This window comes from Gorilla gorilla, chromosome 1, assembly GCF_029281585.2.
Source record: "Gorilla gorilla gorilla isolate KB3781 chromosome 1, NHGRI_mGorGor1-v2.1_pri, whole genome shotgun sequence".
Taxonomy (NCBI): domain Eukaryota; kingdom Metazoa; phylum Chordata; class Mammalia; order Primates; family Hominidae; genus Gorilla; species Gorilla gorilla.
In genome coordinates, this window is record NC_073224.2 from 44,137,131 (window position 1) to 44,281,309 (window position 144,179).

General features: G+C 43.9%; 2 protein-coding genes, 3 long non-coding RNA genes and 1 pseudogene across 7 annotated transcripts; 1 reads left to right on the plus strand and 5 right to left on the minus strand.

The window, feature by feature from the left end:
* Positions 1 to 4,283: 4,283 nt before the first annotated feature.
* Positions 4,284 to 11,785, minus strand: LOC129528803 (uncharacterized). Of its 2 annotated transcripts, none has more exons than XR_008674089.2 (3): positions 11,694 to 11,785; positions 5,360 to 5,500; positions 4,284 to 4,565 (listed from the first exon to the last, which is right to left on the minus strand). It is a non-coding gene; the product is annotated as an uncharacterized lncRNA (long non-coding RNA). The 2 variants fall into 2 exon arrangements; XR_008674090.2 differs by having other exon boundaries at positions 11,682 to 11,782.
* Positions 11,786 to 13,771: 1,986 nt separating this feature from the next.
* LOC134758942 (uncharacterized) lies at positions 13,772 to 44,012 on the plus strand. Its single transcript, XR_010134735.1, has 3 exons — positions 13,772 to 14,109; positions 14,741 to 14,841; positions 41,543 to 44,012. It is a non-coding gene; the product is annotated as an uncharacterized lncRNA (long non-coding RNA).
* LOC101144632 (riboflavin kinase-like) lies at positions 31,664 to 32,913 on the minus strand (annotated as a pseudogene).
* A 10,269-nt stretch (positions 44,013 to 54,281) lies between the features above and the next one.
* Positions 54,282 to 56,581, minus strand: GARIN4 (golgi associated RAB2 interactor family member 4). Its single transcript, XM_004028372.5, has one exon. It carries the CDS (start codon positions 56,175 to 56,177, stop codon positions 54,393 to 54,395), a length of 1,785 nt encoding a protein of 594 aa, XP_004028421.2. The 5' UTR covers positions 56,178 to 56,581; the 3' UTR covers positions 54,282 to 54,392.
* A 3,705-nt stretch (positions 56,582 to 60,286) lies between these two features.
* Positions 60,287 to 72,646, minus strand: ATF3 (activating transcription factor 3). 2 transcript variants are annotated; one of them, XM_019030386.4, is made up of 4 exons: positions 71,782 to 72,646; positions 65,803 to 66,046; positions 62,826 to 62,933; positions 60,287 to 61,704 (listed from the first exon to the last, which is right to left on the minus strand). In XM_019030386.4, exons 2-4 carry the CDS (start codon positions 66,040 to 66,042, stop codon positions 61,507 to 61,509), a joined length of 546 nt encoding a protein of 181 aa, XP_018885931.1. In that variant the 5' UTR covers positions 66,043 to 66,046; positions 71,782 to 72,646; the 3' UTR covers positions 60,287 to 61,506. The 2 variants fall into 2 exon arrangements, with proteins under 2 accessions (XP_018885931.1, XP_004028416.1); XM_004028367.5 differs by having other exon boundaries at positions 72,122 to 72,453.
* Positions 72,647 to 125,352: 52,706 nt separating this feature from the next.
* Positions 125,353 to 135,715, minus strand: LOC134758944 (uncharacterized). Its single transcript, XR_010134747.1, has 3 exons — positions 135,644 to 135,715; positions 126,990 to 127,026; positions 125,353 to 125,577 (listed from the first exon to the last, which is right to left on the minus strand). It is a non-coding gene; the product is annotated as an uncharacterized lncRNA (long non-coding RNA).
* Positions 135,716 to 144,179: the final 8,464 nt, after the last annotated feature.

Genomic DNA, 144,179 nt, shown 5'->3' on the forward strand with positions numbered 1-144,179 from the left:
CATATTTGAACGTGTATTTGTGACCAAACACTTTGAAAGCAGCAAGATCCCAGTCTCTGTCTGTCCTCCCAGAGGACAGGGACACTTCATGGGCACAGTAAGGGAACGAGCAACTCCCTGAGCTTGACCTGTGAGTAACTTTGAAGCCAGTGTGAACAGGCCCTTCCCACCTCCAAAAGAAAAGAGGAGCATGTGCTCCTATGAGGCATCTGACCCTGTAGAAACTAGGAAGGTAGAAAATTGCAGAAAACTAAGAGGCCCTCTGGGACCCAGAGCTGACTGAGCAAATCTGTGCACTTACCTGGACCAATTCTCTACATTAATAAGGAGAAAGATGACACATGTTGGAAATATTGGGACCCCCTTTCAAACCCGGATTCCAGAAAGGCTCTGCAGTACAGCCCCATTTCACCCCAGGGCTGTGCAAATGTGGTTGGTGGTCACTGAAGCTTCTTTGCCTCCAGCTTATTGGGTGAGAAAATATGGAATCCTGTGTCTTTAAGAACTGAAACCATCTAGAAACAGGATTTGATACCCTGTAGGAGACAGGAGAACTTCCCTTTTGCTGTTCAAGTTTCATCTTCAGTTATCAGGAACTGAGCAGGGGGCACCAGGACTTGGAGCTACAGCAACACGGGTCTGTGAAACTGCTGCTCTCTGGAGATGAATACTCTTCTTTCTTTTTGAATATACCTCACCACCATGAAAAGTACGTTTAAGAAAAGTCCCTTGTTGACTCTGCATGTCCCATGGGTTTGCTGGAAAAGAGGAGCATCAGCTCTAGTCCCAGATGCTGGCCAGTCCCAGGCCTCCCCGGCACTCCCCTCGCCCAGCACTACTCCTCTCTGCCTGGGGTCGAGCCACAGTCTGTGCTTGGTGGGAGGGCCAGCTGACTTACAGCAGGGTCAGAGAACTCTCTGTGGAAGGCCACAAAGTTCACTCAACTGAATGGTCCAGCCTACTCATTTTGCAGCCAAAGCAGTCGAGGCCTAAGATGCCAGCAGCATGCCTCCCAGGACGCTCAGTGTGCGTTGGGGCAGGGATCCAAGAGTCCTGACTTCTGTGCTATGGTTTTTCTGTCATTCCTCCGAGTTACCCATGCCCCTGCTTTTACACAGGCTGTGTTCCAGTGTGGCTGTGTTGGTATCTTGCTTGCCCCTGACCCCACACACCTGGTCCCTTCCCTACCGTTCTTTGCTCATGCTCCCCTGATTGCTGGCTTCCAATCGGCATTAACCAGTGGGAGGCACCAGTTGGAGACTGAGGGGTGAGGAGGGTGGTGATAGAGGATATTTTTTGTCTGCGCCCTCTTGATTCAGAGGCTTGGCCTGGCAGTGGCTGCATTCTTCCAGGGGCCCAGCTCCTCCTCCATGGCTGTAATCTCCACCGGGCCTCAGTAATACCATCCTCTCCCTCTGCCCCTTCCAGCCTCCACGTGGTAATAGCTTCCACTTTGGAGAGCTCCTGTGTGCCTCCACATCCCTGGTCGGCTCCCTAACCTGGCTCTCATCCCTGGAAATATCCCTTTATTAAAATCTCATCAGTGGAACAATGTGAGTAGAATCCTGGAACTGGACTCCACTGGTCAAATTTGTTCCGGCATTCTAAACCAAGAGACAATTGTCTCGAGGCTAACAAAGTCCATGCTAAACAACGAAACCATGGAGAAAATTGCTTTATAGTAGCTCAGAGCCCTAAGATTCAGCAGCTGTCCAGCTAATGCTCAGAGCACAACTTCCTCAGCAGCAGGGTCTGCCCCACAGAGGCAAAACCTAAAGGGCAGCTGGGGTCTCTGCACTGCTGGACCCACTTGGGAGGACTGAGTTTCTGAGCTCTCTGGAGGGCATATAGAGATCATTTTTCTCTCAACCTCTCTCTCATCCCCACTGCCATGTATAAAACTAATTTGCTTTCCATTTCCCAAATCCTGGAATATGAAATCATTATCCACCCAGCTTCCCAAGCTGGAAACCAGAGTTAATTGGATTTTTTTCTTCCACCAAGTCCAGTTGGTGTTCATGTCCATCCTGTCTTCCATCTGTTCTCCCGTCTCTGTCCCCACAGGCACCACCTTGTTTGAACCCGTAGTTCTCAACCAGGATCAAGCAGGGAGTTTTTTTCAAAAGTCAGATGCTTACCTGAGCACCCAGATGCTGGCGCTGTTCAGTCACCTCCTTTGAGGAGCCTCCCTCGAGTCACCTAATCAGAGCTATTCTTTCTTCCTCTGTGTCATTGTAGAACCTCATGTGTGTCTCTGTCACAATCTTGGTCGTATTTTTTTCTATTTTAGATTCATTGTATTATTTTTAAAATTCTATGTAAATTTATATGTCAGAATCAGCTCGTCAATGTCTAAAAACTCCAGCTGTTTTCACATAGGATTGTACTGAATCTATAGATCAATGTGGAGGAAACTGACATCCTGCTAATAGTGAGTCTTCACTATTCATAGATGGTAATACATCTATTCATGTATTTAAATATTCTTTAATTTTTCTCAGTGATTTTTTTTTTTTTTTTTTTGAGACAAGGTCTTGCTCCGCCACCCAGGCTGGATGGAGTGCAGTGGCATGATCTCCTAGGCTTAAGCGATTCTGTCGCCTCAGCCACCTGAGTAGCTAGGACTTCAGGCGTGCACCACCATGCCCGGCTAATTTTTGTATTTTTTATAGAGATGGGGTTTCACCTTGTTCAAGACCCAGGCTGGTCTCGAACTTCTGGGCTCAAGCCATCCGCCCACCTTGGCCTCCCAAAGTGCTGTGATTACCGACAGGAGCCACCATGCCCAGCCTCAGTTATGTTGTATAATCTTCAGTGTAGAAGTCTTACAAATCACTCATTAAACGTATGCCTAAATATTTCATGCTTTCCAAGGCTATTGTAAATGGGATTTATAAAATTTTAATTCTTCAGTTCTTTGTTGCTAGTATATTCATTTTTATATATCACTCTGGTATCCTTTAACCTTGCTCAATTCACTTATTAATTCTAGAAGGGTTGGGATTTTTTTTTTTTTAGATTCCATAGGATTGTCCACATAGACAATCATGTTACCTGTAATTAGAGAAGGTTTTACTTTTTCTTTCCAACCTTTTATGCCTTTTATTTCTTTTTCTTGCCTTAGACATTGCTAGGGGCTCCAGCACAATATTTCATAGATATGTTCAGAGCAGTTATCCTTTCATTGTTCCCTGTCTTAGGGGAAATCATTCAGTCTTTCACAATTATGTTGTTAGCTGTAGTTTTTTTCAGATTCACCCTTTGTCAAGTTGAAGAAGTTCCTATTCTTAGTTTGCTGAGAATTTTTATGATAAAGGAATATTAGTTTTGTCAAATGCTTCTTCTGCATCAATTGAGATGGTTATTTGATTTTCTCTTTTATTCTGTGGAGAATTATTAATACTTGATTGATTTTTTTTTTTTTTTTGAGATGAAGTCTCGCTATGTTGCCTGGGCTGGAATACAGTGGCAGTTCACAGGTGTGATCAGAGTGCACTACAGCCTCACATTCCTGGGCTCAAGTGATCCTCCTGCCTCAGCCTTTCAAGTAGCTGGGACTATAGACATTGATTTTTTAATGCTGAGTCAACCTTTCATTTGCTCATGCATATTCATTTTTTATATTGAGGATTCAATTTGCCAATATTTTGCTGAGAATTTTTGCATCTATGTTCATGAGGGATATTGGTCTGTATTCCCCCCCCACCCCCCGCTTTCCTTCCTTCTTTCGACAGAGTCTTGCTCTGACGCCCAGGCTGGAGTGCAGTGGTGCAATCTCGGCTCATGGCAGCCTCTGCCTGCTGGGTTCCAGCAATTCTCCTGCCTCAGCCTCATGGGTAGCTGGGATTACAGGTGCACGCCACCACGCCTGGCTAATTTTTGTATTTTTAGTAGAGACGGGGTTTCGCCATGTTGGCCAGGCTGGTCTCGAACTCCTGACCTCAGGTGATCCACCCACCTCAGCCTCCCAAAGTGCTGGGATTACAGGTGTGAGCCACTGCACCCAGCCTGTAATGTTTTTCTTAAACTGTTTTTGTCAGATCTTAGTATAAAGTTTTATTTTTTAACATTACAATTTAATTTTTGATCAAAAAATGCATAATTTAAAAATGCAATAGTGCTAGAAGGCTTATGGAACAATTAGAATTACTTTTAGCAACAAACAGCAGAAAAACCCAAAATATTTGTGCTTAAACAAGATATATATATATTTTCGTATAAAAGCAGACTAAAAGGAAGGTAGCCAAGCTGGGAGCAGCTCCACTGTGTCACTAAAGGCCCAGGCTCATTTTCTTTTCTGTTCATCCTTAAGGTCACTTCATACTCCAAGATGATTGCCAGAGCTCCATCCATCAGGTCCACATTCCAGGCCAACAGCAAGAGAAAGGAGAAGAAAAAGAAAAGGGTGTCTGCTCCTCACTTTTACAGAAGCTTTTCCAGAAGTCTCACGTGACTTTTCTATGTATGCTTCATTGGGCGTCATTTTGTCATATGGCTACGTCTAGCTGCAAGGAAGGCTGGGAAGCGTAATCTTTCAGCTGGGGATATTGCCCAGGATGCAGTTACTAAGGAAGAAGGAGAGGATGGATGTGGTATTATGCTGAGCAAAAGGAGCCAGGACACAAAAAGGGTACATGGTATATGATTCTAATTCATAGAGACAGAAAACAAGATCTAACTTATAGTGACAGAAAACTCATCATTGATTGCACACCAGGATGGAATGAGACAAAGTACAAGGAAACTTTTTGGGATAATGGAAATGTTCTGTGTTTTGATTGTGGTGATGGTTATATGAGTATATAAATTTGTCAAAATTCCTCCAAAAGTATACTTAAAATGGATGCATTTTTGCATATAAACTATACATCAATAAAGTTGGTTTCTCTAACTATGGAAAATCCCACTGCTGTAACATAACTACTCTTAAATTTTGTTCATTTTTCTTTGAGTCTTTATTTGCTCATTTTTACATAGATGACATTGGAATGCACGTACTGACTACGGATGTTCGCTTTTCTCACTTTACATCATAAAAATTTTTCATGCTGCTATATTAATCTTCATAACCATAATTTTTAAATGACTATATAATCCTTTGGGAATTTAAAATGTAATATATACAGACAGTTTTAAAAAAGTCAAAAGTACCAAATAATACACAGTGAAAGTAATTCTTCTCCCAGCTCCGGCCTTTAAGACCCTTTACTTGGTAGCTCACGCCTGTAAGCCCAGAACTTTGGGAGGCTGAGGTGGGTGGATCGCTTGAGCCTGGGAGTTCAAGACCAGCCTGGCCAACATGGTGAAACCTCTTCTCTACAAAAAAATACAAAAACTAGCTGGGCGAGGTGGCGTGTACCTGTAGTCCCAGTACCTAGGAGGCTGAGGTGGAATGATTGCTTGAGCCAGGAAGTGGAAGGATTGCTTGAGCCAGGAAGTCGAAGCTGCAGTGATCCGTGTTCATGCCCCTGCACTCCACCCTGGGTAACAGAGTGAGATCCTGTCTCAAAAAAAAAAAAGACCCTTTGTTTAGAAGCAGTGGCTATTCCGGGTTCTAAGATATACAACCAGCAATATTCTGTGCACATAAAGACTATACATGAAGATCGTTTCCTCTTCTTTCAGGCACAAATGAGGTAATACTAGATACAGTTGGCCCTCTGTATCTGAGAATTCCACATCTGTGGATTCAACCAACTGTGAATTGATAATATTTTAAAAACCCAATATAATAATAAATAATACAAATAAAAAACAACATAGTATAACAACCACTACATAGCATTTACACTGTATTGGGTATTATAAGTAATCTAGAGATGATTTAAAGTATACGGAGGATGTGCATAGGTTATATACAAATAGTATATACCATTTTATATAAGGGACTGGAGCACTTTCAGATTTTGGTATTTTTGCGTTGTTCCTGAACCAATCTCATGTGGATAGGGAGGGACGACAGTATTTGTTTTTTCATGTAATACATCCTGGACACTGTCTCATGTTCACACATTGAGACGGGCCCTATACTTTTTAACTACTGCCTAATACTCTATGGCATGGATGTTCTATAATTTATTGAACCAATAATTGGTAAACACTTAGGGTTTTCCCAGTTCTTTTTCTATTATACATGCCACAAGATGTGATGTTGAAGTTTTGAATCAGCTACCAAGTTACAATAGATGCTACTTTCTAAAGGAAGTGCTAGGCTGTATACAAAATTTACTACAAAAGAAATTTAAGACTGGTTACCTGACTGGTGAAACCTCTCAGTTACACTGAAGATATAAAAGAGTGGAGACAGGAGAAGATTGCAAAAGGATTTGTGAGGGCTTCCTCCTTTCCCTGAAGTCAAGAAAGGGGAATCCAACAGGTAGCTCAAGAAATGTCCTTGTTGCTCCTCCTGATCTGGAGGCCAGCTGCCAAGGTCATGGTGTGTGAACCCACCCACTTGATCTGTTTTTGAGGCCAAACCCCAACAAGATCTAGTACCAGCTGTCCTCAGAACACTGCCACTTGCTCAGAGAGAACCAGCCCTTCTAGCATCATTGGGAGCAAAGCAGAAACTCTCAAAGTCAAGTCATTGCCCATGAGGACAATATCCAACAGGTGCTTCTTGAACTTCAATGTGCATTGAAAGCACCTGGAGATCTTGCTAAATTGCAGCTCCTGGACCAGGAGAATCAGGAACTGAAGATTCTGCATTTCAGTCAAGCTTCCAGGTGACGCCAATGCTGCTGGTCTACAGACCAAACTTGGAATGTAGAGGACTTACAAATGCATCCCAAATAATACATTCCAAAGCCAAAGTCACTTTATAAAAACATTCTTTTGAGTTATCTCATTCATTCAGAATAATTGAGCTAGTGAAGATATTCTGAAAATTTGAAGAAGTAAATTATTTAAAAATTCTAAAACACAAGTCCCTTTATTTTATTTTTTTTGAAGGCTATGTATTTTCATTGCATGGAGTGAGAGAGGTTGACAAGAAAGGGGTTCTGTGAATCTACCTCAATAAAGAGAAAAGCATTATTTGAAATTTCTAGGTCTGTTTTTTTACTAAACTCAAGACCCTTGAAACAACTTGAAAATGCCTAATTCTCTCCCATAGGCTACAGTGCTACAGCTGATTTTTCATGCTAATAACAGCCATTTTTAGGGGTTTTTTTTTAAAAAAAAGCTCTCCTTTATTGTGTTGTCATGTATACATTGAATAAATGAGCAAATAGTTGAGTTCCTTTGCTTATAAATTAGTTCCCTCATAAATGGCACAAAAGTAAGCTTTGGTTCCATCACTAAGTTGTTACAAAGTCCGTGCACTGTCCAGATGAATGACAGTTTTCTAAGACCTGAGCCAGCCTGGCACCAGTTTCCTTCCCATGCCCCACATGCCCAAGAATTAGCCAGGGCTGGGGGAGTGTGTTCTCCTGAACAAGGCTGAGCAATCATTTTCGCTGCCCCTGCAAAGACAGCTGGTAAGAGCCTGCTTATTATCACCTCCCCCTGCCTGTGCGGGGGTGCGGGTGGGTGAGGAGGGTTGGCAGGGAAGTGAAGAGGCTGCTTCTGGAGCCTGCTAGGTAAATTACTGTGTGGTTTCTCCCTGAGTCATCAGGGCAGGGATGAGGCTGGAGGAGCGGGGTTTTCCTACCAGTATTTGTGTTTTCTTTAGGTGTGAGAGGACATAAATGGCTCTGGCAACCAGGCCCACAGCTGCTGCCTCATTTGCATGATGATTTACACGGCTAAGGCTTGGACGCTCAAGGGTAGGCATTTTTCTAAGTTGTTTAGGCAGACTCATCCTTTATGCATATATATATATATGCAAGTAAGGAGTTGTTGGGGGTGAAGAAGGATCGGGGAACTCTGTTTTTGGCTGTTTCCTCATTTCTGCATTTCCACCAGCGGTGCCAGCTGCTGATGTCATCCTAGCTGTGAAGTTGCCGCATCGAACCACAGCCTACCTTACGAAGAGCTTTCTGTGGGGCTCTTGGAGTTAGAGAGGAAGGACGTGAAGAGAACTAGTGAGCACAGCCTTGGCTTTTGAGGAACTGACAGGCAGGAGCAGAAGCAAATACAGATCCTGAGAACCCTCATGAAGGAGCTTCTGTGCAAATGGGTGTAGAGGGCACCAGGGTGGTGACCACGTAGAAAACTTGGGTGCTATGGCCTGGGGAAAAGCAGAGATGAATTCACTGTCGCCTCTAGGTCTCAATTTCCTCCTGGTACAGTGAGACTAATAATACCTACCTTGCTCAGTTGCTTTGAGGATTAAATAAGATCATGAATGCAAAATGCCTAGAACAGTGTCTGGCTCTAAGTGGTATCTGTCATAACATCAATTATTATTAATAAGATGAAACCATGGAGCAACCAAGATCCTGTCTTGCATATCCTACTTCTTTGCTGCCTTTTCCTTTGTGAGAAAAGCCTGCCTTGAGCTCCCTTACTCCTTCCAACCTTGGGTTCTCTTTGGGATCTGCAATATCAACAAATGGCTGGACAGACTGCAAGGTGCCATCTGTGGCCCCCAAACAGGACAGGCCAAGGTGTGACTGAGTAGCTCACTTGAGGGTAAAACCTGGGACTTCACCCTCAGGGACAGCATAACTTCCCACTCTGCAACCAGCAGGTTGTAATGAGTTGGGAATTTGGGGCTCCACGGTAGAGTAGAAAGAGCGCAGAACCAAACTGGTTTCAAATCTCGGCTCTGTCACCAGATGTATGACTTTGAGCAAGTTGTTTAACCTCTTTGTGCCTCGGTTTCTTGATCTGTCAAATGGGGATGATAATAGTACCCACCTCATAGGGATGTTGTGTGAATCAAAAGTGTTAACACATACAGTTGTCTCTCAGTATCTTCGGGGGATTGGTTTCTTCGGGTAAAGAGAACCCAAATACTGGCAGGAAAACCTCGCTCCTCCAACCTCATCCCTGCCCTGATGACTCAGGGAGAAACCACACAGTAATTTACCTAGCAGTCTTCATGGACATCAAAATCCAAAGACGCTCAAGTCCCTGACATAAAATGGCTTAGTATTTACATTAACTTATGCACATCCTCCTGTATACTTTAAATCAACTCCAGATTACTTATAATTCCTAATACAATGTAAATGCTATGTAAATAGTTGTTATACTTTATTGTTTAGGGAATAATGACAAGAAAAAATGTAGATATTCAGTACAGATGTTTGGTTTTTTAAAAATATTTTCTATCCACTGTTGGTTGAACCCACAGACATGGAGGACTGAATGTATGAAGTACTTGGAACTGTACCTGGCCTAGAGTAAACCCAAGACAAATGATCAAATTTGGCTTTTGATCATTTTTGATTGGGGGGTGACTAGGGTGTGAAGGGTGTGTGGCCAGAGGACTGAGGACAGCCGGGTGGGCAGGCAGAGACCTCCACTTGCCATGGTTTATGCGTCTTTAAGGAAGGAAAGGACAAAGATGGTGGCTGGGATGGAGAACGACGCGCTTGTGCAAAGTCAAACAAACCTCCCAAGGACTCTCACTAATATCCTAGGAGCTTCCACAGGATCTCAGGGCTCTGCCCAGGCCACCATCGCCTCATCCTGCAGAGGGAGGATGGCTTGCGTCTGCGTGACCCTTCTGTGAACCAGGCCTGCCAGCTGCAGCCTGTGCCGCCCAGCCCTGCTGGCCTGCTCCTCCTCGGGTACATTGGTGCATGAACCTTGCCCTGGGGATGTCTGACGTCTCTATCATTATTTTTCCTTCTTTCCATTTCTGCTTTGCTTAAAAAAACTTGCTGAATGATATGTATTAATATTTGATAAGCCATCTTAGGTTATTCCTGGAATAGGCAGAGAATAAAGAAATAAACCACCTAGTTCCTAGAGTTTTTAACTTTCTTAAAGTTTTTATAGCAGTGGTTTTCAAATTCATTTTTTTCAGAGGATCCCCCTTTTAAAACATGAAATCTTTTCTAGAAACCCTAACATATGTAAACAGCCTGATGAGGTTAAAGCAGGGAAAAGGACCTCAGCACCCACTTGCTGCTCACCCCCCGGCCACTCCCTGCCTGCCTTGCCTACCCCCTTGTCCCCCAAGCTGTCTTTACCAAGTCCTGTCTCTGAGGGGCACTGTTTGTAAACCATGAGTCCTTTCCATGGAAATCACACTGCAATGTTTGGTATGTCATTTTGGTGCAAAAATAAGGAAGTGAGATGGTTTCCTATGACCTTTTGGACAATTTCCTAATTATTGCTGCTAAACAGCAATATCTATATCTGCTACATCTATGTCTGCTATATAGACATAAACTGCTAAAGAATGAATATTAGTTAACCTCTAACAGGAAATAACAAAATGAACAAAAACAAAAGTCCTGTTTACCTTTCTATTACAGAAGATAATCATTTGTGAGTTTAAGTAACAATTGAGCTTTAATTATCACTGACAGAATGAAAACAAATAACAGCTAGATGGAGATCTTCAATGTGAAATACAAACAAAATACAATTCAAAAGTAGTTTAGAAACCGAGTTTTAACTAATAATTAACACAACCTCTACATCAGCTACCCCCAGTCTCCCCCAATACAGGGAATTCTCCATTCCTCAAATTGTCTCTACTTTCCCATCCTTTCACGTTTAACCCGCTTCTCAAATCCCAGCTCCTTCGTGAAGCCTCGTGTGGTCTACCTAGTCCAAGCCCAGTGGCACTTTATTAAATACAGTCTTCTCTATCTTAGGGTGTGGGCTTAGTCCCCTCAGTGAGGGGGCTGACGTGGCATCTGGGCCACTTTCACACAGTGGTCAGCCCCGCCGAGCACAGTGGACACCCAACCACTGCTCCTTCCATTCTCTCTCTCATTCTCCCTGGTACTCAAGACGGTGCTGCTTCTGAAAGGGTTAAACTTTATATGACTGTGTTGGTAGAAAGACAAATACATTAAATTCTCTTTCAACATCAAGTTCATTTTTTCTGATCTTAAAAGAAATTAAAATATTTACATAGGCCCCTAAAAGCATGATAGGCCCTTGGCGATGCTACTGTGCACGTATATAAAGCTGCCACTTTACTAGCTATGTGGACTTGGGCAATTTACTTAACCACTCTGGGCTTTAGTTTTCTCATTTGTAAAATGGGGATAATGATAGCACCCAATTCGCAGAATTAAATGTCAGCTATGACTTGCCTGCATTGCAAAGTTAAAAATAGGGAAACACAAAGGATAATATCTTCTTGATTTCTTTTTATGCTCTGATCCAATATCAAATCTAGCTTTTCAACTTATTTTTGGCAAACATAAACTTCCTATTTCAAAGGAAAAGCACTAGAAAGAACAAATGAAACCAAACCAAAAGCTCTTCCGAGACATCCAGGACTCTTGCCAAACAGCAACTTGATGAGTTCACAGTAAATGAATCAGAGACATATGGTTTAGATTCCCCACTCAAAGTCCTCAGGGGGAAACAGGAAGGCCGAGGACTCCAGAGAGCAGCTGGCCGTGTCAGCCCCACTCTGCCAGCTGAGCAAGAGATTACGATGCCCTGGAGCCCCTCAGGCATCTCCCGGATGATCCTTTCCCCTGGGCTCAACTCACGTTTCTCATTTGACTCTGTCTTCCCCCAGAAGGAAGATGTCACCCAGGAACCCTAACTGGAAACCGGACAGTTACCAGGGCACCCAAAACCCAATATTTGGTTATTACTTCATCCTTGACCTTCATTCCATTCATTCCCAGCTGCAGACAGTAGGATTTCTAAGGAAGAGTTAAGAGGGTAGAGGTGGTGGACTGTCTCTCTGTGATTGTTGTTTTCCAGGAACTCAGCTTGTTGCCAGGCAGATGTCACACACTAGAATGTTCCCACTGACCAGCAAGGAAACTCTGGAATGACTCATGTGAGGACCTGCCCCAGGAAAGGGAGGGTTATGGCCTAAAACCACACCACCCCCTCATTGTATCAAACTCCATCCTTTTCAATGACAACTTCAGCCCCTCCCCTTCCCCCACCAGGAAGCCTTCCTAGATGAACCAGAAGCACTGTCTACCCCAAGCCACCCTCACACCTCCAACACTTCATTTGCATATGTGGTTAGCTTTTTAGTCATATCAGAGCAATCTGTGAACAGCTTCAGCAGGGGGCCCTCTGGCAGAATTGAATAAATTGGATGGTTAAAGACCCGATTGAGGCCAGGTTTGTTGGCTCACTCCTGCAATCCCAGCGCTTTGGGAGGCCTAGGAGGGAGGATTGATTGAGCACAGGAGTTTGAGATCAGCTCCAGGCAACATGATGAGATCCCCATCTCTAAAATATAAAATAAAAATTAGCCAGGTGTGGTGGCAGGCACCTGTAGTCCCAACTACTCAGAAGACTGAGGTGGGAGGATCGCTTGAACCCCAGAGTTCGAGCCTGCTATGAGCCATGATTGTGCCACTGCACTCCAGCCTGGGCAACAGAGTGAGACCCTGTCTCAAAAATTAAAAATATATACATATGACTGAGAGCCAGCTTGGTAAAGCCTTCAGAGCCAATGTGCCCGGCAGTCCGTCAACACACATGGAATGATTGCGCACTGGGGAACTGCAGTGCAAGACAGAGATGTGGAGGAAAGACTTGACTCTCAGAGATAGAAAAGTCAGGAAAGACACAAATAAAAACCCCAAAGAACTCCCAGACACAGACCTCTACAAACTGACTTGTTAACCTTTTGGGCCCGATCACAGCAGAAGCAAGGGCTCCACACCATATGAACCTGGGTCAAGGCTAGGGTGCTGGGGCCGGGTTCTTCTCCTCTGCTCAAGCAGGCTTTATATGGAGCACACTCTCTCCAGGACACAAAACAAGAACCATGCCCCTTCCACCCTGGCCCCCCCTTACCCTCTCAGAAGGGGCTCCCTGGCCTAGCAGAGAGCAAAAGGCTACAGGTTTCACCACTGAAAGCTGGGCACCGCCCGCCCCAAAGCAGAGAAGTGGAGGAGAGGACACTAGGTAGCTGCGCTAGCAGGGTTGTGCATGAAGCCAGCACCTGAGAGAAGACAGGAGGGAGGCAGAATTGAAGCCAGAGGCTGTGGTTTTTGGTGGTCACTATGGCCCACTCTAATTACTATGCACCAGGCGAGAGTCTGTGCTGGGTGCTCCTGAACATACAGATATGCAAGACACGGCCCTTGGGGGTGGGATGTCCTATAGGAGAAATTAGCCAAAAACACAAGGCTGCCTGCATTGAATGCCAAGTGATGGACACACACGATAAGTGTCAGAGGAAAAGAAACAATATTTACTGAGTACTTACTATGTGTTAAAGCACCTCTAAATGGTTTAGATGTATTTAATTTTTCCAACAGCCCATGAAGTGATTACTGGTATTATTTCCACTTTATGGATGAGAAAATTGAGGCTCAAAGAGTCTTAAGACACTTGCTTGGTGTCACACAATTTTTCATGGTAGATTCAGATTTTCAACTCAAAATTCTACCTCTCCAAGTGCGCGCGCGCGGACCCACGCACATGCATGGTTTTCTTGATGGGAGAGGATTTTGGGAAAGAGAGGTGACACCAGGCACGGGACTCTGGCTCCTACGCATAACTTATTTTTGACACATAGAGGGAACTTCGACGGCTACGTTTTCAAGCAGAGGGATGTCTTCTAACGAAGAGTTCATTTTTGATGTTTAGTTGTGCAGTCGTTAAGTCTGCGAGTTGCGATCCTGCTTCAGTTGTGCTGTGGGAGCGCAGTGGCCCAGGACTGGCTGGCCCGGCTGGGGAGGAGCCCAGGGAAACCGGAAGGGAGGGCGGGGGAGAGGAGAAGCAGCTGTCCCCGGGCTGCCTGGGAGTCACTGGGGAGTCCTAGCCCGCCCTTGGGCCTAGGGCTCCCTGATGCGGCCTCCACTCTTCGCAGGGCCAAGAGGCGAGGAAGGAGGAGGGAGGGAAGAGGGAAGTTGGGGAGTGGGAGAGCGTCCTCCGCGACCGCTTGGGTCCTCCGCGGGGCAGCCTCGGGGAGGGTGGCTGCAGGGCCCGGAGTCGCCTGGATCGCAGCGCCATCTCGTGGCTGCTGGCAGGTCTGCCTTGGGCCCTCTGGGCGCACATAGGAAACAGGAGCTCTTCCCATCAGTGACAGGTGCCCGCCGGCCCGCAGTGAGTCCCAGGGGGCTTTCTCCTGCGTCAGGGAGCCAGGAGGGGAAGGGGGCATGGGTGCTGGGACCAGATTTCCCTGGCTCTGTGCTCCTGGATAAGGACTGATTGTCAAGAGTGGGCTTCCAGTTCTACCCCAGGCCCTGAGGGCCTTGTCCTTTTGCTGGGAGCCCCCACCGTTCTCCCCTACTCCCTCCTGTCTTCTCAAACGATAGCATAATGGAAGAAATCATCCTTAGAGTATGCAGGCCAGAACCCTGCCCCGTTGCGTAAGAGCTGTTGTCCCCGCGTCTCTCTGAGCCTCAACGGTCTTATCTGTTAAAGGGCATAATAACGCCAGGAGAAGAATACATTGTAAAGCCTCTAGCACAGTGCCTTCAAGTAGTAGGAACTTAATCCATCCTTGAAGGCGACATCATTGTCAGTGGTTACAACAGGTCTCAATGTTGAGGAAGCTCATGCTTAGCAGATGGTAGGTGCCCTGGGAATATTGCGAACTAGTAGCGATGTCTTCTTAGCTCCAGCCCAAGAATGGGACAGTCCTAGTGCTAGATGTTTGCCTAGTTTCATAGATGATAACAATCCAGCTGGTCTTGCAAACCTAGTAAAAATAGCTGTCTATTCTACCCACCAGCCCAGGAGAATGCTCCAGTGTCACCAGTGACTCCTGCTCCCACATCTGCCTACAGGAAGCCCTCTTGGAACAAAAGCGTCTCACTTCTGGGAGGCATCAAGGTAGTGAGGGGAGAGGGCAGTGGTGTGGGTTACACAGACCTGGGGCTCCCTTACCAGGTGAGGACCTGGAGCAGGCCACTAACCTCTCCAAACCACATGTTTGTCATCTGTAAATCAGGGATATTATTATACTTCCCACCTCTTTAGGCTTGTATGGAATTGAATGCGATTATTAACGTAAAACACTTAGCACGGTGGTTTTAGTGTGCATCAGCATCACCTGAGGATTTATTAAAATATGAGTTGCTGGGCCCCACCTCAAGTTTCTGAAGCAGTAGGACCGTGGTGTGGCTCCATAATTTATTTGCACTTCTAATTTGCATCTCGGGGGATGTTGGTGCAATCTGTCCAGGAACCAGGCTTTGAGAAGGACTAATCTAGCACATACTAGATCTGCAATGAATTTTTTTTATTATACTTTAAGTTTTAGGGTACATGTGCACAACATGCAGGTTTGTTACGTATGTATACATGTGCCATGTTGGTGTGCTGCACCCAGTAACTCATCATTTAACATTAGGTATATCTCCAAATGCTATCCCTCCCCCCTCCCCCCACCCCACAATAGGCCCCAGTGTGTGATGTTCCCCTTCCTGTGTCCACATGTTCTCATTGTTCAATTCCCACCTATGAGTGAGAACATGCGGTGTTTGGTTTTTTGTCCTTGCGATAGTTTGCTGAGAATGATGGTTTCCAGCTTCATCCATGTCCCTACAAAGGACATGAACTCATCATTTTTTTATGGCTGCATAGTATTCCATGGTGTATATGTGCCACATTTTCTTAATCCAGTCTGTTATTGTTGGACATTTGGGTTGGTTCCAAGTCTTTGCTATTATGAATAGTGCCGCAATAAACATACGTGTGCATGTGTCTTTATAGCAGCATGATTTATAATCCTTTGGGTATATACCCAGTAATGGGATGGCTGGGTCAAATGGTATTTCTAGTTCTAGATCCCTGAGGAATCGCCACACTGACTTCCACAATGGCTGAACTAGTTTACAGTCCCACCAACAGTGTAAAAGTGTTCCTATTTCTCCACATCCTCTCCAGCACCTGTTGTTTCCTGACTTTTTAATGATCGCCATTCTAACTGGTGTGAGATGGTATCTCACTGTGGTTTTGATTTGCATTTCTCTGATGGCCAGTGATGATGAGCATTTTTTCATGTGTCTGTTGGCTGCATAAATGTCTTCTTTTGAGAAGTGTCTGTTCATATCCTTCACCCACTTTTTGATGAGGTTGTTTTTTTCTTGTAAATTTGTGTGAGTTCATTGTAGATTCTGGATATTTGCCCTTTGTCAGATGAGTAGATTGCAAAAATTTTCTCCCATTCTGTAGGTTGCCTGTTCACTCTGATGGTAGTTTCTTTTGCTGTGCAGAAGCTCTTTAGTTTAATTAGATCCCATTTGTCAATTTTGGCTTTTGTTACTATTGCTTTTGGTGTTTTAGACATGAAGTCTTTGCCCATGCCTATGTCCTGAATGGTATTGCCTAGGTTTTCTTCTAGGGTTTTTATGGTTTTAGGTCTAACATTTAAGTCTTTAATCCATCTTGAATTAATTTTTGTATAAGGTGTAAGGAAGGGATCCAGTTTCAGCTTTCTATATATGGCTAGCCAGTTTTGCCAGCATCATTTGTTAAATAGGGAATCGTTTCCCCGTTTCTTGTTTTTGTCAGGTTTGTCAAAGATCAGATGGTTGTAGATATGCAGCATTATTTCTGAGGGCTCTGTTCTGTTCCATTGATCTATATCTCTGTTTTGGTACCAGTACCATGCTGTTTTGGTTACTGTAGCCTTGTAGCATAGTTTGAAGTCAGGTAGCGTGATGCCTCCAGCTTTGTTCTTTTGGCTGAGGATTGACTTGGCGATGCAGGCTCTTTTTTGGTTCCATATGAACTTTAAAGTCGTTTTTTCCAATTCTGTGAAGAAAGTCATTGGTAGCTTGATGGGGATGGCATTGAATCTATAAATTACCTTGGGCAGTATGGCCATTTTCACGATATTGATTCTTCCTACTGATGAGCATGGAATGTTCTTCCATTTGTTTGTATCCTTTTTTATTTCATTGAGCAGTGGTTTGTAGTTCTCCTTAAAGAGGTCCTTCACATCCCTTGTAAGTTGGATTCCTAGGTATTTTATTCTCTTTGAAGCAGTTGTGAATGGGAATTCATTCATGATTTGGCTCTCTGTTTGTCTGTTATTGGTGTATAAGAATGCTTGTGATTTTTGCACATTGATTTTGTATCCTGAGACTTTGCTGAAGTTGCCTATCAGATTAAGGAGATTTTGGGCTGAGACGATGGGGTTTTCCAGATGTACAATTATGTCATCTGCAAACAGGGACGATTTGACTTCCTCTTTTCCTCATTGAATACTCTTTATTTCCTTCTCCTGCCTGATTGCCCTGGCCAGAACTTCCAACACTATGTTGAATAGGAGTGGTGAGAGAGGGCATCCCTCTCTTGTGCCAGTTTTCAAAGGGAATCCTTCCAGTTTTTGCCCATTCAGTATGATATTGGCTGTGGGTCTGTCATAGATAGCTCTTATTGTTTTGAGATATGTCCCATCAATACCTAATTTATTGAGAGTTTTTAGCATGAAGGGTTGTTGAATTTTGTCAAAGGCCTTTCTGCGTCTATTGAGATACTCATATGGTTTTTGTCATTGGTTCTGTTTATATGCTGGTTTATGTTTATTGATTTGCATATGTTGAACCAGCCTTGCATCCCAGGGATGAAACCCACTTGATCATGGTGGATAAGCTTTTTGATGTGTTGCTGGATTCGGTTTGCCAGTATTTTATTGAGGATTTTTGCATCGATGTTCATCAGGGATATTGGTCTAAAATTCTCTTTTGTTGTTGTGTCTCTGCCAGGCTTTGGTATCAGGATGATGCTGGCCTCATAAAATGAGTTAGGGAGGATTCCCTCTTTTTCTATTGATTGGAATAGTTTCAGAAGGAATGGTACCAGCTCCTCCTTGTACCTCTGGTAGAATTCGGCTGTGAATCCATCTGGTCCTGGATGTTTTTTGGTTGGTAAGCTATTAATTATTGCCTCAATTTCAGAGTCTGTTATTGGTCTATTCAGAGATTCAACTTCTTCCTGGTTTAGTCTTGGGAGGGTGTATGTGTTGAGGAATTTATCCATTTCTTCTAGATTATCTAGTTTATTTGCATAGAGGTGTTTATAGTATTCTCTGATGGTAGTTTGTATTTCTGTGAGATCGGTGGTGATATCCCCTTTATCATTTTTTATTGAGTCTATTTGATTCTTCTCTCTTTTCTTCTTCATTAATCTTGCTAGCGGTCTATCAATTTTGTTGATCTTTTCAAAAAAAAAAACAGCTCCTGGATTCATTGATTTTTTGAAGGGTTTTTTTTGTCTCTATTTCCTTCAGTTCTGCTCTGATCTTAGTTATTTCTTGCCTTCTGCTAGCTTTTGAATGTGTTTGCTCTTGCTTCTCTAGTTATTTTAATTGTGATGTTAGGGTGTCAATTTTAGATCTTTCCTGCTTTCTCTTGTGGGCATTTAGTGCTATAAATTTCCCTCTACACACTGCTTTGAATGTGTCCCAGAGATTCTGGTATGCTGTGTCTTTGTTCTCATTGGTTTCAAAGAACATCTTTATTTCTGCCTTCATTTTGTTATGTACCCAGTAGTTATTCAGGAGCAGGTTGTTCAGTTTCCATGTAGTTGAGCGGTTTTGAGTGAGTTTCTTAATCCTGAGTTCTAGTTTGATTGCACTGTGGTCTGAGAGACAATTTGTTATAATTTCTGTTCTTTTACATTTGCTGAGGAGTGCTTTACTTCCAACTATGTGGTCAATTTTGGAATAAGTGTGGTGTGGTGCTGAGAAGAATGTATATTCTGTTGATTTGGGGTGGAGAGTTCTGTAGATGTCTATTAGGTCTGCCTGGTGCAGAGCTGAGTTCAATTCCTGAATATCCTTGTTAACTTTCTGTCTCGTTGATCTGTCTAATGTTGACAGTGGGGTGTTAAAGTCTCCCATTATTATTGTGTGGGAGTCTAAGTCTCTTTGTAGGTCACTCAGGACTTGCTTTATGAATCTGGGTGCTCCTGTATTGGGTGCATATATATTTAGGATAGTTAGCTCTTCTTGTTGAATTGATCCCTTTACCATTATGTAATGGCCTTCTTTGTCTCTTTTGATCTTTGTTGGTTTGAAGTCTGTTTTATCAGAGACTAGGATTGCAACCCCTGCCTTTTTTTGTTTTCCATTTGCTTGGTAGATCTTCCTCCATCCCCTTATTTTGAGCCTATGTGTGTCTCTGCACGTGAGATGGGTGCAGCATCTGAATACAGCATTCCTGAATACAGCACACTGATGGGTCTTGACTCTTTATCTAATTTGCCAGTCTGTGTCTTTTAATTGAAGCATTTAGCCCATTTACATTTAAGGTTAATATTGTTATGTGTGAATTTGATCCTGTCATTATGACGTTAGCTGGTTATTTTGCTTGTTAGTTGATGCAGTTTCTTCCTAGCCTCAATGGTTTTTACAATTTGGCATGTTTTTGCAGTGGCTGGTACTGGTTGTTCCTTTCCATGTTTAATGCTTCCTTCAGGAGCTCTTTTAGGGCAGGCCTGGCGGTGACAAAATCTCTCAGCATTTGCTTGTCTGTAAAGTGTTTTATTTCTCCTTCACTTATGAAGCTTAATTTGGCTGGATATGAAATTCTGGGGTGAAAATTCTTTTCTTTAAGGATGTTGAATATTGGCCCCCACTCTCCTCTGGCTTGTAGAGTTTCTGCCGAGAGATTAGCTATTAGTCTGCTGGGCTTCCCTTTGTGGGTAACCCGACCTTTCTCTCTGGCTGCCGTTAACATTTTTTCCTCTATTTCAACTTTGGTGAATCTGACAATTATGTGTCTTGGAGTTGCTCTTCTTGAGGAGTATCTTTGTGGCATTCTCTGTATTTCCTGAATTTGAATGTTGGCCTGCCTTGCTAGATTGGGGAAGTTCTCCTGTATAATATCCCGCAGAGTGTTTTCCAACTTGGTTCCATTCTCCCCGTCACTTTCAGGTATGCCAATCAGATGTACATTTGGTCTTTTCATATAGTCCCATATTTCTTGGAGGCTTTGTTTATTTCTTTTTATTCTTTTTTCTCTAAACTTCTCTTCTCACTTCATTTCATTCATTTGATCTTCCATCACTGATACCCTTTCTTCCAGTTGATCGAATCGGCTACTGAGGCTTGTGCATTCATCATGTAGTTCTCGTGCCATGGTTTTCAGCTCCATCAGGTCCTTTAAGGACTTCTCTGCATTGGTTATTCTAGTTAGCCATTCGTCTAATTTTTTTTCAAGGTTTTTAACTTCTTTGCCATGGGTTCGAACTTCCTCCTTTAGCTCAGAGTAGTTTGATCGTCTGAAGCCTTCTCTCAACTCATCAAAGTCATTCTCTGTCCAGCTTTGTTCCGTTGCTGGTGAGGAGATGCGTTCCTTTGGAGGAGGAGAGGCACTCTGATTTTTAGAGCTTCCAGTTTTTCTGCTCTGTTTTTTCCCCATCTTTGTGGTTTTATCTACCTTTGGTCTTTGATGATGGTGACGTACAGATGGGGTTTTGGTGTCGATGTCCTTTCTGTTTGTTAGTTTTCCTTCTAACAGTCAAGACCCTCAGCTTCAGGTCTGTTGGAGTTTGCTGGAGGTCCACTCCAGACCCTGTTTGTCTGGGTATCAGCAGCGGAGGCTGCAGAACAGCGGATATTGGTGAACAGCAAATGTTGCTGCCTGATCGTTCCTCTGGAAGTTTTGTCTCAGAGGAATACCTGACCTTGTGAGGTGTCAGTCTGCCCCTACTTGGGGGTGCCTCCCAGTTAGGCTACTCGGGGGTCAGGGACGCACTTGAGGAGGCAGTCTGTCCGTTCTCAGACCTCCAGCTGTGTGCTGGGAGAACCACTACTCTCTTCAAAGCTGTCAGACAGGGACATTTAAGTCTGCAGAGGATTCTGCTGCCTTTTGTTTGGCAATGCGCTGCCCCCAGAGGTGGAGTCTACAGAGGCGGGCAGGCAGGCCTTCTTCAGCTGCAGTGGGCTCTGCCCAGTTCGAGCTTCCCAGCTGCTTTGTTTACCTACTCAAGCCTCAGCAATGGCGGGAGCCCCTCCCCCAGCCTCACTGCCGCCTTGCAGTTTGATCTCAGACTGCTGTGCTAGCAGTGAGCGAGGCTCCGTGGGCGTAGGACACTCCGAGCCAGGTGCGGGATATAATCTGGTGTGCCATTTGCTAAGACCGTTGGAAAAGTGCAGTATTAGGGTGGGAGTGACCCGATTTTCCAGGTGCCATCTGTCACCCCTTTTTTTGACTAGGAAAGGGAATTCCCTGACCCCTTGTGCTTCCCGGGTGAGGCAATGCCTCGCCCTGCTTCATCTCACACTCGGTGTGCTGCACCCACTGTCCTGCACCCACTTTCCGACACTCCCCAGTGAGATGAACCTGGTACCTCAGTTGGAAATTCAGAAATCACCCGTCTTCCACGTTGCTCACGCTGGGAGCTGTAGACTGGAGCTGTTCCTATTCGGCCATCTTTGCTCCATCTGCAATGAATTTTTATTGTCATTCCCCACCTACCCACTTACAAATCAAAAGGGAAAATGAGGATATATGGGGAAATACAACCCAAATCCAGTCAAGTAAAACCATGAAACCCACATCTAGCTAGACATAAGAACAGTTCAATTTAACAAATGTTAGTTGAATACCTTTTTCTATTTCTTCCATATATTTTGTTGGGTAGGGATTCACTCAAATGCCCCATCTCTTTCGATGCTCATAACAATCTTGTGAAGTATATCATGATCTCCATTAAGAGGTGAGTGACTTGCTTACAGGTACAAAGCTCTGGAAGGCAGAGCACAGCCTCAGTTGGAATTTGTTGACCCGGCTGCGCCCTTTGGAGTGCATCTCAGACACCTCAGCGTGCTCGTGGAGGCCGGCTGGGCTGATGTCAATCTGTCTCAGGAGCTGTCTTATAAGGGCTTCCGTCTTGACTGACTTTCCTGGCCAAGCTCACTCCTAGCTCACACTGCTTTGGGGTCAAGTGTGGACTGGTTTATCCCTGCCAGGCTCACTCACTCTCTCTTCTCATCCACTGTACTTTCAGAACATGGCTCCCAGCAGAAGGATGAGGCCATCAGGGCCTGGGGTAGACTAGAGGCTCACCTTATCCAGGCCCTCTAGGTCTTATCAGTCCCTATCCAGGCCCTCCAGGTCTCAGGAATAGTCCTTATCCAAGCCCTCTAGGTCTCAGGAATAGTCCCCTTCTCCCCCATCCGGGACATCTGAGAGGCCTCAGTAGCAAGCCACCTGGAGACATGGGAGGAGCTGCCATCCTTCCCTACTCAGTGCCTCCTTTGCCTCTCCTAAGTGGGATGAAGGAAGGGAAGTGCACTAAACTTGGGTGGGCTCTGGGACGCCAGGATTTTCTCTTCCAGTTTCCTCCTCCAGAACCCAGACGGTTTGGGTTTTTATGTTTGGTAGAACGAACATGGCCTTAAGAGCAAAACGACCTGATTTGAACCAATGCCAGGTCTCTGCTACCAAAATACTTTGTGGTCATTTGGAAGTCTCTTAACTTCTTTGTGTTGGTTTCCTCATCAGCAAAAATAGGCACAGGAGGACTTGCCTTTCAAAACTACTGTTTGGTTTGAGTGACATCTGCGTGTTAAAGTTGCTGGCACCTAACGAGCAGTGTCTTAGTCCATGCAGGCTGCTGTAACGAAGTACCATAGAGTGGGTGGCTTACACACAACCGAAATTTATTCCTCACTATTCTAGAGGCTGGGAAGCCCACAGTCAAGGTGCTGACAGATTCAGTGTTGGGTGAGGCCTGTCTTCTGCCTGTGTCCTTGCATGGTAGAAAGGGTGACAGGTCCCTCTTGGGCCTCTTTTATAAGGACACTAATTCCATTCAAGAGTGCTCCACCATAATCACCTCCCAATGGCCTATGATTGGGAGGTAATCACCTCGATAAAGCCCCATCTCCTAGTACCATCATGTTGGGGTTAGGATCTCAACATCTGAGTTTTTTGGGAGGGGTGGGGGGCACAAACATTCAGACCAGAACAAACACCAAATAACTCTATTTTCCTTAATTTGGTATTTACTAAGCACCTACTGTGAGCCTGTCCATAGGGGTACACAGGTGAGTAAGCCAAAGCCCTTGCCTGCTGGGAGCTTCCACCCCATACACTTGGCCTGTGTGGACAATGAGGCCGGCCTGAGACCAGATCTCACTGGGGTAGTTGGGTGTAGGAGGCAAGGCTGCTGGTTTGGGGATGGGAGCTCAGGGTGTGAACTCTGCAGCCAGGGTGACTGAAGCTTGCTCTGTGCCTGCTGGGCTTGAATTGCAGCTAATGGTTTTGACAGCTTTGCCCTGGAGGCATGGAGAGCCCCGTGACTCACCGAAGCCTCCTCCACTCAGCAGCCTCTGCTCTGGCATCCTTTGTTGCATGTCCATTCTCCCATTCATTCACTCATTCACTTATTTATTCATTCATTCCACAAACATGTGTCAGGAACCCAAAGTGTGCTGGACTCTGGGGCTTGGAGTGTGGAAGACAGACTTGACGGGGAGGCTGAGAGGGGATTATACCCCACCCATCCCACCTCTCCTCACCAGGCCATAAGAGGGGTTGGGGGTAGGGGAGTAGGAGCTTTTCTCCTAGTTCTCAAGGTTCACCTCATGGCGTCCAGGGAAGCCTGATGAAGGAGAAGTTTCTGAAGTTAATCGGGCTGGATGTGGCTCCTGAAGGGATACAGGATGAGGAAGGAGGAGCCATCATGCTGGGGGACCAAGAGAGGGGGGTACCACTGACACCTGGCTTGGAGGGGAAGGAAACCAATTTGGCTCCAGTGTAAGTGTTCCCTTGCATTTCTTTTCTTTTAGAAGATGAAAAAAGAGTGAAGAGGCACAGAGTGGGGAATTGGTGGATAAAAGTGAGCACAGAGAGAGGGCGAATGCTTCCAAGGCCCTGCTCCCTCGAGCCCTCATGCCCTGTCCCTCTGTCTCCTCCACCTCCCTCCCTCTGCAGGCCATCCTCTACTCTCTCATCTCATCAATGTCTCCCCTACCCTCCAGACTATGTCTGAAGCTCCCAAGGAATAGCTGAAAAGTGCAGTGACCCCTAAACCTGCTCCCTCCTATCCCACTCCACCTCTGCATCCAGATTTTGCTTCGAAGTTCTGTCCCAAGACTTACAACCAGAAAAGAAGTCCTACTTAGAAAAACAAGTTGTCTTCATTAGAGGGTGGAAGGAGCAAACAGCCTCCTTCACGCTGAGTTGCGGGTTACTCTGCTAGTGAGCTTGTGAGCTGTTGTTAGTGGGTTGTCAATGCCAACTCCAAACCCCATTTAAATCCTGGGGAATAGGGAAATTGCTCTTAGAGGTCTCATTCAAGGTTAGCTGACAGATGGTGACAGTTCAGCGACTTGTCTAATGATACGCCATAAAGATTCGTTCTCTTCTCTTCCTTTTCGAATTTCATTAGGGAGGTCCCAGCCATTCTTAAGATCTTCCTTGTCATCTCTGTGGCCACAGACCAGCTTCTGACCTCTTCCCCAAGCATCAGAGCCTCATGGTGGTTAGGAGCTTTGGAGCCAGGGGCCTGGGTTCTTACTAGCTGTGGGAACTTGGGCAAGTAGCTAACCTCTTGGAGCTGTAGTGTCCTCATCTGTAAGATGGGGATAACAATATCTACCCTTTGGGATGTTATGAGAATTAAATGAGATAATGCATGTGAAGGGCTTAGCATGGTGCCTGGTAGAGAGTAATCTCTTAATGTTTGTCAGCCAATACTAATGACAATAATAATATCTCCACTTGGATGACCTACAAGTACCTTAAACTCGGTATTTCTTCACTATAAACCAGCTTTCTGGCCTCCCTTTCTAGTTCCCTTTAAAGAAATCAGCATTCTTCCTACAAGTCTTTGGGGACAAGGTCACCTGGATTCTACTTTGTGCCTTTCTTGTGACCTTTCTACCTATTCCTTTATGGCCATGTTCAGCCCTTCATTATGTCTTCCCTGGAGTCCCTGATGCCAGTCTCTCCATTCAATCCTCTCCACATAGCCATCAGATTTGACTTTTGGATTATGTCACTCTCCTCCTCAAGAACCTTCAGTGTCTCTCTAGTGTCCACTACCAAAGTAACCACATACTTCTTACACTTCTCTCCACAATATGCCCTGATATACCTGACCACCCACCTCCATGCCCTTCCCCTTGCCCAGATTTTCTCCCTGGAAGTTTACATAATTTTCTCCACCACCCTCTTGTTCTCCAGTATGTGCATCACCAGCAGGACAGACTTGCAGCACCTATTCTGAGTGAAAAAGAGAATCGTTTGGTGCTACCCTCAACCAACCTCATCCTTTCTCCACTTGGATTCTTCTCAACATTGACCCTCTTGAAAAGATCATAAAAACTCACTTTAAGGTGTATATGAGGAGTTTTGTCTCCCAGGAAGGTTTGCATTGTATCTCTAATGGTAGAGTCTCAGGCATTGACTTCCCAGGTGAAGGAAGGGTGATTTTGGGATGGGGGGGCCTTCCTGAAACCTCTGAAGAAACAGCACACCAGCACCTCTGCCAGCCAGCTGCATCCAGGATCAATGTTCCCCCTAGTTCTGATTCACTCTTTTGAAGCTTTGCAAGTCCCAGAAGTGAATTCCTAGCCTTTCTTTGAGCTCTCTTTGGTCCAGGCACAGCTGTAGGAAAAACTGTGAAGTGGCATGAAAAAAGTGAAGGGTTTAGTGTAGTAAATTCTGCAAATTTTCTTTAAAAAAAAAACTGCATTTAAAAAAATAAAAATACTATGTCCTATTGTAAGGTAAATGTATTTCTACATATGCATGTACACAAATGTACTTAAGGGATAATTCAGTTGAAAGTCGTTATAGATCTTTACCATAAAAATCCTTGGTTTACCCAAATTAATGTTTCTCCTGAAAATGAGAATTCTTGAATTACATTGGATTTGGGGGAACAACTGCTAATCTATAGGATGTGAGCATCTGGTAGGTGCCCAATATATTTTTTATACACCTGCATATAAAGTGCAAATACTCTGGGCTGGGCAACATGGTTTTCAGTTTTTGCATGTGTGCACACACGTGTGTGTATGTGGTAATACATTCTTATGCATTCTATCCAAATGGTATTCAGAAACAATACTGTGGCTTTATTTGATGCACTTGTATTTTTTTCCATTATGGTTGGTTTTGAATACACTCACAATTACTGTTTTCAAAGCAGTTCCCATTTCACCCTCTATAAATGTAGATTTATACAGTGGTGAAATTTATACAGTGGTGATTTCACAGTGATGAAAATTGACACTAAAGAGCGGTTTCAGCCCTGTTCATCTCACCTGCTGACTACAGGTATACAGGAAGAGTGCTGATTTCCTCTGTGCCAGCCTGGACATGGCTGGTTACCCAGACTGGGCTTCCAAGGCAAACTGGTTCTAGTTTGTAAACTGTAAATGGAAATGGCTTTACTTCCTTACATATACACTTTCTAAATAAAGCCCTAAAAGGTGGAAAAAAAGAGAAAAAAGAAAAAAGTAAAGGGCATGAAACCAGCCAGAAACTGCACAAAGTACTCATCCATGAGAGGAAGAGGACCTTGCTGCCAGGCTGGTGGGGAAGCAGGAGATCCTAGAGACTGAGGGAGGCTGAAAAGTGGAACCCAGGGCAAAGGTTTGTGTGCGCCCATGTGCACACACACACGCACACACTCATGGATACAACAGGAGCTCCGACAGAAAGAGCTAGGAACACAGCTCTGGCATCTTAGGTGTCTCAGTCCACAGCCTTGCCCAAGCCCAGCAGAGGCTCACTCTGCCCCTCCTTATTTGCCCCTTTGCCCATGATTCTCAGATGCCAGAATCCAGGCTCTATCCCCATGGCTCCCTGTGAAATGTCCTGGGCACCTCCTCAGGGTGCTGAGGAGACCACCATAGGAAAAGGCTTATCACAGGATAAGACTCAGGAGGCCTGGGTTCTCCCTCTGCTTCTGCCTCCATATCCAACTCAGATTCTTCTATTACAAAGAAACTCAAAGTTCTCCCAGATCTCTTCCAGCTCCAACAACAGATGATTATTTTAGAAAATAGTGAAATTCAGAGAATCAGTTTATCAGAATGTTTTGGCTGCAAATAACAAAGCACTTAGTGTAAGAGAACTGAATGATGAGGGTTGATTCATCACAGAAAACCCGCAGTTCAGAGGGAGGTGATTCCAGGGTCATTGTGGTGGCTCCGAGAGATCAAGGACCCAGGCTCCCTCTGCTTTCTTTAGGGCTGCTGCTGCCTTCCCTCATGGTGGCAAGATGGCTGCAGTGGCTCCAAGCTTTTCTTCTCACGTGGTGGCTTCTCAAGCAGGAAGAAAGGGGCCAGGGACACAATCAGTGAGGAAAGCCTTTCCCAAAAGCTTCCAGTGTTTCCCCTCAGGTCTCTTTGGCTAGAGCTGGGTCACAGGCCTAACCTTAGACCTGTCGCTGAACAAGGGGATAGGACTGACCAGTCATGGTCCCTATACTTGGGCCAGGTAGAGATATGAAGAAATAAAAACTTGGGGTTCTATTAGCAATAAAGGGAAGGGGAGCAGCCACTGGGTGACCAACAGTGCCTGCCACAATCAGGGGGAACGCGTTCAGGAGCAAGAAACCAAGACTATCTGGTGGTTGTAACCAGGAAGGACATTTATTGGAAGAAATGTGTGGTGTGAGTCTGGAGGAAACAGCCCAGAAAAAAACCAGGAAGCACAATACATGCCTTTTAGCCGGAGTGGCCTGGTGTGGATTCCTCATCACGGCAGAAGAATTCTACTGCTTCTGGGCTATGTGTCACTTACTCAAGATTGAAGTCTTGGCAGCAATATAGTATTGGCTCAGGCTGGGGTTCAGGCCTATGACCTGGATAGCTGAGTGCAGAGAGAAGGAAGACTTGGCCTTTTTAGTCTCCAAAGTGGCCACCCACCAAGACTATATAATAGGAGATTTCCCTCCAATAGGAAAGAGGAGTTGGATGCTACTCGGCCAAAACAAAGCCAGATGGCCCAGCTAATATCCAGGAATTTGAAAAGCCCTTATTGAGCCTGTAGCCTGGGAAATGGGAAGGCAATGGCTGGACTTACTTATGGCCACCATGATTAATTACCAGGAAGCAAGTCATGACTATATGCTTCATATGATTTTGCAAGTTTTATTAACAGCTGGGTAAGTTTACTTTGATTATAATGTGAATATCTATGTCCACCAACTTTGTAGTGTGGTTAGTTGTTCACAATTTTAAGAAATTATAAGAATAGAGTTGTTAAAGAAAAAAAAAGACTTAGAAGGAACATTTAAAAAAAAGTACTTAGTCTCAGAGATTGCCAGCTGGATACATCACACCTGAGTGAAGCTGTGGAAAGGCTCCGAGACACCAGAGCTGGAAACAATGCCCTCAGCTCCCGAACACGCTTGCGAGTCCCTGGAAGATCTGAGGTTCCTTTTTAAGCAGAAAGATAAGTAATGCCTTTTCACCTCAGAGTAAGGCCATTAAGCTCCAGATCATCCTCAGTAGGGGACACCATCCTCTCAATATTCAAGAATCACCTTCTACAGGGGCCTCTAGACTGCCCATTGTGGGATATGACCGAGGCAAAATCCTGCTTCCGTCTTCTTTGGACCTGGTTCGATACCACTTTCAGCAACTCATGGAGCCAACTCAGCCTAGACAGTGAGAGGCTAAGACTCACAGAACCACCACCGCCCCTCTGTCAGCAGGAAACAGTTACAGAAGACTGACCTTCATCCACTTTCCATCAAAGATTTGGGGTCTTGGACTCTTAAGGCAGGGGTAAATGTTACAGTAGGTAGCTAGTCAGGTATGAGCAGGGCAGGAGAGGGCTCCCCACCACACACACACCAGAAATGTTGGGCAACCATCAGGTGATGGCCAGGCGGTTGTTAACAGTTTGTTTAAAGTAATAATTAGTCACAGCTGGTGCCAGGGAAAGGTAGGCTCCTAATAGATAGAAAACACCTGAAACTGATCAGCAGCTTCCCAATAAGATCCTGAAAGTATGCCAACAAATAAAACCCCCCAAGTCAAGATGTTAAGCTGTGCACTTGGTTTCTTGAGTCGCCTGCTTGGCCCTCTTCCAAGTTGCATTTTCCTTCTTTCCTTTCCTTTTTTTCCTTACTGGCCTAAAGCTTTTAAAATAAACTTCCACTCCTGCTCTGAAAAAAAAAATTACTTAGTCAAAATTTATTTCAAGGCCTGAAAACATTCAGACTAATCAAAATAGCACTACTGTAACTTTTCTTTTCTTTTTTTTTTTTTTTTTGAGACAGAGTCTCGCTCTGTTGCCCAGGCTGGAGTACAGTGGCTTGATCTCGGCTCACTGCAACCTCTGCCTCCTGGGTTCAAGTGATTCTCCTGCCTCAGCCTCCCGAGTAGCTGGGATTATAGGCGCACGCCACCACGCCTGGCTAATTTTTTGTATTTTTAGTAGAGACGGGGTTTCACTGTGTTAGCCAGGATGGTCTCGATGTCCTGACCTCGTGATCCACCTGCGTCGGCCTCCCAAAATGCTGGGATTACAGGCGTAGGCCATCGCGCCCGGCCTTGTAACTTCTTATAATAGATAGTTAATATAAAACTTTGAAAAATGTAGATACAGTTAACTAACCTCTACACACCATACCATCCATCTTAAAAGCAATGGCTATTTAACAAAATGTAAGGTGGCTATAAAGTATAAAAGAACATTCACACACTTAAAGAGAACATAATTAACAGCAAGCTAGTCAGACAAAACAAACACAAATATTTTCATATTTTCTATGTTTGTTTTTAACTTTGCTTCATGAAGCCACTTATAATTGAGGCTTCTTTCAAGTACAGGATTTCTAATATGAAAAATAGTATTTTCTACATAGCTCTATAAAGAAATGAAAAGCCACAAGCTGCATTGTTTGCCATACATTCATACACCAAAGAGTAAAACACAGTCCAACTAAATTTATACATTTCCCTCTTCTCCGACAACTGCTTCAGATGTTTTTCTATGTACTTTCAAAATATTTTTATTAAAGTCAGTTCAAATTCATTTATGCAGATTAGGAAAAAATGATCCATAGTGAATTATTTTTAAAATTACCTTCTATATACTTCTATCCCTCCACCAAACCAACCACCAAATCTATTGCTAAAGTGAACTATAATGCAATATACTGTTTGAAGGGGCCCAACGCAATCTGTAATCTTAATTTCCTAAATATCCAAAGATTTCAACATTCTGCCAATATCAACAAAAAGACTCAAGTGGCCAAAAATCACAGTCAGTAGGAGGAAAAAATCTACAGTATGAAGATTGTTTAAAATCTATGCCTTTCTGTCAAGCTACAAGCATTCTTAGACTAGCATTAAATTACATTGTGTGTATACAACTACGTCAGTTTAGATTTGTCCTGGAACATATAGTTACATTAAGAATAAATAATTTTCTAAGTATTTTATAGTTTAATTGGCTTTAAATAGTTAGGCTAGAGGGAAAACAAGCATTTTATGTGTGTTTTTTTTAAGAAACTGGTACATATAAACTAACGGCTATGTGTTCACTTAAATCTTGAGGAAACCTAAAGATGAAGTCTGTTGTGTCTTTGTTTTTCCTAAAAAAGGGAAAAAATCAAAGTCAAGAAAAATGTTGAAGTCTTATAGATATCTACAAGAATATCTACTCTGAAGCAGAAAGAAGTGTTATCCAACAAAAAGGAGAACCTATAGATTCAAAAAACATCTATCTTACTGTCTTAACAACAATAAAGATATGCAGAGGGAGTCTAGACCACTTAGAACCGAAGCAGCTCTATACAAAAATGAAAATGGTGCAATGATGTGACTGCCCAGATAATGACTAAAGGCCAGGTGCAGTGGCTCAGGCCTGTAATCCCAGCATTTTAAGAGGCTGAGGCAGGAGGATTGCTTCAGCCAAGAGTTTGAGACCAGCCTGGGCAACGTAGGGAGACCTTGTCTCTACAAAAAAATTTTAAAATTGAGCTGAGCACGGTGGCTCACCGTGTAGTCCCAACTACTCAGGAGGCTAAGGTGAGAGAATTGCTTGAGCCCAGGAGGTCAAGGCTGCAATAAACCTTGATCACCATTGTATTCCAACCTGGGTGACAGGGCAAGACCCTGACTCAAAAAAAAAAATAAATAAATAAAAATAAAAATAAATAAATAAAAGAAAGAAAAAAGAAAATGACAAAAAAAGTTTCACAAATGTCTTCATGCTTATAATAATATATTAATGCATCATATATCACAAATACAAAGTCTGGAGTTTTCCCCTTAGGTTTATAATAAACTATACAACTCCTATTTAATGTATTTACTTTTATAAGCCTTCTCTGTTTAGGACTATATGCTATACAAGTACATACATGAAGGTTTTTGCCGTGAGAACTATAGTTCTCATCTCAAATTAGTGGCTTGCCTTTTAACCCATACTTATATACATTTCATTTCCATTATAAGATACTTAATACCCTTCTAGTGGTACATTCTAATCAACATATTTTGAAAATCTTTATTTTTAAATAAAGCTTTTTATGTATTTAAATAAATAAAACCTGTTAATAATTTAACAATTGAAGCACAATATAGTAACTATGTTGTTTTGTTTAAACTAGTTCACAGCTGTGGGAAAATGTTTGATTTTAAAACTATAACCAAGGTGAGACTGGACAGTTGTAAGCAGTGAAATACTAGAATACAGTGAATGAATAAATAAGATTTTTTTTATCGGCGGCCGTTCATTATTTTGCTTTTAGGAACCTGGAAGAAATGGCCTTCTTTAAGTTTCAAATGTTCTGGTAAATGTAGGCGTTTCTTAGCTTCCTTAATATCACCTTGAATTGCCGAAATAAGTGACTCTAAAGAAGCAAAGTTCTTTCGGGTCTGAGGTAGCCAAGGATGGCCACATTGAAGATCTCGCCACGCAAGTCCTTTTTGAAGATACCCATGATATGCGTTTCCATGGACTTCTTTGTTTTCTTAGAGTATGGGTTCCATCCTATCCTCATAATCATCTTATAGACATCTCCACTTCCAGCACTGGCCCGACCATAATAAACGCCAGTGCACTCATCAGCTGGAAGAGTACTACTTGTTCAGGGAAGTTCGCTGTGGCCATGCCCAGTGCTTGGATCCACAGCACCTGGCCTGGGCAGAAATAGAGCAGGTGCCTCAGAATGCAGTCCACTCGCTTGGGGCACGGGCTGTGGCCCAGTCCATGCATTGCCCAGACCCCCGCACAAGGGGGTCCACTGGGGGACGGGGTGTGAACTCTGTGCTGGGGCAAATGCCCACGACACGTGGTGGTGGGTCCCTCGCGCCGCCGACCCCAGGAATAATTTCTGAGGCAGATGGACTAGGGAGGACTGTGACCTGCACCTGCTTCTCCCACACACTTGTCTGATGGGGGCCCCCAGGGATGACACTGATGGGAGCAGAGACTTCTCAGGGATGATTTGGGGATGATTTGGATAGGGAAGGCAGAGAGAAGAAACAGGTGGTCTTGGATTATGCAAGTTCTACCGTATTGATGCAAAACTTTGATTCGTCCTCACCACCTCCATTTAAACTGAATCAAACACGTGTTCGCATAGCATCAGTTTCACCATGCTGAGGCCCCGGACCCAGGTGGGGGCGAGGTTTTCCTAAGCACGCTGCAAGACCGCGCACAGCCAGCGATGTGCATGCGCACACCCGCACCTGCACATGCGCACACAGCCCAAACACTTGCAGTCGCATAGTGCTGCCTCTGGACCGACAGACTGCGATGGGAAGTAAAGTGAGACCAGAGCCAGGTGCCAGGCCAGTGAAAGTCCTGAACTGGCTGCTCCTGGCTCCAGAGAGGGCAGATTCATAGGGTATGTTGACGTGAATGCCTGGATTTTAATCCGTGCTAAGTGACCTCTTTAATGGAGGTTTCAGGGTAAGTTTCAATCCTTACACTTCATGACAGCCCTGGCTCCCACCCCGGCCATCATCTTAGGACATGTTACATTTCAGATATTTAAGTTCTTCCCCTTGGTGCAAACAAACCCAGCAATGGTGGTTATTGCTTCATCTAAAAAGAAACATTCTCTTCTCAATTAAACTCATTCTTGAGTATTCAAATCCAGTGACTAGGCAATTTTAATCATCTTCTCTAAACAAACAGAAATTTCCGCCAGATTATCAGGCCCAGTTAACTTCCTGAAGCCAGTCTCTGAAGGAGCGTCACCAAGTCTCCTGCTTAGACCACCGGGCTTGAGGCAGCTCTGGACACCTTGGGCACAGTCCGGGGGAGTGGGAGAAGGGGGCGGAGGGGCGCCACCTCCTTCTGCCCTCTGGGTCCCTCTGTGTCTCAGTCCCCTTCAGCTGGAGCTCTCCCACTGCTCTCATACACCTCATACTCAGATTTCCATCTCAAATCCTCTCCTCCCTCTCTGGCCAGGCCACAGGCTATTTCTTGTCTTGGTGGAGCCACAGGTGTGTGACAGCTTGGTCTCCATCTGCCCACCAAACCCAGCCTCCTCCCCACTGGCCCCTCAAGTCCTGCTCGCTTCGAGACTTCTTTCCTGACTATGCTGCCCCCAGTCGACCTTACACCCCAACCTTACTCTCCTCTCCACCATCACTAAGGAAGGCTTTTCTTGCCTACCAGACAACAGGCTTCTTCCCCGGGCAATTTATTTTCCCTAGCTCAAAGGTTACCGTTCACCCTTGGTGCTTATTGACATGATTTCACTGAACTATAGATGTAGTATGTGTGGCAGCTGGAGTGTGGGGGAGAAACAAAGGTGGCCTAAACCATCTGCATGTGACATTCCTTTTAGTTTTCCTTCCCAGTTCGTTTGTTTCTTTGTTCATGCATCAAACATTGCCTGTTTATCATTTGTCTGGTATTGTGAAAGACATTGGGCATAAAATAAGATAGGTAAGATGCAATTTCTCCCCTCAGCCCCCAAGGAAGCTTGGAGTCTAGTAAGACAGTAGTTTGAGGTTCACAGCAGATAGGTACAATACAGTGTAGTGAGTGCAGTAATAAGGCATTATGGGAGTGACGCAGAGGGGCTCCGAACCTGGGTGGGGAGGACACTCAGCTGAATGTTGAAGGATGAGTAGGCAATAGTCAGAGGAAGGTGGGGGCAGGGGAAGGGAGATCAAGGGATAGTGGTGTAGCAGGGAGAGGGAACTGCGGAAGGCACCATGACGTGTGCTGAGAACTGAAGGTAGTTTGGAGGTGCTGGAACTCAGGTTTGAGGCAGAGAGTGGTGACCGATGAGGACAGAACTGCTCTAATTCCAGGGAATGCCATACATACTGCAGTCGTCATGATAGGTAGCCCCTGTTGTGCACAATTTTCGTGGCCTTAGTCCATGGCCCTGAATGTGGCTGAGAGGTAAAGCTAAGCTTGGTGATAAGGACTACAATCTGATAAGGGCTGAAGAACTTGAACTTTAGCCTCATGCTATCCCCATATGACTGGGCCCCCACCGTGCTGTGTCCCTCTGGGCACCCGTATGCTGGTCTTTTCCTTCTCACCTCTTGCTCCTTAGATCACAGGCTGTTAGAACTAGAAGAAACCTTAAATGCCATCAAGGGCAATCCCCTTCTTTCAACAAATAAAACAACACTAAAACAAATAAAGGCCCAGAAAAGAGATTGGTTTGCCAGAGGTCACATAGTCAGTGGTAAAATCTTCCAGGTCTGTTCTTCCCCCAGACCCACTTACCTACTGGCAATATCCCCAACGTTCACCCTGCCCCCCAACTTCTCTTGGTGTTTTCTTTCAGGCATTTGGATATGGCTGAGGCTGATTTGCCAAGTCCCCTCCCTAAACCTTATGGTTAATGAATTGGGGGTGGGTCCTGGCAGTTGGACGATGAGGCCCTGGGAGAGGTTTATTGGGGAACTGTAGGAAATGCACTTCCTTCCTCTTCTGAGCAAACTTCCAGAAGTGCCAGGTGCTCCTGGATGTGTGGGAAGGACCTGCACACAGCCACTGGGTAGAAATTCTCAAAGGAAGTTTGGAAGAAGGGGAGCCTTGGGAGACACACAAATGTAAGGCAGCAGAGCTCCCAGCTTTAACATTTCCCCTCACCCCTTTGGGAAAGACTGCCAGAGACACCTGTACAGTCTGGTGTGTGGTCTGGGGTGACTGTAGAGAGGGGCAGTCAAAGGAAGAGAGACTTCCCTGTTGCCACCTACTTGGTAGTGTCCTCGGGGTTGGGGTGGGGGGCAAACACTTGGAATTTCAGGCAATGATCAGGGAGGGAGCAGTGGTCCCCCCACCCCGCCTCAGTGATGCTGGGAGGGCTGGAAGGAGCCCAGAATGCTCAGAAGCCCCTGGTGCCTGTGCAGCTGTAGGCCTGGGTTGCACATGTATCAATTCTGTGTATCAACAGCAGGTATTTATCCTTTCTTCCCTTATTTTCTCTCCCCTTGATGTCAGGCTGTCTTGTGACTTGTTTTGGCCAATGGAATATGAGAGCAACACTAGCAGGAGCTTTAAATGGGTTTGTGTGTTTTGGCTTCGTCTCCTGAGCTTTACTGGTCATGAGGAGAGCTTGTCCTGAGTGTCTGCTAGAGCTTGTCCTGAGTGTCTGCTAGTCCCAGGACAAAGACCCACAGCCTGAAGCAGAGCCACAACATCCGATGTGCAGGCTATTGAATGAGAAATAAATACAATTGCCATCTGAGATTTCAGGGTTGTTTGTTAAGCAGCATGGTCAGAGCAAACCCTAGAATACAGTTATTTTGAGAAAGACTGAAAACACAAATGACCAGTGACTTAACACAAAAAGGTTTTCTTCTCTCATGTAAAAGTCCAAAGGTAGGCCATCCAAGGAGTCACCGAGACCCAGGACCCTTCCAGCTTTCAGTTTCACCCTCTTCAGGTTGTGGCCCTCATCTTCATGATCCAAAGTGGAGTGAGTGATCAGGGTCCACATTCTAGCCAGCAGGAAGGAAGACTGAAGGATGGCAGAAGGACATGCCTGTCCCTTTAAGGAGACTTCTTAAAAGTTTTACACCGGGAGTAATTTTGGAAATATTTAACGACCAGTAAGGCATGGGTTTCAGTTAATCAGAACGAATACCAGCTATAAACAACAGGTACATCTCTACCTGGGCATGTGGTGTAACTATCAGCCCTGATCACATCTTTCCATTTACAGATCTCATTGGCAGATCTTAGTCGCATGACCACACCTAGCTGCAAGGAAGGCTGGGAAGCATAGTCTTTACTCCAGACGGCCTTGGATCCAGACACAAGTTGGAGGTTGTAGTATCGAGGGAGAAGGAGAAAGTATTTACAGTGGGACAGCTAGTGTCTCTGCTACGCAATTAAAGACACTTAGCGGCTGGGCACGGTGGCTCATGCCTGTAATCCCAGCACTTTGGGAGGCCGAGGCGGGTGGATCACAAGGTCAGGAGATCGAGACCATCCTGGCTAACACGGTGAAACCCCCTCTCTACTAAAAATACAAAAAATTAGCCGGGCGTGGTGGCAGGTGCCTGTAGTCCTAGCTACTTGGAAGGCTGAGGCAGGAGAATGGCATGAATCCAGGGGGCGGAGCCTGCAGTGAGCTGAGATCACACCTCTGCACTCCAGCCTGGGTGACAGAGCAAGACACCATCTCAAAAAAAAGAAAAAAAAAGAAAAAAAGACACTTAGCAGAGCTCTTGGTACAGGTCCATAAGCCCTTTCCACAATTTAAAAAAGAATTTTCCAAGTTTCTCTGAAAACTTTTATGAAAAAGTATTTTCATAAATCATTAGTCAGCAGAATCTGACCTGATGTGTCTATTCCATTTGGTGTGAATATTCGTACATTTGCTGCAGAACTATAATGTGTTTGATTATGAGGTACTGCCCTGGATCCCTCTGCATACATACAGTATATATACACATACACACATATGCATGTACACAGTATTACCTTTATAAAATCTAAAAAAAGTCTGAACTTGAAGCACGTTTGCAGGGTTTTGGATAAATCAGGTGATCATACATCCCAGTTTTACAACTGTAGTCCTGGTGAAATTATTGATAGCTCCCCCACCCCTCCTTTTCACTTTCAAAATTGCCTGGTTTGCAATGATAAATTATATGGTCAACCTGTGGATAAAGGATTGTGAATCTGTACAAAGTTAAGCTCTCAATAAATGGCAGCAGTTATTACCATTCCCAAGTCAAGCTCTTATAGAGCCTATGTATATACAAGAATATACTAAAATTTTTTAAGGTAGCCATTCGGTTCCTCACACCTAAACAGTACCCTCATCCCCATTTTGGCTCCATTCTTTATGAACTGGCTTCCAAGACAGCATGGCAGCCAGCTTCATCCCAGCTGCCTCTTAGTGGTCACAGGCTTGGAAGTAGTGAGCACTAAATCAAGGCTGTTTTATTGAAGCAGGAAAAGGACTAGCGCATTTTGAATGTTGACAGGCTTTTCTTTCTTTATTTATGGTGAATTTAAAAATAGGCCTGGAGATGACTTTTTGCAGCTGAATTCTACATTCATGATACCCCCTTTCCACAGTAGAGATGTGGGGAACATCCGACTGGGAAGTCTGTTTCTTGATTTGAGGTTCTTCCTCCAGGTTCCACAGTCAGGAGCTCAACTCCTGGGACAGGCACCAGTGTCTGTCTAAGCAGGGCCAGCCCTGAGCAGCACTGTAGAAGGTCTCTTTCTTTTCCCTCCTCCCTGCATTCCCTCACCATCCCCACTCAACTTACCCTCTTCCAATTTCCCACGGCAAAGCACAGTGTGATATTTCCCAAACTTGGCTCATCTTCACTTGCATCTGGGGGTGTTTGAAAACACAGATTGCTGAGCCCTGCCCCTAGGAGAGTGATTGAGGAGGCTGGGGCCAAGGCCAGGAATCTGAATTTTTAACTGTCCCCTTGGTGATTCTGAAGAGCCCCCTAAATCAAGAAACACTGGGCCGGGCACGGCGGCTCATGCCTGTCATCCCAGCACTTTGGGAGGCCGAAGTGGGAGGATCATTTGAGGTCAGCAGTTTGAGAACAGTCTGGCCAACATGGTGAAACCCCAGCTCTACTAAAAATACAAATATTAGCCAGCTGTGGTGGTGGGCACCTGTAGTCCCAGCTACTTGGGAGGCTGAGGCATGAGAATCACTTGAGCCTGGAGGTGCAGGTTGCAGTGAGCCAAGACCACATGACTGCACTCCAGCCTGGTTGACAGAACGAGACTCCATCTCAAAAAAAAAAAAAAGAAAAGAAAAGAAAAAAAAGAAACACTGGCATAGTGCAATGAGCAAGGGCTTTGGAATCAGACAAAGCTGAGTTCAAATCCAGCTTCTGCCACTGTGGTCATGGGCCATTACAAATTTCTCTGAGTCTCAGTTTGCCCATCTGTAAAAGGTGAAAATTGAGTAAAAAAAATATATATATATAGTTGTTGTTGTTGCTGTTTTGAAGGGTAGCATTTTGCTCTGTTGCCTGGGCTGGAGTGCAATGGTGTCATCAGCTCACTGCAACCTTAAACTCCTGGGCTCAAGTGATCTTCCCGCTTCAGCCTCCCGTGAGTAGCTGGGACTACAGGCACCTGCCGCCATGCCTAGATAATTTTTAAAATTTTTGTAGAGAGAGATTCTCACTATGTTGCTGAGGCTAGTCTCAAACTTCTGGCCTCAAGCAGTCCTCCCGCCTCGGCCTCCCAAAGTGTTGGGATTACAGGTCTGAGGCACGACACTCAGCCAAAACAATGTATTTAAAGATCCTGAAACCATAATTGGCAGATTATAAGGACTCAATAAATATTAATTCCCCCCAAGTCCTGAATCACAATAAAGCATAATTGATTAAAAAGACAGTTGTGGGTTACTCTTCCAGAAAGACCAGCCCAGCATTTAAAGGGGGAGGGACAAAGTGTTAAGACCAAGAATCAATTCTCTCACTGGGTACAGTGGCTCAACACTCATAATCCAAGCATGTGGGGCTGCAGTGAGCTGTGTTTACATCACTGCACTCCAGCCTGGGCAACACGCTGTCTCCAAAAAAAAAAAAAAAAGAAAAAAAAAAAAACAATTAATTATTCTCTAGACCTTGGTGCAAATGTTTGAGGGGAACAGGAGAGATCTTCCTAGCCCCTGTAAATTATACCTAAAGGATTTCTTATCTTTTTTTTTTTTTTTGAGACAGGGTTTTGCTCTTGTTGCCCAGGCTAGAGTGCAATGGCACGACCTCGGCTCACTACAACCTCCACCTCCTAGGTTCAAGCAATTCTTCTGCCTCAGCCTCCCAAGTAGCTGGGATTACAGGCACCTGCCACCACGCCTGGCTAATGTTTTGGTATTTTTAGTAGAGACGGGGTTTCACCATGTTGGCCAGGCTGGTCTCTAACTCCTGACCTCAGGTGATCTGCCCGCCTCAGCCTCCCAAAGTGCTGGGATTATAGGCGTGAGCCACCTCGCCCGGCCAATTTCCTATCTTAATGGAAAAATTTTAAAACCTTTACCCTTTATTTTTCCCTTCTTGCCAATAATCCTTTTCCTGCCCCTCATTTCAAAATCAGATTGGTCTGATTCTATCATGCCAAAACTACTGGCTAATCTTAGCTTATATTTTGTAGAATGACAGCCTGTGGGGGAAAGGCTGATTAAGTCTGCTTCTTTTGTCATGATCATAGTGTAGTCCTTATATGATATTTACTCAGCTCTCATTGGCTTGGGGCAGGGATGACAGGATGCAATGGTGAGCTATCAATCACTGATAATGGCTTTGGTAGGCTTTCATGATGGCAACAACCATGTTCCATGTCTTTGGTAGGCTTTCATAATGGCCACAACCATGTTCCATGTCCTCTAAATTCATAGCTCCACATACATGGGATGAAGCCACAGGTGGACGTGGTTCTTGGATGAAGGTGGTAGAGAGGACTCTTTTTGGCATGAATGCTGAAAGGGTTTCTCCAGCTCTCCAATAACAACAAAAGCAGTTTTTTCTCCCATGTTGTTGTATGCAGTCAACAAATATTTATCAGTTACTTGCTTGATTTTATGTTTTTGTATAGGCAATTTCTCTAAAATCTTTAGGAATCTAAAGTTCTTGGTTCTAGGAATCTAGTTCTTGGTTATGGGAGATGCATAGAGGGGGAGAGATGAAGTAGATAACATTTTATAGTTTAACTTTTGCATTTCTGCTATATTGTTTGGCCATACGGCTTAATGAGAAAAGATGGTCTTTGGAGTTTGACATGCTTGGTTTCAGATCTTGACCCCAACATGCTGTTATTGAGGATAAACTCTCAGTGGCATAACACAGTGAAACTTTATCTCATCTAAGTCATAATCTAGTGCAGGGGGCAGAGGGCAGGATGAAGGATGCTCTGCTCCATGTAGTCATTCAGGGATCCAAGCTCCTCCCATCTTCATCACATGGCTCCATGGTATCCTGGGTCATCCAGATAGTGATGTGAAAAAGGGAAGTGGAGGTTCGTCTGCAAAGTCTTTATGGGCCAGGCCTGAAAGTGGAAAAAAATCACTTCTGTCCCCATTTCAGTGGCCAGAACTCAGTTATGTGGCCTGCCTAGCTGCAAGAGAGCTAGGAAATGTAGTTGAGCATGTGTCTAAAAATGAAGAAAATGGATACTAATGAGCATTAAGAGGTTCTGCCACAGCTATTCATCAGCTTTGTGACCTTGAGCAAATGACTTCAACTTTCTTAGCCTTAGTTCCCTCATCTGTATAATGGGAGTAATACAGATCTCGTGGGACTGTTGTGAGACTTAGAGGAAATAGTATACATGACGTGCTTTGTACCCAGTGCGCCCTTCCCATTTTAAATATACAGATGAGCACTTTTTCCTTCCTCTGGGCAATCCCAAATATTGGCTAGTTGAAAGTTGTCCTTCAGCAAACTTTTATCTCATTAGGGGAATATGGATCAGCACACACAGCTCCTATGCCCTGGGAGTAGAGGGTTGAGTTTGAGTGATCTTTCAGGGAGGCAGCAAGGTGGTCCCTGAAGCTTGAGGAAGTTTTTCTTAAGGTCTTTTCACAACATATGTGAAGGTTTTGCTGAGCTATTATCTGAATAACCAGGAAGAGTGGTTCTTTAGTTACCTTGAGGAAAGTACCAGAACAAAATGACTTCCATGGCAGCACCAAGCATTTGTGTTAATAGAAGGAAAAAAATCTGATGAAACTACTGGACTATTACAAAGACTTTGGAAAGAAGACTCTTTCCTTCTCTTGAGATCTTTAAGAAAAGGTCAGTTTCTTTTTTCTTCTTTTCTTTTCTTTTCACCTCCCTCCCTCCCTTCCTTCCTTCCTCCTTTCTTTTCTTTTTCTTTCTTTTCTTCTTTCTCTCTCTCTTTTTCTTTCTCTCTTTCTCTCTTTCTTTTCTTTTCTTTTTCTTTCTTTCTCTCTCTCTCTCTCTCTCTCTCTCTGTCTCTCTGTCTCTGTCTCTCTCTCTCTCTTTCTTTCTCTTTTTTGACAGGGTTTGGCTCTGTTGCCCAGGCTGGAGTGCATTGGTGTCATCTCAGCTCACTGCAACCTCTGCCTCCCAGGCTGAAGTGATCCTCTTGCCTTAGCCTCCTGAGTAGCAAGGGCTACAGGTGCCACCATGCCCAGCTAATTTGTTTGTGTTTTTGTACAGACTGGGTTTTGCCATGTTGCCCCGGCTGGTCTCGAACTCCTGTGCTCAAGCGATCTGCCAAGTGCTAGGATTACAGGCATGAGCCACTGCTCCTGGCCAGAAGAGGTCAGTTTCTATATTTTGGGGTCGTTCAGCACATTTCTGTTTAGGATCAGAAGAATGGGCTGAGGCTTCTGGGGCCACCTTCATCTCTCCTGTCCTTTCTCAGAGTGGTCCTTTTCTCCCTTCTTCAAGAAATGAGGCACCTAAGCCTTTGTGGCTGAGTTGACCTGCCCCTTAGCAATCCTCTGAGGGCTGCTTTATAGGAATCTCCAGAATGCCTAACCCCTGATCGGGTTCCAGAACAATGTCCCAGAACATTCTGTGCACTTGACTGGCCATACCCAATGAGAGCCAAGTTCAAGAGGGTCAGTGTAGGGAGATGTAAGGGAAGAGGAGAATAGTGAAGTGCTGTCATGGGAAGTAAGATATAAATAAAATGACCCTGTTTCCAAAGAGGCAGTACAGCCCAGAGGCTCTGTTCTTGGGCATGCACATTGTTGGGTGGTTTTGACAGGCTGTGGAGCTAAACCACAGCTCAGAGTCAAGACAGGAGAAAGGAGGCACAGGCTTGGCAGCCAGATGGTTTTTCTTCCTCTGCCTTCTGTTGGGTGGCTTAGAGGATGCCCATGGAACCCAGACTGCGCTCTTTCCTCTGAATGACTTCCAGCCACATCCCTCCCTGACCCCAAACTGAAAGCCATTCTATTTTAATATTTCTCTTGGGAAGTAGATTCCAAAATTTCCCTAAGTCTTCCCGTAAGGGGAGCCTCTGATTTCCAGTAAATCAAGGGTCACAAGTTTTCTATATTCATTTGCATTTGGTTTGCATAAATTAGCATGCTACCAAGTCCTGGACTCTGAGTCAAAGCAAGCCAGGGAATTAATGCAAAAAGGCTCAAGCTTCTGTGCCCCTGGGAAATGGCAGAGGAAGACAGCTTCAGCCTCAGAGCGCACAGCACTGAGTTGTAAGAAACAGGTCTCATCATCCCCTTGGCCAGCAGATTTTCACCCTGGGCCCACTAAGAAGCCTGCCAGGGGGTCCTCTGTTGTCTGGACCCTGAGGCTTCATCCTCAATGTGTTGGAGCCTAGGAGAGAGGATTAGAGTTATGCGGTAGGTGTGGGAGTTGTGTTTGATGGGCTAGGAGTTGGGTGAGGAGGGATCCTCAGTTTTGGGTAAAGGCAAAAAGGCAAGGAAGCCAGGAAAAAGCAAGGAGTTGGAATAAAGACAGAGTGTGGGAGAAAGAGAGTGAGCTGGGTACAGGGGTGGGAGCAGATTTAGAAGAAGGAGGACAGAGAATCTGACTCAGGATTGAGACAGCCCGTGGGAAGTGGATCCCTAGCGTAGGAACAGGAGAGAGCCAGAGAGGAGAGGTAAGAGGGGGCAAGACTCGGGGGTTAAGTAGAGGCAAGCCGGCAGGCAAGCACTGCATGGCTAGTTGAGAATGGAAAGGGGACGTGGTGATCTAGGAAGTTTCTGTTTAAAGGCAGAGAGTGTATGGTCAGGCAGGGGCTGTATCTATTTTCTTGTTTGTTTATTCTTTTGTTTGTTTGTTTGTTTTGAGACAGAGTTTCCCAACGGTGCAATCTCTACTCACCGCAACCTCTGCCTCCCGGGTTCAAGCAATTCTCCTGCCTCATTCTCTTGGGTAGCTGGGATTACAAGCATGCGCCACCACTCCCAGCTAATTTTGTATTTTTAGTAGAGATGGGGTTTCTCCATGTTGGTCAGGCTGGTCTCGAACTCCTGACCTCAGGTGATCCACCCAGCTCGGCCTCCCAAAGTCCTGGGATTCCAGGCATAAGCCACTGCGCCTGGCCTGTTTCTATTTTCTTTTGCCAGGCAGGTTATATTATACTGGGGTTTCTTGCTGAGGTCTGTCCTGGGACTGTCTGAGGTGTCACAAATAGCCCACAGGTACAGACGAGAAATTTGAAAGTGACTCCAGGCGCAGCAGATGACAGCAAGATGGGACTCCAAGTTCTTTTTCTAGAAATTACAAGCTGCTCCGCTACCCACACATGTAGCTCATTCTCCCTGTGGCCAAGACACTCCTGTGCCTGAGGGAAAGGCAATGCCTGCGGCAGAAACGGAGCGGTCCCCCAGCCAGGGGAGAGAGTGGCACCTAGTATGGTACCCAATGCTCTAAGGCATGGAGTTTATTGACTGCTGACTGTAGACCAGCCACTCACCACAGTGTAGGTTGGAAGCCTTCTAAGGCCGTGCGTTTTGCAGAGTCAGCCCATGATGGGGCCAGGAGTGTGGGCTCCAGTGTCACCCCCTTGGGATTTAATCCTGGCTGCACCTCTGGGGGCCTTGGGTAAGTTCTTGTAACTCCTCTATGCCTCAGTTTCCTCATCTGTAAAATGGGAACAATAATGCCTACTTCATAGAGTTGTGGGGAAAGAACTAAGCACGATAATCCCTGTAGAGCTCTTAGAAGAGTGGCTGGCAGAGAGGAAGCACTCAGTAGAGGCTGTGATGACACACGGCAGCCCTGATAAGATGCAATAGAAAGATTGCAGAGCTTGGAGAGAAATACCGGATGGGCCCCCGGTTGCTTGGCTCCGTGCCCGATGTGGCAGCTGCTCTTACAATTTCAACTTCAGTTGCTGCAGCCACGGCAGCACACTGTGTGGATGAGGGCCAGGTTCAGGCTCTGGCCAACCACAGGTTGGGAAATGACACTGTTAGCTGACGATGTATCATCTGGTTTAATGATGTTTCTTCCTGTTTTAAGTTTTCCTTTCCTTTTTTAGGAGAGTATAAGGGAAAGAAATAGTCCCTTCCTTTCTTTGGAGAGAAGGAATCCATGAGCTGGAAGGAGGGGCCCTGGCACGAAGAAAGGCACAGGCCCCTCCATAACTTGTTTCTACCACTCCCCTTTGAGGGCCCCTGGGGAAGGTTGGTTAGTCTTGAATCTGTGACGAGGAGAAACCAAAAATCCTTAGTGGGGTTTCTCCCTGTCCTAGGCCTCCTGTCAGAGCTAGCGGAGATCTGCTGGAAGGAGGCCAGGAGGAGGGGATGTACGGATGCCATCATGCCTGGATGGAGGACCAGAAGGTCTTTATAACAAGTATTTGTGGAGCTCCTAATACGTGCCAAACTGTGGTAGACCTGGATACCCAGAAACACGGCCACTCCCCTAAAGGAGGTTGCAGGCTATACCAATTAAAATAATTATTTCAGTCCCTTCTTATCAACAGAGTCGTCCACAGAGACTATTTCTCCCCCTGCCCCAGGCACACAGAAGCCTTGAGGCTTTCACTGTGGCCCCACGGTGACAGCACACCCAGGCGGCACTCTCAGCTTATCACTGATTTGCAGAGCTGCTGTCTTGCAGCTAAAAGCAATGTGCTGGTGGATTTTTAAAAAGAAGTTCTGAGAGGCTTCTTAGAAGCTCATTCTCCACATCACTAACTATTTGGATTCCGGAGCATGGTGCCAAGACCCTCCATTTACTGCAGCTTTGCCCTTCCTCTCAAGATCCAGCCGCTAATGCTATGGGATGGCTGGTGGCCCTGCTTGGGCTCCCCCAACCCCCACCTCGACCCCTAGCTTCCGCCTGTTTGGAGCTGTTATCAGAGGAAACAGACTTGAACATGACGGAGTTGCTGTCTCTTGGGCCTGTCCAGAGAGTTGTGTTTTCTTGGCCTATATCACCTCAGATTTATCCTCGGCCTGACCGCAGTTATTATCAGCTAAATTCACCATCTCTAGATGCCTGGAAGATTTCAAAAGTGGACTGTAGGCTGCCAGTTGGTGTTAGAGTTCAGAGAATCCCTGGACTTCAGCATTAGAAAGGAGCAGCTGCTATGTCGGGGGTGTCAGGGGCTGGATGCAGGGGCTGTTGCACTGATCCCAGCTTGCTCCATTCACAAGCCCCTCATCCATCTCTGAAGACTGGGACCAAAGCCAGGGCTGGGGCAGGCCTCTCTGGGCACAGGGGCCTGTTAGCATTGGTTTCATTCCTTCAGCAAGAGGCCTAAAGACATTGGAATGATGAGGCAATTAATGTGAAACGGAAACAAGTGGCTTTAGTTCCAGGCATTTGAAACTGAAAGGAAGCTGTTGACATTCTTTGAGACCCACTCTAGGCTATGATTTATGCTGTGCTAGCCAGAACTCTGCTACTTACTTGAAGTAGGACCTTGGGAAAGTCCCTTCTCTAGGCCTCAATTTCCTCATACGTAAAAGTGCATCTGGGATTAGTCAAGACCCTTCCAAGCCTGACATGCTATGGTCTAAGTGTCCCAGTAATCTCTCTGTCACCCAGGGATCAAAGATTTACAGATGTGTAGGAGAGATGGGGAGGAACGGACTAAGATATGTCCTTGTGAGTTTAGTTAACTAAAGGACTGGGGGAAAGAAAGGGAAGTAAGAAAATAAAGTGAAAAGGTGGAAGAAGGCAGAGTGTAAAAGAGGGAGATAAGGAAAGTACAAAAGATAGAGATGTCTGCTGCAATTTCTCAGTACTCTTCAGATACATCCTGGCCAGGTTTACTTTCTTAGGGGCAGGGTAGATTGTGAGGGTGTGGAAAATGGTATTTTTTCAAAGAGAGTCACAATAGTATTGCCATCTCACATGCTCTTATACAATGTGATCTTGCCATTTCTCTACCAAGATAAATGCAGTCTAGTTTCTCTCCCTTTAAATCTGAGCTGGCCTTAAGACTTGCATGAACCATAAAATGTGGTGGAAGTTATTCCAAGTGACTTCTGAGGCTTGGTCAGAAGCAGCTTTCCCTTAGTTACTTTGAGACATTTGTTCTGAGGGAAGCCAATCTGACTACCTGAAGCCATTGTGCTGGAGAAGCCACACATTGGCATTCCTGTTGACAATCCTAGCTGAACCCTGCCTTCTAATCATTTTCCTCAAGGCTTATCAAATAAGTGAATGAAGCTATCTTGGACTCTCCAGACCAGCCCATGCTGCAGCTAAGTATTACTGATCAATTTCACTTTATACCACAGGGAGCAGAAGAATCACCTAGCTGAGCCCTACCCAAATTCCTGCTGTGTTTGTGCCTAGATTTTTTTATAAAACAAAACACACTGGAACAGAATGGTAGGAGATTTTTGTTTGTTTGTTTTTTAAACGCTTGTTTCAAACAGCAATGAAAAATCCTTAAAAATGTATAAATAAGACTTCAAGATTTTAGAGGTGTGAAATTTCAAAAGAAATCTGGAGGCTGGGCGCGGTGGCTCACGCCTGTAATCCCAGCACTTTGGGAGGCTGAGGCAGGTGGATCACGAGGTCAGGAGATCGAGACCATCCTGGCTAACACAGTGAAACCCCATCTCTACTAAAAATACAAAAAATTAACTGGGCGTGGTGGCAGGCGCCTATAGTCCCAGGTACTCAGGAGGCTGAGGCAGGAGAATGGCATGAACCTGGGAGGCAGAGCTTGCAGTGAGCCAAGATCGTGCCACTGCACTCCAGCCTGGGTGACAGAGTAAGATTCTGTCTCAAAAAAAAAAAAAAAAAAAGAAATCTGGAAGCCAACTTTCAATTTGCCCATTAAGGACTTTAATACAAAACTACCATCTTCTATAGGTCATCATATCGTTTTTGTTTTTGAGACAGAGTCTCACTCTGCCACACACATTGCAGTGCAGTGGCTCAGTCTTGGTTCACTGCACCCTCCCCGTCCCAGGCTCAAATCGTCCTCCCACCTCAGCCTTCCAAGTAGCCAGGAATACAGGTATGTACTACCATGCCCAACTAATTTTTAATTTTTTTTTTAGTAGAGATGAGGTCTCAATGAAGCAGTGTTGTTGTCTGGGTAAATACCCGGGTTCATCATTTCGAGCCAAGAAGATTAAGGACATGAACACACACGAAGAGTAAGTTTAAGAGCAGAGGTTTAACAGGCAAAAGAAAGAGAAAGGAGAACAGCTCTCTCCCTTGCAAAAGAGAGGGGCTCCCAAAGGGGAAAACCCAGCCTGCGGTGGACTACACCTGATTTTATAGGCAAGCTTGAGAAGGCAGTGTCTGATTTATGTAGGGTTCACAGATTGGTTTGACCAGTATGATGTTTACATAGTATTCACGGAAGGCTGCACGCCCCACCCTAATCTTACTATGTAAATGGGGTCTTTGCCTGGCTGGCGCCATATTGTCTTCTCCTTACTGTACATGTGGTTTGACAAAGGGAAGGGAAGATGAAGCTGCCATTTTGAACATGCCTAGTCCCAGGTAGCCTTTTCCTATTGGCACAACTGCTGGCATTCACCTGTACAAGCTTCCAGCTTGCTTACCTATGTCTGCAGCTCGATTTTACAGGCTGCTCTTTGTAGAAAAAAAAAAAAAACAACTATTTTGGGACTGCTTTTCATGAAAAGAAAAACCTTACCAAGGACTCCCAGACCCTCACTATCTGCCTAAGTAATTTCTTCTTAACTCCTGTATCATTACTATATTGCCCAGGCTGGTCTCAAATTCCTGGGCTCAAGTGATCCTCCCACCTTAGCCTCCCAAAGTGCTAGGATTACAGGCATGAGCCACTGTGCCCAGCCATGTTGCATTTTTTAAAGTACAGTTTATCATGAAAAAGGGAGAAAAGGTACTACATCCAACCAGAATGGCTAAAATGAAAGAGATAAACACTATCAAATTTTGACAAAGATATGAAACAACCAGAACTCTCATATATGCCTGGTGGCAGTGTAAAATGGCATAGCCACTTTAGGAAATAGCTTGGTAGTATCCACTAAAGCTGAAAATATGCATATATTCAATTCTATTCTTAAGTATATATCCTACAAAAATTTATGAGCATTTTAACCAAAAGATCTGTGTACAAATGTCCATAGCAGTAATCTTTTCTTTTCTTTTCTTTTTTTTTTTTTTTTGCTCCAGTCAAGGGAGAAGCAGTGATGTTTTAGTATCCAGAAAGTGGAAATAACCCAAATGCCCATCAACAGCAGAATGAAATTGTACTATATTCACACCATGGAATGTTGTATAGCAAAGAGAATGAATGAACTATTACCAGAAAAGACATGGACAAATCTCATAAACATGATGCTGAAAGAAACCACAGTCAAAAAAGTACATTATTATGTGATTTCATTTATATATAGTGGGAAAAGGAAGCAACATTAATTTATGGTGTTAGAAGTTAGGATAGTGGTTACCCTTAGGGGTAGTGACTGAAAGAGAACATGAGAGGGGTATTGGGGGTGCCATGATGTTTTGGTTCTTCATCTGGGTGCTAGTTGCGTGGGGTTGCTCACTTTATGAAATACCACTGAGTGGTATGCTTTTGACCTGTGCACTGCTCTGCATGTGTGATATACTTCAAAATGAAACATTAAGATACAGGAGGAAGGACATAGTCTCAAAGCAAAGGACAGTTTTTTTGTTGTTGTTTGTTTGTTTGTTTTATTTTGTTTTGAGACAGAGTCTTGCTCTGTTGCCCAGGCTGGAGTGCAGTGGCGGGATCTCGGCTCACTGCAACCTCTGCCTCCCAAATTCAAGCAATTCTCCTGCCTCAGCCTCCCGAGTAGCTGGGATTACAGGCGTGCACCACCAGACCGGTAATTTTTGTATTTTCAGTAGAGACAGGGTTTCACCATGTTGGCCAGGCTGGTCTTGAACTCCTGACCTCAGGTGATCTGCCTGCCTCAGCCTCCCAAAGTGCTGGGATTACAGATGTGAGCCACCATGCCCAGCCAGAACAAGTCTTTAAAAACTAAATTTAACTTTATGAACAGTTTTACGAGAAATGTACTATATTTGTCCACATTTTCCTCATCTCTCCTTGAACCAGTGTAAATTGCTTTAAGACAGGGTTCTGGGGCTATGCCAATGTCAGTGGGAAAAGAAAACAGGGGTGACAAGATTGGCATCAACTGATGCTGTGAGGAACAGGCCAGCTCTTTAAGGAAGGTGCCTCTCATCTGCTCCTGGCTTCTGTGCTCATAGTTCACACTCACGGTGTTGTGTGCATGTCTAGGAAGATGCTTCCCAACCTTTTGCAGACCATGGCATATGCAGAAAATGACAACATCGGAATGGCACACTGGCATACCAGTTGGGGATCCTTGCAGTCAATGCTGACTGGACTCATCCTTCAGCCGCCCCCAGGAAGAGAGAGATCAATACCTTGGCACATCTGTGGGAAAGCTCCCATTAGAGAGTGTGGGGAAGACACAGACCTCCACAACACATTTCAGGTTCTCTAAACTGGCAAAGGGGAAGAGTCTGGGCTTCCTTTGCCCTTTTGTTCTCGAAGAGCCCAGCTGTGCACACCCCTCACCCCTGCACTATAGCTCCCATTTGGGTAGTGAAAAATCACAGGACTCAGGGGAGTTATGCAGCATTCGGGAATGGAGACCTGGAAAGCCACACACTCCTCCTTGCTTTCCTGTGAGCCTCTCTTCTTGCTGTCCCCTTTACAACCAACAGTCCCTGCAGGGGGAAGACACTCTGCTTTAGTCAGTTCCACCTCCCTTCCAGATCTCATCCTCCTTCCAGCTTAATTTTCCTCACACTGTCATGCTCCTTCCCACTGCTCGCCCCCCACCCCCTACTCTCCTCCAGCACATCACACATTGCGCCTGGGCACACTGAGCTTGTCTGCCATCTATGAACAGGCCCATGTCACCCAAGCCCTTCTCTTTCCCTGTCATGCCATAGCCTCTTCCAGGAGCGCTCAGCCTGCTGTTTCTGCTCAGACCTCCCCTCCTCTGCAAAGCCTCCTTCTGCGTGCTGCCCAAGAGCCATCCCCCACTTGGGTTTGTGTTACTGCTGTGTATGGCAGCATCTTCACAGTGCCTGATTTCCCGTCTTGGCCCATCATAGGTGCTCAACAATTGTTTCTCAAATGACCAGCAGCCTGCAGAGGGACCCTGACATGAACTCCACCCCACCCCGACTCTTGGCAGTTACTCACTGTCCCCTTGAGTCGGGATCCCAGCCCCTCAGGGGACCTGTCTTGCAGCCATTCCATGCTCTGTCACCCCACTGCCAGGAAACTAGAGCCACACTGCCTGGATGACACTCATCTTTACCAGCTCGCAGCTCTGCCGGCTGCCTGCTCAGGGGTGGCCGCCAGCTGAGGGATTGAGCTGATTATAGGTGAATCAGCACCAGGCTGATTGTGGTGTGAAAAAGGGGAAGGGTGACTGTGTCTTAGCCTCAATCCTGGCTCCCCTCCTTCCAGCCCTGACCGCCTCAATCCTGGCTCCCCTCCTTCCAGCCCTGACCTGCAGTAACAGCACAGGGCCACCAGAGGCTCTATTGGGCGACTCATGCCCCGCGGAGAAAGGCCCAGTGGGAGAGCATCTGACCCAGTTCCCAGCAGATGAGAAAGGAAGAAGAGTTCAGGAGGCCTCTACTCTCAGAGGTCTCCAGCACCGAAACCCCGCAGCCCCACCTGGCTGCCTTATCCTTGTGTTTTGCCCCTCATGGGTCTAGAAGCTGTTGTGTTACACCTTAACATCTTCCTCCTTGCTTGCCATGAGCCCCTCTGCTTGCAGCCCCCTTTACAGAACAACAGTCATGGTAGAGGGAAGATGTCTCCACTTTTGTCAGTTCTGCCTCCTTTAGGAGAGTGTCAGGCCTAACCCATGTGTGCTCTGTCTTTCAGGGCATGGAAAAGACTATTGTCCTGTTTCGTCTTTTCAACACCTCTTGACTCTCTCCCCCTGGTTTCCTAACAGCCAGCTAGGTTCAGGGCCTCCCATCTCTGGCCAGGATTAGTGCAATGGCTTTCTGAAGGGTCCCAGGCTCCAGGGAGCCCCTTGCCCATCAAGCCTGTACCCTGGAGCCAGACAGCCCTTACTCCCATCAGACATCAGCCTCCAGTGGCTCCGAAAGGCCAGGCATCCACACAGCACCCCACGGCCCCAAGAACTGGCTGCTTGATTTTCCTGCCCTGTGTCCCTCTTCTCCCTGGCCCTCTACCCAGCAATCACCCCAAAACACTGTGATGTTTCAAGCCTTTGTACTTTGCACACATTCTTCTCCATGGCCTAATTCCCTCTCTCCATCCCTCACTCCACACCTCCTCCACCTTTACCCTTTCTCCCCATTCTTTCTTCACCGGGCACAGCCCTACTTATCCTTCAAAACTGCCACTTCCTCTGCGAAGCCTTTCCTGACCCGTGTCCCAGAATCCCTCCTCTGAACAAATCCTGTTCCCTAAACATGCATCTCTCATTGTATCTGTCACTCAAGGGTTGCAATAATTACACACACGCCTGTCCTTTGTCCTCCACTGGCTCTGTACCTCCGTGTGGGACCCATGGCCAGCACACATTGGTGGTGCCCAAAAGCTGTTGCACTGGAGTTGTTCCTTCTGCCCCATCACCTCCCACCTTGAGCAAGTCCTTTAGATGACCTGAACTCCAGTTTGTTGATTTGCAAAATGGAGAGATGTGAGAATCAGAAGAGAACACGTAATGAAAGGGTGTTATAAACTGCTAAGGGCTGTACAAATGTTTGTATTGCATTTTTGTCTTCCAGACTAGTGTTTACCTACACTTGCCTGTGTGGAAATCAGAAGATTAAAGGAATGCGATGTGATCTTTTTGTAATTTCCCCACTTGGGTTAAGGGAAAAGCTGGTCAAGAGTAAACCATTAATTCATCCCCCTGCAGGCCCCCCAATCTTCCCTAGAATTCTGGGTTAATGATTCTGAGGTTGTTTTCCTCACAGAGCCAATTCATATCTAATCTTTGGCATGTTCCCCCCTTTATTAAGAATAACTTGATTCACTCCATTAATTCCTCATCCTGGGGTCAGGAGCCTTGTTTTGCAGAAGGAAATGGTGGCTGTGTGTATGTCTTGGGCCTTCTTTCTTTCTCAAACCCCTTTCTTTCATGGATTTGTGCCTACAATTCCCTCTGTGGACAGAAGAGACCTCTCCTTACCTGCATAATGAAATGTGTGACTTTTCTCAAAAGTACCTTTAGGAATTAACTGTGGAGGTCCAAGTAGCAAGGATGCTGTGACCGAACTCGTTACCCCCTCACGTGTGGTTTAATTGCTTTTGGAATCCCAGCAGAAAAAATTTCCTGAAGATCTGGTACGGAGAAACCATTCTGGGCCTGGCTTTTAAATGTTTTATTAGCAGCTGGGCGAGGACTGGGCTGCAAAGAGATGCAGCCCCCGTCAGAAGCGATCCCTGGTGGGGAGCAAGGCCTGGAATTCCAGGAGGGAGGTCTGTTTATAGCTGAGGCAGGGGCTGGGGAGCGAAGCCTGGGAGCCAGACATGGCTTAAGGGTGGTCTGGACACTCTTGAGATAAGGCCAACTAAGGACTATGAGCTCACTGAAGTTCCAAAGCCAACTCACAGCAGCTCACCACCAGACATGTCCCCTGCCCCCACATTCCCTCCTCTCAATCCAGGAATTTTGGTGCTCATCTCTATAAAGTTTTAGACCATGGTGGTAGGAACCTGGTAAGTCTCAGGTTCTTGCGTTGCCCGATTCTCCTTGGATTTGCTGGGTTTGCCTCCTTCCCATGTCTCAGACAGGGCTTTGCATAAAGAAGTGGGCTGGTAGATCTGCAAAGGTCCCTCTGTGTGACTGGAGCAAGTTACCCTCTTGAGCCTCAGTGTCCTCTTCTGTAAAATAGGGATATCATTCTTTCTTTCCCAAGGCTTTTGGTAATAATGTCATTCTCATGTGATTCTTAACAAAATGGGCCTTTCAGACTTAGATCACTTTTGTGCATGCATAAAAATGAAAGCATTGAGGAGAAGGAATTGGTGAATATATGTCTGGAGCAATAACTTCATCAGAACTGCCACGGTGATTGTAGGACCATTCTGATTCCAGAGGTATTAAAATGCAAAACACAATATTGAAATGCAAAACCCAACAAAATAATAAACAGCCTTGTACCTACCTCCTCCCTTAAGAACTAAAACAATTCCCAACACCACTGAAAGACTGTGTTCACCTCCTTGATCCAATCTCTTGCCTTTCCACCCCAGAGAAAACCACTGTCCTGAATTTTTTCCCACTACCTTGGTTTTGTTTTACCAAACATGTATCCAATATGTAACATATTATTTGTATTTGATCTTGTTTTTGAATTGTCCTGTAGGTAGAATTATATCTTATTCTGCAATTTGCTTTTTAAAGTTTTTGAAAGAGCAAAACTTATCTATGCTAATACGCTAATGTGTGTAGCTGCCATTTATTTGTCACTGCATATACCCCTCTCAATTCTGTTGATGGAAATTTAGACAGTTTCCAGTATTATTTTGCTATAAACATTCTCATGGCTGTCTCCTGCAACATGTGTGTTTCTTGGGAGTATACTTAGGAGTGGAATTGCTAAGTCTAGACAATGCTCCTCCCTGTTCTGGTTGCCAACACATGCTGCTGCTCCCTTACTCCCTCCTATGAATAGTGCAAGCGGGTGAGAGTTCTGTTCTTGCTTCGTCTTTGGATTTTCCAGGGTTGGGAGGGGGCAAGTTTATAAAAAGGATGGGGAGATGGTGGAGGTAGAGCTTCAAGCTCCCAGCCTGACTTTCAGCCATAGTCCTGGCGAACCAAAGCCAGGAAGGGGTTGAGGAAAGCTGGAGCACTCATCTGGGCTCTGCTGAGCATGGGTGTGAGGTGGGGCTACCCTTGACTGGATCCTGGGGTCTCAGGCTGCAGCACAGTTGACATCACAGAATCCACTGTGAGGTCACTGCTGGGCTGTGGGACACAAAAATTCAGCCAGCAAGCCACTCTCAGATGTATGATTCTTTATTTAAACGGCAGTAAAGAATGCCGGAATAGGCTTTCCAGGGACACTCCCATGAGCTCTGGGCTCCTTTGCAGCTTCCAGCTCTGGGTCTTATTTAATGGGCTTCAAAGGTCACTGTCTCCATGATGTCTGGTGTCATAGAACCAACCATCTCCAGCCCCTGGCCACCCTCTGCTGTCTCGGCGATGGCCACGTTGGTGCTCCTCTCCGCCATCTTAGCCATGATGTCCACATCTCTGCCATGTGGTGTGCCCACTGCTTTTGTAGTAAGGTTGGCTCTGACGTTCCTCAGGAAAGAGCTGATCCTGCCAAGTCCCTTGCTGGAACCGGAAATGGTGGTCGATAAGCTCCTCCCAGATTTGTGAGAGGTCCTGGACTCCTTTGAGATGGGCGTGTGGCTGACACCTTTATGCGAGTCCCCGTGCCTGCTGCTCCCCGGGTTGTCACAGCCTTTCTCCTTTTTGTCATCTCGATTGGCTCTGTGGCTGAATGAGGACCTGCTGGAGGACTTTCGGGCAATCTTGTCTCCCCTTGTTTTGTGGCGGCTTTCACCTGTCCTGCGGCGATGGGAACTCCTTCCGAGAGCCCTGTCCTTTTCCCTTCTTTCCCTCCCCTCCTTGCAGCCTTCAGCGCTGGCCTGGGTTCGCTCCCTTCCATGCTGTCCACTCAGGCTGCTCTTGCTCTGCCGGGTGGAGACGGGAGGTCCCGCTGCTGCATCCATGTCTGTTTCTGCAGCTGTCCTGCTGGTCAGTACTACTCCTGCAATGGCCAGGCTCACGCTGCCCTCTCGGGAAAGGCTCATGGATGCACTAGAAACATGCTCTGAGGACTTGCCTGCAGCCCCTGCCACAGCCACCTTCGTGCTGTTTGGAGCCATGCTGGCAGTGCCTGCAAGGGCCATGTTGCTTTTGTTTCCTCCTGCACTGATGGTGGCCGCCCCAGCTATGGCTGTGCTCACCTGTCCAGGGGCAGAATTGGCTGCTGCCACACTCAAGGCACCTGCTACGGTGCCTGTTGCTGCCCCTGCAGCTGCCCCTGCTGCTGCTGCCTCTTTAATCGCCCCTGTTGCTGGCTCCTCAGCAAGTTCTGTAGATGTTTTGGGGATGGATACATTGAGCACATTAGTGGGTTTGTGAAAGTCATTTTGGAGTCCCTCCCCTCCAGCATAAGCAGCAGAGGTGGCCCCACACACCTCAGAGACCATGTGGAGGCTTTGGATGCTGACCTGGTCCTGATCCCCCTTTCCTTGAAGGTTCACGGCTCCCAGGCTCCTCCTGTCTTCCTGAAACACAGGCACCCACATCATGTCTTCAGCTGGAATGCCACAGGTACTGCTGTTACTCTCCATGGGTGGCCGCAAGAGGTAAATTAGTTTTTCCCAATAGGCAAAGAGGTCATCCCGTGTGTCGAGAGCGGGACACAATTGCAGATAGCAAGATCTGCCAGTGGCAAACTTCAGGCGCAGCTGTTGTTTCTCATGGTCTTGAACAGAGATCCGTACAAACTTCAGGGGCAGAAGCCTGGTGAGCTCTAAGTTCTTTGCTGCCTTGCGTTTTTTTCTCTTAGTGGCCTGGCCATGTCCAGCATACTCTTTGCAGCCGGTGGCTGGTCGTGCCAGTAGCATGACATCTGGGAGTGGGAGGATGGGGCTGGTACGTGCAATGCCCATGGTCACCATACGGACACGGTTGTGCACATCAATCACTTCTCCCCTTTTGGTGATCTGGATAAAGTCGCTCTCAAATATCGGTGCATACTTGAATATATCATACTCCCCCTTGTACAGTTGTCGCTGCAGTTTCCCCATGGTGGTGTTGAACATGCTCATGCTGGAGCCACTCTGGGCCGTATAATACGGCAGCAGAAAATCAGCATTCATGGTTGTCTTTCAGCACAACGGCAGCACTGGTGAGGCAGGTCTCTGGGTCTTCCTTGGCCTCGGTGGCAGATGAGGGACCAGTGGTGCTCCTGGGTCACAAAGATGTCTCTGTAGCTGGTCTCTCAATCCCACCCCACCCCACAGGCCCCCGCTGTTGCCTCAGAGCCTCCCAGAGGCCGGGGTGGGGGTGGGAGCACGGATGATTGCTGTGAGGGGTGCTGTAGGGTGCCTGGACTCCAGACTCTTCCAAGACGTAGAGATGCAGGGTGGGCTCCAGAGAGGTTTTCTTCTGGACCTAACCCCCTGACCTCCACCTCTGATTTTTTTAACTACAGTTTGTAGTCTCTCTCCCTGAGAGAGACTACAAACTGTAGTCCTAGTGACAGGAAGTGACGACCCTCTCTGCCTAAACCCCCTGTGCAGCCATATTTATCTTCTGCTTCCCTTTGTGACCTGTTGCTGTCACATACCCCTTTGTTCTCATCCCCCAGGCCAGGGCCACAATGCCCTCACTAATACTCCATTGCCCCCATAGAGGACAGCCCCACCGTGCCAGGTACTCAAGTGGGTGCCAAAATAAAAATTTTTCAAATGAGAAAATGTGTGGTTGCTTCCCCCTCCTCACCCCCAATTCAAAAGATTCAGCAACTAGGCAGAGTCTACAGGAATGCAAGATGATGGGATAAATTTGAACCATTTGAGTACACGGTTTAAATTTTTTTTTAACCTAGAATTCGCAGTCTTGGTTCTTAGCCCACTCTTCCATAAAATCTCAGTTCATGCTGACAATGGAAATCTTTAGTAATAACCTCAACCTTTAATAATAACATGAGAGATTGCTTCTTCTAGGCGCCATACTATGTATCAAACTCCATTCCAGTTTGATACTATCGCAACTCTTCTCATCTTACAGGTAAAAAAAAAAACTGAAGTTGTGTAACTTACCTACATTCGTAGAACTCGTAGGCAGTGGAGGTATTATTTGAATACAGGTCTTGCTGCTTTTAAAGTCTTCCTTCTGAACCACTACAGAACTTACAAAAAAAGCTTGGGCAAGCCAAATAAGTTGCATAATTAATTCTGTGTGAGTGTGTGTGTGTGTGTGTGTGTGTGTGTGTATGCATGCATGTTATGGAGAATCCAGGACAACCACTTCAGAAAGGGGCTGGACTGAGTTGGGGATTAAATTATCCAGGGGGCCACCTCTATTCTTCTCCTCCATCATGTTTATACCAACATCCTGTGTCAGGGAGCCCAAATATTTTCTCAAGGCCCTCAGTGTTTGCCCCGTGCCTCTTCTTACCCCCTACCCTGTGAAATGCCAGGAGAAGAGGGTAGGATGGAAAGTGTGAACTTACATTCCAGGAGCCTATCAAAGGCCCTCCTCTACTAACCTCTCTACTATGAAGAAGTACTTTGGAAGCCATTTACATCCATGGGGAACAGGTGCCACTATACCTCCTGCCTTGCCATGCCCACAGAGCGAGCCCAGGAATAAGTAATTTCCAAGCTGTTACCTGGAAGTTCTGAGAAGCAGCCCTGCTTCCAACTCTCTTTTCTCCCAGCTTGACATCAGGCCTGAAATCCCACCTTAGAGATTCAGTTCTTGAAGATAAAGGCTAGCTCTTTCTTAACATACACACACTTGTCTATCAACTGATGAATGGATAAACAAAAGCTATAGTATCCATACAACAGAATACTATTCAGCCATAAAGAGAAATAAGGTACTATTACATAATACGCTAGGCTGACACTTGAAAACATTATGCTAAGTGAAAGAAGCCAGCCGTATTGTGCGAAAGGCCACATATTGTATGATTCTATTTACATAAAATATCCAGCGCAGGCAAGTCCATAGAAACAGAAGACAGATTAGTGGTTGCCAGAGACTGGAAGGAAGGGGAATGAAGAGTGACTCCTTAATGGGTACAGGATTTCCTTTGGGGACAGTGAAAAATTCTGGAACTAGATAGTAATGGTTACACTGCATTGTGAATGTATTTAATGGCACTGAATTGTACACTTCAAAATAGTTACAATGGCAAATTTTTTGTATATCTTACCACGCACACACACACAAATGTATATACTCTTGTTTGAAATCATTGCTGTTGAAAACAAGCATAGGCTTCAGCTTTGGAAAGATCCACTGTGAGACCTCGAGCAAGTTACTGAGCTCTCCACTCCCTCATCTGTAAAATGGGGGTAGCAGTTGTTGTGAAGATTAAATGGGATAATACATGTGAAGTGTTTAGTGTATTGTCCTACGCAATAAATGTTAGCTTCTGTTAGCATTAGTCCTCAACAGTCCTTTTAACCTCAGTGTAAATTCCTCCCTGAAAGCAGTGTTTGATGAGACTGTGTTAAAATCTGGAGTTAGAGCCACCATGAGAACACAGGATGCTCAGTGGGCAAATGGGACCTCCTTTCAGGCAGATTCTAATTGGAAACGCTGTTCACGCCACAAAGAAATAGTACATGAACCCAACCAGAGGTTACGGGACAGGGAAGAGAGGAGAAAGCTTGATATGGGTTTGAGTGTTGAGGGTTTATTCAAAGCCCATGGGGAGAAATTAGGATACAGACAGAAAATAGTATTTTAGTTAACAGAAAGTGGAAAGATTCCATTCCAGAACTCCTGTCCTGGGCCAGAACCCTTTAAAAGCTCTTGACTCTGAAACAAGTGTCAGGCCAGCTCTCAGGGAAAGCCAAGGGGGCAGGTGGAAGGCAAGAGAGAGGAGGGAGGGTGGCTTTCCACACCCTGGCAGTGTGACATCACCACTACCAACAGGAGACAGCTCAGTGCAGACACTACCAAACCGGGTGCTTGATATTGGTGGTGGCCCCGTCTAAGTTTATTCTCTCAGATCCCCCCACCTTCCCTTTCCTCTAAATGTGAAACAAAAGAAACTAAATGCCTTGATGGTAAATGCATAGTCATCATCCTTTTTAAAATTAAAGTATCAAAACATAAACTTGGCTACATAAAACAATTTTTAATGCATTTGTGATAGACCTTCATTTACACTTACCATACACATCAAGTTTTCTTGCCATAGCCACCATCCGCCCCCAGCTTCCTTCCTCTCTAATCCATTGTTGTCCCTGGCAGCTTACAAATTGTCTTGCGTTTCATAATGGCTGGTGGCTGGTGCCTCTACCCATAACTAGAAGGTAAATGCAAGGGATGTTTTCCCCTCCACCAAGAAAAGGAACATAAATTATCTCCTGAAAGAAGTGCTGAATGGTATTAACATCAGATGGCTCTTGATGGATTAGGAAAGACCCCTGATGTGCAATTAAGAGAGTAAAATGAAGACACCTGTGTCTTCAGTGATCATTTAAAGGAACCATACATGAGGTCAAAGAAGTAGGCACAGAATTCATGTGTACGAATCTGACATTTAACGAAGACATTCTTCTCTGAAGAATGGCACCAGCGGCGAGTGGCCAGTTTTTATGTCTAGCCTGTGAATGTTATAGAGAAGCACAAAAAGCAAGGGGGCCTGGCTCTCTTGCAGGCCTAAGGAATCATATGCCCTGGAAATTCCAGGAAATTCAGTGGAATATCTTTCTTTGAATTATCACACCCATGCTGTCTAAAATGGTTCTTTCTTCCTCCGGTACCCCTTCCCATTCTTTTCTGATATGTATTTGCAACAATGAGACACACATTTAGACATGAAACAGATGTAACTCAAGTGAGTAACTCTCTGAGACGAGTTCTGTGGCAGAATGTTAGGGGTCAAAGGTTCAAGCTGAACAACAGGTGTATGTTTTAGGTGTTTGTACATTCAGAGAAAATAATTAAGGTATCTAGCAATTCAGTTGTATATCAAAATTCTAAACACCAAACTGTTGATCTAAAGGATATATTTGGTGCCATGTTTCAGGGTTTGTCAATGAAAAATTGAGCGTAAGGTGCCCGAGACTGAGGAACAGGACTGAAAGCCAACTATCCCATCTAGTGATGCCCCAAAGAGCAAAGGATGACATCTGGAGAAGTTTAAAGCTAGGCACCCCCCATAATGGGGAGGGAAAGGCAGGGAATCGCTAGATCTCAGCAACCGACAGATTTAAATGAACAGAAACCAGCACAACACATGTTTACCATGTCTTGGTTCCAATATTTATTATTCTGACAGGTTAGGAATACTAGGATAAATAAGTAATATTTTCTCTTACAGAAAATTGTAATGATACTATTGAGTACAATTAAACACTCTGAGAATTTCACAGAAACATCAGAATTTTAACAGACAGTAGCCAGCGTCCTTGTGGCCAGTGTGAGTGACTTCTCACAGCTGCAAACACCCTGGGCCAGATTTCTTAAAACAGCTACATGACAAAAACAATGCTATTGACATCCAATAATGCTAAAGCCTGGGTACCACCTAGGCTCCACTGACTGTGGTTTCCAAACATGTCTCCACTGACTGTGGTTTTCAACCACAAGGAAAGGAAAATGGAATATTCTTTGGCTCTTCCAGCCTAGACACAACTCCTGACCTAAGACATTGAGTGGAGAGTCCTAACCCTTTGGAAGTTGAACTTTCTGCTTTCTTCCTGTGACTTTGGAACTGAGTTTGCAACAGAGGACCTGCCATCATGCTGCCCATGGATTTTGTGTTAACACTGGGAGAATTCTGTTCTCCTCTTGCTGACAAGCTCTTCTGGCCACCTGAATATCTTGAGATACTGCACGTGGTGACAGCCCCGCCCCCCAAAACTCTTAGAAACCAGATCTGAGAAAAAGCATATAAAAGTCACATCAGTGTTGTGTGACACAAACATCGGAAGAGTACATTGCCTAGTTTTCTTGCACACAGAATTTCTGGACATAACAGCATATTTGCTAGAAAGCACAACCCTGGCCGTTGCACAACTTCACTAAATGCTGTTCTCACTCCACATCCCCTACGAGTGACAATGGTAGCCACGGTGAAGGAGATGGCCCCATCCCTCCCACCCAAGGTACAGACACTGCTGCCTGAATCCTAACGGTGGGCATCCTGGTTTTTTGTAGAATCCAGATGAAAGGCGGGCAGGACACCAGCTGGGGGCCATCTGGAACATAAGAATGGCCAGTGTGTTAAGGCCTAAATCCTGGAGTTGAGGCAAAGATGCACTTGCCCTGGTCCAAGACCCACTCTGGGGCAGAATGGGAAGGGCCCGCTGAATCACTGCAGGCCCTCCCGCCTTGATGGTTCTCTGCTGCTGGGATTCTAGAGGTACACAGGAAGACAGCTCTCCAATGGCTTCAGGGTTTTGGGTATAAAATGAGGATTCAATGAGGACTCCCCAATCGCCCCCATACCACGACTGCTTAGCTCTGCAATGTTCCTTCTTTTATCTGTTGGATAAAGAGGTTTCTCTCATCTTCTGGAGTCCTCCCATTCTGAGCCCGGACAATACACGTGGGCCGATGAAGGTTGAGCATGTATATCAAATGCTGCTTCTCGTTCTTGAGCTCCTCAATCTGAGCCTTCAGTTCAGCATTCACACTTTCCAGCTTCTCCGACTCCTGGGGGACAAGCAACAGAGGCATCAAGAAAGGAGCGAAGGGCCAGTGAGGAGGGGGTGGCCTGGGCTGCTGCCTGGATGCAGGGGTGTACCTGGGACACCCTGGGGCTCATCAAGCTGGGAGAGGAAGATGGGAGATGGGAGAGCAGCACCGGGTTTAGGAAAATGCAGACCCTCTTCTTCAGAGAAACCCTGGTGATGCCACAGAGGCGGCCTGTGACTCTGCTAATACTGAAGCTGCAGTTCAGATACCTCATTTACATGAGTCAACAGCCCATATGCAGGTCTTCTGGACCCAAAAGGGCCTTGGGAGCTGGGGAGAAATCCAGACTTATGGTGGCTTAGTCGATTCTGAGTCACAGATCTCAATGAGAAGCTCATCTCCCCAGAAAAAATGTATATGGCAACACACAAAATTCCGTAATTTTCACTGATCCCCTGAAGCAATCAACAGAACTTTTGGGGATCTGTGGGACTTGGGTTAAGACTCTGTCATGGCCTGTCCACATTTGGAGGAGGGACACAGCCACTGGAAAGACTGCTGAGCACCACCGGCCACCCTGCTTGCCCACAAAAGCTATTTCCCCTAGTGTCTCTCAAGGCGGGCCGGCTGAACGCAGCCAGGGGCTCAGTTTACTGGCTAAGCCAGGGAGAAGGGCTCTAGAGTTAGGAACCAGACAAGAATGCAAAGCAAGTGTAACCACTGCTTGTGGATTAAGGAAATAACTTGTTTGAAGAGATTAATTAAAGACTTTTCATAGTGAGCCAAATGAGAGCTGGCAGCTTCCTTTTCTCAGGAAAACAGTCAAGTGAAGCCTCTTTAACTGGGCTGGCATGTCCTGCAGCCTGGAAGCTGATGGACATGTATGAACCGGCCGAGGCTGCTGGGAGTCAGGCATCAGACGAATTCACACACCTGCTTTTATACATCCACAGTCACATCCATTGTGTTAACTGCTTTGCCACCTCCTCATTCTGCAACTGGCATTTCTGCTACCAGCTACAAGGCCCTTCTTGGGAAACTATAACCAAGTAGGGAGTTTTCTAACTCTTCTGATAGCCACATGAAGCCGGTGAGGACAGGTGTGAGCGAGAGGAAGGGTAAGGCTAGAAGGCACTCACTTTCTGCAGGCACTCCGTCTTCTCCTTCTTCTTGTTTCGGCACTTTGCAGCTGCAATCTTATTTCTTTCTCGTCGCCTCTTTTTCCTTTCATCTTCTTCAGGGGCTACCTGTAAAATCCAAAAGAAACACATTTAAAGGGTAGTAAGAAATGCCACCTACCTCAAATACACTGCCTTTTACTGCCAGCAAAAGCTGGCAGACAAGGGCAATGCTAGCGCTAAAAGACCCCGAAAAACTAAAGCTCTAGACTTTTGTGTGAAAACCCCTACACACACACACACACACACATGCACACACACACACGTGAGTGAACAACAAAAATCAAAGTTAAAATTATACCGGCAATATATTAGTAAATTAAAAGTTAGCCAATTTTAAAAATGCATTTGGATTTTGAGATGAGGATAATATGCAAATTGATAACTATTGGTATTAACTATAATCATTTAAAGCCGAAACAGGTTCTGTCTGGTAAACATCTCCTCTCTTTGAGAACCAGGAATGATCTCAGGATCATTACCTAGCCACCCTCTCCCGGCCTCTTCTTCAATTCAAGACCCAAGGGCAACCCCATTCACCTCTGTCTTCACCTGGAGCATCAGAGCACCAGCTTCCCAAATTTGGGAGAAGCCCATGATGCTCCTGTAGAAAAGGCACCTAAGCCCATTCCCAACCAAAGCGGCATTAATCGGCCCATGCTGGGGTGCCACCTGCAAGTGGTGAACTAGGACAGTCTTTTAGGTCAGTCCCACTACTCCTTGCCCAAAGGCTGCAATCATGCCATTTGAGTAAGCGTGAAACACTTCCACTTGCCACCACGAGGAAAAGGCCAACAAAATGGTGGAACCTCAGCTCTGACATCCTTAAGCCACTATGGCATCGCCAGAAGCCGCCTCCCAGGCTTCTCACCATGTTTATTATTCCAGGGGTCTTACCCAAGGTTGCCAGGTGTGGAACAGTGCAAGTGTGTCAGACAGAAGTGAACCTGGAGCAACACCTGGTCCCAAGGCTGTGAACATTGCTACAGGGAAGGGTGGGGCAGGCTGCCTGGTCCTTGCTCTACTGTCTGGCTGCTTGGGTCCTAGTAGTGATAAAAACAGGGACCACCACGCTCCAAGCTTCTTCAGAACAACTGGACACAGAAGGTGGCCTCATCCTGACTCATGGCTTTAAGTGCCATCTGTATGCCGATAATTTCCAACTCTATTATCTCTAGCCCAGACTCTCCTCTGAACTCCAGACTCACATATCCAACTGCCTGCTTGACATCTCCACAGGGGTCTGCAGAATAGGACAGACCTCCTGCTCGTGCCACCACCCTAACCCCTATAATCCCAAATCTCAGCAGCAAATGGACGCTCCATTCTTACAGCTATGCTGGCCAGAAAACTCAGTCACCCTTGAGTCTTCCCTTTCTCTTACACCCCACATCCAATCTATCAGCAAATCAGCTTTACCTTCAAGTCAGATCCAAAGCCAACCACTTCTCAGCACCTGCACTGCTCCCTCCTGCTGCAGGCCCCCTGACTCACGTGGATTCCTGCCACGGCCTCCTTTCTGTGCACTCAGCTTCTGTCTTACCCCTACTGCCCATTCTCAACATGACAGCCAGGGTGATCATTTAAAAATATAAATCAAGGCTGGGCGTGGTGGCTCACACCTGTAATCCCAGCACTTTGGGAGGCCGAGGCGGGCGGATTACCTGTGGTCAGGAGTTCGAGACCAGCCTGGCCAACACGGAGAAACCCCGTCTCTACTAAAAAAATTCAAAAATTAGCCAGACGTGTGGCAGGCACCTGTAATCCCAGCTATTTGGAAGACTGAGGCATGAGAATCCCTTGAACCTGGGAGGCAGAGGTTGCAGTGAGCCAAGATCATGCCACTGCACTCCAGTCTGGGTGACAGAGCAAGACTCTGTCTCAAAAAAAAAGTGTGTGTGTGTATCTGTGTGTGTGTGTGTGTGTGTCGAATCTTGTTGCTTCTCTGCTCAAAAGCCTTCTGTGGTTTCCCACCTCACTCTGAGCCCAGGGCTGCATCTATACAATAATAGTCTGTAAGACCCAATATGACCAGCCCCTATTTATCTCCCACCCCTATACTCTGCCCCACTGCACAGCCCACCAGGCACCAATACTTCCACCTCAGTGCCCTTAATTTCTTTTACCAGATACCCACGTGGCTTCTTCCCTCTCCTCTTTCCTTCTTCCTTTCCTTTTGACCTCTGCTCAAAAGTCACTATCAGTGAATCCTTACCTGACTTCCTAATTTAAAACAGCAACCCCAGCTGGGTGCAATGGCTCAACCCTGTGATCCCAGTGTTTTGGGAGGCTGAAGCAGGAGCATCGCTTGAGCCCAGGAGATTGAGGCTACAATGAGCCGTGATCACCCCACTGCACCCCAGCCTGGGTGATGGAGCAACACTGTCTCTAAAAGCAAAATGAGTCTTGCTCCATCACCCAGGCTGGAGTGCAGTGAGGTGATCACGGCTCATTGCAGCCTCAACCTCCTGGGCTCAAGCGGTCCTCCCACCTCAGCCTCGCAAGTAGATGAGACTATAGGCCATGTACCACCTTGCCCAGCTAATATTTTCATAGAGATTGGGTTTCATTGTGTTGCCCAGGCTGGTCTCAAACTCCTGGACTCAAGCGATAATCCCATCTTGGCCTCTCAAAGTGCTGGGATTATAAGCGTGGGCCACCATGCCTGGCCTGAAAAGTTTTTAAACCCAGCAACCCCATCCCTACCCGTTCTCTCTGCCCTGCTCCCTGCTTTTTTCTCCTTTGCACTCATCTCTTAACGTGTACTTACGTATGTTATGTACTGTCTGTCTCCTCCCAGGAGAAGGTAAGCTCCCTGAGGGCAGTGGTTTTGTTTGTTTCACTCTCAACAACAGCCCCCTGCCTAGAACACGCCCAACACACAGTGGCTGCGAGCGAAACATGTGCCGAAAGAATGAATACCTGTGATAGAACCCACCTCGGCTTTTGTGATGGACACCCCGAGGGGTCTGTCGCTGACAGTGACTGACTCCAGCGCAGAGGACATCCGGTGGCAGAGGTGCTTGTTCTGGATGGCAAACCTCAGCTCTTCCTTGACAAAGGGCGTCAGGTTAGCAAAATCCTCAAACACCAGTGACCCAGGAGGGGACAGGCAGGGGACGATGGCAGAAGCACTCACTTCTGAGGCAGAGACCTGGCCTGGGTGTTGAAGCATCATTTTGCTGAAAGACACATTGAAACCCAAACTGTTTCAGGGGCTCTGGGGCATGGGATCAAGTCCCCCTCCCCCGCCAGACCTCCAACACCAGAGCCCCACCCTCAGAGAAAAGTCCCATAAGCCCTTGGGTTTCTGTTTTGTTTTCATTTCATGCCATCCTCATCTTAAGTAAAACAGGTTCTTAAAATACACATAGCTCAGTGACATGAACAAAATGCCTATTTGAAATTTATAAGGGATGATGTTTCAGGCTACTCTGAATTCACAAGATCTATGAGTTTTGGCTGGTGTGCCTATGTGCAAATGTGGCCACAAACAGTCCTGAAAGAGGAAGAACATTTTTTAAAAATCAGTGAGGCCATTTTAAAAATCATGAGTAATCTCATTTTCAGCCTCTTTTTCTTTCTCTCTCTCTCTTTTTTTTTTTTTGTATATTACTCAAAATAAAGTTTCTTTCACTTAAAAAAAAGCCTCTTTTTCAAAGAGGCTTGACATCAAGCTGAAACTATCAGTGAGTGGAAGTAAAAGCAAAAAGTGGGGAATCCTTGAATTTAGCAAATACATCTCTGAAGCTTCTCCCCCCGAAGTTGGGCCCAAGCAATGGGAATGAGAAAGGTAACTGTAGCCAGGTGCGTTTCTTCACCCCAGTCTTTGGCAGGGGATGGGGAGGTGGATTCTTAAGGTTAAGGGTGGCAAAGCAAAAGGTCTTAAAGAAAAGTGAGGCACTGTATTGTGCGGGAGTTGTTCAGGCCTGTGGTATAGGAATAGACTTAGGCTGGGTGTGGGGGCAGGGAACCCTGGGGCTGGCTCTGGCACTAAACAGCAGTGACTTGAGCTAGTCATTTCAGCTCTCTAGGACCCAGTCTGTGTCTGGTAAATGACTGACAGCTCCTCCAGTGCAAGCATTGAGTCTCCACCATTGCTTTACCCGGAGCCTGGCCCAATGCCTGACTCGCCATGCCTCATTGGCCAACGGATAAATGAAGTGGGGATGGGGTCATCAAATCAAATGGCCCCCATGGTCCAAGGTTACCTTTCTCATTCCCATTGCTTGGGCCCAACTTCCGGGGGAGAAGCTTCAGTGATGTATTTGCTAAATTCATCTCCCTCTGTTATTCTATAGCTCGGTGAACCCAAAAGGACGACAAAAGGAAAATAAAGAGTAGAAATAGTGACAGTTCCATGGCCCCAATTTGGAAGAGTCCCCCATAAGTCTTGGCCTGCTGTGTACTCCCTCCAGCGGTGGCCATTCCCCCTCCTCCCTGCAGTTGGTTCCCAAGGGACAATGAGTATAGAGATGAGTGTAGGATGAGTGTGGTCTGGGCATTCCTCTCAACCGGGGATCTGTGGTCATTAGCACAGTCCAGACAGAGAAGAAGCCCTCTGGCAAGTCTCGAACATTTAAGGAGTGCCTCCTTCATACCAGAAACCTTAGGGGCACTATCTCATTTAATCCTCACGAGAACCCAGTGAGTTAGGATCTAGCTGCCTTTTATAGATGAGATAATTGAGGTTTAGACAAACTAAGTCATTTGCCCGAATTCACAGAATTAATATGGGGCAGCATCAGGATTTGGAATTAAGTTAGTTTGGCTCCAGGATTCATGCCCTTAATTTGTACATTGCAAAAAACAAACAAATATTATTCTACATTACAAAAACAAACAAGCATTATGTTATATTGCACAAACAAACAAAAAACCAGAGCAAATTTTCTGGGGGCAGGCCTTAAGGTAGGTGGGAGGCCTGGAAATGAAGTGATGGAGGGGAGGTTAAGTAAAGATTCCTCGGGATAAATTGAACTCTGTTTAATGAACTGCTAATCTTTATGTCATGGTGCATACCCAGGCTGCTTGCTACCTGCCTTCTGGGAGTGTGAGCAAGTGGGTCTCTTATCCACAAAATTCCCAGACTGAGGTCAGAAGATGAAGATTTGAAGCCCACTTACTCCATTATGTGTTATCATTGTACCTCCCAGTGGCTTTTTCTCCTCTGTTAAAGAGAGTTTGTAATAATCGCCCTATTTTCCCATAATATCCTATGAGGAATTGAGGAACTAATACATGAATATGCCCTGGAAAACATTCTTTGGCCAGGAGCTCCATGATTACTAGGCCTCCCAGAGATCTCTCCAGCCCAGGGCTGGCTCTCTGACAGAGGCTCTGTGGAGTCCAGGAAGGAGGGCAGCTGGTCACCCACTTTGATCTCAAAGGCTTCTGAATAGAATACCCTGACTTCAAACTTCCCCTGGAGATCTAACATACACCAATGGAGGCAAGACTTCCAGGCCAATGAAATCTGCCCTTGACTAGTCAAAGAAACCCAGGCTATGTATGTAATTCTTTTCCCAAAGCCCTGTGTCATGAGTCAGAACTGAAGTTCTTCTCTCAATTTAATCCTATAATCTTAGGATGCTGGGAGGATACTTGTCGCTGTCAGGCAATAAACTCTGAGAAACTAGCCTTCTAAAGCCAGAGGCTTAAGATTCTCCCATGCATTCATGTTTCCCCTCCCTTTCCAAGTTTATTAAAAACTCAGTGATTCAGGGATGACATTCAGAGCTACCACTGGGCTGGTCTTTGTTTGGAGGCCTGGATGGCTCCCTTCTACACGGGTACTTTGAATTCCACTGCAGTAGAGTGTAGTTCCATTTTGCCACCCAACTAGGTTTATTAATGAGCTCTCAGGGCTTGGGGTCTGCTGTTTATGACTCTCGCCCCCTACCCTTCTTCTTATGTAAAGTCAGCAGTCCCAATGAAAGAAGCTGAAGAATGTCAGTGGTATGGAATGCTTTTATGAAAAGCATTGGGTGGGCTTCCTTGGGGACATAAATGGTTGTAAAAATGTTAAAAGCCTTTCAGAAAATAAAACAGATGTACCTGTCGAGATTTGGGTTTTCTCGGCACTAGGCTAAAGCTTAACTTCTTGGGATACTTTCTAGTTATTCCTTTACTCAGTCTCTTGAGGTATGATTCAGCCTAGACTACGGCTGTGTCCCCAAAAGGAAATGAAGTTAAATCTTCACACAATTTTTCAGAAAGTTGAGATCCTCAAACATCCCAGTCATTGAAAAAAATTGTTTGGGGACCTCAGATCAGAGTTGACTTTCTATGCTGATCATAAAATTGTTCAGACTTGCTACCAAGAACTTGCATTTTGTTTCTGCTTGATTATTTCCAATCAGAAATCATGTTGTATCATTGGCAGTTTCATCATTTTCAAGAAAGTGAAAGTTTACTCATGTATTCCTTTAACTGGAAATTCAGCTCTCAGATTTTTATTTCCTAGTAGCTACAGCTACATTGAATTTTCACTTTTAATTTTCATCCTCTTTCCACTAAGCATTGCTTGCTAACCATCTTATGTTACTAGGAAGCCAGTACTGGCCTTTCACTAACTCTTCATATCTTGGTCTTCCTCCCAGACCTCTTGAAGAGGTGCAAAGCTGGGCATCGAGGGCCAGAGACAATGTTTCTAAGCCTATCAGTGCCACTCATAAGCTGAGCACCCACCAACAAATCACTTAGGCTTTCTGGGCCTCTCATTCTCTTCCTCTGTAATTTGAGATCAAAACTGCCTTCCCCAAAGGGCTGTTGAGAAGGACATATGAGATTTACATACACACTGGGTAGTCATTACTACTGTGACTCCATCTTCTCCATTTCAGGAAAAACTCATTCTGTTGTTATCAATTCAATAAAGCCCTGTTAGTGAGGAATTAACTGGAAACTTCAAGACATTCAGGTCAGTCAGAGCCTCTTTTGTACTCTCATTGACCCCAAGTTCTTCACAGACCAGGTAGGTTTCACCCCACCATTTGCTGATGCCAGCATTTCTGCATTACATATTTGAAAGAGAACCAATTCTCACATATAAACCATTTCTCCCTTGGAAAGCTTCTGAGGCATCTTGGCTATGTCCTTCCTCCTCCCCTGGCTGGGTAACACTCGAAGCCACTAGCCCTGTCCCATGCCCAGCCAATTTTAAAAAGGAAGGAATCATGGACTCTATCTAATGGAAATCACGCCCTCTCAATATTAGAATCATCTAGGTCAGATTCTCATTTTATAATGAGTACATTGGTCCAGGGAGGTAAAAATGACTTGCCTGAGGTCATAAAGCTGGTGAGTGGCCCAGCCCATGCCAAGCTGCTGAACACCCACCGACTGCTCATTTTGCTCCATCACCAATAGGTATCGACCGCCTCAAGGGATCAACCAACAAGGCAACCAGAGAACAGAGCCATTAGCCAGGTAGATAAGGGGTCAAGAGTCCTGGCACCTGGTACCAATCACAGAGGAGACTTTGACAGGACTGAGATAGGGAGGGGCTATCGAAGAAAACGGCCATGGAGAAAAAGGAATTCTATAACGGCTAAAGGGCAAGGAGGAAGACAGAGAGAAAAAGAAGGCTCCCATCACTGCCACAGATGCTGGGTGCTGTATCTTATCCCCACTGCGGGCGTGGGGTGCTGCCTTCTTTGCTGTCTCTGAAACCATTCCGACAGTAACTGCAATCCTCACCCCATCCCATCTTTGTCCAGGATATCCTCAAAGCAGGGGCCTGTATGTTGTAGCATTATTCTACAACCAATGCTAACTGCAAAACAATGGGGACAGTAATACCAATTTTTTGCCTTCACTTTAAGTTACAGAGACAGAAACTTCGAATAGAAGATATGACTGTCACCTACAACGAAAGGGGTACACTGAGAGAACATCCAGATTTTCTGGCTCTCCTTTTCTTTCTGGGTTCATCAAGGATTTAGTAACTATTTTATTTGTAAGAAAGCATATGTGACCTATGCAATGAAATTAGGGAAAAGAAAATGTTTAGGAGGAAAGGAAGTAGATGAGAGATGAAAATGGGAGTGGGGGGAGCAGAGAAGGAGAACGAATCCAGTGGAAAGAAAGCTGGTGAGGGAAAAGACGCCCTGCAGAAAAGTCCCCTTTCCCCCACTGTCTGGACACTGGTGAATGACATTAGATAGAGACCCACCCCATTCAAGTCCCCTCACTGGCTCCTTTTCTCCCCACTACACCACTCCAAAATCTGAAAATCTCCAGACAGAAAGGACCTTAGTAGTTATCTGGTCCAACCACTGCATTGTGCCCTCCAACACGCAGAGGGGGCCGGTACTGCCCATGTGCCCTTATTTCCCGGCTCCGCATACTGAGGCCCAACGACATCGATTGCAGTGTAAGCGCTCAAGAGTCCTGGCACTAGACCACAAAGCCATTCTCTCAAATATCTGCACAAGTGGCTCCACACCCTCGCTTCCCCGCCACGGTGGGTCTCCCGCGGACCCGCCGAAGGAAAAGCCAGAGTGAGAGTCCCAGGTGTGTGCGGGTCCCGGGCTCGGGGTTCGGACACCAGCCGTTGCCGGGAGCCCTCCCCGTCTTCCGCCCCGGGACAGCGCGACACCAGCGCTCGCCACTTCCAAGCTTATCCCAGCTAACTTTTTCTCGGGGTTGCCTTCACGGTCCTGCCGCCAGTGCTGCGGGGTACCCAGGGCGACCCCCAGCGGCCGCGCCCGCGACGCCTCCCGCCCTCTCGCCCCTTCCCCATTCATTCCTCTCGGCGCGTGCGGCAGCCCTCCCGCAAGCCTCCGGCCTTCGTGCCTCTCTGCCCCCGCCCCCGGTAAGGATCGGCTCCCACAGTGCCGTGTCTCGAAGCGAGGGATGGAGCGGGACGGCGAGCGAGGCAGCCTCGGACACCCCAACGCACCCGCCCACCCACCTTACGCCCTCTCCCAGCCGGGCAAGCCAGCGCCGTCGGCGGAGAGAAGCGGCACTCGAGGCTGGCGGCAGAGTGGACGCCCGACCTCCGTCACCAGGAACCTTTCGCGCCCCAAGTCAAAAGAGAAAGTTAGTTCTTTCGCTTTGCGGGAAACTTTTCAAGCGCCGAGGAGCAGCGGTGGCTTAGAAGAAGTTTAAGCCAGAGTTATTTCCAAGCCGGAGGCTGGGGGCGCGGATCCGGGGTGGGTCAGGGGTCGGCGGACTGGTTACTTAGAGGGGCGCGAAGGGAATGAAGGCGAGCAGCCCTCGTCGCGCTCACTCCCTCGGCTTCCAGCGCTCACCTCCAGGCTCCGCTCGGGGCGGCCAGGGTCCGGAGGACGGGCAGGGTCGGGACGGGGTCGGGCGGGCTGTTTGTCTGGCCGGCGGGCGAGCACCGAGGACTCACGGCCGGCGCGCGGGCTGAAGGGTGCGCTCGGGCGGAGGCGAGAGAAGAGAGCTGTGCAGTGCGCGCCTGGCTGCGTGCGACTGTGGCTTGGAGAGCGTTGCATCACCCCTTTTATAGCCCTCAGGCTGGCGGCGCGGTCGTTTACTCCGTGTTGCCAGTCCCAGGCTGACGTAATGCTATTAATAGCTTCCCGGGAGAACCGGCCGAACGGAGCGGAGGAAGGGGAGTGGAGAAGGGGCCAAGGCGGGGCCGAAGGCGGGTGGAGAGGGGGGGCACTGGTGATGCAAGTTCGGGGAGGAGCCAGCCCAGGCGCGTTCCCCCAGCCTCGCTCACTGAGACACACACCAGCCCGCCCTCTCTCTCCATATCAGGACCGGAGCCGCCCGGGATAGCCGCCAGATGTGCGTACTCGCTGCTGCGTGTTCCAGGCATGACCAATGGTGCCCAAGCCAGCGGCATGACTCCACCGCGCTGGCATCTCTCCCTCCGCTAGGTTGAGGAGCGGGGGGGCGGGGAAGGTGGGGAGGCGGGTCCCGGCCCCAGCCCAGACTAGGTGAGGCTGGGAGGCGGGCACGACCTTTCTCTAAAATGCGTGGTCATTTTCTGGAGCTTCAGGAAAATACCCCCTCCCCCACTGGCCTCCTACTTCTCTAGCAGGGGCGGAGTAGGGGCAGAAGCGTTAGTCTGTGGTGTGGGGAAGGTGTCCAAAGTCACCCTTCGGTGTATCCACGCCGTTACCCGCCGGGTGTGACCTCTGCGGCAGGGACCGCGAGAAGCCCGCCGGTTAACACAAAAGCGGAGGGCAGCCCTCGGCTGGCACCGTGCGCCCGAGCCCGCAGCCCCGGACACTCCACATGGACGCACACGCAGGACAGCTCCGGGCTCCGAAACTAGGGCGAGTGGTAGGACCGTATCGGTTCGATTTTTTTTTTTTTTTTTTACAATCACAAAGCGTTTGAAATTGACAAGAACATGTCAGTGAAACCAACAAGAGCGTGAAAAGATCGGAGTCCAGGAGGAATCAGAGGCAACCCGGTGGGAGGGTAGGAGGGGGCGGAAGCCAGCGGCCAGGAGGAGGGGGAAAGAGAAGGTGCTTTGGGGTCCGCGAACCTGCCCAGGCCTGGGGGTCGCCCCGCTCTCAGGCAATATTTAGGGAAAACCCATCTTCAGCTTTCACGTGTTCTTCTGCTCCCAGAGCCGATTGGACTGGGACCGGACGGCCCGGAATGGGGACGCACTGACCACAGGCGGAACCCGCAGCAGAAATCCCCTCTGCCCTCAAGCCAGGGTAGCGGGAAAGGCGGGGCCCCGTGGTCCGAGATTCGAGCTGAGACCTCAGCAGAACTGGGTTTGAACCTTAAAAACGATTTCCTGGTTCTTATTCCCCGACCCCAACAATTTCTGCTCAGAGAGCGGCAGAACCAAGGAACCTTCTTGACTGCCCGTGGATGACTATTTGTAGACACAAGTGTGGCCTGGGACTTTCGCACCTGCCTGGGAGGGAGACCTGCGCGGCCGCAGGGTGTGGGGGCACGGTGAAGGGCAGAAACACCTGCTCCTTTCCACCTGCCTCTGGGAGAGAGGCGGCCGAAGGTCACAGTTTGGTAATTTGGGGTAGAAACTAGAGGTGTCTGGAGCCTGGGTCTCACTTGAAGTCCCCAGTTCCCCCCACCGGGGTTCCTCGCCGCCAAGCCCGACCTCACTCAGACCACCCACCTCCCCATGGGCCTGGGAACACGCGGAGGGCGGCCTCGGAAGTCTTTGCGCCCCGGCGGACCCGGGAGCCCTGGGGTTCCACGCGGGATCCTCCGAGATCCTGCTCTGGACCTGAACCGATTTCCAGCGGCGTCGCGCGGGAAGTGCAGGGCGGGTGTTTTCGCTTTACTTTTCGCCCTGGTAACGGCTCTCCGGGCCCCACCCTCCGCTTCCACGCCCTCACCCCCGCGCGCCGCTCAGCACACCTCCACAACCCGCCCTCCCGCTGGAGTGCGCGCAGGTAAACCCCGGGCGTGTCGGAGCAGCCCCGAGAACACCGGGCGGGATTAGGTGGAGGAGTGTTTGTGCATTTGAATGAAGTTATTTGTTATCTCTACTTAGCTATTTTATCTACTTATAGATTGTTCTGGAATAAATAGCACCATTATAAAGTGAAGCAAGGAGAGGAGGGAGAACACGTGAAGCTTTTTACTCTTTCTGCTGTGAAACAGAAATTTTGACCAGTTTACAGGTTGAACTATGATTCCATTAATACACCCAAGCCAGATCTGTGGAGATCTGCTCCTCTCCTTAAGGGGAAATTCAACTTAGGGCGTCAAGTAAACAAACAGCCAGACCGTCCTCCACAAAACAATGCAAGGGAAGGATAATTGGGGTGGGGGGAGAAGCCCCCAACACCCCGGTCGGGTTATTCTTATTACCATTGTGCCTCCAGTTCTTTTTATCAATCTTGCTTCATTCTAATTACTCTTAGTTTGGAATCTCCAAGTTACACCTGGATAGAAATGCTGTCAGCTGTTCACGGAAGTCTGATCCTGATATTCTAAACCCGAAAAAGTGATAAGAATCTTGACAGAGAACTAAGTCCACTCCCACTTGAATGAAACTCTTACCCGGGGAAAATAAAAACTACTCCTGCCTGCCTCCCTCCCCTCAGCCCCCAGGAGAACCGTGAAATGCCTGCTGAATTGAGAGACTGGAAAAGAACAGAGCAAGGCAGAGCCCCTGAGGTCTTTGCCACAGGAGAGTGATCAACATCTGAGTCCTTTGCATCCTTATTTTACCCTGACTTAAGTTAATGCCACCAATGTCCAGTGTGCACACTCAGCACACACACAGGCAGTGCCATGAAGTGGAGGGGACAGAAAAGCTTTCCACACCAAAATTCTTCTCCATGCAAACCAAAGAATGGCTGTCTCGCATTAGAAGGAAGCCCTGGCTAGGGTGATTTCAGGGGTTAATCCTCAATGAAAGAGGGTTAAGCAGAGACTTGAAGATTGCTGAGGTTTTATGATGGTGAACTGCCTGGGGAATCCACATTCAGATCAGCCTTGGTATGTTTTGCTGAGTGAGATAAGAGTTGGAGACTTCATGCTGGGACATGTGCAAAAGGAAGGGAAAAAATTAAAAGGGGAGGGGAAGGAACTAGGCAACTAAAAACAGCCCACTCGTGGCAACCAAATCTAAACAGAAAAACATTGCAGGGAGCCAAACGCAAAAGAAAAAACAAAAAAGTTTGAGATATTTAAAGGTTCTAGCAGTTTCTTAGTTCAGTGCACAGTCCCTTCCCACATTCCTCTGCCCCATTACTCTGTTCTCTAAACCCTAAGACTGTATTCGTGCCCAGAATGCTAGAAACACAAGATAAGATCTGCCAGAGAAGCGGCAGAGTACTAGCAGCTCTGTCTGCCTGGCTCAACCTACTTCTTCGCTTTGGAACGGGAGTGGAGTCCATTTTCTTATACTTTATTCTGTTTCCGAAGCTCACTCTTTCTACAAAGTCAGTTTGAATGTGGGGATTGCTAGTTTAATAGTATCCAAAATGGGCATTGTCAGGAAACAGGGGCAGCATCACACAGTAGGCACCAAAGTGTGGAAGGCACTTGGATTCTGGATTCAGCACTTAGATGCTGTGTCACCTTAAGTAAGTTATTTCCTCAAATGAAAAATGGCACTAACAATAGCACCTAATGCATAAGATTGTTGTGACATTTCTCTGAGGATGTGGCACCCAGTCAGCCCTCAGTAGTGGTATCATTAATTAATTATGAATCAAGAGAAACTTTCTGAGGTACCCTTGAATGTCTCCAGGAACTCATTCAGTATCACTTGTCAGTGGAAAATAGTGGATGAAGTCAAGCGATCTCCAGGAATGACAATCAAGAGGGGGCGGGAGTGAGAGCCCAGGCAGACACCGATGAAAGCCATCCTCGTTCCCCATCACAGCAACTCCACCACACACCTGGGGCTCTCCTCAATGCTGGGTGGCCCTGCCAAGTATCCTGGGCTAGGAGCAGGGGATTTGGGTTTGGGGTCTGGTTCTGTCTTTGGTATTCTTGAGCAAGGCACTCCCCGTTTCTAAGGCTCCCAACTTTTCTGAAGTGAGGAGCCTTGGGCTGAGCTCTGACGGTCCTGAATGGGGATCCTCTGCCAAAGCCACCCTATGAGCTTCTGGCAACTTTCCCTAAGAGAGATGGGGAGAGAGAAGACATCATAGGTAAGGCACTGAATAGAACAAGGACAGACCCATTTCTGCAACTTTCTTCCCCTCCAAAAACTAGAGTTAAGAAATGTTGTCCAACTTAAACACAGCCTGTCCTTCTCCCACCTCCAATACTTCCAAGAGTTTTCACCCCCATGGACTAGGTGCCTTGTGAGAGAGGGACGTGGCAGAACACCCCAGGCATGGATTACATCTCTGGTGACTTCTTGTGTGTAGCCCATCATCAACAACCATAGACATCTACCTTGGTCTACAGGGCCAAAACCCAGGTAGCAGATATTGCCATTTGAGAGATTGAATCCGGAGACCCCAGAATCCAAGATGAAGTCCTGGAAGTCAGTGGATTAGCAGGACTCAGGAGACTGGGGATTCATCCACAGGTTTACCTCCAGTCAACTGAGTGAGTATACAAGTCATAAACACGATGTCTCAGTTTCCCAGTCTATAAAACGGAACCACTTAGCATTGACTCCCCCTAGGTTGTTGTAAGAATCAAATGAGATAGTAGATGTGAAAGTGATTTGAAGATAAAAGATTCATAGTTTTAAAGATTTCTTTGGGGAAAGTTTTACTATAATTTTTGTCATTATGAAAATTTGGGAAACAGACAAGTGAAAAATATTACCCACAATCTCAACACATTAACACTGTAGTGTGTTTCCCTCTAATCTTTTTTCTCATGTACATGATTTTAAAATACAGTTATCATTTTAGATTGCATGCACCTTTGAAATTTGCTCTTTTGCTTATTACCTCGAATGGCATATGGTTTTTCTTCTTAAAAATATGTCTTATTATAAAGTATAGCATATATACAAAAGATTATATAGAACACACACACACACATATATATATATATATATATACACACACATTTTAATAATCAAACACATTAGGAACTCACCACTCAAGAAGTAGACCTCTTTGCTTCCCAGAGGTAACACTATCCTGATTCTTATTACTATAACTTGCCAATGGATGTTGTATGATTTACTTAATCATTTCCCTACTTTTAGAATTTAGAGTGTTGCTAATATTTTGCTTGAATGCTATACAAATTTAAATCTTTTTGTAAGAGAAAGGATATCAAATACCATCATTGCTCAGGATGCTTAAATGGGGTTAAAGAATGAGTCTTGATGTCTACCTTCAAATGCTACACAGGGCATATATAGGGTGGAAGATGGAAGGACCCGCAAAGATTGTGACTACTTGTGCATTTTCCTTGTTTCTTAACATCCAAACAAAAAATCCTGCAGGCGCTTTTTCCTTTTTTTAAATCCCTGCCCCTCTCTGCTTCCCATCCTCCTTTATTTCCTCTTCATCTACCTTGAAGCAGAAAATGTAGACTGCAGCATGGGCTAGTAATACAGAATTAGAGCAGCCAGGCTGTGCTTCTCCCTGTGCCTTCAGGCAAAATTCTCACTGTAGCTCGGGCAGCTCTAGCATCTCTATGCCAGTTTGGTGACATGAGTGGCTACCAGGTAGCTGGTCACTTCAGTCTGCACCTGAGCAGGTGCAGATGTTTGGCGGTGATTCTCAGAACTAAAAGACACCATAGCCAAAAGGACCCTAGAAGTCATTCACTTCCATCTTTCTCAAACTGGACATGAGCACACACAGGTGTACCAGGGCCATGAGATAAACAAAGGAGATCTTACTTGAGTGTCTGCCTTAAATAAAAAATCCTTAAAATATTGTGTTGTATTAAACATATATAGATATGTGGAATTTGAATGTAAGTCATGCAAGGATTTCTAAGGAAAGAGAGAAGATATCAAATACGTTCTGGGTCTAGCATCGGCTGCCAAAAGTTTTATTCCTGGGGCCTTGAGAGGATTAGTTCCCTCCCTTCTTTCTAAGTGTAAAATGTTACTATGTAGCATTCTGGGTGTTCCATGCTATGTACTAAGCCCTTTACGTACAGTTAATGCTTTTAATTGTTGTAACCACCCTTTGATGGACCGTAAACATCTCCATTTTATAGATGAGGAAACTGAGGCACAGACAGGGTAAATAACTTGCCAGAAGTTACCTAGCTAGTGAGCAGTAGAGCAGGACTCAACCCAGGCAGTCTGACTCCCAAGTCTGAGTGCGCAACCACGATACCTACCACCTCCTGGCAAGTGCTCACAGGAAACTTGGGATGCTCTGATGCAGTTCAGGGCCCTCCTTTGATGGATGAGGAAACTGAGCTTACAGAGAAAATGTGGCTCTACATCGTGTCAGAATCATAAATTCTCATACCAAAAGGAACCTTAGCAGCCATTGAGACTCGTGAACCCCTTTTTTGCCCTCCGCCTGGGGAGATGCTACTTTTGCTAAGAATAGGGCCAAGGTAAAAAAAAGCTGATTGTAAGAAGAGCACCCTAAAACATTTTAGGGGCACCTTAGCTAGTGGCTGGCATACTATCCTTGGGGCTGAAAAGGGGATGGTGTAGGGTAGAAGCCAGGGATGGCAGAAAGAACCTGTGGTCAGATAGAACTGAGTTCAAATCCTCTTTCTGCCACCGCTTATTTAGTTTTGAGAAGGTCCTATAACCTCAGTTTCTCCTGTAAAATGAGGATAATATCTGTTTCCTCATTTATATCTGTTTCCTTAATCATGGGATTAAGGAACAATATACCTTTATTATACATTGTATGCCTGTATCAAAATATCTCACATACCCAATAAATATATACACCTACTATATACCCCCCAAAATTAAAAAACAATTCACCCTCAAAAGTGACATTCAGTAAATATTGCTTTTTTCCCTCTTCACGCCTTACCCTTGAAGCTACCAAGTCATATGGAAACCTGAGACACCAAAGTGTCTAGACCCTCCTGGAAAGTTCCATCTCTCAGGCTGGCTTACTGACTGATTTTAAAACAAATTTTAAAAAACTTGATGTGTGGCCAGGTCCTATTTAGTAATTACTATTTGCTGAGCACATACTACATGCCAGGCACAATAGTAAGCACTTTTAAAAATACCCAGTATCTTATTTCATCCTTATAATAACCTGTGAGGTAGGTTTTTTATCTCGGTTTTACAGATGAGGAAACCAAAGCACAGAAAGGTTAAGAAAATTGCTCATAGGCACTTGATTTAAACACAAATCTAACTTATTTCAAAACTTACATTAAGCGATACTGTCCTCAAAATCTTAGAAAGCATGATGTGTGTTTACTTTTCTTTAGCCTTCCCTACCTTGTTGAAAATGAGCACCCTCGCTTTACCAAAGTCTTGCTGAATGCACAGATGCTTCTAGAGTTGACCTTACCAGAAAATTCTTACTCGTGATGTCCCAGAGGATTCATGCTTAATAAATTCCAGATCCCTGTGCCCTCAGGGATACTTTCCCCCCTGCCAAATTTGCAATTATTTCATAATTTGCTTTAACCACAAACATAAGCCCTGTTATTGACTGAGTAAACTGAGTAGGGCTTTTTGGACTTTTATTCTTTTCCCAAAATACGATGAACTTGAATCATCAGATGATGAACTTGTACTTGAAACTAGAGTGGCTGAGGGCAAAGTGAGTCACTCCAGTGAGTTTATGCCTGTCAATCAATGCATCAAATTGTGTCCTATTACCAGACACTGCTCTCAGCAGTCTACTTAGACACCTTGGGGTTACAAGGACAATATAAGAGCATTTCTTGACCTGAAGAGTTAAAAATCTTGTTTAGGTGGCAAATTAATATACATGAAGCAGAAGTCCAGCAATATAGTAGGTATTTTATATATATACTATATATATGTATGTATGTTTAGTCCTCCAACATTTTAACGAGCACCAACTATATGCTGGATACCGTGTCAGAAGCTGCAGGTACACAGTGATGCATATCTGCCTTCCAGGTGCTCACAGCCCATGGGGAGACAGACTTGATAACAAATAGTTACAGCTTGATGCAGCAAGGGCTAAAGTGGGGCAGGACGGCTCTGCCCCAGAAAGCTGGCAAGAGCTGATGGCTGAGGTGACTCTCGAGCTGGATGTTGAGCCGACCATTTTCTAGGCAAGGGAAGTGGACAGGCATTCCAGGCATAGAGAAAGTCATATGAAGAGGCTGTGAGTGCCAGGAAGGGGCTGTGCCCTGCTCATCTCTGTCCTTATTTCCAGCTCTTTGCACAGTTCCAGGCACATGCCAGACCCACAGTGAATACGCATTCAGTGGATGAAAATACGGAATGGAGAGAACATGCAGAATGTTTGGAGAACAGTGAGGCAATTGCTGAGCAGGAGTATTTGTGGAAGGGAGGAGACGTTAGGGAAGCAAGTCTGGGAAGAACAGACTGTGATAGCCTTTGAAGATGTAATAATCAGTTTGGACTCTGTCCCCAGGGACAAAGGGAGGGGGTCTGTCAGTGGCAGATGGACACAAACAGATGTTTTTCAGGAAGACTGCTGGTAGAGGGCTGAGGGTGGGCTGGATGGGAGAGGAAGATGCCCATGGAGGGCCATCAGGAGGCTGCAACACTGGTCAGGTGAGGCCATCGGAGGCCAGATGAACTGTGAAGATGGTGGTATCCCCACTCTCATATGTTGTTCACTCAAAATAAAAATTATTCACAAAACACAATGCTCTTATGTGTACTGAAATTAAAATAGCCTTTTTCCCCTGGATCTTTTCATTGCAAAATTCAGGATTGCTTTATTAAAACTGAGCTTCCCTCACTTTTGGGGGCCCTCCCCATTACAGGTACCCTAAGCAGGCATCTGATCAGTCTTGGGAGTACAGCAGTGTTGCCTCACCTGAGGCAGGGCTGGTAAGGAGAACAAGAGGGGATGATTTTGGGAAACTTCTAGGCAGACATCTTTGGATTTTGGCAGAAGCTTGGCGTTAGGATAGATGGAGAGGGGAGGAATGCCCCTATCTCAGATGTTATAGAGCATAGCATTGGGGTGGGAAGGAACTGATTGTGTATTGTAGGCAGTAGAAGTGGGAAAAGACTAATAAGGGCATTTCGGGACAAAATGCTTAGCAGTGGGATGTCAAAGAAGGGAATGGCCCCTAGCCATCAGCATGTTGGGGATATCAAAGTAATGGAAAGACTCAGAGGAGAGAGGAGAGAGAGGGAGGAAGAAGAGCCAGGTTGGGGCCTAAGGCATAATGTAGGAGTCAGTGTGGATTATTGGAAATTTACGGATAATTACCAAGTACCATGAAAATCTACCTCACTGGTTCACAGCTGTAATTTATGCTTTCCCTCAGGCTTTGGATAACAATATTTATTCCAGCTAGCTTTCTGATAAAGTGATTAATGAAGACCAGAAATGGTCCCTCAAGAACCAGGAAAAGCCAATGATCCTCAGCCTGACATAGTTGAGAACTGACAAACTAGACACTTATTTAAACAAGTCTTTTTTCAGTGCTATGCCACTATTTTAAAAGATATTAACAAAGAGATTACAACTTAGGGAATGCTGTAGAGATAGTGTGGGTTTTAAATGCAAGATACATATCATCTCACCCCAGTTAAAATGGTTTTATCCAAAAGACAGACAATAACAAATGCTGGTGAGGATGTGAAGAAAAGTTAACCCTCGTACACTGTTGGTGAGAATGTAAATTAGTACAGCCATTATGGAAAACGGTTTGGAGGCTCCTCAAAAAACCAAAAGTAGAGCTACCATATGATCCAGCAATCCTACTGCTGAGTATATATCCAAAAGAAAGGAAATGAGTATATCAAGGAGATATCTGCACTCCCATGATTGTTGCAGCTCTGTTCACAGTAGCCAAGATTTGGAGGCAACCTAAGTGTCCATCAACAGATGAATGCATAGAGAAAATGTGGTACTTATACACAGTGGAGTACTATTCAGTTATGAAAAAGAATGAGATACTGTCATTTGCAACAACATGGATGAAACTGAAGGTCTTTATGTTAGGTGAAATAAGCCAGGCACAGAAAGACAAACATCATATGTTCTCACGTATTTGCAGGATCTACAAATAAAACAATTGAACCCATGGACACAAAGAGTAGAAGGATGGTTACCAGAGGCTGGGAAGGGTAATGGGGGTGGGGGAAGGTGAGGATGGTTAATGGGTTACAAAAAAATAGTTAGAATGAATAAGACCTACTATTGATAGCACCGCAAGGTGACTGTAGTCAAAATAATTTGCTTGTACATTTGGAAATAACTAGAAGAGTATAATTGTATTGTGATACAAAGGATAAATGCTTAAGGGGATGGATACCCCATTTCCCAAGATGTGATTATTCCATCTTGCATGCCTGTATCAAAGTATCTCATGTACCCCATAAACATACACACTTACTATGTACCCATAAAAGTTAAAAATAAATAAATTTTAAAAAGTAAGATATATATCAACACAGAACAATCATAACTCAATAAAAGCTATAAATAAACAACAAAATACGTAGAATAAGGGAAATAAAGAAATTTCCATAAAATATTAAAAGTATTTAGTTGTTGGAAGTATGGGTGGGTAACTTTTTTTCTCTTCTACTTATATATTTCTGAATTTTCCCATTGTTCTATAGTGCGGATGTGTTAATTCTTAAAAGATGAAAGTATAAACTTTCATGAAGGCAAAAACTAATATTACTGTGTGTCTTTCGAAGAGTGTATTTGCCTACTTTTTTCCAGTCCTGCCATTAAGGGGTACCTAAGACTGAGATTCCATCCAAATCAAATCCTGGCTTAATTATGTATCAAGCACTCCTTGAATGCCTACCATGTGCCAGGGGCTGAGATGGAATCCAGGAAAGAATAAAATTGTTTCTAAGGTAGGAGATGGAATGATGAATTAATCTTCAATAAGCTCAGTTTTTGTTCTGCTAAACCTCATAGTGACTTATATATAGCGAAACGGAAAGAAATCCAAAGTGTACTCATCTACACTGAGAACACTGTGGTAAGTGGAAACAACACTCGGGCCAAGGTTCAAGTTCTGGTTCTGCACTAGCTGAGAAACCTGAGGTCCCTCTCTGAGGGTCAAATTCCTCCTGTGTTAGTCAAGGAGGCTGTGCTAAGGGAAGGGCTCCAGAAGGCAGCAAGAGTCTCAACCTCTGCCACTTACTGGCCTGGAACGTTGAACATAAAGCTAATACGACCCACCTTGCAGGGTTGATATGGGGCAGGGGGTGAAAAGATAGATGATTGCTAGATAGATGAATGGATGGATAGCTAGCTAGCTAGATAGAGAGATAGAGAGATGATAGATGGATAGATAGATAGATAGATAGACAGATAGAGAAATAGATATAACTCAGTACCCAGAATATAACAACACATTAGTAAATGGGAGCTTCTATTATTATAAATTCTGAATTTCCTTACAGTTCTTCAATTTTGTGATTATAAGGGCTGTGTCTACAGTCAATGATGATGAAGATGATGATCATGATGGTGATATTATTTTCTAAGGGCCCCTTTTTACTTGTCGTCATTCCCTATTGACCAAGTTTCTACAGAAGAGACACATACCTAGTCACATAAAAGTGAGTCACCGAGGAGGCCCCATATTGTCTCTGTCTGTGTTGGACATGCCTTGCTGGACAAACCACCTCTTTCTCTCAATTTCCAACACTTAATGTCTGTTTTCTTATCTGCAGATTACCCCCGCAACTTCCTCACATAAAAGTGATGTGAGGAATAAATTCATACACTCATTCCTCGTGTATGTATTGAGTGCCTACTGTATGCCTGGCATTGTTCAAGAGCTGGAAATCCAAGAATGAACAAGACAGAAAGAGGCTCCACACTGGGCACTTAGCAGATACCCCAACATTAATTTCTCCTCTTAAGCTTAATTTAAATGGAAATAAGACAGCAGTGGGAATTCAAAGAGATTCTCAATTCAGAAGAACCAGTGTTATCTCTTCAGCATTCCTTTAAAGAATTTGGGAACAAAACACTGACTGTTAACTAGCTCACCATTCATGTGCCAGAGGGAAGCCACCCTCTTTTTCCCCCTTCGCATTGGCCTTGAAAGGGGAACCAGTGGGTGAGAGGGGACATTGTCCTTTCTTTCTGGCATATAGAGCCTTAGCTTTAACTTTCACACTCCCCACAGCACTCTTCTGCCTTGGCTCTGTTACATGTCCTGACATGTAGAACCAAAGGAAACACAAAGTGAAAATGAAACAAATGTTCCACCTGAGTCACTGTCTGTGTTTCTCTTTTATCACCAAAGCAATGAACTCCCACACAACTGAGGCTTGTTCTATTTAGGTTGTAAAACGTCATCTTTGTAATTAAAGCACACTATTATTGTTATAAAGTAAACAATTGGAAAACATGTTCTTAGAAACATCTCTCTGATTCATAAATATTTGGGTGGTGAAATCACAGAAGTGGAATGCTAACCTTGCTAACACGCTAGTGATAAAGATCAGTAGGCACTTATGTTACACAGGGGAAAGTTAGCCTTAGTGTGCAGTAGAAAAGTGAGGTGGAAAATAGGAGTTATCTTGTAATGGCCATTTGGAATCATGGAGGTTTAAAAAATATAAACTATTTTTTCTCATGTTAAATTTCTCTTCACTTGTGTTTATTAATTCATTGAAGGAATATTAATTCATCGAAGGAATATTTTGTTCCCACTCCACTGGGGCCACACCCCACAGTCACTTTAAGCCCCAACCACTTGAGGCGCTAGTGGTTTCATTTTCTCATCAAGCCTCTCACATCTAACATTCTTGCCTAGGCCTCCTCCTGCCACCCCACCCAAACCTTTCCATTTGCAAAACTACTGTTTCATTTTATCTTTCAAAATCCAGTTTCAAAGTCACTTCCTTGTGTAGGTAATACAATGTTAGTCACATCTAGGACTAGCCATGTAATTAGTGGGGCCTATTACAAAACGCAAATGTGGAGCCCCTTGTTCAGAAATTATTAAGAATGTTGAGTCAGTGACAGCAGAGCATTAAGCCAATGTGAAACTTGTTAAGGCTGGGACTGAACAGGTCATCCGGCTTATGAGGCTAGCCGTGGACACACCTTTTCTGTGTTCCCATAGTTCTTAGAGGATATTTTTGTTTCTTGGCCATTCAGCATCTATCCATCCCAATTCGAGTAATGGTTTCCCAGTTTTCATCTGAGAAAGCCACTCCCCGCACATTTCCGGTCCCTGTGCATTGGGTGACCAGTCAGAGCCAACCAGGCCAGGGACCACTGTGGTTGGTCCAGGAAGGGGCTCAGGATCCATGTAGAGCCACTGAGCTGCGGGAGCACTGGGCTGGGGCTGCTGGAGGCAGCTCACTAGCTGGACTTGAAGGCAGGGGTCTGTAGCCTGGGGCTGCTGAGGTTGCCATGGGCAACTGGAGAAAAAGGATAGAGTCAAGAGGCTCTATATCAAGCTGGGTGGCAGCCACACTTTCTGCAGTTTTCAGCTATATGAACTGGCAAATCCCCACTTTTTGTTAAGCCATTTTGTACTGTTTTTTCTAACGAGCCAAAAAGTCCTAGGGGCTACACATCTATTTGGTCTTTATATACATATTTTTATACATGTGTTTCCCTACAGTTTTATGAACTCCTTGGGAGTGGGTATCCTATTTTGCTCATCTTACCATCCTCAGTGGTTGAGATATTATTAAAATATCCTTTTACTTTTTAAATAAATATAATTGTAATAGTAGATGGCAAAACAATAATTGACAACCCTGCAATTATCCTCAGTTTTTGTTGTGAAACTTAACCAGTCTTTAGAATCGGAATGGCTGTGAGCCCCTGCGCATGTATTCAGTTCAATACATGCTAAGTCCAGGTGGCCAGGCAATCAGCCAATGGGTTAATTCTGCTCACAGGTGCTGGCAACACTCTCTTCTTTCCCCTGACCTGTAGGCCTGTAAGGGGCCCAGTAGCTTCAGCCCACAAAGCACATTCACACCCATTAGCTCCTCTGCATCTCCCACAACCCTAAAAAGGGATCAGGCGGGGCGCTTCATCTCCATTTTACAGACTGGAGATTGAAATAAAGAGTCTGGGCAGTTTCAGCAACATGCTCTGTTTCTGTCTATAGGCCCAGGCTCTCTTGTACCCCTGCCACCCTCATCTGAGACTCTTCTGCCCTATGTCTCTGCTCTGTCTTCTCCCTCCTTGCTCTTTGACCCTTCCACCCTAATAAGGCAAAATGTTTAAGAGGTAGAGTGACTTTTTAAATCTGACACCAGTAGGACTCTGTTCATCTATAAAGGCACAAAATAAGCACAATGCCAACTCTGGAAAATTGTTAGGTTTTTTGTTTTCTTTTTTGTTTGTTTGTTTCGTTCATAGTCTCTGAATATTTACTTTTTAGAAATAAGTTATTTGTATTTAATTTTAAAAGAAAAATAATGAATCCCAGCTAGAAAGTTGCAATAAAACATATTCTAGTCCTTGCCAGTCTTCCATTAAATTCATGAAGCATGTAGACTACCTGGAATGTGTCTTAGCCTCATGCATCATTTCCCCAGGCCTCATCTGCAGGGGCTGCTGGCCAGCTGCTCATCAGCTCCACCGAGCCCCGAACTGGAGGAAATGGAATTTAACTTCACAGGGAGGGCTAGACCAGACAGAGGGAAGACTTATGCTCTGGGAGTGCTTAGACATTGGAACAGGCTACCAAGGCGGGTGGGTGATGATTCCTTCCAGGTGGATGTGTGTGCCTCTGAGTGAGCACCCATGTGCAGGCAACTCAAAGACTAATTGGAAATAGGGAGCTATCTTACGTGAAATCTGAGAGCTCAAGAATTCCAGGAGTGGCTACTCAACATCACAGATTGAACAGGGACTTGGGGGAGTTTTAAAGATCTACAGAAAAATAAAGACAGCCCTAGGGCTGAGAATGGTGACTGATATAAATAGAGACACAGACACATAGGTATGCTTACAATCATTTACCAAGTCTTAAGAACACTTTTTTTTTTTTTTTTTAAAGAGACAGGGTCTCTCTCTATCATCCAGGCTGGAGTGCATTAGGGCAATCATAACTCACTGCAGCCTTGATCCCCTAGGCTCAAGTGATCCTCTAGCCTCAGCCTCCCAAATAGCTGGGACTACAGGCACATGCCACCATGCCTGGCTAATTTTTTAATTTTCTTTTTTTTGGTACAGATGATCTCACTTTGGTGCCCGGGCTGGTCTTGAATGCCTGGGCTCAAGCCACCCTCCCACTTCAGCCTCTCAAAGTGCTATGGTTACAGGTATGAGCCACCACACCCAAGAACACTTTTTTTAAATATATACTTTAAGTTTTAGGGTACATGTGCACAATGTGCAGGTTTGCTACATATGTATACATGTGCCATGTTGGTGTGCTGCACCCAGTAACTCGTCATTTAGCATTAGGTATATCTCCTAATGCTATCCCTACCCCCTACCCCCACCCCACAACAGTCCCCGGTGTGTGATGTTCCCCTTCTTGTGTCCATGTGTTCTCACTGTTCAATTCCCACCTATGAGTGAGAAAATGCAGTGTTTGGTTTTTTGTCCTTGTGATAGTTTGCTGAGAATGATGGTTTTCAGTTTCATCCACGTCCCTACAAAGGACATGAACTCTTCATTTTTTGTGGCTGCATAGTATTCCATGGTGTATATGGGCCACATTTTCTTAATCCAGTCTATCACTGTTGGACATTTGGGTTGGTTCCAAGTCTTTGCTATTGTGAATAGTGCCGCAATAAACATACATGTGCGGCCGGGCGCGGTGGCTCACGCCTGTAATCCCAGCACTTTGGGAGGCCGAGGCGGGCGGATCACGAGGTCAAGAGATCGAGACCATCCTGGCTAACACGGTGAAACCCCGTCTCTACTAAAAATACAAAAAATTAGCCGGGCGTGGTGGCGGGCGCCTGTAGTCCCAGCTACTCGGGAGGCTGAGGCAGGAGAATGGCGTGAACCTGGGAGGCGGAGCTTGCAGTGAGCCGAGATTGCGCCACTGCACTCCAGCCTGGGTGACAAAGCGAGACTCCTTCTCAAAAAAAAACAAACAAAAAAAAATCCATACATGTGCATGTGTCTTTATAGCAGCATGATTTATATTCCTTTGGGTATATACCCAGTAATGGGATGGCTGGGTCAAATGGTATTTCTAGTTCTAGAACCCTGAGGAATCGCCACACTTACCAAGAACACTTATTTTTAAACGCCATGTTATCAATGGATGTATCGGGCTGGCAGCACCCAAACCCACAGATCTGTTTTACTATCTCAAGAAGTGAGACCATCAGATACAAGGGCCTCTTGCTGTGATGTAATAGAAAGCACACAGCCCACCAAAGTAGTTGAACCTGAATGCAATCCGGCCCCTAGATCTGACCGTTTGTTTTTGTGAAATTCAGAGGATAGAGGAAATGGTTAAACAATGCTGAGGATGTAATCAGCCAAATCCAGAATGAGGGAAATTCTACAGGACAAATTACCTCATTTCTTCAACAAATAAATAGCACGAAAAATAAGGAGAAAGAATATGGTAGGTTAAAATAGACTTAAGAGACATATCAACCAAATATAATGTGTGGACCTTGTTAGGATCCTGATTCTGTCTAACTAACTGTAAAATGACATTTAAAGACATACTTTTGGAAACGTGAATGTAGATTAGCTAATTCGATGATATTAGAAAATCATTATTAAATTTTTTAGATATGTTGTGATTATTATCTTAAAAGCCCTTATCAGTCTTTAAAAGGAATAAAATACTTAGATGAACGTTGAAAACATGAGTGAAATAAACCAGATTTTTTAAAATGCTGTATGATTTCACTTAGATGAAGTGTCCGGAATGGTCAAATTCAGAGACAGAAAGTAGAATAGTCGTTACTAGGGGCTAGGTTGAGGGAGAAATGAGGAGTTATTGTTTAATGGGTACAGAGTTTCAGTTTATGATGCAAATGTTCTGGAGACAGATGGTGGTGATGGTTGCACACAGTGTGAAGGTACTTAATGCCACTGAATTGTACACTTACAAATGGTTAAAATAGAACATTTTATGTTATGTATGTTGTACCGCAATTTTAAAAGAAGTCCTTATCTGTTAGAAACATACTCTGAGATGCCTATGATTTGCTTTAAAATACTCCCACCCGGCGGAGGTTGCAGTGATCCGAGATCGCTCCATTGCACTCCACCCTGGGCAGCAGAATGAAACCCTTCTCAAAAAATAAATAAATAAATAAAAATTTTAAAAATGCCCATCCTACCCTACCACCCCATAAAAGAAAAGTGTGCGGAAGGGGAGATGAGATAAGATTGGCAAAGTATTGATAATCATTAAAGCTGGATTTCAGGTGTATGAGGATTTATATGTGTACGTTTGCAAATTCCCATGATTAAAAAGTTTAAAAATGACTGCAGAATGCCTTACTATCAAGGATAAATGAATACAGTGCAAATCTGCCCACAAACGTAGCTGAGCCCAGCTGACTGGAAGAGTGCACACAATGGACTGGGGCGGGGGGGATGGAGAGCATTCCCCATGGCCAATCCTTGGCCATCGAGTGTCTAAAGAGCACTTACATTTTCAAAACTACATCCTGACCTCTGCTCTTGCCAGAACATCTCAATGACCTTCTCAACTGGTTTCCTGAGCTTCTGGATTATATTTTTCCCACAGACATAAGCCAAGATATCACTTTAGATTTTCTCCCTTGCAAGAGGAGCCTGGTGGCAGTTGTTGAATATAGTTGAGGAACAGAATGTCACAGGCTGGCGAGAACAGTCAGGAGAGGACCCCTCTGTCTAACGAGCCTGGGGAGACTGCGGTGCAGGACGCTCCGTTAGGAAGATGGGTCTTAACACATGCCCTTAAGAAGGTGGGGAAAAGCATTCCAAGTAGAGGATCAGAATATGCAAAGATATAGAAGCATAAAGGAGTATGTATCTCTCCAGAAAGGGAGAGCAGCCACATGTCCCTGGTACAGGATACAGGGGAAGAGGCGGCTGGAAAAGTTGGGATCAGATGGTGGACGGTCTTGTGTGTATTGCTATGAATTGTATTCTTTCAACAAACTGAGAGGCTACCAAGAGCCATGTTCTTTGCAAAGATGCACAAGAAACCAGGCACATGATAAAGGAATATTTTTCACTTCTGTGAGGTCTTTCCTCCTCATCTAAGTGGTTGGCGCACTTACCTTATAGTAAGAGCCATGAAAGTACATTATCCTGCTTCCCTAATGCTGCCTGTATCCAGTGCTAACTCGGTAAGTCTTTCAACAGGAGACCCATTAAGCTTATATTACCATTCAAAGTGGTGCCGGGGAAATGTGCAATTTCTGATGGCACAATAATACAGATGGCCGTTGCAAAATGAGTATCCGCATTTATGGCTCTGTGTTCACACTGAATTCAATTTTTGAGTATTTCCACCTGTTACATTTTAAAAATTGAAGTAATATATGCACAAGATAAAAGAAATCAGATAATAAGGAAGTGTTTATACTGAAAACTAGCAGGGCTCACCCCACACACATGCCACCTACCAGAGACTACTACCTTTAATGGCCTCTTTTAAAAATTATTTGGACGGTGAACTTCCTAACTCCAAAAAGTATGCTTATGTGACTTTTTTTTTTGCAGTTTTTAAAAGGATTTATTTGACAAGTTTCACTTAGCACAATATACCTAAAAGGAAATCACAATACAATGAAAGATTTAAATCAAGGCCTCAGAATTTCATACAAACACCAAGACCAAAATCCTAAGTATTGGTATTGTGTCTCAAATTTTTCCCATTAACTTAAAAAAAAAAAAGCTTAAACTTACGTGCCTTACAGATTATTAAATGAAACTAGAATTAACAAACATGCCAAAATGTTTCACTTTTAATTGTAGACACAGTTCCTATATTGTTTTACAAAAAAAAAAAGCATGTCTTTCAACATGCATCCAAACAGTGTTCAATGTAACGTGGCAAAGGGCAACATTTAACATAATTCAACTGCTTTTACCTAAATACACTTACTGCTTAAGTACATCCTATAACTAACTTGAGAAAAGCTGGAACTTAAGTTTAACAGTTATAGTTTACTCAGCTTCACTGTTACGTCCTAGATGAGTATTGTATTAAAAAATACTGGGCCTTAAGTCTTCATAACAATCCTGATATCCACTTAGAGAGTAATCACAAATCACAAGCTTGCATTGCAGAAACGTTAAACTGAAGTTTTGTTTTTTCCTTAAAAAAAAAAAAAAAAGTTGACCAAGAGTCAGTGATCAGGACCGATCAACTAGCTCATGTGACTTTTAAAAAACAGTTTCTTGGTCAATTTAAGACATTCTTTTTTTCTTCTTCTTTTTCTTTCTTTCTTTTTTTTTTTTTTTTTTGAGACGGTGTCTCACTCTTGTTGTGCAAGCTGGAGTGCAGTGGTGCAATCTTGGCTCACTGCCACCTCCACCTTCCTGGGGTCAAGCGATTCTCCTGCCTCAGCCTCCCAAATGGCTGGGATTACAGGTGCTCTTTGGACTTACCTCTATAAAATTGAACATAATCTCTTATTCCTTTCCCCCAACTTTTTTATTTATAATTTAGTTCTTCTATGGGTTCCCTCTGTACACTTATATGATATACTTAACCTTCTATTTCTTCCTCCATCTAGAAAGTAACTTTTGACTCCCTAGTACGTTAGCTGAGGATATCAGCACAGTTCCCTTCTGTCTCTCCCTTGCTCCCATTATCTGCTATTTGTACCTTTAATTTTGCATCAAGAATGAAAACATTTACAATGAGCTCTGTTTCCATTCTCATGTCTTCCTTGCTTTGTGGGTAGGTTGATTTTAAGAGTGGAGAGCTAATAGACAAGGTTTGCATTATTATGACTGTGTCAACCCGGGAGTGCTGTGATGCCGAGGAGTGTGCTAGGATCACATTTCTCCACCCGGCCGCAGTCACCACTCATGGCCACTTCAAGGAGAATGTGCCTAGTGAAAGCAGAAAAACAGACTCTCTCTCATGACCTGGGTTCAAATGTTCAAAGCGATGCTATATTTTAGATGGCTTCAGATTAGAAGAATAATTTTGTTTTAAAAATATAAATATGTCTTCATATTCACAGAAAAAAACTATATACATGTATTACTTATATTTTTGAAAAGGAAGTTATTGCCAAGTATGAAGGCGACTAAAATATGGCATCATTTTGAGCATTTGAAGGATTATATGGATGGTGGAGGAAGAAAGCAAAATTCAAAATGTCCAAAATAAGAAATAAATAGATAATGTCCAAATGGAAAAATCAGGAAATGAGCAATATACACACATGATTTATAAATATGGAGAAGATACAGTGAAAAGAATTGAAAGCAATTGCCTTCAGGGAGTGGGAATCAGGTGTGGGGTTGCATGAGCTGGGAGACTGTTTTTTGTTGTTGTTGTTGTTGTTGTTGTTTCATTATAAGCCTTATAGTATTGTTAGAGTTTTTAAACTTTGTACATGTATTACTTTGATAAAAAGTAAATTTAAATTTAAAAAGAGAGTAACTGTCCTTCTCATCCTACCCACAAGGTAATTACTGCTGCCCCAATCTGATAGGCATGAGGCGCCAAAAAGAGACTCCAAAGCTCTTTGTGTGAAATGAATTTTATGCCCTGGTGGTGACACCCTAGGATGATGAGATGTGATTCTTTATTGGTGGACACAATGTCAGCAAACCTGTCTTTACTCTTGAGCCAACTGGTTCTACCTTTTCCCTGGTGGGAGCTGGTGGAAACATGCCGGGTTAGGGCTGTTTCTGAGCAGGGTGGGGAGTGGAGAACGTGCAGTTTCAATTAATCCCCTTGTTTTCATCCAATCCACACCCTGCCAGGAGTCTCCTAGTCCTAAGCCTCTTCTGTTGGGTTTCAATGGCTCCTTAAAACAAGCTTCTTAAGGAGAGAGGGATAGACACCTGGCTGCAGGGGTAGAAGAAGCTACCGAGGAAAGCAAAATTGAGTCAGACTTAATGGCTAATTTTCCCTGGTCTCAACATTCTTCCTCTCACTCACCTCCCATAATCGCTGTCACCCCACATGTTGAGTCTCACAGGGGTCTGCAGAGGGAATGAAACCCGCCCCCGCCCCCGCCGCCCCAGCAGGTGCCTTGCTTGGACTGCTGCATTGCTAAACTAAGTACAGGCACCGTATCCCACACTCCCCATTTCCCACAATTCTGTTGACATCTCTTGTCTGCTGTTATCTGTCTTCCTGTCCTGTCTGTCCTTTAAGATAATTCATTTTTTAAATCCCTGCAGTGTTATTTGCAGGGGACTTGGGACGAAAGACAGGAGATACTCACATATGTATGAGTGAGTGAATGAATGGTTAATGCTTCATTTTAACTGGAGTTACAACTGAAGTTCCATTTGAAAGGCTGGATTTTATTTCAATGGAAATAAAATGGAAAGGCTGGATTTTATTTACTGTTTTCTGCCCTCTGTTTTAAGTTCATATTCTGGGGTATTTCCGTGTTAGCAAAACTTTGTTCCTTGACCAATGGCAGCTTCCCTGAGTCCAGCCTGTGGGCTTCTAAGCATGTGGGTTGGTCACAAGAGGTACAGACTAGAGATTGTGGTTTGCGTCACATAACCCACCCCCATGGCAGCAATCCTGACTTCTGCAAAAGCCCACTCACAAGTCAGTTGTTTGGAATGCAAAACATATTTTCCCATAGAAACAATATCATAAAGGAGTATTTTAGTTCTCAGGTCAGCTTTCCAAAAAGTCTGTCTAATGCAGATAAAAACTCATAGGTATAAATATTCTTCATTTATTAATGTATTCATCCCAAGCATTTATTGAACGCCAATTATGTATAATTTAAGCACGATATTATTATTGTAGGACTCTATCAAACACGGTCTTTTAAATACATCACTTTCCTCTATTTTTTAGCTTCCATTTTTTTCAACTTGGAAGCTCTTCTCCAAAACGTAATCTTCTTCTCCCGCCTTCCCTCTAACTCACCCATTCCACTTTAAGAGAAAAAAGCAAAACTTGTGTCAGAGTCGGTGAAAATGTTCATTCATCAGAGACAGAAAGTCCCCAGAGCTTCTCTGCACCTGGAGGGCTCCTCTGCCCTGCGGAGGGCCCAGCCCAGCATCACTTTCGCAGTAAGAAGCTGCTCATTGTACTTTCCCCAGGGCCCTGCAGGGACTTGGGTGAAACTGAGAATTGGCTCCCCATCAATTATCTTTGGGATTCCTAAGGTTGCAGCACTGACCTGAACAAAAAGTCACTTTTTAAGGCTTAGCGTGATAACTGTTGGTTATTTTTTGCCTTCCCATAAAATTCAAAGGTAACTGGGGCATGTTGCCAGCTCAGCGCTTCACATGTTTATTTTCTCCCACGTCAGTTCATGTCTGGCTTCCAGAGGGCTCATGCTGTCACTCTTGAGGCATGGATGACAGCTACTTTGTGGTGGAGACTGGAAATTCTCACCAAATGAAGTTCTTTGGCACTTTCTCCAAAGTTATTCAGGGCAGGAATATTATTCAAGATGGCAAACTCATACCGATGTAGTCATTCATTCATTCACCGAATACTCCTTTAGTGCTCACTGCATGCCAGGCATTGCTCTTGGTGCTGACGATGCCCCGTGGAGTCACTGCTACGTCATTAACTCTGCACTTTGAGCAGCAAAGAGGAAGAAAGTGCCATGTCCTAAGAAGAATATTCCCTCCCACTGGCTTGCCCCAAATAAAAATTCACCAGCTTAGCAGAAAGGGAGAAAGGGGAGAGGGAGACATAGGGGAGCTGCCTGTGTGTGTCCTCCTTCCCCAGTCAAGCTCTGGGTCAAGAGATAATAGAAACTTCATGACAAATTAGGGAACCCCAGGATGGAGATGCCCTGAGCCCCCTTCCACAGGTAACTTCCCCCAGAATCCTGTGTGTGAAGGTAGAAGAGGCATGGCTGAGTGAGGCATCCAGGTGGATGGGCTGAGGACAGACTCACAGTCTGGTGCAAAAAAAGGAGCCAGGACCTCCCCTGCCCATGGGCAGGACCCCAGAGGGTTGAGAGGGGCTGGAGGACCCAACAATTTTGGGAAAAGGAGAATGCCAAGGCCACTGGAGACCACAACAGATCCCGGGTCATTTGGGAGGAAGTCAGGAGGATGGGTGCCAATGACCAAAGGCCCGGGGAACCTCACATTTCAACAAAGCCACTGTGGACAAAGAGCAACAACCATGGAGCAGGTGCCTCTCTCTCGGCACCAGGGCAAAAGTAACCCTCGTTACACGCATACACACACACACACACCTAGAACTGAGACCCCTCCAGGAAGAATGAGAGAAAATCTGCCTAGGTCGATAACCAGAAATGATCCTGTAACCCTTCATTTGGCTGAGTTTATCTGAAGAAGACTGTTTTCTGTGACAGAGGGAGGGTTCAGAAACTAAGAATTACAAAATATAATCGATTACAGTTTTGCACACATGAATATGTGGCCTATGAAACTTGCTCCTGCTTCACACACAAATAAATCTTTAAAACCACATGTCTTCATAAATTCTCTGGGAAAGCAAACAGGTGGTGAAACAGAGGCAAGCCCCTACATCGGATGGGGTAGTTTGAGGTGGCCCCTCCACGGAGAGCTCCCCTGATGGTGAAGCCTGAAGGAGAAGGTGTCAGCCATGCAGAGAATCCTAAGAAGAGGGCTCTAGGCAGAGGCAACAGCACCAGCCAAGGTCCTGAGGCAGGAAGGGATTCAGCTGTTTGAGGAACTGAAGGAAGTTCGCCAGGACTGGGCACGGCGGCAAGGCAGAGGGAGCCAGGCTGAGTCTGGAGAGGTCGACAGGCAGGAGGCTCCAGCAGCGCCTTCGTGTCCCCAGGGCTCAGCAGCCCCAGAGCTGCCACACACAGGAGCCCTGCTCACCTTTCACCCCCCAGCTCTGTTAGTAATCCTTCCTCTCACCATCCTGTGGATCGGCCTCACTATTCAGGCACTTCTCTCTGTCCCCTTAGAGGCACCCCCACCCCCTCGACACTCAGAACACATCTTATCTTGTAGGGTTTCTCTTCTCCTCCTTTTGGTATCTGACAGGTTGGAGAGGGGACACCATAAGGTGATCACAGGGCTGGAGAATAGGCAGCCACAGGGCTGTGTTTACCACGCAGATTCCTGAGTCTCTGTCCCAGATATCCTCACACACAAAGCCTGCCTGGGGCCCTGCTATCTGAGTGACCAGAAAGTTCCCACAAAAGTTCCATCCAGGTGGCCCGGGAGCCGCACTTGGAGAGACTCCAGGTGAAAGAGAGAGGCCATGTGAGGCAGGAAGGGGAAAGTGAGGGACAACTTTATAAAGAATTTTAACTCCAGCATAGCATGATGATGAATTTTATGTGTCAGCTTGACTGGGCCATGGGGTGCCCAGATATTTGGTCAAGCATGATTCTGGGTGTTTCTGTGAGGGTGTTTTGGGTGACCTTAGCATTTAAACTGATGGATCAAGTGAAGCAGATTGTCCTCCCCCTTGTAGGTAGGCCTCATCCAGTTGTCTGAAGTCCTGAAGACAGCGAAAAGGCTGAGTAAAAGGTAACTCCTCCTGCCTGACTGCCTTTGAGCTGGGACATCAGTTTTTTCCTGCCTTTGGACTTGAACTGAAACATCAGCTCCTCCTGGGTCTTGAGCCTCCCAACCTCAGACTGGAACTGCACCATTGGCTCCTCGAGCTTGCTGACTACAGATCTAGTGGCCCATCAACCTCCATAATTGCATGAGCCAAGTCCCTTACAATAAATCTCTTATACACATGCATCTTACTGGTTTTGTTTCCCTGGAGAACCCTGACTAACACAGGGAGTAACAGCTGTTTTCTGCTTTCAGGATGCTCAGAACTTTGTATTCCAGTGGGAGAAAATCTGTCCGGACGGTAAAAGTTGTTCATAAATACATATTGGTATAAGAAATCAAGAAGTGGTATGCAGCATAGGTCTCTTTGGGGGACTTTAAGAAATAATTATAGCTACTATTTACAAGTACTATGAGTACCCTGTGTGTGAGAGGTGATATTTTATCTCCTCCCCCTTGTAAATACTTATGTAACGTCTGGCTTTCTTGCGTTTCACCTACCATGAGGGCAGAGATACGGTCTGTTTTGGTCATCACTGTATCTGTGGGAGAGAGCCCAGGATATGGTAGATACTTGGTAAATACCTGTTGAATGCGTCAGTCTATGTATTTCTAATCTTTACAACAATGCCACATGGTAGATACTATGATTCCCATTTTAAAAAAAGGAAACTGATGCCCAGCGGGAGTGTTGTTATTCTCCGATTACTATGCCCCACCCCTTCCATCCACTTCCTGCCCTCCTCTGTGCCCTGAGGGGCTAAACTCTACAGACTTATAACCCGCACTGCTGGCTAGGGAAGGAGAGAGGTCAAGGTTAGGACCTCTGTTCCAGGGTATTGTTCCGACAGTGGTCGTGTTTCTTCAGGGCCACAGCCCCTGTCAGTTGGCCCTTGTCCATGATGCCAGCTTTCAACAGGATCCAATAAAATATTCCCTCCTCTTGCCCTGTAGGCCTGGGTGGTGACGGCTTTCTGCAATTACTAGTTCCTCAGTGCTTCACCATCCCCTGTGGGTTCCTGTAATCCTGCCCAAGCCTCAGTTAATAGTCACTTTGCTAAACTCTCCTCAGTTAAACCTGCTGTGTGTGCCCTCAGTTTCCTGCTGGCATCTTGACTGATAAAGAGAAATGAAACTCGGGAGGCTGAAACAGGAGGATCACTTGAGCCCAGGGGTTCCAGAGTGTAGTGCACTATGAGCATGCCTGTGAACAGCCACTGCACCAGCCTGGGCAACATAGCGAGATCCCATCACTTAAAAAAAAACAGAGAGAGAAATTAGGTAACAAAGTCACACAGCTAAAAAGCAGTGGAGGCAGGCTTCAGACACTGAAGTGTCTAGCTATGAAGCCCATTTTCATTTTGTTATACCTCATATTCTTCTCTCAGAAATCAGTTAGGAATGAGCCTGCCCCATGACAGCCTATGCTCTCCCCTAGAACATTCCATAACCCTGGCATTCTTTAGCGCTTTCACTTTCCCTAGAGAGATGAAGGGTGGTACCATGGAAATAGAGGTCAGCCTTTTGCAACCCAAGAGACCTGGATCGGAATCCAAGCTCTGCTACTGGCTCTGTGACTCGGCAACAGCTTGACTTCTCTGAGCCTCTGTTTCTCGGTGTGTAAACTGAGAATTATACTTCAGCGGGAGCTAATGAGGATTAAGTAAGCAAATGTATTTCTATCAAGAGCTCAGTCAAGTTGGCCTTTCCCCTCCTTTCTCCTAAGTGCGGGTCTCGTGGAAAGGCCGGAATACTTGCCTGAAATCACTCAGTCTCTGGTTTAAAAGTGCTGCTCAATCCCTCTGCAGGGAGAGATGTCAGGAGCTTTGACTGTTGAAAAAAACGCACAGGCATGTTTCAGAAGGTGATTTCCAGAGCGCTCAGTGCAGGGGACGGAAGCCCAAGCCTTCTTTCAGGCATTATTTTACTGACTTTCTTGCGACATGGCAAAAGGTGAATCCCATGACCAGTGTGTGTTTTCTCCAGCACTAATGACTGTGACTAAAATAGAGCTTTGTGGGGGAGAACCCACACAGCCCTCCCCTTGGAGAAGTTCTGAAGGCTGCCCTGCTTTGCTTTGCCAGGGTGCATTGGGTTTGAGAGCCATTGGTTGGCAACTTCAGTCTCTTTATAAGCCTCAAGATGTGCAAAAGAAAATGCATTAATACGAGCTCACCAATACAGAATTTACAGAGGCTGGCCTGGTTCCTTTCTAAAAGGTGGTGCACGATGAAGGTTAACTTCTGAGGTGGGAAGGGTTGCCAGATAAAGTACGGGGCACCCAGGTAAGTGTGAATTCCAGATAAATCGCAAATATAAGTCTGTCCCCTTCAACGTTTGGGATATAGTACACTAAAAATTCTTTGTTTCTATTTGAAATTCATGCTTACCTGGGCCTGATGTATTTTCATTTGCTAAATTTTGCAATCCTGTAAGTGAGGGGAAGGGAGATGTTTCACTGGCTTACAAAACATTGTTTTCAAGCATTCTTCACACATTTCAGAAGCTTCATTTTACTCAGAAACCAATGTGCTTGTTATGAATTGCTTTTTTATATTCATTAAAAGAAGACTCCAAATAGCATCCTCTTAACTGAGTTCTGATGTCTATTCCTCGAAAATAATAAAACTACATTTCCTTAAGAATATGCAATTATATCCTTTATCTAGAAGCCATGTATCTGAAAACTTCAAATATCAAAATGCTGGCAAGCTTTTATTATATCTGTGTGTAAGATATTCCACATGTATATATTAAGTATGTCTCTGGGTACTGAGCAATTATTTTAGGATTTTCATTTTATGAAAATCAAAATCACCATTGTATGGTTTGCATTTTCATAGTATGGACCATATTTTGTTTATGCTGTCTATTTCTCTTCAAACCATTAATTATAAGATAAAGTATAATTTTCTATTTCAGTGCAAGTGTCTAAGGAACTACAGTTTTTGTATTTCAAATTCCATAAAACATTCTTCCATTGAAACAAACAACGTCATCAACAACAAAATAAAACTCCTATGACACCCACAAGAAATGCCATGGGTTCATGCAGTTCACTCAGGGCACTGCTGAGCTTTTCTTACATATCTACTCAAAAAGTTCTTGGTTTTTTGACTTTCCGTCTCAAGCAGGTGCAGGGGAACAAACTAGGAATGTGGCTAGGGCTTCCACTAAAGTCAGGTACACTGACAGCATACGAGCAGAAACCCCACTGAGACACAAGACCAAGAACTCCAAGAGCCCTGCAGGGGCCGGCAGACCTGCGCACGGGCCAGCCCTTAGGCAGCGCTGTGTTACTGAGTCACATAACCGTGTTGCATGTCCTCATGAAAACTTTAAATTATATCCAAGTCAAAAGTTTTGCCTTCCCATCCCTCTCTGGAAAAAGTACCACAGCACTGTAAAATATACTATTATATGGCCAGGCGCAGTGGCGCACGCCTGTCATCCCATCACTTTGGGAGGCCAAGTTGGGCAGATCACTTGAGGCCAGGAGTCCGAGACCAGCCTGCCCAACGTGGTGAAACCCTGTCTCTACTAAAAATACAAAAATTAGCCGGGCATGGTGGGGGGCACCTGTAATCCCAGCTATTTGGGAGACTGAGGTGGGACAATCACTTGAACCCGGGAGGTGAAGGTTGCAGTGAGCTGAGATTGTGCCACTGCACTCCAGCCTGGGTGACAGAGCGAGACTCTGTCTCAAAATAAATAAATAAACAAACAAAATATATTACTACAGTTTTGGAAATCCTAGACAAAGTCACAATTTTCTCAGAAAATTAGAGTGCTGCAAATGTGGGATAATTACTGGATTTTAATGTTTGTCCTCAGTAGTGAACACAGAGTGAAGAATGACTATCATATATTACATAAGAAAGTGAAGGCTGAGTATGGTGGCTCACGCCTGTAATCCCAGTGCTTTGGGAGGTGAAAGCAGGTGGATCATCACTTGAACTCAGGAGTTCGAGACCAGCCTGGCCAACAGTCTCTACTAAAAATACAAAAATTAGCCTGGTGTGGTGGTGTGCACCTGTAGTGCCACCTACTCAGGAGGCTGAGGTGTGAGGGTCACTTGGGCCTGGGAGGCGGAGGTTGCAGTGAGCAGAGATCGTGCCACTGCACGGGCAACAGAGCAAGACTCCATCTCAAAAAAAAAAAAAAAGTGGAAATTTGAAAGAAAACAGTAGTGAAAATGAAAGCATTCTTCTTCCCAATAGAGCTCACACTCTGTAGTGAAGAAGGATACAAATAAGTAATTGTATCCATCAGGATAGCTTAAATTATGCTGTAGTAACAAACAACTCTACAGCTGTTTCTTTCTTTCTTTTTTTTTTTTTTTTTTGAAACGGAGTCTAGCTTTGTCACCAGGCTGGAGTGCAATGGCTCGATCTCGGCTCACTGCAAGCTCCGCCTCCCAGGTTCAAGCGATTCTCCTGCCTCAGCCTCCAGAGTAGCTGGGATTACAGGCACACAGCACCATGCCCAGCTAAGTTTTTTTTTTTCTTTTAGTAGAGACGGGGTTTCACCATGTTAGCCAGGATGGTCTCGATCTCCTGACCTCATGATCCACCTGCCTCAGCCTCCCAAAGTGCTGGGATTACAGGCGTGAGCCACTGTGCCCAGTCTACAAATCTGTTTCTTAACCAAGGTAGTTTATTTCTCATTCACCCTACTCCACATCGGCTGGGATCTGCTGTTTTTCTCAGAGCCCAGGCTAATGAAGCAGCCATCACATCTGGATACAGCATTGTTATTCTACCATGAGATACTCATTTTACAGAAGAGGAATCCTGGATTTAGGGTGATTAGGTGACTTAACTAGGCAAGGGCAGAGCCAGCCCTAAAACCAAGGTCTTTTAACTCTTACACCAATGCTTCTTCTCTTCTACAGATAAAAGTTGTGCTGTGTACTAGGCTGACCGTTCCCCCAGAGGGCCTGGGAGTAAACAAAGCTCCAGATTAAACTCCAAAGGTTCAGTCCTTCAGTTTTTGACATGTTAGCCATCATTCATTCACTCAGTTTACCATGTGTTGGCACTATTTTATGCACTGGGGATATGCTGGTAATAAAAAAATATATACTGCCCTGCTCCTTGTGGTGCTTAGAGTTTTATGATGGGGAAGGTACATGGAACTGAGTTTCCCAAGCTTGGAAAGGAAGGCTAAATAAAATGGCTCCAGAAGGCCGGGAGCCATGCCTGTAATCCCAGCACTTTGGGAGGCTGAGGCAGGTGGATTGCCTGAGGTCAGGAGTTCGAGACCAGCCTGGCCTACATGGTGAAACCCCGTCTCTACTAAAAATACAAAAATTAACCAGGCATGGTGGTGCATGCCCGTAATCCCAGCTACTCAGGAGGCTGAGGCAGGAGAATCACTTGAACCTGGGAGGTGAAGGTTGCAGTGAGCTGAGATTGTGCCGCTGCACTCCAGCCTGGGCAACAGAGTGAGACTCCGTCTCAAAAAAAAAAAAAAAAAAAAAAAGTCTCCAGAGAGCTGCCTGGGGCTCTAGCTCCTAGAAGTTGCTTGTCTAGGGGTGTGGAAGGACACCGACACAGCCTGGTGGTTGGGAATGAGTCCATGCCTGGGTCTGCTCTGTCCCTATTGTCACTGAGCAACAGTAACCCTGAAATGCCCCCAGAGACTCTGGTTCTGGGATGGGGAGCTGGAGGGCTGAGTGGACCACTGCAATAGTGGAGAAGAGGGAGGGATGAGCATCGAGTGAGGGAGAAAAAGACAGAAAACAAAACAAAACAAACATCACTTTCCCCTGAAATGAGCCTGCAAACTCAGCTTTCAAAATACATGAAGAAATCTAATGCTAAGGAAGACAGCCAACAAAGTGAATAGTCAGGACAAGATTCTACTCCCGGTTAAAGGTAGAAAAAAGAGCCAACTAAAAAAAACCTCAGAAATGATTAGTATAAACATTGAAATTTAAAATGCACCAGATAGAAAATTTCTGCCTGGATAAAGTTGAAGAAGGCATTAGTGAAGTGGAAAAGGGTGCAGAGGAACACCCCCAGAATACAGGCAAAGAAGAGAAAGTATTAAGAGACATGGAAGATTGATTGATCATATTGTACACTATAAATACGTATCATTTCATCTGTCAGTTAAAAAAAGATTAAAGAGTTAAATGAATTTATCTACAAAGGAATAAAACTTAGTCTGACAGCAAGCAGCCTTCTCATAGATACCAACTCTAATGTAACAAAAATTCTGAAAGAAGAGAAAGGAGGAAATGACAGTGACGCAATATTTAAAGACATAATGGCTGAGAATTTTCTAGAAGTGAAGATACATTGCAGCTGAATTGCAGAACACTATGAATAAAGAGATAATCGTAAGTTAACAGGTATCACCTCACACGTCAGAGTGACTATTATCCACAAAAGATAACAAATGTTGGTGAGGATGTGGAGAAAAGGAAACCCTTTCACACTGTTGGTGTGAATATAAATTGGAACAGCCATTATGAAAAACAGTATGGAGGTTCCTCAAAAAATTAAAAATAGAATTACAATATGATCCAGCAACCCAACTACTGAGTAATATATTCAAAGGAAATGAAAACAGTATGTCAAAGAAATATCTGCACTTCAGGTTCATTGCAGCATTATTCAGAATAGCCAAGATATGGAATCAACCTAAGTGGCCATTAACAGATGAATGAATAGAGAAAATGTGGTATATGTACACAACGAAATATTATTCAGCTGTGAAAAAAGAAACAAATCCTGTCATTTGTCACAACATGGATGAATCTGGAGGACATTATGTTACGTGACACATGCCAGGCAAGGAGAAACAAATACCATGTGATCGCACTCATATGTGGGAACCGAAAAAAGTTGATCTTACAGAAGCAGAGAGCAGAATGGTGGTTACCGAGAGCTGAGGCCGTGGTCGGGGTAGGATGGGGGTGGGGCTGGTGAGTTGAAGCGATGTTGGTCAAAGGATATAAGATTTCAGTTAGAAGGAATAAGTTTGAGATCTACTGTACCTCATAGTGACTATAGTTAATAACAATATATTGTATTCTTGAAAAATGCTTAACAGAGTGAATGCTAAGTGTTTCCAGCACAAAAATGATAACTATGTGAGGTAATGTACATGTTAATTAGCTAGATTTAGTCATTCCATGTTATAATTTTACTTTAAAAATCACATTGTACACTATAAATATATATCATTTTATCTGTCAGTTAAAAAAAGGTTAAAGAGATAAATGAATTTACCTACAGAGGAATAAAAATTAGTCTGACAGCAGCCTTCTCATAGACATCAATAGATTCTAGGAGATAATAAGGGTAATATGTTCAAAGTGCAGAGGGAAAATAAATATCAGTCTCGAATTCTATACCCTGAAAAATAAAGAATTTCAGGCATCCAACGATGAAGAGAGTTTACCAACCACAGACTGTCACTTAAAGAACTACTAAAGAATATTTTATTTTGGGCCGGGCTCGGTGGCTCACGCCTGTAATCTCAGTACTTTGGGAGGCCAAGGCGGGCGGATTACGAGGTCAAGAGATGGAGACCATCCTGGCCAATGTGGTGAAACCCCGTCTCTACTAAAAATACAAAAAAAAATCAGCCGGGTGTGATGGCACGTGCCTGTAATCCCATCTACTCAGGAGGCTGAGGTAGGAGAATCACTTGAACCCGGGAGGCGGAGGTTGCAGTGAGCCGAGATCACGCCACTGCACTCCAGCCTGGGCGACAGAGCGAGACTCTGCCTCAAAAAAAAAAAAAAAAAAAAAAAGAATATTTTTTAATAGCTGTTTTATCTTTAAAAACTTTAACTCTGGAATAAAAATAAGATGGGGAACAGGGTCCACATGTAATCAAAAAGTGCCGAGGTCCTTGCTGTGGTCAAAAGGACAAGTAGAGTTCTACTTAAGAAAAAATATCAGTAAAAGCAAAATGAATAAACAAATAAAAACAGCACAATAAGTAAGTAAAGTGTTCAACTTAAGAAACTAGGCAAGCACAATAGAGAAATCTAAACTAGAAATAAGAAAATAATATAAGAGAAGAATGAAAGAAATTATATTTAGGGAAGATGAATAAAACACAAAGTTAGTTTTGTGAAACAACTTACAGAAAAAGATCAACCCTGAGCTCAACCAATAAATAAAAATGAGAAAAACACAAACAGAAAGTGGCAATAAAAAGGGATAGAAATAGATACAGTGGAGATTTTAAAATACATAAAGAACACTATTAACTGCATCTGAATAAATATGGAAACTTAGGAGAAATAAATAATTTTCAAGAAAAAAATTAAAATTTGGTAATTTATTCAGACAAAACCAGAACTAAGCCTTAGCTACTAAAGAAATTAAATTATTAATCAAAAGTTCTTCCATCTCCAAAGACATCAGGCCCAAACATTTACCAGATTTTAAAGAAATAGATAAGCCCTGCTTTAAACAACAAATATTCTTTCAGAGGGTAGGAGGAAAAAGGAAGAGAATTTCCTAACTTATTTTTTGAGATATTAAAGCCAGACAGGGACAATCCAAATAAGGAAAATTATAACTTAATCTCATTTTTCATGTAGATACAAAATCTTAAAGAAAATATCTTGACCAAGTGGAATTTCATCTCAAGAATGAAAGAATAATTCAAGATTCAAAAACTTATTAAATTAACAAATTAAAAAGAAAGGCCTTTTTCCTTTATCTTTTATCTTTTTAGTATCTCAAGAAATGCAGAAAAGGTATTGATAGAATATAGCATTCATTCATGGTTTTAAAAATCTTAGCAAACTAGGTATAGAAGGCAACTTTCCTTACCTGACAAAGGCTATACATCAAAACTCTACAAGCAAATATTATATTAACTGGTACTATTTTAGAGACATTTTCATTAAAGTCAGAAATTACAGAAGGATATAAGTTATAAGCCTCTATTCAGCATTATACTGAAGTTCTTAACTGATGTAATATAAAACAATGGAAAAAGAGAAAGATTAGAAACTGTTTTTGTTTGCTGAAAATGTGATTGTCTACATAAAGAACTCAAGAACATTCACATACTCTTAGAACTAAAAACTGTCCAGCAAAGGTTGCTAGATACAAAAAACATGCAAAAATCAATAGCATTCTTAATAGTAATAACTAATTAGAAAATATAATTGAAAAAATCCCATTTATAATAGTAACAGAAATTACATGGCACCTAGAAATAAATTTGTTAAAAGGTATGAAAGACCTCAAAGAAGAAAACTATGAAAGTATTATTGAATAAAATACAAGAAGACCTAAATAAATGGAGAGAATTACTATGTTTATTGATTACAGTACTCAGTAATATAAAAATGTTAGTCATCTTGGTGGTACCTCTGGTGTCGTGGTATCATGCAAGATTCCCATAAAAATATTAGCCATCTCCATATTTATTTATAGATTTGATGAAATTTTCATATTAAAAATGTGTGTGTGTGTGCACAATTCTTAAGAAGCTAATTCTAAAATTCATGTGAATGGGCCAGGAAGAGCCAAGAAAATTTGGAAGAAGAAGAAAAGAGGGTAGCAGGACTTGTCTTGTTAGATATTTAGACTTATTGAAAAGATTGTGGTAGTACTGGCATAGGGAATAGAAATAGATTAATGGATCCGAACAAAAGCCCATAAATAACCTATATACACGAGGAAGCTCTGTACATGACTGAAATAGCCTCACAAAGCAATGGGAGGAACTCGTGAGACTGGGACAACTGGTTATCCATACGGGAGTAAGTTAATTAGATTCTCACTCACATCAGCCATAAAGATTAAAGACACAGATGTGAAAGGCAAAACTTTGCAACCTTGAGAAAAAACAATATATAGGAAGATACACTCATTATCATCAAGTACAGAAATATTTTATATAAGATACAAACATACAAACAATAAAATAAGAGGGATATATTTGATTACATTAAGAGAAAAAAACTATGTGTTAAAAAAGACAATACAAACAAAATGAAAAGATATTATAGAACAGGAGAAAGCATTTGTGATGAATATACCAAAATGAGAGATATTTTAAGAAACAAAAATTATATAAGCTTGATTATTTGATCACAGTGCAGTATAACTAGCTATTAATAATAGAAATTAAAACAAAAAATCATTAAATATAAGGACAGAAAATTAAAACAGAAATTAAAGTATAAGAACATAGCAGAAGACAAAATAAGAGCACAATATATCAAAAGGTATGAAATATTGTCAAAGTTGTACTAAAAGTTGAAGTTACAATCTTATTTGTTTTTATTTTCAAGGAAAGGAAAAATAAAAGCATTCAACCCAAGGGTTTATAAAAACAACAATGCCAACAAAATCCCTAAGAAATCAGTAGACAGAAAAGACTAAAGGCAAAACCAAAACTAACTGAATTAGGATATAGGAAAACTTATGGAATTAATTCAAGAGCACTTTTTTTAAAAAAGTAATAAAGCAAACAAATATTAGAGAAACTAAAGAAGAAAAAAAAACCCTATGAAAAATAAAATTAGAAATAAAAAGGGGAGGTTCAGCACCAGATAAGGAGGAGATATTTTAAATATAAGACAATACTTTGCAAAATTATAAATTATAAATCTGAAAACCTAGATGAAATGAATGGTCTGAAAATATATACATTATCAAAATTAGAAGTATAAAACCTACATATGCCAATCACAGCTGAAGAACTTAGAAAAAAAGGAAAGATTTCCCTCCAGGAAAAAAATGTGTCTAGGCCTAGAAAACTTTATAGGAAAAAAATCTTTCAATTCTTAAGGAATACGTAATCACTATGTTTCAGTAATTTCAAACAGTGACAAATATGGAAAATCTATCTAATTTACTTAACAGAGATGACCCTGATGTAAAACCCTGAAAAAGACAGCTCAAATAAAGAAGATAATAAACCTATCTAAATTATGAACATAGAAAAGAAAATCCAAATTCAGATAACAGTATCAAAATAACCCAAGGAGGGTTTAATCTAAAATAAAAAGATTTTATGTTTTAAGATCTTTAAAATCCAATCGTAAAATATATTACATCCACAGGCTAAAAAAGAAAATCCAAATAAGATTCTCAATTAATGCAGGAAATACATTAGAATTCAACAGCTGGTCCCTATTAAAAAATAATTACAAATTTAAGAACTTTTATTAACATAACAAAAAGTGTTTATTTCAAACAGTCAAAGTCATCTTTAAGGATGAAATACTAAGGCAATATTATTAAAATCAGGACCAAAACAAAGATATAGTTTGTGGCCATTTTTACTAAATTTTGACCTGAAAATTCTAACCAATGAGACAGGGCACTTATAAAAATAAGGTGCACAAACACTGGAAGGGAGAAAATAGATTTGCAATTACTTGTACATGATATAATTACATTCCCGGAAATTCAAAAGAACAATTCAACTAAGAATTATTAGAATCGATATGAGAGCCCAAGAAAACTGCTAAATATAAAAAAGACACAAAAGCCAAGTACCTTTTGTATATACAAATTGTCTGTATAAAAATTTGTATATAGAAATTTGCTACATTGCTTTTCTATATAGAACTATTATCCAATTAGAAAATACAACTTTTAGAAAAGATAAAATGACAATAGCAAAAATCAACAATGATGACATTGGAAACTTCTATGGAATGCCTTGGAAAAGCTATAATGAGAATGTGAAGGACCCGTATGAAAAAATTATAAAATGCTATTGGGAAATGCAGATTTGAATACTAAGCTTTATGGCAACGAAGTCAGTGCTTTGCAAATTAATTTGAATGGTCAATATAATTTCAATAAAAATCTCAATAGTATTCTTTTCAGAATTTCACAAAATCATTCTAATGTTCAACCAAAATAATAATTAAGTATGAACAGCAAATAAAATGTTTTTTGTTTTGTTTTGTTTTTGAGACTGAATTTCACTCTTGTTGCTCAGGCTGTAGCTCAATGGTGCAATCTCGACTCACTGCAACCTCCGCCTCCCGGGTTCAAGCCATCCTTCTGCCTCAGCCTCCTGAGTAGCTGGGATTACAGGCGTGCGCCACTATGCCCAGCTAATTTTATATTTTTAGTAGAGATGGGGGTTTCTCCATCTTGGTCAGGCTGGTCTCGAACTCCCAACCTCAGGGGATCCGCCCGCCTCGGCTTTCCAAAGTGCTGAGATTACAGACGTGAACCACCACGCCTGGCAACAAAGAAAATGTTGAACATGAAAAGGAATGATGAGACAGGGGCCTTGCCAGCTCTTAAATCATTTTTAAAAGCAAGTATCGATAAGAGTATGGAACTGGCAAAAGAACAAGTGTAAAAATGTGCATATCAAGACATAGAATAGATATTCTGAGACCACTGTACATATGAGAACTTTATGGTAAATAAAGCATCACAAATTAGCAGAGAATAAAAGTATTGGCGGCCAGGTGCGGTGGCTCACGCCTGTAATCCCAGCACTTTGGGAGGCCGAGCCGGGCGGATCACGAGGTCAGGAAATCGAGACCATCCTCGCTAACATGGTGAAACCCAGTCTCTACTAAAAATACGAAAAAATTAGCCGGGCCTGGTGGCGGGCTCCTGCAGTCCCAGCTACTCAGGAGGCTCAGGCAGGAGAATGACGTGAACCCGGGAGGCGGAGCTTACAGTGGGCCAAGATCACCCCACTGCACTCCAGCCTGGGCGACAGAGCCAGACTCCGTCTCAAAAAAAAAAAAAAAAGTATTGGCTGGGCGCGGTGGTTCACGCCTGTAATCCCAGCACTTTGGGAGGCCAAGGTGGGTGGATCAACTGAGGTCAGGAGTTCAAGACCAGATGAAAATGGCCAAAATGATGAAACCTCATCTCTACTAAAAAATACAAAAACTAGCCAGGCGTGGTGGTGGGAGCCTGTAATCCCAGCTACTCAGGAGGCTGAAGCAGGAGCATTGCTTGAACCTGGGAGGCAGAGGTTGCAGTAAGCTGAGATCGCACCACTGCACTCCAGCCTGGGCAACACAGTGAGACTCCCATCTCAAAAAAATAATAACAATAATAATAATAATGATAATAAAAGTATTATTTAATGCATTGTTCTGGGTTAACTGATTATTTAGAAAAAAATTAATTTAGAGATTTACCTCAAATCATAATCAAAATAACTTTTGATGGATAAAGAGATATAGTTAGATGTAAAATACATACACATTAAAATAAAATAAAGAAAAACCAGAAGCACATGAAAAAATGTTCAATAACTTTATCAAGGGAATGCAAATTTAAACTACAATAAGCTACCACTGCACACCCAGCAGAATGGCTAAAATAGAAAAGTCTGACAACACCAAATGTGGACAAAAATTTGGAGCAACTGAATTCTCATGCATTGTTGGTGGGAGTGTACAATGGTATAACACCTTTGGAGAAAAGGCTGGTAGTTTCTTATAAAATGAAATATACATCTATCCTATGCCCAGCAATTCCACCCATAGGTGTTTATCCAAGAAAAATGAAAGCATATGTCTATAAAAGGACATTTACAACAATGTTCATAGTTTCATTATTCATAATGGCACCAAACTGGGGACAGCCTAGGTGTCTATCAATAGAGGAATAAATAAACTGTCATATAGACATACTATAATGAAAGCTTACTTTTAGTAACAAAGACACAAATTCCTGAAGCTCACCAACACAGATGAATTTCAAAAACATTATGCTGTCAAAGAAACCTTATGCAAAAGAGTTCATGCTGTGTGACTCCATTCCATATAAAGGTCAAAAACAGACCAAACTAATGATGAAAAAACTAAAATCTGTGGTTGCCTATATGGGTAGAGTAGGAGTGAGGACCAGCTGGGAGAGAACACAAGGGAGATTTCCGGGATGATGGTAATTTCCATTTTTTTAAAAAGTCTATAGATATGATTTATATAACACACTTATTTAAAGTGTACAATTCATTGCTTTTTCGTATCCTCATAGATATGTGCAACCATCACTTGAAAAAGTCATACCCTTTGAGTTTTCTATCTTGCTAGGCATATGCATCTGTCATTTGTCAAAACTCACTGAATGATCCATTTAAGATTTGTGCATTTCCCTGTAATTACATAAAATATGGAAATTTTACCTTTAAAAGGCTGTTTTCTATTAGAAGAAAATATGAAATAATTTTAAAAGTTCTATGTGGAAAAAGTAATTCTCCAGAAAAAAAAATTGACAGATCTGATTACTTTAAATCTTAAAATCTCTCTGTGCCAAAAATATATAAATATAACTTACATTCAAATGTAAATGTCAAGCCAGGGAATTATTATTACTTTAAAAAAATAATAGATAGGGAGGTCTTTGTTGATATATTTTATATATTATAAAACATTTTAAATCACTGCAGATATTAAGATTCCAACAGATGTACAGGCAAAGGCTCTGAACAGAAGATTCATAAACAGAAAATAAACTTGTTAACAAACATGTGGAAAATTTCTTTGTGTCTATAGAAATTAAAATTACATCAAGAGCAACATATATCAAAGACTATGATTCATATATTATTTGGTTTATTTATTTTTGAGAAATATGTTGATTCTTTTTGAGGAAATATATTTAAAGTAAATAAGAATTGCCATGAACATAGATTTAGCTACAATAATGTTTATTACAGTACTATTTACAATATTGATGAATCAGATATTACCCAAATGTTTAACATAGAGTATTAGTAAGGTAAACTACAGTAAAAAAATTACATTAATTGGAACTCCTGTACAATCATTAAAAATTATGTTGTAGAAGAAGAAGAATTCTTATGAGGTGGAAAGAATGAAGTGGGAAGATGTTTACATTTCGAGTGAAAAAAAAGCCAAAAAAAAATTTACTGGTTCTATTACACTAGCTCTTTCCCCTGCGTCTCCACTGTGGACACACAGGCATTTAGCTTCTGTCTACTGTCTCCCTTCTTTTCTCCCCATTTCCCTTTGGAAGCCATTCCTGTCTTTCATCCTAGTAAGGAGGAAATAGGCTCGCATTAGAAAAGTGGAAAAATGAAAACAAGAAGGGTGTACAACTCTGTTCTGGTTAACTTTTTTATTGGGGAAAAAGTATTGCCACTATTAAAAATTCGAAGTCAGAAAGTGTATATGATGAAAAGTCTCTCTACCTCGTCCTAGGCTCTTTAATCAGTTTCTCTTATCTCTTTCCAGACATACTTTTTAGAAAGACGTTTACCAAAAGCAACAAACAAACAAATGAAACACAAGATAACAAAAAGAAAAGAAGGCAGGGAGGAAAAAGATGGAGGGAGAGATGGGAAAAGAGGAAAGGAAGAAAGAGTAGAAGAAATAAATAAAAGGGTGCCAGGTGAAAAATTCAAATAAGTTTATTCTGTAAGGGCTCTAAACAGCCAATGTTTATTTTAGAATATATGTTAAACATTTAGATCCTTCAGCAACCTGCTACTAACTTAAAAACCCTATTAAATTAATATTAAATTTACAAGTATTTTTAAAATAAATAAACCAGGATCAGAAGTAAGGAGCCTTTTTACTTGAGATGCCTTAAGGAATAGTCATCCACACCCAAATTAGGATGCCAGTCCAACAAACATTAATGAACCTGCAGTAACGACGGAGTTGGGGAGGTGAAATTATGACTGTGTTGGACAGGCAATTTTGAGAGAAAGAGAGCAGTGGAGGTTTAGACATTAGAAATGCCCTAGCCTGTATTTACCCCCATCGGAGAATCAGCCTAGGACAGAAATACCAAATGACAGTCACCAGGAGGACACACTAAATTTGCTTTCTGGCATCATCTTCAAATATTTGGGATGGGACCACAGATCCTGACTCTCCTTAATGGCCATTTTGGATTGATTTGCCATGAATGGACTGGCTTAAATTTACTACTTGAAGTAAGCCTAACAATAATTATTAATGGGTCCAGGAGGAAGAGATCACTCAATACAAGTAGTCCACAAAAACATGCCTGAGTCCCTTAGTTCAGGGTAGGTCGATGTTTTTGGTGTGCTCTTTCTCTGGGGCTCCTTTTTCCATGATGCAAATGTGGAGCATGCAAAGGATATATACTCAAGAGACGAGGCTTAATAAAATTGTGTTGGTCACTAAAGACATTCTTAAGTAAACAGAAATATTTTTGTGTGTAATTCAGCTTGGTAGCCCCAAAATAATAACCAATTTGTTTATGAATAACTTATGTATAAGTGAATGTATAATTAGTTCATGATTTTTTTCTTAACACATTAAAAAAATTATTGACCATTCTCCATGTGAATGACACCTTGCTAGATGCAGTAACAAACCACAAGAGCAGAGCTCTGGCGTTTATAGATTTTATCTCATTCGTTAATTCTGCAAATACTTACTGAGCACCTTCTATGTGCAGGCTCTAAGTTAGAAACTGGGGCTATAATAGTCAGCAGACCCTGTCCCTACCCTACAAAAGTTCAAGGTTCTTCTTCTGACATAGGCAAAGAAAGTGTTACTAATATTCTCATTATGAGATGAGGAAATTGAGGCATTCCCATTCCAATATTCAGTTCTGGAACAGGACTGGAGCCCAGTTTTTCTCTCCTGAGGTCTAAATACTTGGCACACTGCACTCCACGGCTCTCAGAACTTTTCCCATAATAATGAGACAAAGGAGCTTTAAGAAGACATTCCCCAGTCCCCCTCCCCATGGGCTTCTGCCCCCATCTTTAAAACTGGGGGAAATGATTTTTGTCCTTGTTCCTATTTTAGAAGCAGCAGCACAACCTTAGACTATTATTATAATTATTAATACCGGTAGCATTATAACAAATAAATAATTTGCTAAGGTCTTTAAATCCACCTTTCCCTAGAGTTGAGTAAATGGAAAATAAGCTATAAAGACATTTTTTTCCCTATAAAAAGATCAGACATCAAGGCATTCAGATAACAATGCTAGATCTGGATTGGTCCTTAGGGAACTCTTAAGTTCACCTGCCTTTCATGACATCTGAATCCTTTGCACAGAAACAGAGACGAGAGAGAAGGGCTGTTTTTCCTGAGAGCATTTTCTTATTTCTTCACTCATTGCAGCTGTTAACAGCAGCTGGTTTCTTGAGTGTGCTGAAATGCCCACTGCCGTGTAAACACTCTCTCTAACACCCTGCATTACTCATAGTTTGAAAATCACTTTGACTTCTGAAACATAATTATGTTAATGTCAGATGAGTCAGCAGGGGGACAGCATGCTGCTCCTACGGCAGCTGCACCTCCTGCCAACCTCTGAACGTCTCAGTGCCTGGGACTTCAAAAAAAAAAAAAAGAAAAAAGAGAGAAAGAAAGAAAAAGAAAACCCCTTTCTGTGGGCGGGAAGAGAAATTATATTTATGGCTCAAAGAACAGCTTCAAAGAAGTGGCCAATTTCACTTTCGCTGCAACATGAAAGGAAGAGTTAAGTAAAATCGCTACCCCTAGGTTAATCTGTTTATGTGAAGAATAAATAGGAATTTGGAGACTTTCTCTAGGGAATCTGTGAATTTCCCTCAGAGATGGCTCAAGACAGGTCACTCTGGTCACTGTTCAGTCGTGATCCATTAGTCGCCGTACGAGTCTTTACTTTCCCAGGAAGTGATGCCAAGCAGTGCAGGAGGTGCATCCTCTTGGGCACCAATAGGAATCAGGAGGCTGCTCAATTTTCAGGGGTCCCCAGACCCTGGATGGGCTTCCCAGCGCGTGCTTTGCTCCAGCAGCATGACCCCCTCAGACAGTTTTGTGAGCTGTTTTCAGCGTCATTTATAACCTCTCAACTGTTTCCCCTTCCTCGGCTGCTGGGAAAGGAACAGGAACTGAGCAGGACAGGGCCGGAGGTTTCTATGGCACAGCTGACCGTGACCTCCACCCCCTCTATGCCCTGGTCACAGTTCAACCTGCCAGTAACCCCAAACATCACCCCTCAGCCTGCCTTACCCCACCTGCCCTGTCCAAACTCAGGGTGTTGCTTTACATCCATATCGTGCCTCTGAAAAGGCTCTCAGCTTCATCCTCACTGATGTCTCATAATAACCCATATTTTATAAATGGGAAAATTGAGTTTCAGAGAAGGGGTGTCCTTGTCCAAGGTCGCACAGCAAATGGCAGAGCCAGACACTCAAACTTGTGCCCTTTCTGGTCTGCCAACAACAGAACCACAAATCCACACTTAAAGGACAGAAGAGGACTAGTGGGGCTGGAAGAACCCCAAGTGCACATGTTTTTACAGATGAGAGGAGTAACCAAAACCTAAAGAGAAACAATGACTTGCCCAAGGTCACACAGCTTTTACTTGGCAGAACCAGCTGCCAAACAAGATCTCCTGACCCTCACTCCAGGGCTTTTCCTCTCTAACCTCTTTACTTCCTCACTCTGGACTTATTCCAGTTTAAACACAGGAAGAACCAGCTCTCCCCATATCCAGCCCATATCCAGTTAACCTATCCATGTTACACCGCGGATTCAAAGCATTCTATTCCCAAAACACAAGGGCCCCAGAACAGGCAGGAATGTCAAGGAGGAGAACACACTAGAAGGAAGGGGTTAACCAACTCCAATGGCTTCCCATTATGAGTAATCAATGCCCTACATTGACTACAGCACTGACTAGTGGTATCCTCAAACCACGGTTTCATCCTGGATGAGACCGAGATGGCATCGCTGCCTCACTGGGATGCCACAGGTCATCCCACGGGTGTTATGTAACCTGCAGAGGGGTCAGTAAAAAACTTAATCCAACCTAGAGATTCTGCAGCACCCTAACTCCAGGACTTTTCAATCCCTATCCCTCAGATCACTTCATTGGGTACCATATGCACCGAACTGCTCACTTTCCCACCCCTCTTCTGGGTGGCACCCACCCAGCAGGGCCACAGTGGGTACTCCCCCAGCTGGAGGCTTCCTGACCAAACACCTTTCTCCTGTAACATTTTTCCCACTTAGCCCCAAAGCCAGAGAAAAAGTCAAGACTCACATTTTGGGGCAAGGTGCTGAAAATCCTTAGGAAACAGCAGAGCATCCTATATAGAGGAGGATTTCTCTTCTTGTCACATCTTCCCATCTGATCCCATCCAATTTATCCTCAAGGCATGGTTGGTCAACTGAAGCTAACCCCACCTCCGCCCCACAAAGCAACCAACAGCTGTTACTATATTGAGTGGCCATATGATGTCATATCATAGGTGACTAACCCACCGAGGCTTCCCTACGAGCCATCATCTAAATATGACAGCCTTCCATCATCCTGACCTTTTCATGGGAGAAAGCTGAGTGAGGGGCTTGACACTGATCTGGGGCTCCAGTGCATGTCTGGCCTTCTGTAGCCAGCACCTCTGGGGACACACATGAGCAACTGAGGACACACATGCCCCCATGCACAGATTCCTTTCCTAGTAGAAGACACTTTCACCTAGTAGAAGACAGCTTTCTTCCCCTGGCTGACTTTGAAAATAGTAGCCATCAGAAGAGATAAGAATCACAGTCATAGGGAGGAACGGGGAGGCCTGTATATATTTACCATGCTGTATATCCAGGTGCTGGATTAGATTCTTTACATACAGTTTTGCATTTAGTTCTCAAAACACTCTGAGGAAGGCATTACAATCTCTATAAAGTTAGAGAAACTAAGATTAGAGGGGTAAGTAACTTTCCCCAGGTTACAGGGCTTGGCTCAGATTCCAGCCCAAATCTATGTGACGCTACAGTGGAATGAACTCTACAGAAAGGTGTTACCACATCACTTGGCTTTTTTAAACATCAACTTTATTGTGTAGAACAGTTTTAGATTGACAGCAAAATTGAGTGGAAAGTACTCAATTTCCCATATACTTCCTCTTCCCACACTTGTATAGCCAGCTCCTTTATCAATAGCCCCCACCAGACTGGCACATTTGTTACAATCAATTAACCTAATTAACAAATTTTTAATACCTGAAATCCATAGTTTACACTGGGGTTCACTCTTGGTGTTGTACATTCTATGGGTTCGGGCAGATTTTTAAATACAAGTATCTACCATTATCATATCATACAGAATAGTTTCACTGCCCCAAAAACCCTCTGTGCTCCACCTGTTCATCACCCCCACTCCTCAACCCCTGGTAACCACTGATCTTTTTAGTCTCCATAGTTTTGCCTTTGCCAGAATGTCATATACAGTCATTCGTCACTTAACAGCAAGAATATGTTCTCAGAAATGTATCGTTAGGTGATTTCATTGTTGTGCCAACATCATAGAGTGTACTTACACAAACCTAGGTAGTATAGCCCACTACACACCTAGGCTGTATGGTATAGCCTATTGCTCCTAGGCTACAAACCTGTATGGCATGTTACTGTATTCAATACTGTAGGCGATTGTAACACAATGGTAAGTATTTATGTATCTAAACGTATCTAAACATAAAAAAGTTAATAGGTTGGCTGGGTGTGGTGGTTCACGCCTGTAATCCCAGCACTTTGGGAGGCTGAGGCGGGCGGATCACGAGGTCAGGAGTTCGAGACTGGCCTGGCCAACATGGTGAAACCCCATCTCTCCTAAAAATACAAAAAAATAGCTTGGCGTGTTGGCAGGTGTCTGTAATCCCAGCTACTCAGGAGGCTGAGGCAGGAGAATCGTTTGAACCCAGGAGGTGGAGGTTGCAGTGAGCTGAGATTGTGCCATTGCACTCCAGCCTGGGTGACAGAGTGAGACCCTGTCTCAAAAAAAAAAAAAAAAAGTTAATATGTTTTACTACTATGTTATGACAACTATATCACTAGATGACAGGATTATTTGAGCTCCATTATATCTTTTTGTTTGTTTTTTTGATTTTTGTTGTTGTTTGGATACAGAGTCTCACTCTGTCGCCGAGGCTGGAGTGCAATGGTGCGATCTCAGCTCACCGCAACCTCCGCCTCCCGGGTTCAAGCTATTCTCCTGCCTCAGCCTCCCAAGTAGCAGAGATTACAGGCATGTGCCACTGTGACCAGCTAATTTTTGTATTTTTAGTAGAGACAAGGTTTCACCATGTTGGCCAGGCTGGTCTTGAACTCCTGACCTCAAGTAATCTGCCTGCCTTGGCCTCCCAAAGTGCTGGGATTACAGGTGTGAGCCACAGCTCCTGGCCCATTATATCTTTTGGGACTCCTCTCATATCCGCGGTTCATTATTGACTGAAACGTCATGTGGCATATGACTGTACGTCCATGTGTTTTCTATCCAATTACCACACAGGTTTATCTTTTTTTATTCCATCCATTCATACATCCAATATTTATTGAGCACCAAATAAATGGGATGAATGCTTGTGTCTCCTCCAAAATTGTATGTTGAAGCCCTAACCCGAAGTGTAATGGTATTTGGAGGTGCAGCCTTTGAGAGATCATTAGGTTTAGATTAGGTCATGAGGATGGTGCCCTCATGATGGAATTAGTGCCCTTAGAAGAAGAGGAAAAGACAGGAGAGCTCTCTCTCTCTTCACAGGCACGCCACCAAGGAAAGGCCACGTGAGGACACAGCAAGAAGGCAGGTCTGCAACCCAGGGAGCCGGTCCTCACCAGACACTAATCTGCTAGCACCTTGATCTTGAATTCCCCAGGCTCCACAACTGTAAGAAATAAATATCTGTTGTTTACACCACCCAGTCTTTGGTATTTTGTTATAGCAGCCCAAATTGACTAAGACAAGCACCTACCATATGTTGATCTTAGATAACAAGTCCTTAGAGGACATTGAATCTGTTTAGGTAAGTTTCTGCACAGAGTTGCACCCATTACAGCACCTAATTCCATTAATAAATGCTTCCCCCGCCCCTCATCTTCACTATAACACTTAAAAACAATTTCTGGCCAGGTGTGGTGGCTCACACCTGTAATCCCAGCACTTTGGGAGGCCAAGGCGGGCAGATCACCTGAGGTCTGGAGTTCGAGACCAGCCTAAACAACATGGAGAAATCTCGTCTCCACTAAAAATACAACATTAGCCAGGCGTGGTGGCACACGCCTGTAATCCCAGTTACTCGGGAGGCTGAGGCATAAGAATAGCTTGAACTCGGGTGGCAGAGGTTGCGGTGAGCTGAGATCATGCCACTGCACTCCAACCTGGGCAATAAGAGCAAAACTCCATCTCAAAAAAAAAAATTCTTTAAAAATTGAGATGAGGTCTCACTATGTTGCCCAGGCTGGTCTCAAACTCCTGAGCTCAAGCAATCCTCCTGCCTCAGCCTCCCAAAGTGCTGAGATTAAAGGCATGAGCCACTGTACCCAGCCAAGAGATACTTTTTGATTGGGGTTGGGGAGAGGTGGGTGAGGGGATAAACACAAAGATAGTGAGTGACTGAAAATATGAAGCCTGTGAGGCCATCTGCATGAATAATTATCATCAAACTGTAATATAATATTTGTTATGTATAACAATATAGATATCAAATTATTGTGATTATTATAACAAACCATTATGCAGCACTTCCTGTGTTTTAGAATTAAGTGTTTTTACATAAATGGTAAATCTACTTGTTGCCTGAAAAGGCTGTACAGGCTGAAATATAAATAGAATAAAGAAAGTTTCAAATAAATTCCTGGAGGGCAGATCCAGAACAAGTTATTAAAGTGGAGTTAGAAATAATCAGGGTGCATTCCTAACCTATGAGAATGATGTCACGAAGGGCAAGTGCCACAGTCCAGTCCAAGCCATGGTAAGTGTCTCCATTGGAGGCACAGCTCATGGCCATTACTAAGGAGTTACTATGGAACTGGATTCCAGCAGGGACCCCTGAGCTTCCTGCATGCAGGGAAACCCCTCCACCTCTGTCAGGGCCCAGGCTATGTGTGTCTCACTGCCCCACAGCTCTCCCTCCGCAAAAGTGGAGCTTTGCTTTGTGTCACACAGTGAGTCACAGGCACAGTTGGAAACTGACCCAGGATTCCTGTTCTTTTGCTTGCCGGGGCTGTTTGCCGGAGATCACAATCCTTCCACATTAGTGGCCAGTTACATTTATGGTTCTTAATGACATTTAATGGGGCTTCTGGGATAAAGAAATGATGGAGAGTAAAGACTGGAAGATAAAAAATTAAAACTGAAATGACACACAAGATCTTTATTATTGAAGGTTTAAAAATGGCGATCCACTTCACCTTGTCATTCCATTGGGAAATGATTCCTGGGTCTGAGGAGGAACAACTCCTCACCTGTCTTCAAACAAGGTGGGAGGGAGAAGGAAAGAGGAAGTGGGAATAGCTGGTGGTCATCAGAAATCGTGTTCTCCAATTCTTCCCTATGATTTCATGTCTGTATTTACTTCATGTCATTTGTCTTCCCTTCCATCGTATATATGACATGTTCCCGTTTGCCATGCATGTTCATTTTGCCATGCATGTTCATGCCCTTTGTCCTACCTGTGTCTCGTAACAGAAGTGTGTGTGTGATCCATGGAAAAGAAGCAGGCTGGAAGTCAAGTGACTAGAAATCTCTACCCCTAACAGGCCATGGGACCCCGGGCAGGCCACCTCACCTAGACCTTAGTTATAAAACAGGGACTTGCCTGGTTGGCCTGGAGGTAGTACACCGCTCTAAGTTTCCGTGTGTGTGTCCACCCCCAATACAGAGGAAGAAGTTCCTGTCCCCACAGAACCCCCATCCTCCCCACCCCCAACAATACCTGAGGCTGCTAGCGGTTTTCTCTCCCGGGGAGCACACACAAGGTGTTTGGTCACAGGCACTAGGAAACCTGTAAGAACAGGAAGAGCAGCGGGCAATGCTTCTATCAGCATGAGGGGCAGGAGCTGGGGACACCAAGGAGAGAGCTTGCTGGTGGCTGGAGACTGGGAAAGGGAGAGGAGTCAGCTCTAAATATCTCCCAGGACTGAGCTGGAGGCGGAAGGTGCTTCTGGTACACCTGGCATGTGTAGCCTGAAGAGGGGGCTGCAATAATTAGCCAAGTACCAGTAGTGATTGTCAGATGTAACAGTGACAGTGGCTCACTCACTTTGCTCCATTTCCAGGACACGGTCACCATCATTTTGCTCAAAATTTTGAGAAGTTGTTGTTGTTTCTAATTTGTTTTTGGCACAAGCATGCTGTTCCGATAGGAAACTTTCTGTTGTTTTATGCTCGAGCGGGGACGATGAAAGAGGAGATAACCAAGTGTTTCTTCTGCACTTGGGCAGATCTGGTCGCTGGTAGGCCAGGTGAGGACTCTTTAAGTAGAAATGGCCTCTCGAGTTTCCAGAAAGGAAACACAGAGTCAAGGGTGGGTCTGGCAGGGCTGGGACGAAGGGGAGCCAAGTGGGGTGCCTAAGGTGTAAAACTGAAGGTGGCGCTCATGGTCAGGCCCTGCAAGCACAGGGTGGGCGCCTGATGCGATGCCTCCTCATACACCTTCTCATGGCTGGGCCCTGAGGCCGACCACCTCCATCTCTGGAGATCTGGTCTGGCGCCGGTTACCTGCTGAAAGGCACTGAGATTGTGTTCCAAGTGGAAAAGTTGGTTCTAGGGGACTCACATGCACAGAATAAGACACACATTTCACAGCCCACCTTCATCACCAAAACCATGGACTTCGGAGTCTGATGACCTGGGACTGACTTCCAGCTCGCCATTCATTAGCTGAGTGACCCAGGGAAACATGCTTAATCGTGTGCCTCGATTTCCGTCCTCATCAGTAAAATGGGGAGGACTCAGAGAAGAGGACTAAACGACAAGGGGATGGAGGATCATGAAAACACCTGGCACAGAGCAAACCTCAGTAAATTGTGAGTTCCCTGTGAGGCCCTGATGTTGTTTACGATCACGTGTTGGCCAGGGATCCTGGCCTCTGGAAACTTCCACTGGCAACATTAGCACAGTAGGAGGGTTTGGAGATCAGTCCACGAATTTACCACCCAGCGAAATTAACTGGTTTCTAGTCACACCACTAATGACAGTTTAGACACAGTCAAAACAGTGATAAATGGGCCTAGTTGGCCCAAGTTGATGGATTCATAAATAAATATTTAAACCACAGCCTTTCTCTGACAGTAGAGGCATCAGAGAGCAGAGACGCTATAAGCACAGAGTTAGGGAGTCAAGGGCCATAGAAAACTCTTCCTGACACTTGGTTCAGGCTCAGAGGGCAACTGAGATGTCCATCTGGTTAACCAAGGAGGGCTTCCAGGAGGAGGTTCTGGGACTTCAAAGAGCCTCCAACTAGGCTCAGTTGTTCTTCCGTTTTCATCATCATCTCAACAGTCAACTCTCTTAAAGTATAACACGGTACAAGATGGGCTCTCAGTCTGCAGGTGAGTGAGTGGAGTCGTTTCCCCAGATGTTTCACGATCCCAGGTCTGGTCCCTTTAAGGCATCGAAACTCAGAACATTCTATCAGCTCCCTCGGCCTCCCCGTGGCGCGCTTACGTCACCCTTCGGGGAAGCGGCTGACGTCAGCGCGTTCTTGGCGAGTGGGGCGGGGCCGGTGACTCACACGGACCGCGCCCCTTGCTCCCCGCCCCCGCCGGGCCGCGCGCACGTGAGCGCGCGTGGCGCGGGTTGCTAATTTTAGCTCCGGCGGCTTCCCTGGGGTCCCGTGAGGTGAAGGCGAGGGGAGGGGACGAGGCGGGCAAGGAGCGTGGCTCTCCTCGTTCCTTCCTGCCCCGCCGTGGGTTTTCCTCGAGGACCGGGCCCGGCCCGAGGGGTGGGGGCCGGCGGGCGACTCGAGGTGCTGGAACGCGGGCGCTTACCGAGGCGAGAACCTAGGGGGTCTCCCCGCGTGGAAACCCCGCCCCTCCCTCGGCCCTGGACACAGTCGGCGCTCAATAAATGAATCGAAGTTTCTTCCTGGACGGCGACCCTGGGCTTTCGGGAGAAAGCCAGAGGGGCAGGGTTCTGGAAGGTTCCCTGGCGGCTGGGGTGCGGTGCGGGCTGAAATCCGAGCAGGAGCTGGGCGCGGCCCTCGGGGACCGACTATGGGGGACGGCGCCGCGGGAGTGGGGCAAGTGCGGGCCTGGACCCTTGGGGCCACCGCGTCAGCAGTCGGCGGGGCCGTGGGAGAGACGGTGCCCGCCCGCTGTGAAGGGCGGTGGCCCTTCTAGGGTCAGGCCAAACGCAGAGGCCTGAAGGTCACCGGGTGAGGAGCCAGCGCGGGTGCCTCAGAAGCCAAGCGCCCCGTCCCGAGCCCTGCGCGAACCAGTATGACCTTCCAGGAACCAGATGAGAGCTGCGTTTTCAAGAAGCAGTGCCAGACACCTTGGGAAATCGACACTCTCCTGTCCTCGGGTGGGGGTGGGGGTCCTGGAAAGAAGCTCCGTCAGCGTAAAGTGAACTCTAGTTTTGACTTTGCAGAGGGATCCGCTGTGTCACAGTGACCCGCATTCCTGTCGTTGGTGTGGTGTGTTTCACAGCCATTGCCTCCCTAGGTAGACTGTAAAACGGCGTTCGTAGAGCCTTTGACCTCATAATATTATGTTGGAAATTACACGATAGTAAACATAATGATAAATGGGGAATGTTAAATGGTAGTATGGGAACATTTTCTAATGGTTGCATCCTTAAAATTTTCTATTTCAAGTTTTTAAAGGCTATAGCCTTAAAAAAAGCTGACCGTAGGAAAATGGTGGAGAGTCGTGGAATAAAGGTAGCTCTGGGGATTATGACATGAATAAATGACAGAAATTAGTATGTGTCATTTTCCTCTGTTTTCCAAAAATACCACAATGTCCTTTGTAAATTGGAAGTTTTTCAGATGTGAATGTGGAAGCTGCAAGATTTTTAGGGCTTTATATCCATCTTAAAACTGGTTTTAAAGGATTGGCAATTCTAATCCTTTAAATCTAATACTGGTATTTGTAGCAAATACATCCAGAGGTAGGCATACTGGTTTTTTAATATTGTTATATAGCAACAAAGGTCTCTTTGTCCTAATTTGTAGGACAAAGTTGCAACCACATTTTCCTCAATGTAATGCTTATGGGGGGAGGGTCTTAAATTGATTTGAAAGCAGATTGTATTAGGATTCTCCAGAGAAACAGTACCAATAGGATATACAGGCATACCTCATTTTATTGTGTCTCACTTTATTGCACTTTGCAGATAATGTGTTATTTACAAATTGGTACCGTTGGTACCGTTTTTTCCAACAGCATGTGCTCACTTTATGTCTGTCAGCATTTTTTTAGCAAGAAAATATGTTTAAATGAAGGTGTGTACTTTTTTTAAAGTCATAATGCTGTTGCACACTTAAGACTACAGTGTAGTGTAAACATAACATATATGCACTGAGAAACCAACAAATTTGTGTGGATCCCTTTACTGTGATATTTACTTTACTGCAGTGGTCTTGAACCAAACCTGCAATGTCTCTGAGGCATGCCTGTGTGTGTACGTATATGATTTATTATAAGGAATTGACTTACGCAGTGATGGAGGCTAGCAAGTCCCAAGATCTGCAAGGTGAGTAAGCAAGCTTGAGACCTAGGAGAGCTGATGGTGTAGTTCTAGTCCAAGTCCAAAGGCAGGAAAAAACCCATGTCACAGTTCAAAAGTAGGAAGAATTCACTCACTTTGGGGAGGGTCAACCTTTTCATTCTATTCAGGCCTTTAAATGATTGGATAAAGCCCACCTACATTATAGAAGGCACTCTGCTTTAGTCTGTCAATTTAAATGTTAGTCTCATCCCAAAACACCCTTACAAAGATAACCCCAGAATAATGTTTGACCAAAATATCTGGGCACCCCATAATCCAGTCAAGTTTGACACAGAATTAACCGTCACACTGACCTATCTGATTTCTAAAGATCTTGGCCTTAAAATTGTGAGTTTGGTCTCTAAGGCAATTATGAGGGTGAGTTCTTTGTAAATGGTTTCTCGGATGTATTTGCTTCTATTGAAACCTTAGTAGAGAGGACCCATCATTTAATTACCTCTTCCTATGTTCTTGATAGTCTTCATTTTTAAAATCTAGTTCAGTTGAATATAATAATTTCTTTCACCTTTTTTAGAAGCTGAGCTACAGTTATGTTTTAGGAAGCTAGTTGATCTATCCAGTAATCTATCAAGTAATGTTGATCTGTCAAGCAAGTTAATCTATCAAGTAATGAAGCTAGCTGGTATTAAATAATTCTTTGTTGTTAACTATTAAATACAGGGCTTTGGGTATGTAATATAAGCTGCATTATGGTAATATTCTGGAAGTTTCAATTGCAATGATTGAGAGCATTAGAGTGTTATTTTCTGTTTGAGATATTTTTCAAGATAGCATTGCTTCAGCAACATTGTAGTCATAATATTTTGCAGTCTAAATCCTTATTTTAAAAAATCTCATAACTTTTTATATCCTATTTAAAAGTATTGATATTGATATATTGGATTGGATTATTAGCTTTATAAATAAATACAATCACTGGACCTCTGTCAGTCCCAAAAACAAAACTTGTTTTGCACCTAAATTGTTTATTTTATTTTATTTTATTTTATTTTATTTTATTTTATTTTTAGCTGAGTAGTTAAGATTTCAGGCCTTTTTAAAAAGTCATGTTTAGTCAGGTATAATTTACATGCAGTAAAATTCACCCTTTTAGGTATAAAGTTCTGGAATTTTGACAAACATAGTCATGTAATCATTACCACAATCAAGACAAAACATTTCCATCACCCCAGGAAGTTCCCTTGTGCTCCTTTGCAGTCAATCCCATTCCTGAAAATAAAATTTTAAATAAAATTAATAAATAAAACTTTCTAAAAACATGTCTGATTCATGCCACTGTCTGTCACCATCATAAATGGACTTACTTGGTCTCAATATGGAATTCACAAGTTATCACATCAGTCGAATAATTCTTTATGTTCTTGCTGATTTAGTCAAAGTGAGATCATTCAGTGCTCAATGGATGGCTGCATACTAACATTTAAGACTTGAAAGGATACAGCACAGCAGGGGACTATCATGATGACTGTTAGATAGGATTTGATATTTAGGATAATACCAAAAAACTGAAGCGTATTCCTTAACAGGAGCCCTGAGGGACCAAATTGATCCAAATCAAACAAGTCAAAGCTTAGGTAAGTAATATAGGCAGCCTAACAGTATTTGACTCCATTTGGCCATAATCCTTATTCACAGTGTGATGGAAATTAAGGACCACAGCTTGCTATAGAATGATCTGATTTAAATAAGTATCCAATTTTGTCATTAACTTGATAACACAAGCCTTAGTAACCTGGAGACCCACTAGAAGAACATAAAGATTAGAAAACCCTGGAAAAGCCAAGCTTGCCATCCACCACTCAGGATTGCTGCAAACCAACTGTTAGCTGCTGCCATGGACACAGCATGTGTTCCTTTCCCTTAAGAAATTTCCTTCATGTATTTGATGGCAGTGTCTAAAGAAACAGCAGTTTCACCTTTGTTTTTAGTTAAGCTTCCTCTAGTAACAAAATTAGGGGAGAGACAGGCACAATATTCAGTTTTGTCAATACTATATACAAGCCTCCAATTTGGGCGAAAAGAAGCTCTAAGGCCACATGATGTTCCAGTAAATGTTTTTTCTTAAAACATATATGCTATCTGGGCGCAGTGGCTCATGCCTGTAATCCCAGCACTTTGGGAGGCCAAGGCGGGTGGATCACGAGGTCAGGACTTCAAGATCAGCCTGGCCGAGATGATGAAACCTGTCTCTACTAAAAATACAAAAATTAGCCGGGCGTGATGGCACGCGCCCGTAATCCCAGCTAGTCGGGAGGCTGAGGCAGAGAATTGCTTAAACCCAGGAGGCAGAGGTTGCAGTGAGCCGAGATTGCCCCACTGTACTCCAGCCTGGGTGACTCCATCTCAGAAAAAAAAAAAAATATATATATATATATATGCTATCATCCACCTTTCAAAGGATGACTTCTGCCCGTTTGAACCTCTGGGAGTTCTGGTTAGCCACAAAGTCCAGGATTTTCCCCCAATTTATGGATTGGTTTCAAATTCCATATGACGGATAAGCTACTACTGCCAAGAGTGAGCCCTCAAGAACCCCATTGGAATCATTCCTCAGTGGAAACTAGCTTATCTTCATAAGCCTAACAGTTGCTCTGGTTTTTTGCTAGAGCATAAGCCTTAACCTAAAGCCATCCATAGATTATGGTTCCATGGATTTTCCTGCAAGGAAAAGGAAGTAATTAGGACATAGGGAAACAGGGGAGAAAGACAAAAAGACCACAGTAAACAATTGCCAGCTGAGAATAACAAGACTTCAACATGTTCGTAGTTAAAGATGTGATGAGAGTTCATTACGACGATAACACAATTGAGAAGGAAATTTGGTTTTTTCTGTTGCATGCAACATTTTAAGATAGTAACCAGAATTATGACTGATAATGTTATTCCAGAACTATCAAATTTCTGTGAATTTCACACAATTTCTGAAACATGTTAATAACACATTCATACAAATATAATCCAAAGAAGGTTTAGCATTACTTCTTATTTGGCAATGCTTCCCGTATAATTTAATATACCAAGTAAGCCCAATTAGCTTAATATTTCTCTTTTCATAAGGAGAAAATCAACTTACAAAAGGCAGATTAATGGGAGAAAAAGCATACAAACTTATTAGCATGCATAGGGGAACTATCACAGAGTGATTATGCCACCATGCAATGGGACACAGATGCTTTTATATACCCCTCGTCTTAGGAGAAAGGGAGATGGGGAAGTGTGGATGATTTTAGGGTAGTAGTAGATGAATTTTGGGGAATTCAATAGGCGTGAGGAACATACAATGGCCTGAGACAAAGTCTGTTGGGCCCGCAGAGCAGACAATGGTTTGTGATAAAAGTCTGTCCAAATTTGTTGACAAACTTCAGTTTTTCTTCCTGTGATATGAGTTCAGTTACTGAAAACTCAGGGAAGGGACCACAGGTAATTGTTTTCTTCTTTGGTGGATCCAAACTTTAGGCAGATCAGGGAACTTCAGAGAACAGATTCGCCTTGTGCTCTGGGAGAGAGTGCAGAGAGGGGTGGGGCATGCCAGAGAGACCTTGAGAGGCTTCATCTGAAGTTCAGCATGTTAAAGTGCCATACTTTAGGGTGTTGGTTTCTGAACCCCAGCACCATTGAAGGAGTTCAGGAAATGCCACCCCAAAATATGTATATTGGTATATATTTTTTTTGTATATTGATTACTTTGAGCTAAAGGCACTTGAAAAATTGCAAAATGGAGAGGTTCTCTGAGTTTCCCTCCATTTGCCTAAAGACACATCCTACAAGATGAAGTCAATTGTTACCAAACCTCTGATGATTAACTCTTATCACAGGAGAGGAGGCCAGAAGTCCACCACACCCAGACCCTGTCACAAACCATCATCTATTCATCTAAGGACTCATTCATCTTTCCCCAAAACCATTGACTCTGAAGATCTTTCTTTTCTTTACCCACTGGTCATTTTACCCATTCCAGTAGTGGACTTGAGTCAAGGGACCCTTGCCCTTTTCTTTCTTTCTTTTGAAACTGTTTTGCTCTTGTCACGCAGGCTGGAGTGCAATGGCATGATCTTGGCTCACTGCAACCTCCGCCTCCCAGGTTCAAGGGATTCTCCTGCCTCAGCCTTCCAAACAGCTGGGATTACAGGCACCTGCCACCATGCCTGGCTAATTTTTGTATTTTTAGTATAGACAGGGTTTCACCATTTGGCCAGGCTGGTCTCGAACTCCTGAACTCAAGTGATCCACCTATCTCCGCCTCCCAGAGTGCTGGGATTATAGGCATGAGCCACCAGGGCCTGGTCCTTGATTGGCCCTTTTCTTGATTGGCCTGCCTGATTATTGCGCTACATGATTATTAGCTAGGCTGCTCATTGTAATCTCCGTCTTTTGGCTTTTATAATAAAATTTCTCTACACTGTGGCAAACAGAGCAGACTGAGTTTGGGGCTCCCTCTCTGCCAACCTTGGTTTGGCAGTGGCTGTCCTCCTCTACCTAAGGTCACCCTACCCACACAACTATAGCTCTCTCTGGCTTCTAAGAAGAGCTCTTTCCCCTGGCCTTTTCAGACCTGGGGGTGGAAAGGCTTCTTGCTCTAAGGATTCCCTGGCTGTTCCACCATTTATAGTCAGTTTTCCTTAACCCTAGCCTCACTTTTGTAAACAGTCACTTAATTGAATCATTTAAATCACACTTGAGGAGTTTGCTCTTGTAAGCAGGGCCTAAAGCAATCCTTTCCCGTCCATGTCTATCATTCCACAGAAAAAGTTTCATTAGGGACCATGGAGCAATAAAAAGCACTTTCATGTTTGGTTTGGTTTGATTTTGAAACGATTAGGTTGGTGCAAAAGTAATTGCCAAAGTAATTTTGCCATTGAGAGTAATGGCAAAAACCGCAATTACTTTTGCACCAACCTAATAATAAATGTCTCAATTCACTAGTTGGGAAGCTAAAAGTAGTGCTCGCTTTGGCAGCACATATAGTAAAATTGGAACGATACAGGGAAGGATGACACGCAAATTCGAGAAAACTAAAAGTAAAAAGTATAAAATGTGGCAAATGTGAAAATAGAGAATACTTCAAGTCTTTACTGTGGCCATGTAAGTGGGGAAGAGAGAAAGGAGGCAAAGCAAATATGAAGGGGAAAGTGACACGTCCATAAAGGTAAAGAGAGAGGAAAGGGGACAACAACAACCCCAAGACAGAAGCACTGAGGCTTTGGAGTGTTAATTAAATGATTTAACTGTACTCTGCCTTCATCGCTCTTTGAAATGCCAGTTCTTTATCTGCTTTTTACCCTCAAAATTTTCAGAAATTCCCTTAAATAGGATACCACACCTGTCCCTGGTAGAAAAGAGTTGCCTTTTAGAATGCAGATGCAGGCAGCTGGAACTGGCCTGTGGGCTCAAGGGGAATAATTACTCTCTGATTTTTCTTTTGGGTAAATATAGGTTTTCATATATTGGATTTTCTCAGTGAGAAAAGAAAGAGTGACAATGAAGAAAAATGAAACAAGATGGAGAAATTGAGGACGATAATTGTTTATTGAACCAATGATGAATGAGTAAATTGTGAGGGCAAAACACCAAAAAATAGTAACATCATCCTACAACCTACAATATATGCCATTTTGTCATATGTCACTCATAATAAAAAGAGAAAAGGAACGGGTGTGGTGGCTCACACCTGTAATCCCAGCATTTTGGGAGGCTGAGGTGGGAGACTCTCTTAAGGCTAGGAGTTCAAGGCCGGCCTGGGCAAAATAGCGAGACCCTGGCTCTACAGAAAAAAAAAAAGTCCGGGCGAGATGGCTCATGCCTGTAATCCCAGCACTTTGGGAGGCTGAGGCAGGCAGATCACTTGAGGTCAAGAGTTCAAGACCAGCCTGGCCAACATGGCAAAGCCCTGTCTCTACTAAAAATACAAAAATTAGCTGGGCATGGTGATGCATGCTTGTAATCCCAGCTACTTGGGAGGCCAAGGTGGGAGGATCCCTTGAACCTGGGAGGCAGAGGTTGCAGTGAGCCAAGATGGTGCCACTACAATCCAGCCTGGGCAAGGGAGAGAGATTTCATCTCAAAAAAAAATTAGCTTGTATGGTGGGCATGTGACTATAGTACTAGCCACTTGGAAGGCTGAGGCAGGAGGATCATTTGAGCCCAATTCAAGCTACAGTGAGCTATGGTGGCAAAATTGCACTCCAGCCTGGGCAACAGAGTGAGACCCTCTCTGCAAAAATAAAAAGTAAAAATAAAAAAAGGAAAAGATTAAGGAAGTTATACAAACAACACAGAGAAAATCCATATCTAAATGTTTGAAAAAAGTGAGAATGCAAACGTTTACTTTTATAGAGTGTTAATTGGATATATTACATAGTAATAAATCTCAGTAAACAGTGGCTCAAAGTCATATGCCTGCTCTGATTTTCTAAAGTTGCTAAGTAATTTGACCAGTACTATGGTATTAGAGCAGCTAAATTATGAACATAATGAAACAAAGAGTGCCACTTTTTCTTGCCCAATCCACACACAAAAGAGAATTTTCTATGTATGCCCAGCCAAACTGTCAAGAGTGAGGGTAGAATAAATAAAATATTAAATAAGCCAGGTGTCAAAAAAATTGCTTCTTTTTTGCCCTTTCTCAGGAAGCTATGGAGGGGGTATTCTATCAAATGAAGGAATAAATTAAGAAAGAGGAAGGCAAGGGATGCTGGAACCAGGGGCTTCAACTAGTGCTACCAAAGAACAGAGAATAATCAAAAATACTCATCACATGGAAGACTGAAATAAAAATTTGGAGATAGGGGAAAGAAAAAAAATAGGTAAGAGAATGGAAGCTAGAGATAAGAGGAAAAGAAATGCATACTCTGAGCCTATACACTTTCAAAAACTGGATGGCAAATCTGTCTCTCAGGTTTCCTAACATCGAAAGCCAAGGAGAAAATATGCCCAGTTGCAAGTTGCATAATATCCTTTACAGTTGATTCCCAAAAGACCTCCTCTGGATCTTATGAAAAAGATCCTTTGCTCTTAACCTCATCCCTACAGTCAACTATTGTGTTTCATTTTACTGTTTCTTGTAGCATACCTTATGGCCCCCAAAGCATTGTTAAGTAAAGGCAATTCTATAAGGACTCAATAGGGATCTCAGAGGTGGACCAAGGGCACGTGAATGGCTGGTCAGGTATTCTGAATTGGCATCCCATAGACTTCACGGGAGGCTAGGAGGAGGATGGCTGTGGCAGGTTAGGCTCTCTAGTATCCTGAACAATTTCACTCTTGCCCCAAACTAGCACCCTCTAAGCAAAACAAAGCGCTCTTAACTGCACTTATCCTCAGGGCACAGTTTAGCAGCTGTCTGGTTACTGGAGCATGTTCATTTGGGTTCTCATGCCTCACCCCGCCCCACCCTATCCCACCCCAAATGGCTCACCAGAGTATACCTTCCTACTTTCTTTTCTGCTTCCTTCCTTCCTTCCTTCCTTCTTCTTCCTTCCTCCCTTCCTTCTTCTTCCTTCCTTCCTTCCTTCCTCCTCCCTCCCTCCCTTCCTCCCTTCCTCCCTCCCTCCCTCCCTTCCTCCCTCCCTCCCTCTCTCCCTCTCTCTCTCTCTCTCTCTGTCTCTCTCTCTTTCTCTCTTTCTTTCTGATGGAGTATAACTCTGTCACCCAGGCTGGAGTGCAGTGGCGTGATTGTGGCTCACTGCCACCTCCACCTCCCGGGTTCAAGAGACTCTCCTGCCTCAGTCTCCCAAGCAGCTGGGATTACAGGTGTGCACCATCACACCTGGCTAATTTTTGTATTTTTAGTAGAGATGGGATTTCACCATGTAGGCCAGGCTGGTCTCGAGCTCCTGACCTCAGGTGATCCTCCCACCTCGGCCTCCCAAAGTGCTGTGATTACAGGTGTGAGCCACCACTCCCAGCCACCTTCCTACTTTAATTTCTAAGAGAAATTTTGGTAAATAAAATTTACTAATGTGTTACAGTTCCAATAATGTTTTACTACTTTTAGACTAGATTACCTGGCCCTCCCATTAATCCAATTCTGAACACAATCTAAAGGGAATGCTTTCTGATTATCCTTCTTCCACAGGTAACACTCAGCCTATCATGCCCTCAAGCAATCTGCCATAGCATTTATTTCCTGCAACCAGGCTTCTATTAATAAGTGACATTGCATTTAGTTAAACGCAATAAAGTTTGGACAACCAATCAGAATTTTCAGTTACTGATCACATATCATCTCCCTAAAAAATGATGAGCATTCACTGTACAGCTTTGAAAAAGTCAACCCCTTATCTTTTCATTTGATATACTTTCCATTAATAGTTTTTGAAAAACCAAGTATGATTTTTCTGATCCATTCAGTGTTGGACATTGTTTAACCTGTAGTTCACTAGTTATTAAATAAGCGTTGGAAAGAAATATATTCTTTCTTTGCCATTGAAAATATTATTGGCCAGGTGCGGTGGCTCACTCCTGTAATCCCTGCACTTTGGGAGGCCAAGGTGGGCGGATCACCTGAGCTCAGGAGTTCGAGACCAGCCTGACCAACATGGAGAAACCCCGTCTCTACTAAAAATACAAAATTAGCCAGGTGTGGTGGTGCATGCCTGTAATACCAGCTACTGAAGAGGCTGAGGCAGGAGAATCGCTTGAACCCGGGAGGTGGAGGTTGCTTTGAGCCGAGATCGAGCCATTGCACTCCAGCCTGGGCAACAAGAGCGAAACTCCATCTCAAAAAAAAAAAAGAAAAAAAGAAAAAGAAAATGTGATTATATTATTTCTTTGCCATTGAAAGTAATGGCAAAAACTGCAATTACCTTTGCATCAACTTAATACTTTTAAAATAGCTTCAGAACTAATCTCTAGGAAGATAAAATTGTGTACCATTAGCGCTTTTATGCTTAGTATGTTATGTTTAGTCACAGAAAGATAGCTAAGTCTCTCTCACATCCTAAAATTAAAAACCTTAAAAGATTTCTGTTTGTACAATATGCTGTACAAACAGATTTTTGTACAGATTTCTCTTTGCCAGGAAGCTTATTAATTATCTTTCAGCATAACAAACTACCTGCCTGCCAATAACAGTCCACTTATATTACTGTGTTAGAATTTATATTGTCTTTAATAAATGCTTGATATCAAAGACTAGAAAATGCTATGGTAGTCCAATAGCGTTCATGGTAACATTTTTATTCTGACCTGAAATAAATTACCAGGTATTAAATGAAATGAAGACTCAGGAAAAATATTTCTTCACAGTTAAATCTACATTTAGCATTGTTATAAAAATAAATGTGACCAGTTCTTTTATTTATCATAACTACTATTAATTTTTAGCTCTCTTTAAAAACAGAAAAATGTTTTTCTCAAACTTGATAAGATTTATAAACAATGATCCATGAAGTACTAACTGATGTGTTCCTGTAAAAAGAACCATCATAAATTTAGAAATAATTTTTATAAGTGAGAATATATCACAAATGTTGAAGTTGTTTCTTCATGAAGTTTTTTTTTCCAAATTTAACAGACTATTTTGACTTTGGAAAAATCTATACAATAAGAATATAATTTTCATTTGTTTGAAACTTGTATTTTCTGCATCCAGAAGCTCTCAAATTCTGTGCTATGTAAAAAATACCACTTAATAGAGAAACTAGTTAACTTGTATGTAAATCTATAGCCATAGGATATTAATAGTGAAAAACGGACTATTGCCTTCCACAATTCCATCAATATTCAAAAGTATATACTAACGCTTCAATTTAACTGGCTAAAGACTCTTGTATATATTTATGTCATCCAATTATGGGGAGAACCAATATTACTCCTTGTTTGACTGACTTAGTTTCTCAGTGTTAAATTCATTTTATGGATGGAATAGAAACAAAATATTCTTAAACTTTTTAGAAACTGGAAATTCGAAGAATTGCTAAGTACAATGTTTAAAAAGGTTTTGCTTTCTAAAAATCAACTGTCCGGTTAGCTATACTTTTAGCATATGACACCAAATCTTCTTGTTGCCCGACTTACTTATATCTTCCTCTAGACTGTGAGCTCCCTGAGTGGGAAATTATGTCTTTTCATATTTAAATACTTAGTGCTTAAGAAGCAGAAAGCACTCAGTAAATTCTTGTTGAGTGAATTTGACTAGCAAATCACTACAAAAGGTGAATTATAATCAGCAGTATTTTGAAATGAATCAAATAAGGCTCTCTACTCTTATCCTTTCTCCTACAATCCCTATTATATAACCAATAGGCATGGTCTGTTTTTGTCTATATGGTGTGTGTGTGTGTGTGTGTGTGTGATGTGAATGTTTCAATGCCACCCTTATAGTCTTGGATCAGAAAGATTTAAGGGACAGCCATGATTTTCCCACTTCTAAAAGAAGTGTTTTCACATAATTTAGATGTCCATTAAACACTTTCCCTGGTAACGATACATGATTCCGATTCCTTTGTGTTAGATGTGCAATTTCATACAATTAGAAGAGAGAAAAGATGAACATAAAGTCATTTTTTTAAAGAGAGTGTTGCCATGGGATGGAGTAAACATCAGATGACTGGAAATAAATGCTTTATTGGGGGGAGGTTCAGTAGTACAACCCAGGCACTGACTGGGGAGATCTGGATTCTAGTCCCACGCTCCACTGACTTGCTGTGAGAGCTAGACTAGCCTCTGGGTGCCTGTTTTTTTCTTCATCTGTAAAATGAAGATGCTTCATGACCTTTAAGATTCTTTCTAATTCTATAGTTTGGTGCTTTGAATAACTTCTAAGTAACAGAATACTTGAATTGCCAAAATTTAGGCCTTAAGCCTTTTTTTTTTCTTTGCTCTATTGTGCCTTCAGTAAATCATTATGATGCAAACGTGAGTTTTTCAGAATTTCCATTTTTCAGATGGGAGTCTGAGCCGCCTGACTTTGAGTCATGTGATAGATTGCCTAACCTCATCTTAGGCAGCTAGCTCCTTTGGAGGAGGAAAACAAGCTAGACTCCTCAGGACAAAAGAGCTTATTCTACATCACTGCAATGCTGGCTCAATCTGTTATTCACTAATATTTTTAGATCAAATTGAGTAATTTCACTGTTCAGATTTTCCTCCTGCCTGTCTTGTATGCAAACAAATCAATATTTTTTTGGAACAAATGCAATGTAAAAATCATTGTTCACGCTTCCTGGTATTCCAAACTCCTTCCATAATTCCTTTTACCCTCCCCAAGTAGCTCCCAACTTTTGTTCCCTTTCCAATATTAGAGCATTCTCCTGGATTCTTGATGTTTACCCACCTCTTTTCTACCCTGAACGCTGGATCTCCACTCCTTCCATCAGCATTTTAAAGGCTTTGAGATACAGACCCCCTAGATAAAACACAAGGACATCAAACATTGCAAAATGACATAGATACTTTTAAAACTTTCTTCTCTAAAGGAAAATTAAAAACTTGTCTTCTTTGAGCAGTATATACTACCTGATTTATAACTATCATCTAACACCATTACATATCATACTTTAATTTTTAAGATAAACAATAAATACAAGTCAGAATTATATTAGAAACAAAAAGGATTAAAGGAGTACCAAATTGAAAGCAAAGATTTGGTCTTGGTACAGACTCTGCCACTTGAACCAAGCAATCTCTAAGAGCCCTCCCCTCAGAAAGTCTGTGATTCTGTGACTTACTACATCTGTGTCTACCATGGATGATAGAATCCTCCAGAATCACAATACAAATCCAGGTGACTCTTCTGTTGAAGAAAGGGAGGAAGGAAACTAATATTTTTGAGAGGAGAATGCACCCCATATCTGGTGTTGATCATGATACAGAATTATCTCATTTATGTGTTTGTTTTGTCTTGTTTTTTGTGATGTCCCACAGGCTGCAGTGCAGTGGCACGGTCTTGGCTCACTGCAACCCCTGCCTCCTGGATTCAAGCGATTCTCCTGCCTCAGCCTCCCATGTAGCTGGAATTACAGGTACATGCCACCATGCCTGGCTAATTTTTGTATTTTTAATGGAGATGGGGTTTCGCCGTGTTGATCAGGCTGGTCTTGAACTCCTGACCTCAAGTGATCTGCCCTCCTTGGTCTCCCAAAGTGCTGGGATTACAGGTGTGAGCCACTGCACCCGGCCTCATTAGTTTTTTAAGAACTTTAGCAGATAAGCCTGTTTCCTGTGTGATGTCATAGAAATATCTTCAAGATGAATTGTTTTTACAAATGGTAAGATACATATGAGCATCCATGGCATAATCTCATTAATGAAAAAAAAAGTAGGTCTTGCATATGCCTAGAAAATTCTGGAAAGCTACACAAGAAACTATTAATAGTAGTTAACTCTGATAAATATTATTGGGGGTTAGGAATAAAGAGAAGATTTTTACTTTTTCATTTTATATTCTTTTGCACTTTTTAGAAAAACCCAGGGCAGGCACTAACCTTGTTCTTATATCTGCTTTAGGAGAAAAGAAACAAGAGGAGGCTTTGAAGATCTAAGAAAATCAGTATTTGTAGTGTGACTTATTGTATTGTTTTCTTCATCTGTGATGAGAATGATATTAAAGTATAAGAAAAGACATTTGCCTAACTATAGATAAACTCATAACGTTTTCTTTTACAGGAATAAGTGGGGAGATACTAAGTTGTCTTTGCTCTGCCTTTGGAATGTAACTTTCAATTTTTTGGTTAATGTAGCTCAGACATAAATGAAAGTGGGTGAAATAAAGACTTGTGTGTGCAATGTGATGCAATTACAATCATACTTCGCTTAATGACAGGGTTATGTTCTGAGAAATGCATCATTAGACAACTTTGTCATGAAGTATCCTAGAGTGTGTTTACACAAACCTAGATGGTATAGCTTACTACACACCTAGGCTATGTGGTATAGCTTATTGCTTCTAGTCTACAAACCTGCATGGCATGTTACTGTATTTCTTCTGAAAAGGAGTTTAGATAACCTCTAAACAAGGTATCTGATTCACATATAATCACAATTGTGAGGGGACATTACAACAGAATTTTACCATTCTCTAGAAAATAGCTGATATGCACGTATACAGGGAACTTGGAAGTATTAGTTGCCAAGATCTAACTAGGGAAGGCTGGAGTTACTGATGGTCTTCCTCACCACAGATAACTTTCTTTTAGTAATGAGATTTTCCAAGTTTTTACAAGAAAGAGGGAAAATGTGTTTACACTGAGAACTATAATGTATGAAAAGTTTAGCAGTAGGTTATCTAATCCTTTCCACTCATTATACTGGTAAGAAAACAGACTCAGAGAAGATAGATAACTTGCTAGAGATCGCACAGCTAGTTACTAGGAAAACCAGGACTTGGTCTGGGTCTCTGGCCCTGAATCCAGTATTTGTTTCCATGTGCTCTGCTGCCATGGCCCCTTTATTGAACCATTTAGAACCTGAATTCCTGATCAGGACCAAAACCACACTGGGTGGAGGAACATCCTTACTTCCAAACAAAACAAAACCTAACAAAATATCCAATGTTGTGATGATGATAATTTCTATTTATGAGTTCTATGTACTGAAATAGTACAAATAGTCCAGAATTTGACTAGAATGCCATCAGTGGAAGCCACCAATTTTTCTGTCTCTCCCTTCCTCTGCATCTCAGCAAGATAATATTCTAACCCCTCCATCCCTCTTCCTTCTGTCATCGTTTATTCTTTCTTTATAAAAACAAAAAACCTGTAAGCACTTTATAATCCTTCTCAGTAAAATATTCTAATGCACTACAGCACTTAAATCAGAAAATTCTTTGTGAAGTCTAACCTAGAGGACTCCAACGGAAACCCCTTTCAGATAAGTATATATGTATCAAAAGAACACAGGAAAACTAGAAAACTTCCAGTGAGCAAAAAAGGGATGTCAACCATAGAAGGTAACTTCACTTGGCTTCATGCAGACTATATAAGGAACCAAAACACAAAGGAAAAGGCACAAAAACTGGAACTTAGGTCAAATCCACCAAGAAGAGAAATGAAGCAGGGCAGAACAGAAGGCTCCGTGTCAGAGAAGCAGAAAACCCAAAATGGGAAATGAAAGTCAAATGACAAAAGACAAAGGGAAATTAAACATTCTTTACATAAGGAACTAGAGGAAGAAAAAGGAAAATATTGCCTTATTAGGTGTTGGAGGAGGACGTACATACTCACCAGCCTGGTCAACACAGATTCAGAGGCAGTCACACTGCTCTACGGGAACAGGTGGGCTGCCTGTCTCCCAAGAGGGCTTCCAGCCTGCCATTTGTTACTCTTGGGGAATTATTTCAAAAAGCCCCAGTTTCCTGAACTTTAAGTTGAAGGTAGTAATGGTGCCTTCCTGCAAGGTTATTCTAAAGGGCCAATCATATGTTGTTTATAAAGCACTTAGCGCGATGCCTGGCACATAATAAATGCACGGTAAATAAAAACTGTTATTAATAGCATTATAAACTTGTTAATCCACATTTTTAGTTTTCCTTTATGTTATTATTTATTTATATTTTTACTTTTTTTTTTTTTTTTGAGACAGGGCCTCTCTGTGTCGCACAGGCTGGAGTGCAGTAGCACGATCATGGCTCGCTGCAACCTCCAATTCCCCGGCTCAAGTGATCCAGCCTTCCAGGTAGCTGGGACTACAGATGCGTGCCACCGTACCAGGGTAATTTTTATATTTTTTGTAGAGACAGGGTTTCACTATGTTGCTTATGCTGGTCTCGAACTTATGAGCTCAAGCAGTCCTCCCGCCTCAGCCTCACAGGTGTAAGCCACTGGGCCCAGCCTTCCTTATGCTATTATTTATTATAGACATGGTATGGTATAAAGACACAGGTAAACTGCCTTCCCAGTATATAAGGCCACCGTTTCTAATAATCTGTTTTAATCAACACCCTGATGATGCACCATTAGTGACAAATTTTACTATCTCAAATTCATAAACAGGGAACAGAGGTGGCTTAAGCCATTTCTCAATGAGATACAGCAAAGCAGTGGCTTAGCTGAATACAAGACCTGCATCTCAGAGTCCTGTACTGTGGCCAGGAAGTCCTGCTAAGACAAAAATAGCCATTTTGTTATTTTACATTCTTATTTACCATCTGTACCATGTAAGCAGTAATTTAGACTGATTTAATTATAGAAAATCTACATTTGCCCTATGGCATTAAATATTTTTTAAAAGGAATGTCTAAAGCACCACTTACGTTTGCAAACTAAGGGCAGCGAAAGTTGAAGGGACAGAAGCATGCAATTTTAAAAATTTTTTCATATTATCACAAAACAAATCACTCACAAGTGATATACTCATTAGAAAAACTTCCTTCTATATTTATCATTCTAAAAAACTGTATGTTTTATTTGGCCTTATTTTCTGCCCCTCTGCAATACCAATATAAATACCAGTGATATTAATATAAATAGCCGGCAGGGCACAGGTGGCTCACACCTGTAATCCCAGCATTTTGGGAGGCCGAGATGGGCAGATCATCTGAGGTCAGGAGTTTGAGACCAGCCTGGCCAACATGGCAAAACCCTGTTTCTACTAAAAATACAAAAATTAGCCGGGCATGGTGGCACATGCCTGTAATCCCAGCTACTTGGGAGGCTTAGGCAGGAGAATCTCTTGAACCCAGGAAGGGGAGGTTGCAGTGAGCAGAGCTTGCACCACTGCACTCCAGCCTGGCGACAAAGCGAGACTCCATCTCAAAAAAAAAAATTAATAAAATAAAATAAATAAAATAAATAATAGCCTTATTTATTCCTGCTTCCTTATCATGCCCCTTCTCTCTCTTTCAGGTCTCCAGCTTTCAGTTGTAAGATACTACATCGAAAAAGGGTGTAAATTGGTAAAGATACTACCGAGTAAGCATTTAACCATCCCATATACTTCAGTAGGGACCAGAAAGGCCAGCAAACTAGAGACTGAAGCCATCCAGATTAGGGGTTTCCAGATTCAGAGTGCTGGGCTCAGTAAAATTTCAAAAAATTGGGTGGGGTGGGATTGGCATAGAGATAATTAGAAAAACTTCCTTCCATGTTTTACTCTTACTTTTGCCACGTAAGGATATTTAAACCAACAATTGCTGCCATATACTGACAACATTCTTTATTAAAAGACAGAGTGTGTCAACTTTAAGAAAAACCTGGTAGGCAAGACAAAAATATCAGAGTCAAGGCAGTTCACAAGAAGTAGCCAGTGATCACTTTAAACCATCTCACATGTATGCATGGGTATTTACTCAATTATTTCAAAAAATAGTTTCTTCTCATTTTGCTGGAGACCACTAAAAATGGACTGGCCTAGTTCTGTGGACTGCTGTTTGGGAGCTGCTCTACAGACTGCTAACTAATCCATTTGGGGGCTAGGTAAATGTGAAATCCAAAATCAAGCAGGTGACTTTCATTGAGGGGTGACTCTAATTCCAGGCCCTGTGCCCAGTGCTTTGCTTGCCTGAGGAGGGATGAGCTCCCCGTCGTGTGTGAGTAGAGGAGCCTACTCCTGCCTTTGTCTGATGCTGATCACCACGACAACCACCACAACCCAGGAAAGCTCACTGGTGAGTTGCTCTTTTCAAAAACATGATCACTATGTGAAATTTTAAAACTCCAATATAACAAAGCCATGAGCAGTCTTTTGGAGGCTGCCACAGCAGAATCTAACCACACTGGGATTCGATGTTCTTCTTTCACAAAGGGACAGAAAGTTACCAGGTTTTTGGGCACAAGCTTCTGTGCTGTGTGACAAAGCACTCCTTTGACCATTGTGCTGGGCCTGGTCTGAGACCGCAACAACCAACCAGTTAGGACAAACCAAAAATAGCCCCATCTTCTAAATCAAGACAGGCGGAGAATGACCACCCTGAGTCACCCGAGTTCAATTGTTACACATTTTATTTTTGGATAGCTTTAGTGGACACCAAAAGTGTTTCATTTGCTGGTTCTCTCCAATAAAAGTACAAAGAAAGGAACTAAGTCATGTGGTTCTGTTTGACTTACCATGAAGGCTGCAACTAGTATGGATGATGTGATTCCTCAGCTTTGGAAAGCCCACGCTAATTGTTTGGGATAGTATGTCTCTCTAACACACTAAACTGCCAAAAAGATCTTGGCTCACAATCTGTTGCATAAGCAATTTTGCCCCCAGGAATGCATGCATGTTATCATTTCAAGGTCTTTGTTGCCATTCAAAGTGACAAAACACAAGTATATGAGAGGTGGGTCTGGAATAGAATGGAATAAAGAGCTTATTTGCCTTATTTGGGCATTTTTCCTTTCTATTTAAGATATTCAGTTAATTTTTTGTGTTTATAATTTGCACTGCAAATCTTCTAAATGTATTTCATCTTATCAAATGTATTACTATCATCCTTAAAAATGATTTTCATGCATACATGTAATCCAAATTATTCACCATCATCTGGTCCTCCTACCACTCCAACCTTATATTTTATTGTTCTCCTTCCATTCACTGCTCCTTATCATTCTCTTTGCTCTTGTAAAATGCCAAGATCATTTTCACCTTAGTGTCTTTGCACTTGCTATTTCCTCTGCCTGCAATGCCTCTGTGATCTTTACATAGCTGGTTTCTTCTTGTCACTTGGGTCTCTGTTCAAATATCATTCCTTGGAGAAGCCTTCTCTGACCACTTTCACTGAAATATCCCATCTCCATAAGTCACTCTCTAACATATCATTTCATTTTGTTATCTTTATAGCATTTATGAATATCTTTTTTCTTTTTTTTGAGATGGAATTGCGTTCTTGTTGCCCAGGCTGGAGTGCAGTGGCACAATCTTGGCTCCCTGCAACCTCCGCCTCCTGGGTTCAAGCCATTCTCCTGCCTCAGCCTCCCGAGTAGCTGGGATTACAGGGGCCTGCCACCACGCCAGACTAATTTTTGAGATGGGGTTTCACCATGTTGGCCAGTCTGGTCTCGAACTCCTGACCTCAGGTGATCCTCCTGCCTCGGCTTCCCGAAGTGCTAGGATTACAGGTGTGAGCCACCACGCCCGGCCATGAATATCTATTTTTAAAAATCTTGTTCACTTATTTGTCAGCTTGTTATTTGTTTGCCCTCTCTAGACAGAAAGCTCCACAAGAATAGGGACTTTGTCTTGTGTATTCTCTTTTTTTTTTTTTTTGAGATGACGTCTTGCTCTGTAGCCCAGGCTGGAGTGCAGTGGCGCAATCTCGGCTGACTGTAACCTCTGCCTCCCAGGTCACAGTTCAAGTAATTTTCCTGCCTCAGCCTCCAGAGTAGCTGGGATTACAGGCACATGCCACCATCCCCAGCTAACTTTTGTATTTTTAGTAGAGACAGGGTTTCATCATGTTGGCCAGGCTGGTCCTGAACTCCTGACCTCATGATCCACCCACCTCAGCCTCCCAAAGTGCTGGGATTACAGGCATGAGCCACCATGGCTGGCATCTTATTCTCTTTTTTTTTTTTTTTTTTTGAGACAGAGTCTCTGCAACCTCCGCCTCCCGAGTTCAAGCGATTCTCCTACCTCAGCTTCCCGAGTAGCTGGGACTACAGGTGCCTGCCACCACACCTGGCTAATTTTTTGTATTTTTAGTAGAGATGGGGTTTCACTGTGTTAGCCAGGGTGGTCTCAATCTCCTGACCTCGTGATCTGCCCACCTCCGCCTCCCAAAGTGCTGGGATTACAGGTGTGAGCCACTGCACCCGGCCGTCTTGTTTATTCTTATAGCTCAATGCTGGAATAGTGTTTGGCACATAGCAATACTAAATAAATATTTGTCAAATGAATGAATAGATGATGAATGAAAGGATAGACGAATTCATGAGCATTTTCATATTTTGTCACCTTTTCCCAGAGATTTTGTGTCTAAATGGCACAAAGGCTAATGTAGGTTCACCAATTCTCTTGATAATTTTATCAGTAAAGATAGGCCAAATGACTCATGATTTACGTTATCTGGCTTGGCACTCTATAACTGATCCTATCATCAAATAGTAGCCAAATCTCCCCTTCACTTAAGTTATGTAGCTCAGTTTGACAGAGCAATCTAATAAGTGTACAAATAATGTTTATTATAAAAAGAAATGATTAGATGCAATTTCATGATTTAGAATAGACAAATGTTTTTCAAAAGTATTTATTTCAAACCAACAGCTAACATAATAATTGCTAGCAGGAAAATTTAAAAAAAAAAACCCACTAAGGCAAAAGGCTTATTCTTCCCATTTTTAAAATATTGATCTGGAAGTTCTAACCAATGCAATAAGATAAGAAAAAGAAAGAAATGATATAACTATTTTAAAGTACAGACAAAATTATCTTTATAGATAATGATAATCTATCAGGAAAACTCAAGATAACTTTTTTAATGGACCAAGAATGGAATTTAACAAGGTAGAGTTAAAAAGTGATAGCTTGTAGAGCAGCAATGGTTGCTTAGGAAACTACAAAGGCCAAAACACAGCTAAAGAATTTTATGGATCCTGGGCACAGTGGCTGATGCCTGTAATCCCAACACTTTGGGAGGCCGAGGCAGGTGGATCACTTGAGGTCAGGAGTTCGAGACCAGTCTGGTCAATATGGTGAAACCCTGTCTCTACTAAAAATACAAAAATTAGCTGAGTGTGGTGGCATGTGCCTGTAATCCCAGCTACTCAGGAGGCTGAGGCAGGAGAACCTCCTGAACCTGGGAGGCAGAGATTACAGTGAGCCGAGATTGTACCACTGCACTCCAGCCTGGGCGGCACAGCAAGACTCCATTTCAAAAAAAAAAAAAAAAAAGAAATGTATGGATGTTAATATACCAGCTATATACTAACTATAGGTTTTTCTTTTCCTAAGAT

Coding starts and splice junctions, on each gene's coding strand:
- GARIN4 (XM_004028372.5), bottom strand. CDS start 56,177: ATGAATGCTGATTTTCTGCTGCCGTATTATACGGCCCAGAGTGGCTCC.
- ATF3 (XM_019030386.4), bottom strand. CDS start 66,042: ATGATGCTTCAACACCCAGGCCAGGTCTCTGCCTCAGAAGTGAGTGCT. Junction 62,934..65,802: donor TGTCCATCACAAAAGCCGAG/GTGGGTTCTATC, acceptor TGGATTTTACAG/GTAGCCCCTGAAGAAGATGA. Junction 61,705..62,825: donor AGACGGAGTGCCTGCAGAAA/GTGAGTGCCTTC, acceptor CTTGTCCCCCAG/GAGTCGGAGAAGCTGGAAAG.